The sequence below is a fragment of the Convolutriloba macropyga genome, chromosome 5 (assembly GCF_964194025.1).
Source record: "Convolutriloba macropyga chromosome 5, txConMacr16.3, whole genome shotgun sequence".
NCBI classification, from domain to species: Eukaryota; Metazoa; Xenacoelomorpha; order Acoela; family Convolutidae; genus Convolutriloba; species Convolutriloba macropyga.
Window position 1 is genome coordinate 67474286 of NC_134472.1, and position 144179 is coordinate 67618464.

Below are 144179 nucleotides of genomic sequence, written 5' to 3' on the forward strand. Positions count from 1 at the left end.
TATACGGGTAAACCAATCTCATCAGGATGGAATTTATGCTCATGCCTGGAGCGATTTCCTTTTGTACTCAGAATAGAATCACAATAACGATACTGGAAACCCATTTTTGAATTGTCTAACTTTAGTAAGAACGAATTGTTAAACTCGAGTACGAACAGTTGAGCTAGAGAAACGAATGAACAAGAAATGGCTTCTCGGGTTTACAGTATTAGAGATTACAGTACTGCATAGATGCCAAATTCGAAGTTTTGAAATGCTGTTTTCTGATTGGTCGGTTTTGGCGCATACCTTTATTTCGAAATTTTGTTAATTTTAAGAGAAAAAAGATGTGTTTTCAACTCTCCATTGCTTTCGTATGCCAAAATATACCACCACAGGGAACCCTACCGAGTATTGCTGATCATCGTTTGTGTCAAAAAACTTTTTTTGAGAACCTGAAAAAACATGCTTATATTCAAAATTGTAATAAAAAGCGCTATTTTATGCATTTTCAATTACGGATGGTTAGAGTTGTCCTACGTTCTTAAGTGTGATGAGCAAAAATGCTCCCCGTGCCGAAAAACATAGGACCCATATAAAAAAATTGCTCAAAAATAAACAGAAAAAAAGTTTGTTTTTCTGTCAATCAAGTCTTTAATTAACAATTACATGACAATTACATGACATAAACATGTGTCTTTTTTCTGAGGCCTTTTTTGATGACAGCTGTTATGAGATAAATTTACACTGAGGGCCCAATAAGTCCAAAAATTTAAAGAAAACCGATCTAACATCTTTCCTTAGGGTACTTCATATGCTAATTAATGCCAGATGTTAATGTGACATTAATTGCCAGATGTTTCGAAAATCGATGAAGGAGCCGTTTTTTGATGATGATGCTTATGACCAATAATGTCGGGCATCAAGCAGTGAGTACAAAACCGTTGCAAAAATTTGAATTTTTTTTCAGTAATTAGTAATTAGGTTAATTAGCCCTTAATTAGTCGCTAATTAGAGGCTAATTATCTCCATAACGGATGAGTAAAATTTGACGAGTGTGATGAGATGTTTTGTACTTTTGAGTATGCTGAGTCTTACTGAACAATCAGTTTCATCCCAAGTATTTTTGGAACCTTCTTTTTTGGGGTCAAAAATAAGAGGTCATGTGTTAAAAAAATTTTTTTTTTTGATTTTTTTTCGTTTTTTTTAAACTAACATGCTCTTTTTTTTCAATTGATCCCCAAGTAACAAATGAGAGTTGATTCTAGTGTAAGCTGAAGAGGGCATCTACTGAATTAAGTGTCAAAATTTGACGTTTGAAATGCATTTTTGCGAAATATTTTCTTTGATTATTTTTTATTTTTTGAACAGTTCTTCGACTTATGAATTGAATTTGGAATTCAATCCATGCTACAGCTGTGGCATTGAGTTAACATGTCATTAGCGTCAATACCGCATACTCTCACATATGGCTATTTCTCTAAACTTTATGTTTAATATATATAATAATAACAAAAATTTTGCAGATTGGGAAAAGTATTTCTGGATATAATATTGAAAAATCTCACCACGTCATAGTAGTTGTAATAATTGATTGTTTGTTAGGAAACAAATGTTTACGTCATAATGAAAATCTTTTCTGATCATGTTCGAACTTGATCAGTAGCAATGTTTTAATTTCTTTGACTCAGCAGATTTAAAGCTATAAAACAGATTTAAAAAGTTAAATTCAGCTTTTAAAAAGTTGAAATCACACATTCTTGAAACAAAATCATTTTAGCATCTCACTTTATAAAAGAGTTTTGTGGTGATCCAATAAGTTTAGTTTTCAAGTTAATCAAATAACTCCATTAGAGTATTCTCAGGTAGCCGTTTCTTTGTTGCATTGCAAATCTTTGGCGTGTCTGTGACACCAAAAACACATGCTGGTTCTGGTGTTTGAAATTGTGTAGCTGACAGTAACGTTGTATCAAACTGGTTGTCACTGAACAGAGCCGTAGAATTGTTCTTGTGAATTCCCGCAAAGAGAGATGGACTAGATGTCGGTGTCAAACTGGGACTCGGATCAACTGCTGGTGTTACTGGCAAGCTGGCTGAATCCAATTGCGATTGATTTTCTGGGGAGCAAGGTGATGACTTTATGCCCCACATGTCAGCTAAGTTTTCGCAAGCCTGATAAGCCCCTAGCTGGTTTTCAAACAGAGGCACACATTCGCAATCGTAACGAAACAAAATTCGTTTAACGTCGTCAGGTAATGACTCCATGCCAAGACGTTGAAATGCTGGCGAAGTTTTTGGAGGTAAATGTCCTCCTGATGTAATAAGACTGCAATCTGCTGGTTCTGTCTTCTCTGGTAAAGAAGCAATTGCGTTAATGAAAAACTTGGGTATCAAGCAGTGCTGGTAAGTTTGCCAAACATCGCCTTGTCTTTTCTGTTGAATAAGCACAACAAAGTTTTCGAACACTGTCTGATAAACCAATGTTCGCTCCAAGGAAATTACAGATTCAGCAAGTATTTGAACGGACATATTTTTTGTACAAATTTTGAGAAAGAAATTAAAACCAATTTGATAGAAGACTGTTGGTAGGTGTTTGTCTGGTAACGAACTGTTGAAAGAAAGCAAAGTGCACTGAACGCAAGGTTTAAAGAAAATGAATAACTATTTTTAAAGTAATATTGCACAACGTGTAATTCAACAAATTATATCTGGGGTCAAATATGGTTTTAATTTTGGTAGTGTATGTGCTCTGATATATGCTCTAAATTTTGTTATTATACATGGGTCGATACACTTTATAATGTGTACTAACTCAGTTCTTATCCAGAGCGTATTTTATTATTAGCATTTCATTGTACGCTGGTGCATGTTTATTCTTATCAGAATATCATTACTGCTGTAGGTTCACTTGTGCTTCTAATTATATCACACACCCAGGGTCACATCTGTTCCAAGTTATAAACATATGGTCCGCATATAATTCCAATAAACAGTGTACACTGCACTGCTGGTCCAAATACACACCTAGGGTCACATCTGTTTTCTCTATAGAACCAAAACATGTGGTCCGCATATAATATCAATAAACAGTGTACACTGCACTGCTTGTTCAAATACCCACCCAGGGTGGGTCACATTTGTGTTCTCAAAACATATGGTACGCATATAATTCCAATAAAAAGTGTACAGTGCACTGCTCGGTCCAAGTACACACCTAGGTTCACATATGTTTTTTTGTCTTATCTAAGGTCACAGCTGAAATTAATTATGCAATATGTGAACAACAGACAGACTCAAGTACGCCATAGGCGTACTTGAGCCTGTATTCACAAATCATTTGGATTTAATTAGGCAATTTGACGACACTTGTTTAAACCCAACTTGCCGCCCCATTGAGTTGGAGTTTTACACATTATAACACTTGAAAGTAATAAAACAAGTTGCACACTATGCCTTTCACGTCCACTAAAGACACAGAGTTTGGAGATTGTTATTTCGATATTTCCAAAACTGATAAGCGCTTAATCAGAGCAACGCTGAAAACCTATGAAAGGACAGGGACATATGTATTTCTGAAATTGTTCAAAAAAGCAACAGACGATTACGAGTTTGAACAGAGAATTTCTCTAACTCTTGGAGAGTTTGAAAATTTGGTCAGCTCAGCTAGCTAAATACAGAACTCAGTGGCTGACCAGCTGTCAACAACAAAACCACCACTAGCGAAGAAACCAAAAATTCAAAAAGAAGTTGCCAACAACGATGGTTGAGGCGATGTTTGAGCGTTCTCCAAATTACTTTAAACAATTTCAGAAACAGTTTGAATTTCTCATTCTTGAAGAAAAACTTAGCTTTTCTATTGGAAATTTTTGTGCAGTGTGTGCACATTTTGATTCCGAATTTTGCAATTTAGTAAACAGTCATTATCACGTTCTGATTGATACAACTACTTTTGAAAACGAAACAGTGAAACGATATCAGAGCTTTCCTGTGCCTTGTGTTTATACAGCTTTCAAATTCTTGTTTTGGACTGCACCAAACTTGGAGACTAATGGAGACGTTTTTACAAAGCTCAAATTGGCAATCGAATTCAACGGTTCGGGAGAAAAAACCGATTCACAGTCAGTGCGCAAACGACTGCCAGCTTTTGCTAACCACAACAATTTATCGAAAAGCAGCTCTGCAAAACAAACAAATGTCAATCTCAAACCGAGTGCCAAGATGTCAGTAGTTGCTCAAAAAACTATCTACAATGCCCGGCCTCCATCGAAACAAGTTCAAACTGATTTTGTTAATAGTGAAACTTTACGAAGAGTTGAAACAATTTTGTATGGTCCTCATTCTGGCGCTTTTTGTCAAATTATGGATATTTTTTTGAGTGGATATGGAAAATTGAATATTGATTCTGATTTATTGAGTGTTCGCTTTGTGTATGAAGAAAAAGTAAAGTTTTGAAAAAAAAAATAAATTTCTCAAGTTAGTAAGGTTAGAACATCATATGAAAAGCAAAACGAATCAATTCATTATCGCTAATATTTACAAGTTTTTGAGCATTAAAAACAAAATGAGCAATATAAATAAAAAAAAGTCCACAAAGTTTAGAGTTTGCTCTTTGAATTGGTTGATTCTCCAAGAGTTGATAGATGTTGTGATTGCTGCCAACGGAAACGATTCTTTGATATAGGTGTTTGTACGATGAAATGGGCTGACCAAGGGGATCGGCAAACAAAAGTTGATTGTTTTTTCTGCATAATAGTAACCAGTGGCTGCCAATATTTTCAGCAGTTGCTGCATTAACAATAAGGAAGCTGTTTCTGTTCATTTTTTCCGGAAAGTTGTTGGCCGCAAACACACCACGGAATTTATATTTAAGAGTTTTGCAACTTTGGATTAAACCATTAATATCATCTTCATCCATCATTAATTTGTCAGAATGTGATTCTTTGATACTCTTCTTGCACTATCAACAAATATTGTGCTAGCTTTTTCGCCAATAATGAATATTTCTATATTGTTCGGTAAGGCCGCAGAAAATTTCAACTCAATAGAAATTGACGAATTTGTAAGCTCAGGATGAATAAAATCGTGGGAGGCTTGTTGGGTGCTGGTCAAATCAAAAACCATTATGAAATGGTTTGGGTAATCTGTCAAACTTATTCCATGACCATTGTCGATGTAAGCTAAATCGGATATTGTGTTAAAGTAAAGACGTTTGTCATCACTTGTTGATATCGGACTGTCTGCCACAGGTAAACCGTTTCGATAAATTTAAATCTGCTCAAGGTCGAATTTGCGGAAATTAAATGGATTTTGTCTGTTGTTACCAAGAAACGCTTCGTTAGTGTTCAGACAAATTGCTAGTCTACGAATCGGTTCTCTGGCAAAAATATCTTCTTGTTTCCAACTGTGGAGACCCGTTGACGCCAGAAACGTTTTTGTTAGAGTCTCCAGGTAAGGATACGAAGCTGGACTTGTTAATAAAGTTTTTTCAATAGCCGATACAACATCATCGTTCAATGTCATCTTGCACACATACAAATTAGCTTCGACAATTTTTACTTTGTAGTGCTTGGCAGCATCGTCAAACATTATAACAAAATCATCTATTGATCGTCTAAATGCAATGCGAAGTGTCACACCACTTAGCAAATGTCTGTCACAGGTGAAAAAGTCGACTGCAACTTTACCGGAGAATGTGCACTCAGCTGATTGCTTCACTAAGGCTTTCCTTCTGTTCACTTCCGCAGTTGACAGTGCTCCTGGAGTTTCTTCGTAGTAGTAACCCTGACATTCCAGCCAGGTGTTTTTTGCATCTTTGTTATGTGAAAATTCTGTTTCAATAAAACTTTTATGAGCATAGTTTCCGTTAGCGTTTGAAATTTTTAGTCCATTAGCAGACACTGTACAGTCAGAGAAGAGTGAATGTAACACATTATTGCAAAAATAGGGAGCATCTGTCTTCGTAACATCTGTTGCTGCTCCTGCTTCATATCTCAAATCAGCTTTTGATGACTGGACAACTTTACATTTTACTTCCAAGAAAATTTTCTGTAAGTCAATAAAATTATTTCGGTCACCGGCGACTTCAAATTCTAACATGGGTCCATTTGGACTGTAGACTGGGCCCAACTTTTGACAAAAACTACCATCGAAATTTACTAAAAGAGAAGGTTTTTCGAATAAATCCAAAGAACTGTGAGAACTGATGGTAACAAATTAGCGATCATCGTTCACTCTGGCAAAAAAATCTGACCGACTTCTTTTTGGAGCTCTGTGCGTTGAAATGGTTTTTTTGCGTTTGTTGATCGCTTTCTGTGGCTTGACTCGACTTGACTTCCTCCGACGTGAAGTATTTCGTCGAGATCCCCCAGTCTGTTTTTTAACAGTTTTTGCGATTGTATTTTTAAACGCCTGTTTAGGAGATTTTTTGCTTCCGACTACATCGAAAATCTCTGGAACACTTTGTTTCAAAAGCTCTTTCCCGATACACTTCGCTGTAGACAAAATAAAACGACGTGCTAAAGGCAGCGCAACACGTCCAATGCCTGCAGCTAAGGCTCCAAAACCACTTCCTCTTTGACGATAATGTCCAGAGAAGTGAGGCAAAGACGTTGCTTGATTCGCATAACAAGAATCCATTTTAGGAGGAAAAATTTTTGAATTGTAGTGTTAGAATAACTTTTCCAGTTCCCGAAAAGTGAACTAATTGGCCTGTTTCCGTTCTCAGTTCAATTGAAATCGATTGAATTGTGTTAGTTAGGAGCTTCTTATAGTCTAAATTTGTAAAAACTATCCGATGAGTTGGCTCAAGCTCACAAACACTACCGTTTTTCAGACGTTGTTTTGAATCAATGACTCGCAAAAGAGGAGCCATAGTGTCACCAACGTATTGATATTCAATTTTGTTAGTGTAGATGAAAATTAGATGCTTTCCAGCACAAAGATCAGCTGGGAACTCCCCATAATAAGCTTTCGTATCATCACTTTTCATAAACCTGTTCGCATTGGGAATCATTTTGTACCCAAGATGTATTCCATTACCGTCAGGAATACCCTTAAATCGGAATTTCCTCGCTGGGAAATGTAATTCCCTCATACTTGCCAAATAAAATTTCATATTTTCCAGAGCTCTTCAACTCTCTGAAAGAAAAATTGGGCAGTCCAATTGTTCGCTTAATCGTAGCAAGAAGTTGTGCCACTGTATCAAAGGTTCCTGGCATAAAACTAAATTGTTGTCCACTATAAGGTCTAGAAATAACATTAGCTCCCGAAGACATCTTTTGGGAATCTTCATAGTCTTTTAAGTTGTACACAATTAGATTTCCGTTTACTATGTTTTCTATTTTTGTTGGGAATATGATTTCACTTAACGCCACTCTCCAATCACCTGCAAGTTGAATTTCGTCATTAAAAAAATTTCGAAATGCTGCAAGTGTGTTTGAATCAAATATTTCCATTGAAGCGGATGAAACAACGTGAACTGTAAACTCGTCTTCAAACCGGTTGTTGGACATTTTCAACGAGAGGGAGCCTGACAAGTTGTAATTCTGGTTGATAAAATTTTCCTTGATTTGGTACTTTGTCTGTGTCGACTAAGGAGTATGTTGGTGGGCTTAATGTCGGTATTCCCGTTATTTCAAAGACTTCGTCTGTGAACGATTGCTTGTAACTTTTCCTGAATGCTTTATCTTTTTTAACTATTCTCACAAAGTCTCCAATGTAAAACTTGGGCTTCTGATTTGAGCTTGTTTGGACTGTCAATGAAACTGGTCGTGGCACATCTTTTTTTGTAACTTTGTTGGGAGCAATTTTAGTTACTTGATTGACTCTTGAATTGATTATTTTCACAAATTGGTCTAATTGGTCAATGTAGCTATAGGTCCACTTTTCTTCGAGATACCGATGAATTATCTTTTTGAGAGATCTAATGTTCCTCTCTGCAAAAGCTGACTTTTTTTCACTGAAGGTACTATATAACTGAATTCCGCGTTTGTTGCACAATTGTTTGAATTCTCCCAGAAATTCTGTGCCATCGTCAGCCCATACTTTTTCGGGCTGTTTGTTTTTGATCATCTTTTTGAATGCTTCAGCTGCTTCTGTTGCGTACTTTGTTTTTAATGGTTCCACTCGTAAATATCTTGACAAACAATCAACCGCTACTAGGAGATACTTGATGTTGCGGTTATATTTTGCTAATTTATCAACGTTGCCAAATCTAGAGACCAAATTTCGTTAATGTCTTTTACAAAAACTTTAAGCCTTGGAAATTTTAATCGAATTGACCGGTACTTTGTGAAAGACGGCTTTGTCTCCAAATAGGACAGGACTTTGCCTATAGGGAGCTTGCTTTGAGTCTGTAGTCGTTTTATGCTTCCATACGAAGCTGGTCCTTTTAAATACAACTGATCCAATTTTTTTACTTCAGGAAAAGAAAGACCACATCTTCTGACTGGTCTCTTCTTTGTCTGGCGTTTGGTCCGTTTCTTCTTTATATTTTTTTCGGGTTGGTTTTAAGCCACTGAGTCGTTCTCCAGTAGAGGAGAACTCTTGTTGACTGGGTTGTTCTCTACTTGGGAAAAATTCTTGTTCACTTTCAGACGAGGCTTCCAAGATTTGCTTGGCATGTGTATTTGCAACAAGATGAGGTGAGATATTAAGAGCAAATAAAATTTTTGAGTAGTTTTCAATGTCATTTTTTTAGTTGGTTGCTGTAGATTGTACAGAAATGTTGAAGCTTTGATGCCCAGTGTTTCTTTATTAACGTGAAGAACGTCATTCGACTCTATGGTGACTGTTTCAGATTGGTTAATCAAGTCAAGTATGATTTTTGATCTTTTGATTTGGTTTTTATTCATAACTTCTAGCTCTATCATTATAGAGGTGAAATCGTCGCTTTTTCTTTGTTTTTTCACTACCGGTTCAATCTCGCTGTCTTCGCTCATGGGTTCTGTTTTCTCCTCTTCTACTGTTTCAATCATCAGTTTTTTTGCAGTCTCAACTGGTTCAAATGCTTTCTCTGGTTTTTCCATTGAGTTGCACTGGTTTCTTTGCAAAAGAGACAGCTGTGCAGCTTTTTGTTTATAAAGGGGATTGTCCAAAACTTCTTTTTTTACCGGTTGATGTGAAGCAAACATTCGTTTTGGAATTAAGATGAATTCTTCGGTGAGCATTATGATTTTGTCAAATATCGATAACAAGCGAAACCAACAATTTTGAACAAATCTGTTTCTCTAGCAAAAAGTTGCCTCTTTTCTTTCAAACTTGTTTGTCTAGACAATAGCTTTCTGAATGATTTTTCATAACCTTCTACAACACTTTTTCTTATTGGAACATTACCATTGACAATGTTGAGCAAACATTCGCAAAGGAATTTAATGAATTTATTTTGAGCTCTCTCGATCTTCTCTTTTAGTTTTGTATCCGATATGTCTAGCAGCCGCCCCAGCATACAAACTTCTTTCTCTCTCATCGCTCAAATTTGTTGAAGCTTTGATGCTCAGTGTTTCTTTATTAACGTGAAGAACGTCGTTCGAGTCTATGGTGACTGTTTCAGATTGGTTAATCAAGTCAAGTATGATTTTTGATCTTTTGATTTGGTTTTTATTCAAAACTTCTAGCTCTATCATTATAGAGGTGAAATCGTCGCTTTTTCTTTGTTTTTTTTTTACTACCGGTTCAATCTCGCTGTCTTCGCTCATGGGTTCTGTTTTCTCCTCTTCTACTGTTTCAATCATCAGTTTTTTTGCAGCCTCAACTGGTTCGAATAATTTCTCTGGTTTTTCCATTGAGTTGCACTGGTTTCTTTGCAAAAGAGACAGCTGTGCAGCTTTTTGTTTATAAAGGGGATTGTCCAAAACTTCTTTTTTTACCGGTTGATGTGAAGCAAACATTCGTTTTGGAATTAAGATGATTTCTTCGGTGAGCATTATGATTTTGTCAAATATCGATAACAAGCGAAACCAACAATTTTGACCAAATCTGTTTCTCTAGCAAAAAGTTGCCTCTGTTCTTTCAAACTTGTTTGTCTAGACAATAGCTTTCTGAATGATTTTTCATAACCTTCTACAACACTTTTTCTTATTGGAACATTACCATTGACAATGTTGAGCAAACTTTCGCAAAGGAATTTAATGAATTTATTTGGAGCTCTCTCGATCTTCTCTTTTAGTTTTGTATCCGATATGTCTAGCAGCCGCCCCAGCATACAAACTTCTTTCTCTCTCATCGCTCAAATTTGTTGAAGCTTTGATGCCCAGTGTTTCTTTATTAACGTGAAGAACGTCGTTCGAGTCTATGGTGACTGTTTCAGATTGGTTAATCAAGTCAAGTATGATTTTTGATCTTTTGATTTGGTTTTTATTCAAAACTTCTAGCTCTATCATTATAGAGGTGAAATCGTCGCTTTTTCTTTGTTTTTTTTTACTACCGGTTCAATCTCGCTGTCTTCGCTCATGGGTTCTGTTTTCTCCTCTTCTACTGTTTCAATCATCAGTTTTTTTGCAGCCTCAACTGGTTCGAATAATTTCTCTGGTTTTTCCATTGAGTTGCACTGGTTTCTTTGCAAAAGAGACAGCTGTGCAGCTTTTTGTTTATAAAGGGGATTGTCCAAAACTTCTTTTTTTACCGGTTGATGTGAAGCAAACATTCGTTTTGGAATTAAGATGATTTCTTCGGTGAGCATTATGATTTTGTCAAATATCGATAACAAGCGAAACCAACAATTTTGACCAAATCTGTTTCTCTAGCAAAAAGTTGCCTCTGTTCTTTCAAACTTGTTTGTCTAGACAATAGCTTTCTGAATGATTTTTCATAACCTTCTACAACACTTTTTCTTATTGGAACATTACCATTGACAATGTTGAGCAAACATTCGCAAAGGAATTTAATGAATTTATTTTGAGCTCTCTCGATCTTCTCTTTTAGTTTTGTATCCGATATGTCTAGCAGCCGCCCCAGCATACAAACTTCTTTCTCTCTCATCGCTCAAATTTGTTGAAGCTTTGATGCCCAGTGTTTCTTTATTAACGTGAAGAACGTCGTTCGAGTCTATGGTGACTGTTTCAGATTGGTTAATCAAGTCAAGTATGATTTTTGATCTTTTGATTTGGTTTTTATTCAAAACTTCTAGCTCTATCATTATAGAGGTGAAATCGTCGCTTTTTCTTTGTTTTTTTTTACTACCGGTTCAATCTCGCTGTCTTCGCTCATGGGTTCTGTTTTCTCCTCTTCTACTGTTTCAATCATCAGTTTTTTTGCAGCCTCAACTGGTTCGAATAATTTCTCTGGTTTTTCCATTGAGTTGCACTGGTTTCTTTGCAAAAGAGACAGCTGTGCAGCTTTTTGTTTATAAAGGGGATTGTCCAAAACTTCTTTTTTTACCGGTTGATGTGAAGCAAACATTCGTTTTGGAATTAAGATGATTTCTTCGGTGAGCATTATGATTTTGTCAAATATCGATAACAAGCGAAACCAACAATTTTGACCAAATCTGTTTCTCTAGCAAAAAGTTGCCTCTGTTCTTTCAAACTTGTTTGTCTAGACAATAGCTTTCTGAATGATTTTTCATAACCTTCTACAACACTTTTTCTTATTGGAACATTACCATTGACAATGTTGAGCAAACTTTCGCAAAGGAATTTAATGAATTTATTTGGAGCTCTCTCGATCTTCTCTTTTAGTTTTGTATCCGATATGTCTAGCAGCCGCCCCAGCATACAAACTTCTTTCTCTCTCATCGCTCAAATTTGTGATAACGGCTTTAGCTGATGGCAGATAAAAAATTGATGGTCCTGAAGGAACAATATTTGAACAGTAGCGCAAGACGTCTGATGTTTTTGGATCCAAATCAATTAATAAATGACCAAACGGTTCTTTGGTTGCGAGCTCATAGCTTTCTTTTAAAAATTGTGCATTATTCAACTGTCGACCAATAAAACTAATCTGTTGTGTGTCACGGGGTGATTTGAACAATATGATATGTGTTGTGTTTAGATCAATTGTTCTGGACCATCTGCTTTGCTGGAACAAATTGTGTTTAACATAAATTACACTGATGTTTCTATATCGCCCTGCGGTTGCTAATTTGGAAAATTCTTTGTCATTAAAGATTTCTTCACATGAATCATCGAACACAAGAAGGCAGTTCTCTAACTCTGAAATGAGCTCAAAATTGGAGATTTTTTAAAAATGTATGTTCAGTTTCTTCTCTAACGATTGGAATTTTGGCTGATCATGCTGATAAAAATAATAAATTGTTTGAAACTCTGGGAAAAATGTGCCAATTAATAACATTTTGAAAATGAGCTCAGTTTTCCCGCAGCAAGACGGCCCGCAAACAGCCATGAACAACCGGTCATTGGTAGAAATAACTTTATTCATAACTTTGGATTTGTAGGAGCGTATCCAACTGTACAAGAAAGAAGTGAAAACCAAATGTGGATTCTTCACAGTCAAGACTGAAAAAAACCAACTTGGTGAGAGATTCAGTTATAAGAAAAATTATTATAATGATTTGTGTACAGTATACAACCTCTGATCGAGGCAATCTCGAATTGCAAAACCTCCAAGATTGTCTTTCTTGGTGCTCGGCGTCAAAAACCAAGTCAGTTATGCCTCCACCCGAATCTAATTGATCTTCGGTTTGACTCATTGTGAAATAAAATTGTTCAAAAAATGAATTGCTTTCCAGGAATTTTTACATAATTATTTAACTATAAAAAATTCATAAGAAATATATCCAGAGTCTTCGTCTCCTTGTTTGTAAGTGATTGCATAGTTTGCATTCATCGAATCTTGTTTATCTCTAAAAACAATTGACTCTACATTGTTCTCTTTAATTAGCTGCTTGATGTCATCGGGAAGAGTCTCATCGTCCAGAGACATCAGAACTGGTACTGCACGCTTGGGCGTAGGTAAAGGGGTTAGTTTCAACCTTTTCATTTTCTCTTGTAAAGACATGGTACAATTGAAAGTACTCCAGTAGAGAAATATACGTTTTGAAAGCTTCTATTTCAGCACCAGCACACACAATCTGCTGTTTTCTCAAAACTGTTTGGCCTCTTGTGTCAATTTTTTCTTCCTTGATAAGATTAACCGTTAACTGATTTTCAGGCGTTATGCAACTGTAAACTGTCAAATTTGGAGACAAATTCACTTGTAGTAGAGACGGAGCTGGTTTCTCTAACCGACGATTCATTCGTCAGCCACTGGTAAAAGAGTTTTGCCCTCTTATTGGCACAATGCTTGGTTCTCTGTCGTTTTGGGCAACTCAATGCATGTAATTTACAAACTGGTGTCTCCCGATACAACTTCAAGTGTTCAATTTTTGGGCAGAACAAAGTTTCCAAGTTGATAACGTTCCTCTGTGACAGCTGTCGTAAAGTTTCCGTTTTTTCTAATCCTTTTGCGTAAAAATCAGAAAAGGGAAATCGAAGAACTATACTTTGAAAAATCTGTTGCAAATAATGATAAGGGTACTCTCCTGTCTCCCACGAGAGACCATGAAGCAAATTAGATACCCACAGGAAAGATCTTTGCTCACTCGAACAAAGTATGTTAAATGATTTTGGAGGTAAAAACGAAATTATATCGTTGTAATTTTCGGTAGATACCGCAAGTTCTTTTATTATAAATCCAGATTTTTTACTTCGAAAGCCTTCAAAATCAAGAACAACCGCTCCGGATTTCAACATTCCAGCAAATTGAATAAACTATTTTTGAAAGATTTTACGTATAAACAAAAAGCAATTCCAGTCACATGACCAAGGTACTCATTTGTCACTGAACAAGGTAATACGTAAGAATAGCCTGGACCCTTTTCACTATATTCAACCGGAAGCGTCGTGGAGTATGGCATGTAATCTCAAAATTTTTAAATTTTTGAAATATTTGACTAACGAAGAATTATCAATACCAATCAAACCTCCGTACGGCCGCAACTTCAACGCAATATCCAAATCAAGATCCGGATCCAAATGCAAACAAGTGGCTAAAAAGTATAAAAATCGTTTACCGTATTGTGAATATTCTTTTTCGATTTCCTTGTAAGTTTCGTGAATACTTTTCAAATCAAGCGTTGCTATAGTTGCCATTTGATCTATGCACACATTCTCCCAATAATGATCAATTTTTGCTAACAACTAACCAAAACCACTTAATCACACGTCTAAATATCACATAATAAGCCCCTCCCCTCTATTAGGGTAATGAGACTACTTTTTACATGTAGCGTTAAATTCAAACGACCAGAAAGAACTAGCAAGAACGGCGGAATAGAACAATCCAAACGGCAATAAACAGCAGGCGGAAAGATTTTATCCCGCCTAGCCTATTCCCACTTAACCGCCACTACCTATTATCCTATGGTTAAGAGTCGAATGATAACCCCCCTTTCTTTACGTAGGTATTATATACTACTGCTGCCACCGCAAGCCTTATAAAGTTGCTCGTAAATATCAACTTCAAACAAAGAGGTGACATGGCTAATCCTGTCCTGCGACAAAGCGCTCCCTCACATTACCTGTCCAATCACAGGCACCGGAAGTTGCCACTTACATTGGTCCGTCACAGCGGCCTCAATTACCTTTGCTGCCATTTCCAGCCACAATGGCTGCATCCTACTTTTGTTTAAATTAGACATGGGTGTTACATGGCCCCTCCAGCCGTGTGCGAACGCACTCTCTCACCATGGCTGTCACTGCCAGCTCTAGCGAGTGTCTTCTACAATTTTCATCGACATTAGATGTGTAATAGTGCCATCAGCCGTGTGCCAAAGCGTTTGTTCACCTTAGCTGCCGTCGCTATCCAATAAGGCTGCTCACAAAAAGTCACTGCGTCTTTTTTAGATCAACTAAGCAGCCAATAGGCGCCTAGTGCTTGTTCCGATCCCACTTGTGAGGGGAAGAACTATATACTCAAATGGGTTTTTTTTTGTTCAGACAATTTTGGCCAATCGATATATTCATCGTAGAGAAATATGAGTAGTATCACTAACAAGCTCGTCCAGCGCAGAGTTCGGAATTAAAAAGATTTTTTGAAATTTGTTTTTTTGAGGAGTTATCGAGGAGTTTTTGAGGAGTTTTTTTTTAAGTTTTGTGCGAACACGTGATGTTTGGCATGTTTTGTTCACGTTTAGAATAATTTTTGTTCAAATTAATTCTATGAAAATATTAATTCAAAACTATATTTTATAGAACAAATAAAACATTTTTGAGTTTTTAACAGATGAGAGGCCATAAAAATGCTAGTTTTTGTCTCATAATGGAGTTTCCTATCCAAAAAATCGATTTCTAATTGAGAGCTGTTATCTTAAAAACAATTTTATATTTTTTTCAAGTCACCTAGAGACTGGTCACTTTTCAAATCAAACTGGTCACTGTTCTGTTGACGTCAAACTTCATCTACAGTCAAATGATGCCCAATGAAAAAATAATTCGTTTTCAAGGAGTTGATTGTAATTTTGTGGCTGCGACTTTGAGTTTTTGTAATTTTTATTAAAATTTTGATGTTCATTTTGAGATTCTAGTAAAGTTTTGAAATCCTATGGCGAAAACCCGTTCACTAAAATAGCTATACGTTTCCTGAAGAGCAGTAAGTGAACCTATGTAGAAATTTGAGTGGACGGCTAATGGCTGTTAAGGCTTTAAAAATAATTTTCTGTAAAATTTTTTTTTGAACATTTACAGATGTTAAATTGTTTCTGTGAACTGTTAGTCAGTCTGACTATTGACAGGGCCCACTTATTTTCTCTTGCAACCAAAATTAAACCCAAAATTAAACTGTTAAGCTGTTTTATCGTCGAACTGTTGTCTTTATGACTTCGATATTACAACTTTTCAAATTTTGTTTTAATTCTGGTTATTGTTTCAAAAATTTGATTCCCAATGAAGTCATATCACATTATTTTTTTATTGAAAGTTTTCATTGGCTTAGAAAAGACGAACAATTGATCATAGATAACTTTTTCAGAGAAAAAACTTATGGCTTTAATTGCCTTGGCACTGTCTTTATGCACTTTTCCACTATTTTTTTTTGTTTCTGACTGTATTTTTTGCCCTCCCCATAGTTATACGACTTATTGTGATGACTTTTTGATGAGTTAAGATTTTAAAAAATTTCGCCTTCCCATCGAGGCCTAACTTATTACAACTTATTATTTATTGACTTCCGTTGAAAGCTTTTGAATTTCATTTAATGGCTTTGATATTGTTATTATTCTCTCAAAAATTTTGTGGTTAAAAATTATTTGTTCATATTTGTTGGTTGTTTTGAAGTTCAAATGTTACATTTAATAATTGCATTGTTTTTAAAAAATGATTTATAAATGAAAAAGTTTTTTTCTGAATAGTTCATTTTTTATCGGCTTCGACACATTTCTCTCTAAGTTTATTTGCATGTTTTTTTCTCTATGTAGTCGTAAAATGCCGAGAAGTCTCATAGATTTCTATCAGAGTGTAGACAAGACGAAGTTACTCATTGCAGTAACTTATAACATATAGCCTTAAAGTTTATGATATTATAATTTTTTCAAACTTTTTTAAAACTATATAGTTTTTGTTGTTGTATTTGTCAACTTGTATCTATTTCTCATCATCAAAAAGCCACATCCACTTGTTTGTAATACAAATATTAGGTTGTTTTTTGATGTTACGTCGGAACTGATGTTTTGTTTGTTGAAATGCTTTTAATAAAGTTTGTTGATTGGTCAATATTTGTGTTCCTTTTCTCTTCTTTAAGCACATTTGCTAATACCATATCTCAATGGTTTTCGAAAGTAGCCCATATGAAAATATTAATCTTTTTCGTATGATATTATTTGAATTAGAGATAACATTTGAAAAAAAAACATAAAATTCAGATTTCAACGGCTTCAATAATTTGTATACTTAGCAAATTGTTAGTAACCCTTTCAGTTTTTCTTCACCTTTAGCGTGCGTTTTTTAGGCTTTTTCTAACCAAAGACAATTTTTTGGTTTGTCTTTTGACTTTTTAGTAATTGTATTATATATTTTTTTTGTTAAAAGCGAACGGTTTTCAAGACTTTTGAAAAAATTTGGTTTAACAAAAATTAGTTGATTTTTGAATTTCATCACATTCTTTGTTCTTTTTGTCGACATTCTGCCTAGTCTCATTAATATAAAGTCCCATCTCCCTTGTATTAAGAAAAAAGTTAATTTATGTAGTTAAGGTTTTATCTGATTGTTTTTCGTTATAAGGTGCTTTTAAGTTTAGATGTTGGATTTTTGCCGTTGATTTTTTTTTGTTTTTTCGCATTTTATTTTTTGTTTCTTTCTCCAATATTATTATTAATGGCCGATCTCACAAAAACCAATCATAGCGCTGTAAAGAGGCCCGGCATTATTTAATTTATTTACTACTTAGTTTAACGATTTTTTAAATTCGAAGATCTTTTTTTGATTTTCTCTTCATTTGGTTGACAGTTAAGGGAAAATATAGATGAGCGCGGGTTGGAACAACATGTGCGAACGCACATTAACGAGCTTATTTGTTTTAATTTAGAATCGCATAGGTGTCCTACCTGAAAAAGTTCCGGACCAAAGAAACTTCCTCATCTTTCTTTCCGCCAACAATGTCAACTTAAAAAAAAAAGAACCCTGAACTCAATCCATTATTGCTGTGCAAAAACAAATGAGTAGATTGCGCTAAACAAAATGACTGTGCAAATCATCAATAATAATAGCAATGTCATTACTGAAAAAGTTATTTTTTCAAATTGGAAGCCAAGAAAAGTTAGTTTTTAAACCTTACGTTTCCAAGATAAACAATCCGATAACTTCATGCAAGGGTCTCTTTTAAATTCCTCAAAAATATGATTAAAGATTTGTTTTTTGAATTTTTTCTTTTTTTTTGTTTTTTCTTAAAAGACAAGGTAAAAAATTCCAGTCCTGTAAAGCTTTTCTAACGAATGAATTGTCTAGTTTTGAGCTTTTGAATTTATAGCCCCAGTACTCGAGTCCAGTTCTTTCATTTTTGTTGATTTTCCAGGTTTTAAGTTAACGTTCCCTGCTTTCATCAAATTGCTGGCAGTTGGTTGGTTTAAATCATCCAGATGTAATTTATTCGCTTTAATTTCAAAAAATAATTCTTAGGTAGGATTTAATGCTGTAGTTTCAGATCTCTAGGTTGTCTGTCCAGTGTTAGAATAAGATTTTAGTTGAGCCTTCTCGTGATTCAGTGACACATGCACTAACAGCAGACATGCATTAACACCTTGTTGCCATCGTCAGCCCAAATAGTCTTTATAAGTCAATTACACACATATATTTCAATTCTGCGCTAACCCTGCACCAATGAATATCTTCTTCGCCTTGTCACAGCTGCTATCGCCAGTTAGTCAGACCAAGTGAATACAAAATGTTTTTTGTTGAAATAAAGACGGCATATAGCCCCACCAGACTCGCGCAGCCACTTCTCTTTGCCTTAACTACCATCTGCATCCCCAACAGTGGAAATTCTTTTTTGGAAATTGTTGAGATGTAGATGTGTCATAGCTCCCTCGGTCGTTCTACAACACACTCCCTTTACATAACTGCCGCTGCCATATTCAAAACGCGATTCTCAAAATCTTAATTGACACGTAAATGTGTCATAACTTCATCAAACTTTGAGCAAAAAACTACCTCGCCTTTTTGGTCATGGTCAGCCCCAGAATCTGAGATCTATATAAATTTTGGACACATTGACGAAAACACACATCCTCACATTGGTTTCCTTCGCAAACACCAGTAAGCTTCTCCTGGAATGTTTTCTGGACAATGTGCATTTAGTAGCTCCCATAGCCGAGAAAAAAGCACCACCTCACAATAGTGGTCATTGCAAGTCCCCTTAAAGTATTTATGCTTATTTTACTGACACTAATTCATCAATGCTGAATCAGCTCTACACTGAGTCAGCTTTACACCAGCGATAAACCTTCAACGAAAACAGTGGCAGGTGAAAAACAATTTATTGCTGAACTTGAAACATAATTAAAATAGCAAACGAAAAATTCACGCTGATTATGGGAGAGATTTGAATCACATTAGAACAAATGACAAAATCGGAACGGCAGGCGACTAGAGAGTCTCTCGATCTCATTAAAGAACAGAGAAGACAAGTAAAGAAAATTTTGCCGATAAGAGCATTTCAAACAAAGAGTTCAGTTTTAAATAAAAAATAATCGAACTATGACTTCAACGACCGCTGAAAAGACAGCAGGGATTGCATGGCCTTAATTTGGCTAACAATTATTGGGGTAATGGAGTGTGTCATTCTCTAACGAAGAACCTTGACATACAGAATCTAGCGGTTAAAAAGTAATACGTCTACTGATCAATCTCTAATGTAGATCTTTGATTGACCAAAAAACGCTTAAACAGTGATCCCAGTCAACTTAATTCATAACATGGACAGGAAGACTTCATCAGACAACCACGACAATCAGGTCATTGTCTTTGAACGAAGTGAACGATCAGTATATCAGTATGGCCGAACCCCAGTTAGAAGGTCTATGAACAACAACTTCGTCATCTTCTGCTGCCTGCTTTTATGTTCTTCTGACACAGGTACAGCTTAGCTGCTACAGTCTCAGTCAAACTCAACGCCTAATTATTCTTTAAGTTTCCAGCGTAAATCGCAGCCCACGGTTAGCGACATTAAACGGCCAACTTCCTGCTTCAGGTGAAGATTCTAAAATTAAACATAAATATATTTCAGCAGAAGCAAACTTTGGCCCTAGAGGAGCAATATTCTAGCTACTCAATTCTAAAATTTTGGTTCCAAATATTTTAATCACAATTTTTGACGAGAGTCATTTTTATAGCCGTTTTGATAAAATGCATTGCTCTGTCGAACTGTCTGGTAATGGCATACAGAAAAATGACGGCGATTTTGTCGAAAAGAATGAAATCAAACACAGTTATATGACATCAACAGTATAGTTGGACATTATGGCAAACGAAACAACCAGAAACCACGTTCTAATCAAAAACGTCAGATTATGGTCAGCATCCAAAACTGACAAAAACGCTATTGTTCTCTCATTCGACTTACGCCAAAAATTGAAAAATGTCATTAAAATGTCAACGCAGATTTTCCGCTCCAAAAGCAAGATCACTATATGCATGGGGTCGATATCGGTTATTTGAAATAGAAAGCTGTAGTCAAGCGTAGATCTGAAATCGGAAATCTACTCTAGACGCAGTCCCACACGCACGCAACTAAGCTAAAGAGTGCCTCAATCGCTGTGTGTTGACATTATAGTAAAAATATCATAGCTTGCAGCACAACGTCAATAAAAATAATTCATTGTTTATCAGATTTCTTCTTACAGTCAAAGCTTAGCAATCAATTCAATTTTGTGAAAATGTTTCGATAGAACAGTCAACAAATAGATTTTTACGCAAGTTTTGAAATGGATTAAACATTTTTTTAAAAAAATTCAGTACAACGTCTATTGGCAAAAACGATCTCAAAGCGGCAAAATCTCATATCAATTTTTTAAGCACGTCTTCAGCGCACCTGAAGTAAACGCTTTTTGGTTTGAATTACGTGCATTCAATAAACAGCTGGAGATTTAATGTTGAATCAGACAAATGAAACATGATCACAATATTTTTTTATGTGTGATAACAACGACCGTTTTTAGTAGGAGTTCGATACAAAACAGTTCATACAGGAAAAGTAGATTCTATGACAAGGCTAACACAAAGTTCTTGTCTTAACAATCTTAGTCTCCACCCTAGTTTAAGCTTAATGTCAAATTTGCAATTATTTGGTCTGAATATATTTGTCCCTAATTGATAGCAGTTGGCCTTGTAGGGTTATTTGATCACACATATCGCTTACAAGGTGTACTTTGAACATTTTTTCAATTGAATTATGCATTCTCTGAGAAATGCTCAGGAAAATAACCCACATTGTTAAATTAAGAAGAGCTCGACCGGAACGAACTCGGTCAATCGTTTGCAAATTTTTGCAAACTTAACATTATTTTGCAAAATTTTGCAAATTTGACGTTGCGAAGAGATAATTTGCAAATTTTTACAAATTTGGCATTATTGAGCAAAAATTTGCAAATGTTTGCAAGTTTGGTATTAGTTTTGAACTAGGGCAGGCAGTCCACTTCTCCCGTCTTTATCAGAATTCTAAACACGTCGGTCAATTGGCATATATAGAGGCACTGTTGATGCAGATGAGCTCAGATCCAGTTTAATGATTCGCAATGTCGTAGTTTGCAACTTTCTATATGAGTAACTAAGTTCAGTTCTTCGGAAACACTATGGTTGCTAATTTATCGAATCAGATCCGAAAACGATTTTTCAGAATTGAGTATTCAAACTGACAAAATTTGTGGCCAATAATCCTGACGGCCGGCAGTTGCTCAAAAACAACCAATTTGAAAAGTAAACTTTTTAGTTACCAGTTTTTGGCAAAAATTGACCACAACAATTGATGACATTGATGAAATTGATAACCCTTGTAGTTTAAGAAGCTCAGGAGGACTCACGAAAAAACCAAGACTTTTTAAATGCCCCCCCTCTGTGGTTATGGAGAAGTAGTAACCATAGAACTTCCATATTATCGAAAAACTGCAGTCATAAAACTTCCATTTAAGGAAATGTTTTAGTCATAGAACTTTCATTGATGGCAAAGTTATAATTTTACCAATCTTTTAAAACTTTTTTGATTTATGAAGTCAATTGTTTATAATATAAAAGTTCTATGATTAAAACTTTTGGTCAACCCGGGATTTCACGAAAGATCATGTGCTGTTTACCATGATCACTCTATGAACATTTAACACAATTATTTGCTCTCACGGATAGCTTGGCTTCTTAGCAACGCTGTGATCTTTGCATCACAAAAAGACTATTGATTCTGACTCACGACAAATTGAAAAAAATGTCTGGCATGGGATGACCTGCTTTCTGGTCATAAATGTAATTTCCTCCAACGCAAAAGACCCTCTCGAAATCAAGAAACTTACCTATGAAAATCATTCTTTGTTGATCTCGGCTTCAAGGAAGACTGCTTCTTCAATCAGACAATTGATTGGATCACTCTTCTATCAGTTAAGTTGACAACTTTTTAATGTCTTCAAAACCATTCTCATTGAAGCAGAATGTTTTGTGAGTCCATACCAGTGGCCCACATCAGAAACGTCAAAATGACAGCCTCAGCACACCGGATCAGCGAATCTTGGGTCCGCCTTTCTAATTAAAACCAAAATAGTGAACCTAAGCTGGTCGATGAAAACCTTTCGTCCAGAAAGTCCATTTTCTTGTTTTACATCGAATGAATTTTTTTTGAAAAAAAAAAGGTTTTTGCGCCTTTAGAATGCGCCTCTACTTTTTTCATAAGTCGAGCAGTACTTCTTTCGAAACAGCTCAGCATTTCAAAAACAAAACTAGTGCCGGTATTGTAGGATACTGCCTGTGGTAGTTCGTTTCTGAATATCTTTACAACAATAAGACATTGTTTTTTCGAGGGAAATTTCTGACCTCGTTGGCGGGAGAAGATGATAGGCAAACATGAAGAACTACGTTGGATACCGTGTTCAGGGAATCAGATACAAACAAACACTGATCAACTAAGACCCCTGTGGAAAAATTATTCCCGCTGACGACATTTTGAGATCAATTTGACTAAAAGATGTCATCGCTTTATTTCTTGAAATACCCAACTTTCAATAGATGCCACAGTGGAAATAGATGCTTATTAAAAAGCAACATAGTTTATGCATCAAATTGTTTAATTAGAAGCCGACTAAAAGCTTGAAAATTTTTCAAAGTGAAAAAACTTCCGAGAGCCAAAAATTGTGTCTTCTGTATTCAAGTTTGTTGGAAAAGTCTAATAAAGAAAACTGAGATCCTTGTCTTAAAAAACCAATTGACACACAATAATTGACGGCATAGCAATTAAACACCAACTAGACAAGAAAAATTGTCTTTTCACATAACAACAATTCAAAATAACTGTTTTTGCTAAGCGTCAGAAGAACTGTAATCAGTTCATTCTTGTCGTCTGAGGCCAAATATCCGTTGACGCAAAATACTCGGCGCCAAAGAAGGAATCAAAAAACCCTAAGATGCAAATTGTCACAAAATCTGCGCAGTTTACAAACATGTCCATAATCGGAGAAGATAAAACAGGTCTTGTGTTCATGTATATTGAAAAATTGTTTACGTGCAACAAATGACAAAAATTGAGAGCCTACAAACTCGAGCTTACTGCAAGAAAAAATTTTAGAGCATAAGACCACCAATAGTGGATATTCCAGATGCGCGATTTGCAAACGAGATTTTTTACAAATGTTGGGCTCTTTTACTTATTTCTTTTTGTTGTCGTCCACAGCGAGATAGATGTCGGATGTTTGCCTGTTCTAATGTTTTTATAATCAACTGGGATTTAGAACAACATTTATTTAATAACAGACAATTAATTAATGGCAAAAAACTTCGTATTAACACTTCACAATTCATAGATATAATTTCATGCAACACAATAGACCTCCTTCGAATCGGGAAAAAAAACTAAAGGAAACCACTCATTGTTGAAATTCGGTCGTGATAAGTTGTCTGGTTGTAGTAGTTTCATATCAAATCCCACGGTCCGCTGAGGCATGAACAAGGCCCGCAAGGCATGGACAAACGCTCTAAATCCGCAGTTATTTAATAGTAAATCGGGGGTTAAATTCCGTGGGGGTTTATTTCCTATCGAAAATGAAGTGGTTTTTTTCCGTGGGGTTTTCTTCCGCAGCCGGTTGATCACAGCTTCTTGGAGGACAACATCCTCAACCAGTCAATTGTTTGGCAATTTTTTACTCCTTCTGAACTGAATCTCTGTGGCGACCCCGCCAGACTCATCCATATTGTCAAACAAAATATTCTTTTCTGTGTTCTTTCAACTCCGTCGATAACCTGCAACCTGATGTCTTAAGAACCATTTTCACTGAAGTGAACAGTTTTATGATTACAGGCCAGTGAATCACTTCAGAAAGGACAAACCAACAGTCCCATCACAACGGATCTTTTCATCTTGGGCAGACTTTTGTAGTTGAAACCAAAATGAGGAACCTAAGTCAAGCGACGACTGGAAAAAAGTTTGCAAACCACTGCTGCGATAAATTTGCTCCAAGCTTGAACGGAGAAGAAAATGATTATCGACATAAGCTGGTCTGTAGCTAGCCGACTGCGTTTTGGAATGAGCAATAGTAGACAGTCTAACATATCTGGCAGTTAGGACGTGCCACCATGTTTTCCAGAATGTAAACATGTTTTCCCAAACCCCTTGCAAGATAGGTTAAGTTTAAGGTTATCAAGGATGTTAGTGGTTGCCTTCTCAATGTTTTTCTTCATTTTGATTTTGATATGGGTACGCTCTTCTGCTAGACTAATTGTTGCGATGAACTTCTTAAATAGCTAGATAACTTCTTCAGATCTTGTTTTGTCATTCACTTTTCAAATAACTGGAGAAACTAAATAAACACAATCAATGACGAATTTCAATTTTGTTTCATCTTCGTCCCAAAATCTATTGAATCCTCAAATGATCTGTTCTATGACTATTCAAATTGATAATCTGAATTATGCTCTCCATAATTAATTAGTGTCTTTATTCATCCAAACCTTCAAAAAGTGTCCCATACTTAAATCTTCCATTTACTCACATCTGTAGAGATGGTATACAATTCCTTTTCTATGGAAACTAAATATGTCCTTGTTATTTTACCAGCGTGTTTGAACTCTAATAAAATTTTTTGACTCGTTGAACAAACATGCTCCTGCTTTCGTTGACTATCTTACCAAGTGCTATGTTTTTACCAAAAGGCATCTTCTTGACGGAGCTCAGCAGGTTTCTGCTAATAACGAAGTGGATAAATTTGGCAGATGCAGAGCATTAGGTGGTGTCACAGGTTCTGATAAGTGCAGAAGGAATTTGTAGTGAGATCACTAAGACAGCAGAACTTTTTGTCAAAAATGCTAGTCCTCAATGACAATATTTCACTTCAGACAATTATTTGCGTCAGTGGTTCAGCACAAAATTGACCTTCATAGCTCGTGCAACCACTTATACTGAAGAACTGTTTAGCAAAAGCGAGAACCCAATCACTAGCGAGCTATTACAGAAACTAAAAAAATATCCAGGCTGCGATCAAAAATAGCGACATATCTTTTCTTGCAAGGTGAAGGTGGTGTAGACATCCGTAAAATTGAAGGCCAGTTTAACGAAATACGAACGATCATTTCATTTATCACACCTTTTATTCCTCTCCTTGCCCGAAGTTGAACTACAGCAACAAAAAATAGTAAAAAGAACAAATAAAAGCAGAATAGAGGTATAAGAAAAAAATATTAATCATGATATCAAACTGAGAGAAACAACAATTTAGAGTGAGGTGATTAAGAGATAGATGCTCACTTGAAATTGCTAGTTAAAAAGTGGCATCAAGCTGCTTGAGTGTTATGTCATTGAAGCAAAATCAATTTCACCTAAAGAAAATTTAGTGTCATGCTGGCATTGCCCTCCTTTATGCTTGGATATAGTAATGACGCCTTCATTATTAGTAGGTAACGAAAATTCCAACGTGGCTTCTTCTTTATGGTACAAAAGGATGATGCGAACTCATGAGACATAATGAACATGGCAGTTCCTTGGCCAATCTGTTAACTGATGGCTATGTCTTGATATTGATATCAAACCTCATCTTCAGCCATTGCAAGGGGAAACATTTGCTCCTAAATCAGAGACAACAGATGACGATGATGCAAGATTGGACTTCAAGATGCACATTTGTCGATTGCCAGGATTTTTAGATCATCCGCAAAAAAGAAGAGCAGAGAGAATTTTGATAAATATGCAAAACATGAGAGAACCCGAGAGCAATCCGTGAGGTACACTGCTTGTGAATTCTAATTCCACTCATCTGACATTATCGTCCATCACAAATTGCCTCCAATTTGACAAACAGTCAATTAGCACCACGAGAAGGCTTCTGCTTCAACCAATTTTATTCGATTTTTTGAGTGTTTCCAAGTCAGAAACCCAATCGCATGCTTTAGAGAAAACTGAATGAAAGGCCACAATCTCGTCTCTACAGATTTTGACCAACGCCTCATTTAACTTCTTTAGAAATGTCAGCATGTTTCTGCTTATTGAGTGTTTCCCTACAAAACCGTGCCGATTTGCAACAATGTGACGGGAAAAATGATATTTATTATACAATGGCTAGTATATAAACGTCTCCAAAACCTTGCTGTCTGTAATCAGCAAGGGAAAATGCCTACAGGTTTTTTGTCCATTTTCTATCTCTTTTCCTGTAGTTACCGCGGCTAATTTTTAGCTCCATGGTAATTTCTTCAGTCTTTTAGCGATCATGAACATTTTATGTAGAGCTTTATAAGGTTTGCCACGCTTTTTTAGGTACAAAATATCGGAAAGACACCATTTGGCTCCTCGATTTCGTAAGAGCGAACGATAGCATGGTCCCATGAAAATTGTTTTTTGAGGAACTGAAGTTCGTTTTTGTTGGGTTTTTACTTTTGAATATTTCGATACTTAAATGATTTGTGGGGCGACGGCTTATTAAGAGAACTCATTCAGCATGTTTGCTTTTTCCTTGTCCAATCTACTGATCCTACTGCTAAATGTTATAACTTTCGACAACCCTTTCTTCCCAGTTAAGCTCGTCACGTTTTGAATATAGGATCAGCGTTTCTTGATGACATGAGCACTTATTGATATTCTTAACATGCTTCGTCTCTAATATTTTTCATCCTGTGAATCTTCTCTGTTCTATAACTGGCTGGTTTCTCTTTGAGTAGTTTTTTCAGCGAATCAATTTTCTGCAGTTAATTTGACGAGATTTGTTTGACCAGTCTGGGAGACTTTTCCGATGACTCGTGCGATTCGTACAGGCAACCTACTTTGCGTTGTCCAGCGGAAGTTGCTAACCTATTTCATCTTTCTTTCTTTACTAGGCTTCTTGTGTTTACTTGAAAAATAACGGGAGACCCTAGTCATGGTTGACTTGTTTGTGAGCTTGTATTTTCGGCTACTTCTATTTTTCTTCCTTTAATGAAAAAATCAACATTCCGGCTTTTTTTCTTTTCCTTTGGCACTCCTTCGTACAACAACTCTTTTTCAATGTTTGATTTTCAAGGATTGCTTCAGCTTTCGTTAGTGCTAAAAAACGTAGACTTTTTTGCTATAAGATCACCTCTCTTCTCTTGGGTTTTGTCAGGAGCAACCTGTCATCGTGGTCAAAGAAAAGTGTGACTAGCAGCGTCGTCGGTTTCGTCCTATTTCTCTATTTCGCTCAACATGGACTAACCTCCAACAATGCGTAATCTTTGGTTTAACACTTATGACTTCAGTGATTGAATTGAATATGTCATTCGTTAGATCTTAATTCTCACTCTTTGTCGGTGATGAGAATGCAACGTATTGTCTGCTTGTCTTTGCGTGCACTGGTGCAGAGCGCCAATCAGCTTCAAACAGCTGAAATAATTGGCATCGCAGCTCTCTGCTTGAAAGAGAACAGCAGTAATTAAGGAAAGAATTCAGCTTCGCTCTACTAAGAAGTTCCGTTTTCTGTTTTGAGGCTCCAGGACAGTTAAACGACAATGTTCACCAAGAATTTTGTGGGAATCAGCCAATATTCACATTTGCTAAATTAGTTTTCTCTTTTATAATCTCATTGACAATATATTGTTTCTATCAAGTATCGTATATTTTCCTTTTGTGTCTTCAAGTACTTTATGCGCCCCAGTTACAGAGAATGTGCTATTACACAGTAAATCAATATGTAAAAATATTGCACGTGCATCTGGGGGCGCAAATAAAATGCATCCACTAAGCGGGAGAGACACAAACGGAAGTGAACAAGAGACAGCATTATTTCAGAAACAACTAACTGAAAAAGGTTAAAATTCGATATAAAATTGTTAATTTACTCTAACGTTTTCATACTAACTTGCATCGTCAGGAGTTTAAAATTTGTTAACTAAATATTTACAAATATGCATATATACAGCAACGTGTCTTGATTATCTTTTTACATTTTCGATTTTTTCTGAAATTTCAACAGTTTTCTACCTAAAAGTTTGTTGAATTGTAAAAAACATTACAAATTTTGATAGGAGACCTTTTTTTCTGTGAGTTTTGAATATGAGCTTTTCCTTTCATTCCAGATAGAACGTAGCTCACGAAGAACATGCTAGTGCCAAAGGCAGGTGAGTCAAACTAACATCTTCTGCCTTCTAATATCAGACCATAAACAATAACGAGAGCTTTGCTCTTCTTTTTTTAAGAATTTTTGAAAGACCCAAAAGCTGAGATGCAAGATGGCATTGAAATTACTATTTTCATTTGTTATTTGACTTTACATCTGTACGTTGTACATAAAAATTTAGGCGTAAAATTTGAAGCTCTCTTACAAATGTCAGTTCAAGTTTCTTAGATAGTTAATTTAATACCTTCTTTTTTTCAGAGTAATTTGTTTTTAACTGGACATTACTTCTATACAATATTCATTTTTTTCTTGTGTATTAGAGGAAATTAACATTCTTTTAACACATCAAAAATTAACACTGATTTACTGTAATCAGAGGTTTAGTAACGCAAAGATGATGAAGGAAGATTCGAAATGCATTGAGCTGCCGGAAACTGTGCAAGAAAAAGGAAGGAAAAATGGGATCTTTTCCGTTTGTGCCCCCAGCTTAGTGGGCACATATTATTTGCACCCTTAGACGCACGTGCCATATTTTTACGTAATAATTTACTATGTAATAGCACGTGCTCTGTAATTGGGGGGAGCTTAATGTACTGGGGCACGGAAAAGATCCGAAAAATGACATCTTTAAGTTCGATAAAAACAAACGTACAAAAACGGCCCAAGGCCTTTTTCTTCGGCCTTGAGAAGAATGGACATATACGTTGAATTTGAAAACGAAGCCGGGCTCAAAAGTGATGTAATAGCGATCATGTGGCTTTTCGTTAGCGAAAGTTACTCTGTAAAGAACGTCTGCAGATGGCAACTGTTCTGTGATTGCCTTCTCTGTAGAAATAAGTTGGCAATATTTTAATAGTTGATAACTGGGACTAATAATAACCCTGCGACGGAAATCGCAAAAACCACATTAATAAAATTGGTAATTTTTTTTTCTTCGCCCATGCGCCAGGTAAAAAATTAGTAACTGAGCTATTTATAACTGACCTCGGTTTGTTTTAAGGACTTGATAAAAAATTGCTTTCGTTTAAGAGTATATAAAAGACAATTGTTCGAAAGACAATTGTTCCAATTTAGCACGCTGCGATAGTCAAAATTCCCGTTTCCTGTCAAAGGTGACTTGGGTTTTGGTAGAGTCTCGTAAGCGGAAGGCCAAAATGTAAAACTATTCTGACTAAATATCAATACTCACTCTTAATGTTTCCAAAATAAAAATCACTTATCATAAATGTTGTGTGAACTTATTTAATAGAATCTTGAAGGTTAAATTTGGCTTTCTGGGACAGCAGTTGTGGTCCCTATATGCACTTCGTGATAGCTGCCAGTTCACTGTGCAGAGCTCTTGACAAATGCCCTGCCACTTGAGAGCCATTTGGAAGAAGTGTGATCCTCAAGACGGCATCAGATTTTAGAAGGACCCTCCCAATACGCATTGAGTCATTCCCAGGTCTGAGTGTTCATCCAGAAGCCCAGCCCGGTAAAAGTGTCCTTGAGATCAACACCCCCCAAGGTCACCGGTGATCATGTGGTACGACGTCATCAACAACAGCGTGACGTCCAATCCTTAGCATCCCAGAACTCCAATTACGGCTGCTCATCTTCTAAAGGAACTAGAACGAATCGCAAACCTGGTGGCAATCGTATACGTCCAAAGAAAGACGCCAACATCCACAGCTTCCGACTTTTTCAAAAACCTACTCAAATTCAGAATCCAAGTACTTCACCTAACAAAGGATCTTTTGTCAAAGCGGAAACAGAACAATTCCGACTACACTAAAACCTACCAAAAGCTATACGTCAGACCGTTCCTGGAAGTCAAACTTATGACAACTTTAAGAAGCTACGACTACGATATCAAGAAAATTGTAAACAAGAACGAGCGATTTTCTCAGAGTAATAGAAAGAAAGCCGCTGCAGACGTAACTTCAAAGCACTAGGTACAGTTTTTTAGTAATTTTTGCTTCCTACGTCGCCATTTAATTACTGCGCTAAGGGGAGCGGGAAAACTTAGGGAACCAACTGGCCTACCTATTAAGTTGTCTCATAAGTTTATCCTTCTTTGTCCTTTCTGTTCACCAAAGGCACTTTTTAACTACTGGGCCAAAAGTGACTGAATCCCCCTTTTACACCCACTCCAGGAACTTTCCAAGCAACTAGCTCTAGTCAAAATGACTCGTTCGTGTAGATCTTGCAAGAAAAACACTCCAAACCGCAATCAGACCTTCAATTGTGGCATGCAATTGTCGTCTACATCTTGAAGCAGTCTGCACGGGGCTATCGTAGCTCTTAACGGAATCAAGGAGTTGAGACAAAATGCAATGCTGCTTTGTACTGTGTGAGTCAACAACAACGAAAGAGATGCCTTCATCCGCAACAGAACTCTGATGCAAGTTAATGATAAGATCGACTAACTCAATGTGACAGCAGAAATCGAAAGCATCGAAGAATAAGTAACTGATTTAGTGGAAAATAAGATCAACGAAGCGATGATGAAAGCACACGAAATAGTGAAAGAAAGTTACGCCATTGTAGTCAATAAAGTAGAGGTTAACAAAAAAGTGACTATGTCACAACCCCCAAAAGAGCAAAACAAAAGTTTTTCCCACAACATTGAAATGAGATTTAGAGTACAAGGGATCCCAGAAGATCCAAAAAAAAGCTTGTAACGAGAATTTTGTCCAACACATGAACATGTAACCCACATTTTGGAAACTATAGGAGTGAAAGCTGAAATTGTCAACCTCAGGCGGCTGGGAAAATTCCAGAAGGAATGACCCAAACCGCGCGCTGTTCTTGTCACTTTGTCTAGTGCCACTGCCGTCAACCTTCTCATGGCTAAAAGTGTGGAACGACAACCAGAAGTGAAGGACATGAAATTGTTCGTCCCGCGAGCCCTCTCAATTGAGGATTCCCGCAAAGAAAATATCTGTCTTAGAAGGCGTAAGGAATTCATTGAACATAGCTGTAAAGGGATAAACTGAAGATAAGGAACTTTACATTATACAACGACGGAATATAGGTGCCATTAAACGACACCCCTAACAATCAAACCAAAACCTGACTATCTCACCTTCAGATCCTGCAGCTTAACGCCCGCAGTCTCGTGGATTGCCAAAGAAGTTTCAAAATGACAAACGTTATTAATTTTGGTTCTTAGAACGTTATATGCAGCTGCGAGACTTGGCTAAACTCAGGCATCCCAGTCTCCGAACTACTACTAAACGACTACACTATCTACCGGTCAGACAGAGAACACCGTTACATTAACCTGCACGGCGGATCCTTGATTGCAGTGAAAAACTCTTTATGCTCCGAGAACATCAAGGTGGATGTGGAGTGTTGTACAATATGCAAAATCAGGTTGACCAGCGAAGAGATATATATCTGCTCTTTTTACAATCCACCGCAGAACAGCAAGTACAGGTATGACGTTGACTGTTACCAACGTATACTCGAGGCCATTCCAAAAAATCGGAAAGCAGTAATATTTGGCAATCTACATTTTAGCTCAACAAACTGGGGAGCATATTGGAGCACCGACAAAGAGGAACAGGACGTCCTCCACATCCTCGAAGAGCGTCTCCTCAGACGAGCTATTGACTTCCCAACTTGCTTTAAAAATATTTTTGCTGTAGTGCTCTACCGAAACTGCGAGGTATTCTCCCAAATTAGATTTGAGGCCCTAAACGACTGTAGTGACCAACTTCCTGTTGTTTAGTCCGTAGAAATTTAATACCAACAAAAACAACGAACGAAAGAACTTTACTACAGTTTCATCGAAGCAGACTTTAACTCTATGCTGTGCCACATGTCATCAAACCTTTTCCAACCTCTATGCTTCTCAAATGCAGTTAACATGTACAACGAATTCCAGGACTACGCCATGATAATAATCGAAAACTATGTTCCAAGAAGAACCACACAAAACCTTCCCACCTGTAAGCCGCTGCCACTTCAAATCAAATGAAAAGTCTGGATACGGATCAATCCAGCTACTCGCCGAACTACCTACAGGAAGACGAAAGTGCTTGCTCTTGAAGCGGAAGTGCTCGAAAATTGCGAAGCCGATCAAACGTTAACAGGAAAAAAAGTTCGGCACTAGAAACATCAATGAAATCTTTCGACATTTGAAATACATAAACAAAGCACCTCGAATACCAAAATTTGTAAAATATGAAGAAGAGTCAGAAAGTACAACCCAGAGCAAACCGGAACTGTTCAATTCATTTTTCCACTCTGTGTTCGCCCCCAAAAGACCTTTTTGCTGTCAACAGATACCAGAACCAGAAAAGCAAACTCCAAAACTTCAAAGTCTCCTTTGGAATAATTAAAAATTTTTTTGGACAAATTTGACATCAAGAAGTCACGGGGCCCCAACAATCTACTGCCAATCTTCTTCAAAGCAACAAAGAAACAATTATGTAGAACGTTAAACACCATTTTCAAAAATTTTAAACGTATCCGGAAACCACCCTTGTTTTGGAAGACAGCGGCCGTAGTACCAGTGTCCAAAAAGACAATCAGAAACTCGTCGAAAACTACTAACCCATATCTCTCCTTTGCATTGAAAGCAAGATCTTTGAAAAGTGCATGTACATGCCGCTATACAACCACATCAAAAACTTTCAGTCGAAGAGTTAACAAGGTTTCGTCAAGGAAAGATCAGTGATTACCAATCTCCTGCAATTTTCGAATGAAGTGTATGTCGCCATAAACAATGATCCAACTGCTCAAGACATTGCACTTTACAGTGACCTTTCCAAAACGTTTTACACCGTGCCCCAAGAACTGCTCATCTCCCAACTATGTGACATCGGCGTAGGCGGATCTTTCCTAGACCTCCTATACGACTACCTAAATCAGCGAAAACTTAATCTTCGAATTGAAGATCACACATCAAAAGAATTGCAAGTGACCAGAGGAGTAGCACTAGGCTCCCTACTGGGACCTTTACTCTTTTGCATCTTCTTAAACAATCTTCGCGATGTTCTAACTTTCAGCCAACCTTTCATTTCAGCGGACGACCTAAAAATCCTAGCCATCGGTAAATAAAACGAAGAAGTCCAAATTGATATAAAGAGAATTGGGAAATGAGTGAAATCAACTAAAATGAAACTAGAAGTCAACAAATGCCATTTACTCAGATTTCGAGGGACACGCGCATGTCTATCATTAAACGGACAACCGCTAGGGGAGCCTGGGAAAGTGAAAAACCTGAGAGTTTACATTGCTAACACGCTAAACTGGAGTACGCACATCGAGCATCGAATCGAGAAAGCAAACAATGTATTCTACTGCTTGGGGAGAAACGTTGCCAAATTCTCTTTGAAACTAGGACTGTACAAATCAGGCCTGCTACCTGTTTTGCTCTACGGGCTGAATTGCGCGTACCAATCTGGAACAGATCAACGGAAGCTCGAAAATTTTCAAAGGCGTGTACTGAAATGGTTGTGTGGACCCCACCGTGGTGACTACAAAGCTCAGTTGAGACTACTGAATGTCGTACCTCTACCCCTCTTCATTCAATTGAATGAGCTGCTCTTTTCGAAACTTTACAAGGACATTGAGGAGCAAAAAATCAACCTAACCATTCAATCATGGAACAGCAGGGCAAGTAACGCTGAAGGTAAATATAACATAAACTGAGTGAAGAAGGACTGAATTTGTCTCCAGAACTGCTACAGTAGTGAACAGAATACATGAGAATGTTGACTTTAGTTGCGAAATTGGACTAAAGAACAGAATCATCAATCTTATATGGTGGCACGTGGAAAATCGGTTTTCCGAAAACAAGTCTGCACGTGGCAGCTATGCTGCGACTGTGGGAGTTGCAGAAACAACTGGACAAATTTCTGAACAGACAGCGGGGGCACAGGCCCCTGCAGGCCAACTGGGAATCCAAAACAACAACAACAAAAGCACTTCCTCAGCTGTTGAACTCTGCTTTGGAAGCACGCATTCCACATTTTGATTGGTTTTTCAATATTGACATGAATTCGGGAAGGAACAACAAGAAATTGTGCAATTTTCAAAACTTCTTTACGACATGTAATGACACGTGCTCTGCAACTGAGGTGAATAACAGACTTGGAATGACACAAACGGAAAAGATTCGACCATTTGAAAGGCTTAAGTTTTTATGAGCTTTTGTTTGAGATTCATAACAAATAAACTTTTATAAAATTCAATTCTCCGGACGCTGCTCTAAAAGAGTTATAGTGCCTTGTCTTTAAAATTATATACGATGCAATGATGTCTCATAGTAGGTGATCACTACTTATCCATTGGATTGTCCTACGCGGCTTAAGAGCAAACCCCCTTTATTGTACTTTTCGTGTTTAAGATCTGATTTGCCTTTTAGTCACAATAATGGCTTTCAGCAGTGAAGGACAACAATTCACAAAGGTGATCGGGCAGTTGAACACATGTGTAATGAAAGTTGATCATTTTAAAGGCATTGGCATTTTACCACCAAAGTTTGAAGGTGCCCCCAATTGGAGACAGATGGGAGATCTGCTTGTTTTCGGCTCTGCGCAACCTACTCTTGAAGGAATTCAAAATGTGCTTGCACATTACAAAGGGAACAGTGTGTCAAAGCTTTTGTGGATCAACATGCGCACTGAGCCAGTGGTTTATGTTCAAAATAAAAGCTTTGCTCCGAGATTGAAAGAAAATCCAAAAGTAAGGGCTAAATTTCTAACACTGACAGAAGACAGAAGGAATGTTCAGGCATTTTTATTTCACATTTTCATTGCATGTTACGGTGCTTTTTATGATCACTATTGTAAATTATGTAATACGGTATTTTTTGAGTTTTTTTTTGGGGGGGGGGGGGGGGGGGAGGGCTTTGATTTCCACTCGATGGCACTTCTAGACACCTTGAGCAGCAGAAATTCAGATGGTTTTTAAAACAATTATAGAATCAAAACAGTAGAATTTTAACAAATTAACAACCTTGTAAAACCTGCAACAATGATTTTGCGTTCTCAGACATTCAATCTGAAAACAAAATAAAACAGTTGAAAGGGTTGTATCATCCTTCTTCTAATGGACGGAACAGTGTCTCTGGGTGAAGCTCCCTTTTGGACAGTTAGTGTGAACTTTTCATCACAATGGACGTTGTTAGGTGTATTTTCCGCTTCAAGGCTTTACCAAATACACAAATCTCACAGAATTCCTATTTCGTCAACGTGAAACCTTAGCGAACTCTAGGAGGGTACTTCTATAATCATTAAGACCTTCAGAACAACAAGCTTTCGAAAGGTGTATTGGGAGAGTACGTTTGCACGTATTCACCGAGAACCACTATTGTGAAATTTTGTCGATTGAGTTGAACCTGATTGATGACTCAACTTCGTATACAAGGATTCTAGTTTTGATTTCAGACCACTCTTTCGGTACAACCACTATTGTGAAATTTTGTCGATTGAGTTGAACCTGATTGATGACTCAACTTCGTATACAAGGATTCTAGTTTTGATTTCAGACCACTCTTTCGGTACATCTTCCTGTTCTCAATTGGTTGCATACTTTTGTAGATCTATGGTAGTAATGTGTTTGAGTACTGTAATATAATTTTGGCAATTGAAGATAAATTAAGATTGAAATTTTAATCGTTAAATTATTAGTAGCCGGGAAGCGATAGCGGCTATTATTGGAGACATCGTGGTTTTTACAATTCAGACTTTGAATTGTATTGGTGCGCTGTCTTTTCTTAAAGATCTGTTCACGCTTTTTTCAGCTTTTTCACGTCAGTGAGATGTCAAATTAGATGATGATTTTGGTCACTCTGAAATAGTAAAGGGAGCGAAAAATCGAGTAGGTTTGAGGCGTGCGGTTTTTCAAAATACCTTTAAAGTGGAGTGAGAAATTGGTATTTGAACAATTTGGCGGTTTTGGAGATGGATATTTTTCGGGTGCGTCAATTTAACTTGTTTTAAGAGTTTCATCTCCTTCAGTTCTTTTAATACGGTACATATGTGTTCAAATTGTGCCTATTTGCCTTTGCTTGAATTCATTAAGGGGCAGCTAAAACTTTTTATGACTTTGCCACCATTTTTTATCATAATATATTAGTGATTTTGCCCTCATTTTTAAAATTATCTATTGTCTTATCACTTAGTACCATCAATGACAGGTTTGATTGGTTGCTAATGAGGCGTAAAAAACCTAAATAATGGCTCGAGTTAATAGCTAGTGGTTTTTATTACTTTGACTCTACTTTTTCTCAAAATTTTTGAGTGAAATTTTCAGTTCTGCAAGTATTTGTGCTTTTTGATGTCTTATCATTTAATCTCATTGGGGACAGGTCTGATGCTGCTAATAGCGGTTAAGTTTATGATTTGATAGTTTTTGTTCAAAGTTAATATCTTCTATGACTTTGACACTAATTGTTTTCAATAATAATTATCAAAGTTTTTGAGTTTTTCTTTTCATTTTTGTCTTCTTGACTTAGTCTCATCATCGACCAATCTCATTGATTGCTAAAAAAGGTTCATTTAAAGCAAGTCATTTCAGTTCATAGCTATTGTTTTTTGTAACTTTTAAGCTTGTTCGTTTTTTTGAAAAAAAATCTTAGTGTTTTTTCAGTTTTGCTAGTATTTGTTGTACTTATCGCTGTCTCATCACTTAATCTCATTGATGGCAGGTCTCAACGGTCGTCATCGAGGACTCAACATTTGATGTAATTGTTTCCTTCAGTAGCTGTTGCGTTCTGTGATTTTTCTACTAAGTTATTTCAAAAAGTTTCAGCTAGTTTTAGTGCTTTTTTGGTTATTTCTGTCTGATTATTTAATATTATTAGTGAGAGCACTCATCCGCATTTAATGACAGTTTGATATTGATCCTGAATTTTTAAAAAATGAAAGCTGAATTTTTAGTCTTGCTTGTTTTTGTTGTTCTGTTGTTGTTTTTTTTGCTTAGTCTTATTACTAAGAGCTCTCATTTTCGAGCAGAGTTATTGATTGTCACGTCATAATTCAATACAATTGTATTTCAGGACTTGTCATGCTATGTTTATATAATTCGTCGTCTCCATCGATGATTCTTGCGAGCTGGCATCTTGGAATTGAGTTTTTCAATTTCAGTGATTTCTACTGCTTTGCAGATAAAATTTGTGTGCGTGACGTCATTTGTTCTGCCTTTAGGTCAATTGGATGACTTACCTCACTCAAAAATTACTTCTGAACTCGCTTGATGAACTTTAAATTTTATGAACATTTACTAGTCAATAGTGTGACGCTAAGTAGTGACAAACGTATATGCCCTAATTCTTGAGTATTTGAGTCTTGATTTTTTGATTTTGAATATTAATTTTTAAAAAGCTCCATTAGGGGTTTTTTCCTTATAGAGCGTATGTGTCTCATAAGAATGACAGTCGGAATCTAACCAAAAAGTCTAGTGGTCTATTAAAAGACTGGTTGTCAATCTGGCGATCTTATTTTTTTATCTATGGAAGGACACAAGCGTCTATCGCTGCTATTTTCCGGCAACCTGCCGGCTATGTTTTTTCCATTTGACTTCATCCTCAAAAGGCTATGTTTTGATTGAGAAATATCTCTGTCATTGATACTCTAATTGTTTCTACAGGAAAATCTGGAGATCGAAGGCTTGTCGGCCGACAAAACTTTTGAATTGGAAAACTACTTAGCTGATGAGGTATTGAGACCTTCGATCACTGCAAACAAGGATACGATGCACTATTTTCGAGACACCTACTCGCTTGTGCCAGCTGATAGAATTGACACGGAACATGATTTATCAGGAATCAAAGATGGAGATATACTTACAGTTAGCGGCATGTATGAGTCTGTAAATAAAACAGCCCCAGTTCCTATTGACTTTGTTCGGGTACCAATCAACGATGTGCCAAATGAACGCGTGCCCGAGTTACAGGAGTTTGACTACCTCATTGAAATAGTTTGTAGTAAAGTTGACAAAAGCACGGCTATTCACTGCAACTGTCAAATGGGACGCGGAAGGACAACTACTGGAATGTTCATTTGTGCGCTGATTATGTCGAAAAGCCAGAACAAGCAGATCCGAACTGATGTTGTCAAAAGCAAAGACAAAACACCCGAAAATGGCTACTATTCTTATGTCACCGCATTGATTAGCGCAGTACCTGAAGCCGAAAATGCGAAGCATGAAATTGATGCTCTTATGGACATGTGTGACCACTTGATTAATATGCGTCAGTTTATTTGGAAGTGCAAAGGTGATTACGCTAAAGAGATGGAAAAAGGAAACCAATCGAGAGCTGACTTCTGGAAGAACTTGGCTATCAACTATGTGGAACGTTATGTATATTTCATATTCTTCTGTCTGTATCTTTCCAGCAAATTTCAGGGAAAGGAAACTGGAGGAATAAAGTCATCCTTCAAATCGTGGTGTGAAAACCAGGAAGATTTATTTGTGAAGATTATTGGGCGTAAACCTGGACAGCGTCAAGATGTCGACGTGAAGAACCCATTATTACCCAAATTTAACTGGGAGTGAAATAATTAAATCAAGTTCTCTGATGCTCTTATTGCATACTAACTGTTCAAACTAACAAAATTGTGACAACAGAATGAATGCGCGAGGTCGAAAGAACTTGGCCGCGATCAATTTGTTGAGAGTGAGCGGATGACTTGACATTGTCAATTCTGCGTGATGTCTGTTCGCAGATTCAAAAGAAGTATCTGAACCCCAATCAATCAACCTTGTCTTCTGTGCTAATAACAATCACCTACTTAACCTGGCTAACGATCAGCTTCATAACATCTGTGCAATATTAACACAAATCAATCTATAATTTTGCAATTGTAAATAGTATCTTCATCTAATGTTAGATATTTAGGAATTAAAATTAGTTTACTTAAATTTTCTCCGAGACCCCTTGTTAATTAATTGCTCTCAAACGAAGTTTGTAGCAATTATATTAGGCCTGTCGGTCTTTTTTTATGCGATTTTTCGCTTGACCGATTTTTTGGTCTGACGCTTTTGACTTTTCGTCCTCAAAAACGGGATAAACAGGTAGCGCCCAGCGGGCATTACGTGATCTTAGAGCCTTTCAGCTCAAACTGTTTTGGAGACTTATACTTATCGTCTGAAGGGAGGTTCTTAGAGGTTGAAGGCACACCCCCACTACTATTGCCCCACCCCCCACCATCACGCTGTTGCTCCCCACCCCAAGGTTGTTGCCCCGCATTAGCCCCCATGCACATCCCCTCCGTGGCTACTGACGAACAACCGATCGCTAAAAACAAGCAATTTTATACTAATTTTCACAATTTTTTTCAAGCTTTTTGAAAATTTTTGTCATTTTTTGAGTTTTTCAGCCCTAAGTGTCAAGGAACCTCCTCTAGGGCTTTATAATAGGCTACTGCATAAATTCTATTATAAGTGGAGTGGTTTCAACATTTTAACATCAGGAATTTTAGCATCTTTTTGACAAAATGTGCAAATTTTTTCAATTTTTTTGACATTTATGTTTCATTATTCACGTCTTTCCAGACGCAGGGGCCAGAAAACGTCCTTAAGGGTTTAAAAAAAAGTTACTGGAAAATCTTTTCTGGCCATGGATTTGTTTTCAACTTTTATCACAAATTTTAGCAGTTTTTATGCAACTTGCAATTTTTTTCAAGTTTTTTGAAATTTTTTGTCATTTTTTAGGTCTCTCCAGACTCATGAGCCACATAAGCTCCTCTAGGGTTTGATTATAGGTTACTGCATAGCTTTTAAATGTAATAGAATGTTTTTAAAGATTTTAATATCAGCAATTTTTAAAAAAATATTTGCAATTTCAAGTTTTTTGAATCTTTTTGACTTTTTTTAAATCATTTTTTACGGCACCAGGGTCGTAGGACCTCCTCCATGGCATGATGATAAGCTGTTGCATAGTTTCTACAGTTAATGGATTGGTTATCAATATTTTAATGACTCCAGCTTCAGCAATTTTTCGATAAAATTTATTTTTCATTTTTTCGGAGGAGTATCATTTTCAAGTTTATGGATCTTTGAGCCAGTGAAACTATTTAAAGCTTGAAATAGGGATACTGGATGGTCTCTTGAGACAATGAAATGGTTTTGGAGATTTTAATATCTTGAATTTTCACAATTTTAGTTTTGAACATTTTCATTTTGCAATATTTTGCTAATTTTTAAACTATCAGTTTTTTATTTGATTTGTTTACTAACAAGGCTAGAAAATTAAAAGTTGCCGAGTCAAAGCAAGCTAAGCTAGCCTCACTAAACCGTGGCTAGCTACTGACGAAGCCAACCGCTCGCCGGTCGTTTGAGAGCAGTTCGCCCGACGTTAATCGGTTATGTTTATTATTTTAGCCCAAGAATAGCAATGAGGAATCATTCAGATTTTTTGTTTTTTTTTCTAGTTAAGTGAATTCAAAAAGTCGTCTCTTTTGTTTATTTTTGCAGGGGACTGAGATCTGGTGTTAAATTTTGTTTATGTCTCAATTTGCATAACGCTGCAAGCCCAAGCGTTTCTTGTCTTTTGGCCGTTTTTTAATGTATGACTTGAGAATAGAAAATTAATTCATGGACCTAGAAGAGAATTTGATTGACGTCCAAATGTGTTGTCGTTCTAGTCTTGTGACAACTCATTTCTGTACCAATTATCATGTAGCATACCTTACACATTCAAGAAATTTTTAATTGCTCTCGAACGAAGTTGAGGTAATTAATTTGAATTAACCTGCGTGTCTTTTTAATGCAAAGTTTTTCACCATTTCTGCACTTGTTTATTTCATGCCTGACTTCTTTATTAATTGCTTTCAACGAAGTTCGTAGCAATTATTGTAAATGTGTTTTTTTATCACATTCTTCGCTTTTCTTCTAGAACATTCTTTGACTTTTCAAGTGACTTTTTCACGCTTTCGTTCATTTTTGAGTTACATCTACTGTTCTCACCCTGAAGTAAAGCTTGTTGCTAATATAAACTTGATTGCAACATAGCAATAAGATGGGCCTGATAACCGAGTGAGCAGTGCTTCTGTTGAGGAATGGAGAGGTCCATGGTTCGAATCCCGCGTGGTCAAAAATTTTTGCACACATAAAGAAAAATTTATCTAGGCTACAGCCCCTGAATAAAATTGCCTCGCTTTTCTTTCGAGAGCAATTCTTCCGACGTTAGTCGGTTTATGTTTTTGTGTGATCTCAATTGTCGTTCCAAAATAAAATTTGTTGCTAAAATAAACCGATTATGAGCGATTGAGAATCAAAGCAGTTGAAGCTAAATTGTTAAGATGTCACGCTGTAGTCCGGGAGGTCCTGGGGTTCGAACTCCTAAGAGGTTGTAGTGTTTTGCACCCATAAAAACAGTTCAAACTACACCCTGTAAGTTATATTGCCCCCCCCCCCCGCGCCTGTCATTTGAGAGCAATTCAGCCGAAGTTAGTCTGTTTGTTTGATTGTTTTGTCAACGGTGTCGCTGTCATCGTGTTAACTTAGACAATATTAACAGTCAATAGTTGGTTTCTATCTTGAGGTCTTGTTCATGGTACTATGATTTTCAGAATAAGTATTTTTAATTGCTCTCACGAAGTTTGTAGCAATTATATTAGTCCGGCTGGTCTTTTTGTATGCGATTTTCCATACTTCCGATTTTCGTCTGATCGTTTTTTTTTCATTTGATTTTTCGTCCTCAAAACGGCATAAAGAGGTGAAGCCCGGAGCGCATTAAAATGTCAGAGTGTTACGGCCAACTAGTCTTCAAGTATGCGATTCACCGAAATTGTTTAAGAGACGTAAGTTCATGATAGAAAAGGGGTTCTTAAAATTTGACTCCCCCATTAACCCCAAACGTACCTCCCCCCACGTAACGCAAACGTACTCCCCCCTCCCCCACCACCACTTAACCTTAACCCCCACCATCACTTCAACCGCCCCAGCCCCTCCACCTCATTCTACACGCTCTCAACACCCTCCGTCATGCTCTACCTCCTTTAGCAGCAGCTTGCTTTTGGCAAAGCCAACAGCTCGAAAGTAGTTTGAGCTTTTAGCCCGATGTTATGGTTTATCTATCCCATAACGTTGAATAATTCGATAAGTTGCTAGCAAATGAATTTTGGAGCAATTTTATTAGTCCGGGTGCATTTTAATGCAGTTAATTTTGCCTTTTTTGGTCTGACCATGGGGTACTTTTGCCAAAAGGGAAAAACCGGTAAGGCCGGGGGCATTAAGTTGCTGAGCAGGTCTCTAAGTTTGCGTGGTCCAACGAAATTCATTGTGTGAAGGGCAGTTTAGACCCCCACTCCCTCATCCTCCTCACGCGTTAAACTTCACGCGCGCACACCGAATTCTGCTTTCTAGGCCTAAATTTACGATGTAATAGACAATTCCAGGTGGTTTGACCCTCTAACAATCTCCTAGCCCGAATTTCTTGTCTCGTAATAATCACCATATTACGACGGAGCTTCCCTTCAATTGGTTACCCAGCAAAAGGGGGCGAACTATAAGTTCAAAAAAACTCATTTTCATCTCATCCAATGAGCGAAGAGATAGAGAGCGGCGCGATCTTTAAAATAAATTGTTGAGAGTTATGAAAGAGCCGGTAGGTCGTTCGCATGTAGAAGTTGAAAAATTACCTCAAGCAAAATTGACATAAGTAATGTTTCATGCTCATTGATTTCATTATCCTAATTTTCGATGTAATTGGCCGGATTGTCTATTACAATAAGGTTGAATTTTGAAGAAAAAAACGGTGAAAATTGGTTCATCGCCTTATTTTTTTTTACTGCTGACCTACAAAGCTCTTGTGACTATTCTCAAGCCTAATTTTTTGATTAAATTTTTCTTGCAACTTCTATTTTTTCTTATTGCCTTTCCTTTCCGTTACAGCTCAGTATAAGTAAATTATTTCAAATGTTTCGATCAATATTTGGCAATATTTTTTTTCTGCATCCATCTAGTCTGATTCTCTTCGTCTTGTAGTAGCAAAAATTGGATGCGGTTGGTGGCTCACTCTGGACTGTTTTTGAACCGTTTTCTCTTGCGTCTGTATCTTGCGTTATCAGTTATGGGTGTTTTGTGGTGTTTAATTGTGATTCAGTTTTAATTGTCTTCTATTTACTTGAATTGTGTCCAAAGGAAACTGCTAAATTTAATTAGAATCAGTCGCTATGAAAGACGTGCAGAACATGAATCTTGGGAATAGTTTTTCCTGAGCAATATACTGTTCGCCAAGTTTCTACTTACTGTATCTTTGAATTACTTTTCAGTAGTCAGGAAAACTCCTGAAAAAAAATTTAAATTTACACCATAACTATTAATGAAATAAACTCAATTCTGATCGCATGAAATGGATTGAAATCGAAAGTAGAAATGTAAAAAAAAAGCTCTGCAGGAATTGCTATTCGTTGTAAAATTGATCCTCGTGAAACTATCCAATTGTCATGTTTAAGATTTGTGAAATTTTCTTACCTTATTAGGATACTAGATGCTTTCGGACCTATAAACTTACTATAAAAATGTCAAAGAAAACTTTTCGACGAATACATGTTTTCACAAGTGCTTCTAAGAAACATTGTTGGTTGTCTGAGCTGCTAGTATGAAATTTTAGCTATTTTCATTTATTGTCTCAATCATACGAAGTATAACATTCTTGACTAATTGTTGCTACAGTTAATATACATTTTTCGAGGTGAGCATTTACTAAAGTCTCAAGTTGTCATTAAGTTGAACATCTATAATTACAAAATTGAAACAAGGTAAAATGAACTTTATTTTTTTGATGCCCTGATGTTATTGTTTGCGTCATCCTTATTTTCTTGACTGGTCAATGTGGATCGAATGTGTACAAGAAGTCAGCGAAAATGTGTATCTTTAATCACATTGGCTTTAATCACGAGAATGTTACGCATTTAAAATTTTCGGGGTATGTTTGGCTTTTGTCTTTTATACGTTTGCTTTTTCTTACAATCGTAAACTGAATTTTGACTAAGCTATTGACAAAAATGTACATTGTATTTAGTAAAACGCAATGAAAAAGCACACAAGCCTGTACAAAAATAAGCGTATATTTTCTTGCTGTCGTTGAGGCGTATCACATTCTTTATCCGTTGATTATAAAATGGCCATTTATTCCTCTTGAATTCTTAGTAATTTTTGTTCAAAAATTTTCCCGAATTTACGTGCGAGATCTAAATTTCGTAAAATTTTTGCTAGAAATTTAGTACGTTTGAGATTTAATAATTTTGATTGGAAAAGGACAGCTTTTCAAATTGGATCTTTTATACTTCATTACATACATAAGTGAGTGAGCTAAAATGGAATCGGACACTCGTCCTCTACAGGTAATGCTAATTTGCCAGGTTAATACTTTGCTTTCATACTTCGGGTAGATTTCTTTAGATAACTTAAAATTGACTTAAGATTATTAATTGATTTTTACAAAGTTCTCTAGTTATAGTTCTCTAGTTACGCTCAGTGTGTGAAAGTAATGGGGGTTTGAATCTACTATTTTCTGTACCGCTTCGCAAAAATAGGCGTTTTTACGCGAAAAAGAAATGTGACTACGTAGAAATGGTTGAGATTTGTTTTTTTTGCGTTAATTGCTCGAGCTTTTGCGTGCGGAGTATCATAAGTTGAAGATGATCAGTAGCACGACCCGACAATTCCAAGCTGAAAATTAGCTAACCAATTTCAGGTTATAGGGACATCAAAATTTTGATGAAACATCGTTCACAAAAAATTATATTTTTCAAGCACTGTATCTCGCGATTTAATTTACAACCTGACAATTCAATGTCTTTAAGTTAACCAATTGTATTTCACTCAAGGCACTGAGCATATTGTTCAATTGCATCTCGAGAACAAAAATTGCGTTAGGACTCATACACTATGGTGCTAAAATCTACTACAAATAACTTTCTCATTCACAAAATTTTCAATTTTTTTGTTAACAAGGAGGCTCGTTAATGTGCGTTTGCACATAAAGTTCCAATCCCGCTCATCCACATCGTTGGCATAAATGTCTACCAAATGAGGAACAGATAGAAAACTCCCCAAAGTTCAAGTATTTTTTTAAAAAAAATGTATGAACAAAAAGATCGCCTCCAACGCAAATAACTCAGTGGAGTAAAAATGGCGGACTAGATTGATGAGATCAGCCATTATTAAGAAAGCAAGTCAAGACGAAGAACAAAATCAAACAACAATAACAACAAACACTAATTACATCCAAAACTTTATGTCCATTTTTGTAAAAGAAAAAAACTTATTAACAAGGTCAAAATAGCGCGGACAAAACTGAAACTAAACAAAATAACTTGTATTTCACTCGAAAATATATGGGATTACTCCCTAAAAAGGTTCGGTAACATTTAGACTAAAAAGAACAAAAAAGCTGCAAAGTTAAAAAAAATTGGCTTCTGTTTTTAAAAATAATTTCAAATTAGTGAAAACCATTAGATAGCAATTGAAAACATACAACATGTTTATGATCACATACGACTCTATTGGAGGGCATTAGGGCCTGTCATTATTCAATTTCTCATGAGGTTACGAAAAGAACAGCAAAGAGACAACAAAAAAAATTCAATTAAAACTTGCGAGAAAAGGCTGTGGAAGCCGTAAAGCCACATTCTGCCCCTCAAAATGTGTTCAATCGAGCCTTCCTAGAATGCCAAAAATGTGGTATAGGACCTCTCATTAATGAGAATAAGTAACAAATAGACAACAAAATTTTGTAATATTTTTGTATTTTTCGAAAACAATTAATTTCAAAGTCATCAAAGCCATGAGCTACAGAATGAAATAATTAAATAGGTTTGTCTATTCTTCCAAAGGAAGCGCTTCAGACCTGTAGTTTTTCAGAATATGACTTACGGTTACAAAAAGAACATGAAATATAGACAAAAATAAAAAATTAGATCACTTTTTTTGCGAAAAACCCGTGTCGAAGCGGGTAAGTTCATAACGAACTTTTAAAAAAATATTATATTCCGCACACTTACACCTTCCCTCGACGACACTAATGTTATTTGTGACCTGTAGTTAACGAGACTACGAACAAATAGACAAAAAAGAACAAAAATGCGAAGTTAAAAAGTGTTTTTTTGTTTTTGAAAACAATTGTATTCAAAGTCATTAAAGCCATCAGCCATCTACTCAAATGAGATCCTAGGCTCATTTATTACTTCATAAGAAGCCAATGAGACCTGTCATATTGCAGGAACTTTCATACGACTAAAAAGTATTAACGACTGTTAGACAAATCAAATCTATGAAATTCAATTCAATTCTTCGAGAAAGGGTTGTTGAAGCCGTTAAACCTTAATCTACGTCTTTCATGACATTTATATTTTTAACTGTACTTTATTTTGAAGGCCAATTATGGCACAAAGACGAGAAATTTGGGCCAATGCCTAAACATGAAAAAAGAGAAATTGTCAAATCTAGTTGTATCAAAGCCAGAAAACCATAACGTAAAGCGTAAAACCGGAAAAAGATTGGAAGTTATTTGAGTTGAAACGAGCGGGAGAGGAAGCATTCTTTCTTTGCTGACGCTAAGCTACAAGTTGACCAAATTGAGAGAAAAATAGTGGCAAAGTTCAATTAGCCATTGTTTAATTAAAAATCAAACATTTTTAAAAGTTAAAACGACCATAATCTTTCGAGTAAAGACCCTAGATGCATAAGTTTTTAACTGCTTAGGAAGACATTTGGACTTTTTAACAGTGTGCTTGGATTTGAATTTTTCTGTTCTTTAATTAAAATAAAAAAATCGATTTTAATAAAAGACCCTATTGATTAGAATCCGAATTATTTTTGGATTTTAAGTCCAAGGTTGGACCAAAACCAGCGCTACTCGTGCTATGGGTACATTAAGAACACTCAATTGTTTTGAATGCGACAGATCTAGATAATATATTAAATAAAAGATCAAAAATAACTGCTTCGTTTTTGATAATCATAGATTAAAGTTAGCAGAAAACGGCAAAAGTTTCATTCCAGGCTGCTCTCAATGGAAGAAGGACTAGCTCCTTTTGTTATTTATAAAGAATGTTTTAGTTATTTGAGATGTATTTTAAAAAAGCTTATTTCGACTAATTTTTGATAAAAGGCTGAATTTTGAAATTTTTAGTCAAAATTTTAGACAAAATTAAATCAAAATTGTCAACATTATTTTTTTGTCTGTAATATTCAAATCAACAGTGCTATTGTTAAAAGTTACATAATTTAGTCGAATTGACGAAAAAATTCCGAAAAAATGTCAACAAAAATATTGCAAATCGATCTTAACATTCGCAAAAATTTAAACCACGATAACTCGCTCTAGAAAATGAAATTCAAAAAAATCAATTACAGAGCATAACATTTCAATTCCAAGTTTACTAATGGCAGCTCCAATTGGCGTTCTATGTAGTTTCGTTTTGTTGTCGAAAGCTAATGGTCGTTTTGACTTGTGAACGTACTTGTTTTCAAAATAAAACAATTATTGAGTTTTGCCAATTTTTTCTGTTGTTCTATCAACTTGTAGGTTTAGGTCAGGAATGATGGGTCGCATCGTCTATCTAATGTATCAAAATATAATTTGTATTGTGGTTTTAAGTTTTAAGTAATGGTTTTTCGGCTTTAATACTAGTTTTCACAATAAAGTTTCGATTTTCGGAAATTTTCCCATCTTTGAGGTTCCTTTTTTGTGCCATTATTTACATCTCAGATATCACATTATTGGCGTTTAAAAAGGCACAATTGAACATATAAATGGCTAGATTATGGTTTGAACGGCTTCGACACCGTCTTCTAGCAGAATTATTGGATTTTTTTTGTCGCATGAACTTTTCCTAGATAATTGAAGGAATTGGTGGTTTCCTCTGGACAAACAAAGAAATGTTTTTACTGACTAAGTTGATTGCTAATATTTTCATGACTTTGAAGTTAAATGAGTTTAAAAAAATTTAGGCGTGTTTTTTTTAATTTTGCACTTTTTTGTTCTTCTTTGTGTTTGTTACCTAGTCTCATTAATTAAATGTCGGATGTTACATTATTGGTGTTGAAGAAATGAAAAATTGAACATATCTAATGTTCTGAAAGCTTTTCCTATTGTTTTTCTCTGCATTTATCAATCTTTTTGTAGACGTAACACAAATTCCTATTAATGACAGATGTTAATTACTTTTTTGAGAGATAAAAAGGCTTAATTAATGATTTACGTTGCTAGCTTATGTTATGTCCTTGAAATTAATTGTCTCCGAATGTATTTTTTAACTTTGCCCCTTTTTGTTCTTTTTTGTCTACTTTCCTCTGCCTAGTTTCATTATTCAGACGTCACATATCACAATTTGTGTTCAGAGAAGGAATAATTGATTATATTGTCATTTTTTAAGGATTTATGGTTTTAATGGCTTCGACACCGTTTCTCACAAATTTATTTGAATTTTTGTTTTCGTCTGTATTTTGTTGTTTGTTTTTGTAGACGTCCATATTCTGCATAATGACAGATCTCAATGTCTTCAAATGGCGGTATGAATGACCATAAAACCTATTTAAAGGTTCTAGCGGGGTCGGATTATCATGTACAAACGCACATTACGAGCCTCCTTATCTTAAAATTGTGAAAATTGTCTTTGGCTTCTTTATTAGGGTACCCCGCTTGTTGCTCGATAGTAATTCGTCCGACTTTAGTCGGTGCGTGTTTGAAGTTGTTTCTTTTTGGTCAGGCGAAAGATGTTTTTGAACTAGAAGTATAATTGCGCGTCTTTTCATTCTTCGAAACATTGATTCTGAATTTTTACGCGTGCTCCGTTAAAAGTAGTTCAATTTGATCCAATAGCTTATCAACTGATTTTTTTTGCGTGAGGTTAATTTCTTCTTTCAGTGGAGTAAGTTTTTTCTTTCCGTTGAACTTTTTATGCTGACGAAAGACTTGCTCTTGAAAAAATTAGATTGTTTTTTTTTGAAATCGTAATCACAACTATCTTGTATTCTATAGAAAGTGGTACGGAAGAGAAGAGCGATCAGAACTATTCTGGTTCAGTCCTGTTTTGGTTTTTCGTGCAATCAAATTTAAAACTCAGACTTCCTTTGTACAAAGGAAGTCTGAGTTTTAAAGAGCAAGTCTTTCGTCAGCATAAAAATAGTAATTCGTCGGACGATAGTAATTCGTCCGACTTTAGTCGGTGCGTGTTGAAGTTGTTTCTTTTTGGTCAGGCGAAAGATGTTTTTGAACTAGAAGTATAATTGCGCGTCTTTTCATTCTTCGAAACATTGATTCTGAATTTTTACGCGTGCTCCGTTAAAAGTAGTTCAATTTGATCCAATAGCTTATCAACTGATTTTTTTTGCGTGAGGTTAATTTCTTCTTTCAGTGGAGTAAGTTTTTTTCTTTCCGTTGAACTTTTTATGCTGACGAAAGACTTGCTCTTGAAAAAATTAGATTGTTTTTTTTGAAATCGTAATCACAACTATCTTGTATTCTATAGAAAGTGGTACGGAAGAGAAGAGCGATCAGAACTATTCTGGTTCAGTCCTGTTTTGGTTTTTCGTGCAATCAAATTTAAAACTCAGACTTCCTTTGTTGGTTTTGATTTAGCTGCAAAGCTGTAAGCTGAGCGTAGCTATTTTGTGGTGATATTGGTTTTTCTTTTTGTTTCATCGTCTGACGCTTTTTCGTTTCACATTTTTTTCACGCCGCAAACTACGAACGAAATTTTGTTGATCTTTTCATGCCGCTATTTACTGCTTTTTTGCTACTTGTATGTGCGTGACCTCGTTTAAGCTAATTTGCAGTGAATTTTAAGCTGAATTGTGATAAATCGTGATGAATTATATATAGTAACCCCATATAATAATCAATGTCAATAATAAAGCTTGGCGACCTAAATAAACTAACGAAGTTGATTATTTTGAAAAGAACTTTTTATTTTGTAGAGATTTAGTCTTTAAAAAGGTTGGCAACTGCAGCAAATCAATTCTGTATCTGTTGCCTTTCTGTATCTATATGACGTAAGTCTGTTTTGCTGCTATCTTGGCTATCTACCGGCTATGTTTCTGTAGTTGTTCTTAATTTGTATTCAATTTTTTTTTCTTGTTTCTGCTTTTAAGTGCAAGAGGTCAAATTTACGTTAATTTTTTTTTCGTGTTTGTTCAGATTTTAATAGCGGGTGAACTACCACAGGTTGATAGCTCTGGTTTTTTTGAGAAAAATCTTCAAAAACAAATGGCAGCCTTTTTTATCCCTATCACATAAGGATTCCGTTTAAACCTTTCAATAAAAACCAGCAGAACTTCTTTTGTTAATCACGGTTAAGTGCTTTAAGACGCTGATCTTAGCAGCAACACTAAAACGTTTGTGATCTAAATAATAGCTGCAAAGTAACGTTTGTTTATTTTCAGAACGATGACTATCGAGCTAGTCGACTGTCTTTTGCTGAAAGTGTTCATGGCGACACTGGCAGCCCAGTCTCACAGGTAATTGCTCTCTTCTGCTTAATGTCGGAACAAGCTTCGTTTAGATCCAATTCAACTCCATTCCATTTTCGGCTTTCCTTTTTTATTCACGCAGGGGGTAGAAATTTAACGATGTTCTGTGTAGGGTAGGGATGAGATGTTGTTCCACCGCACCCTCTTTCATTGTCAACGTGAACAAACCTCACTGCCCCAGTTTTGTAAAGTTAGAGCCTAAAGCCTTTACCGTAATTTAATGTTGGTTATCCTTGGGGAGAGGGGTGAAATCAAATGATTTAAATGGGTGCTGAAATGTGATAAGACACTTTTTTACGTGCTTATACATTAATGGGAGGAAAAAATAACCTGCCTTCCAAAAGCTTGAAACTAGAAATATTGCATTTAATTATAACTAAACTTAATTAAAACTTTAGATGATATTTTCGTAACGTTGAAAAAATAACCCTCCAGAAAAAAATGGATAGCGGAAAACCGGTAATGAGTTGTTTTCGGCTGAGCTAAGCTTCAGTTTTTTTAACCATGAAGGTTGTTCACTTCATTGGTTTGAACTGAAATTTCCTGTTTTGCTTCCTCTCAAACGACCATGTAAAAAGCAACAGATGATAGCAGTGTTATTTTACGTATAGCTAAAGCATGGATTTTTTTTAGCAGTTCCTAGTATGTATGTTGTCGTTTATGAAATGTACGCGTACCATCATATATTTGCTGTGTATTGTTTCTATGTTTAACGCTGGCGTTTCCTGTGTTATGTACAAGCATAATAGCTAATGCAATATATATTTTTTAGCTTTTAAGCTTCATTTGCTATACTCGTTTTTAATCATTCGCATTTTTCTTCTACGCTTTGTCACAAAATTGCCAACTAAAACGTATACATATTATTAAACTTTTTGTCGGTTTGCATCGACAATTAACATTTTTCCTCAAAAATAGTCTTATTTAGAACCAGGCCGTCTGTAAATAAAAACATTTTCCTTGTTTTTTGATGAAATAGTCCCGAATAGCGAAGCAGTTTGCTGAAGCGGATGCTAGCTTGCTTATATCAGCTTACATTTCTGTTATATTTACGAACTGACAATCTGTGAACAACTGTATCTAAATGTTTAAGAACGGCTATTCGTTGGAATCGACCTCGATCAGCTCCCGATTATCTAAGGACACAGTGGTGGTAGTTGACGATGTTCAACTTGTAGTTCCTCCAACATCGAGAAGCGGTGGTGGTGAAGATGGTCCTGCTTTTGCATCTGGTGGCGATGGAGCCGTGCCTGAAGTTGGTTTCAGTTCATCGGCCGTTTTGAACTTCTCAAACGGGAGTGCAACTAGACTCACCACAAATGGACCAGGTCAGCCTGATGATGTTACTTGACTATTTTTTAATGTTAAGTTTCAGTTATAAACAAGAGTTATAATATATTTTTTCACATTTGAGATGTGCAGTTAAAGGCTGTGAGCTATTACAATGAATTTTACTGTATTACTGCTTAAGTTTATTAAAACCGCTATGTTTTTATTAGTGTGTTCTGATTGAATTGAAACAGATGCGAAACGATGGCACAGTATTTCTTTGTGTTTATATGAAATAATAAATTTGCTCTCATAAACCTTGAGAAATTGTATTACTTTTTTGATAAATTGTGGTACCGTTAACACAAAGATTATATCAAGTTTCAGCAATTTGAAACGCACTTTCTTCATTTAGCTGATAACACAACTTTGTTATATAAGAAAGAGCAGTTATCATTATGTAATCTATTATGTGATTAGATTGGAGTTGAGTGATTGAGTTATCAGTTATTTTCCACTCAACAGGTGGGACGGTGTTGGCAACCACTAGCATGAACAAGTACAAAGTGGAACCGGGAGTGAATTCGGAGGGATACTCGATGGCATGGCAGAACATATCTTACACGGTGCCAGTTAGTCGGTTGCCATGGAAACGGGACAGGAAAGTGTTGTTGCAGTCCATCACAGGTCAGTTAACGTCTTGTAGCAATTTTGGAGGAAAAATTAGGAAAAATCGACAGGCTTTGGAGGAAAAACTAGTAAAAATGGAACGGTATCGAGAGAAAGCTAAAGCGGTATGAACAACAATAGTGTCCATTATAATCTTGACTGAATTAAATTTTATCTCAGAAATTTAATTTTCCCAGAATTTAATAACACTTAAGGTCCCGAATACATATTCAGCTGCTGAATTTTAGAAGTCAACGAAAAAATTTGCTCGGTGACTTCTTGGCTCTTGATCAAATTATCGTAACATAAAACTAACAAAATAACCCAAAGACTTCGGAAACCAATCGGAGACGACAAAAACGATGATAAAACTCCTGTGCTTGTATGACTCAAAACTTAACATTTAGGAAGAAAACAAAAAAGAATAATTGCTCAAACGAATTACTAATTGCATTGAAACTTTATTCACTAAATCAAATTTTAGGACACTAAACAAGTTAGTTTAGCTGCAGCAACATTGCTATACGAACTGATTTGCATCGCGAAATACAGCCAAAAATAAACAAAAGTGAAATGTTTTTCAGAAATATTTGCTGTAAAATCATTGATACAGAATGATTGCGAACAAAGGAGATTAGAAAAAGTCTACCGCCTACAAAAATTTAAAACGGTGATAAAAACTATGCGAAAAATTCCAAAAAAACCCACTTGAGACCCTACTTCGAAGCGCGCTTATTTTGATATTTAATAGGCTATAAATGTTAATTTAAATGTAAATATAATAATGTAAGCATAATAAAATACTTTGACAGGAAGTTTTCCCGGATAAATAGATTAACTGAAAAATACAAATCAAGGTTGATAGAAATAATAAATGACATAGCGTGAGTTTTTTAAATTACAGTGATGAAAAACTAATCAAATTAAGATCAATGTTATCTTTTCTTTAGTCTGATCCACTTTCAGAGACAACGACTGGTTTTCAAGAGTTTATTTTGCTGTATGTTATTCTATAAGCAATTTATGTAGTGAAACATATATTCTAGACTTTTGGTTGCTCATATTTGGTTGCGACTTCTTGTCAGATGTTTTTGGGAAAGAGTAACTCTCAGGTTTTTGGCGGTAGTTTTAATCATCATCAAATGTCATGCTTTTCTTGAGTTCCAAGGTCATTGGGAACATGCTCCAAGAAGGAGGGCAGGGGTTCATCTTGATTGTCGTTTGATCCGATATCCTTGAACCTATATAATTGGAATGAAAATACTGTAAGGGCAATAACATCAAAGGGGGTGGATGTAGCTCATGTTGCCTAAGACCGGTGCGAAAAATTTGAATTTAAAAAACTACGGGGAAAAAACCCGTGCGAGGCCGGCGACCGGACGCACGAACGAGCCGTAAGCCGTTTTTACTTTGGCAACTCGTACTTCACCGTCTCGCCCAGGGGATGTTTCCACAACTCTTCCGAGGGGCCAGATTCCTCTCGGCGTCAAGTCCTTGAGTACCCACACAACATCTCCAACTTTCACAGGAGGCTGGTTGTTGTCTGTCCATTTACGTCTCTTGAGTAACGTCGGCAGGTACTCCTTAATCAAACGCCGCCACACGTGGTTCATCAACTGCTGCACGTGCTTCCAGTTCTTGAAACTAGCTGGCTGTTGGTCTCCAAAGTTTCCGGGTGGCAGGGAACTGTAAGGGCGTTGGATGAGGAAATGGTTAGGAGTGAGTGGTTCTTCGTTTTCAGGCTGATCAGCAACGTTTGTCAAGGGTCTGGAATTCAGGATTGCTTCGACTTCAACCATAATTGTCTCAAAGATGTCGAAGGAGAGACGCTTAGATCCTAGAATGATTAAGAGTGTCCTCTTGGCGCTCTGAATCAATCGCTCCCAATCAAAAGAAGACCCACAGGGACTTGTGAAAGAGAAGATCCAGGACTTGTTCACAGGTCGACAGTTCAGGTTCAGTGCCTCTTCCTTCACCTTTCGACCTCTGCCAGTGCTGCAAGCGGGCGACCTCGTCGAGTTCAGAGTGGGCACAGTAGTGAAGACTGGAGAAAAGAGGGCAGTTGAGGTCAAGCCCACCCAGGAGCGCCAAAAATTGTTATCTTTTCTTTAGTCTGATCCGCTTTCAGAGACAACGACTGGTTTTCAAGAGTTTATTTTGCTGTATGTTATTCTATAAGCTTGTATGCTTGTTAAATAATAGCTTACAAAGGTGTGGTTTATACCCGCATTTACTATCAAAGTTAAGTGTGGCACGATGAAACTCATGCATGATAATGAGTAAAAAGGTTTGGCATTGAAAGTCATGAAAATTCAAAGTTAAAGATATGACTTTTACAGCGATTATGAATATGAACTCAACAAATTTGAACTAAATAACAAGGGGAAGGATTGGGGGGCTAAACGGTTACGGACCGTTTACAATCAATGCAAGTGAGTCGATTCAAGAAGAAACTATAAAATATTTTACCATTTGTGAGTTTTACGTTTATACACCGCGTGGTACAATTTCAGTCATAGACTGATAACAGAATGGACAATACATTAAAGTGATGCATGAACTTAGGAAAATTGTAGACACAGAAAAATCGAAATTCATTTTCTAAATTGTCTCAAACTGCAGAAACCAAAAAACTCTTCCCGGAGCTGCAATGAACATTAGTGATATTCACCCGTTTGTGCATATTTTTACACCTTTTTAATACTTCTCAGAATTTATCAGAAATTTCCCGAGGTTCAATTTGTTGTCAGAAAATTTTGTTCGATAGCTTCAAACTTACTTGCAATAGTGATAATTAAATTTTAAGTGGTACTAATTTCAATTCTTTTTAATCTCAATTGATTGAAGTTGATTGATCCTTGTTTTGCCTCTCTACAGTTTACTCTGGGCTATATATGTGGAACTTTTGCGTAGTTTTGCGTTTTAAATGGAGTCGGAGCATTGTGCAAACGCACATTATCGAGTTAAAACTTTTCATGTGGATCATTATAGCAGTTTTGATCAATTTTCACTTAAGATTTCACACCGAAATTGTTCGTCTTTTGTGGATCGAATGAATGAATTGATGCTTTTTGATACCAGGTAGTTCTTCAGCTGCCAGTTTTGGCAGATTAAATTGCAGAAATATTAGTGTTTGGAAAATTTGCCTTTTTATTTTTTTTTCAATTCAAGTGCGGAGCTCTTTTGCTTCACTGATACATTTCAAGTATAGTGACGTCTGCCAATGAAGGGATCTAGTGTTTGCTTACTTGGTTGCTTACAAGGGATTTGACTGATTTCTCCATTTGTAATATTTTTGGGATTTAGTAAAACTTATGGAAGGTACTGTTATGCAACGCAGCGTTGACATTTTGCTCATATTGTTGTCCATGGTGTCTTGTATTAGAGCATTTAGGAATTTTTATTAGGAAAAAAAAGATTGTTCCCACATCAGCGTTAGTTGTTTTCTTAAAGGGCGAGCTGGTGTCACTTTTTCATCAGCGCCTCTTCGAATACCTCACGGATTTCAAAGAGGTTTTCTGCCAATAGAAGGGCGAAATTTTCTATTGATCTCCCTCTGTATAAAAAATGTTTCAAAATATTTACTCAGCTAATGAAAAAGTGACACCAGCTAAGAAAAAATAGTTTACTCAGCTAAGAAAAAATAGTTTTTTCCTACCAAAAATCCCAGAAATTTCAGTTGCTATAAAGGCAAAAGTTCTGTTTTGGGTCCTCAAACGTTTGAGACTTCAATGTATTTTGTTGACCAAATATTTCTCATAAAGATTGCTTTTGGGTTTTTTCAAGTTTTTTCGAAAATAATGTTAGTCTATGTATGCCTTCGAGATCCATTGTGAATCTTGAGGTCGCATGAGAGATTCCGCATTGAAATTTTGCCTTTATAGCTTTTTTGTATTTTCTGCTATCAGTTGTGTCGATGCGGTTTCAAATCGAAGCAGGGTTCAGTTTTTCCAAAATTGGTTTTGTATTGCGTACAAGGAACTGCCTTTTTAATCAAAAAGAATCAACCTACTAGGGTTCCGGTTCTTATAATTCGATCGGCGACAAATTCCGCAAGTTTGTTTTCGCAGGTCTCCCTCTAGCCTAAATAATGTCTCGCTCTCACGTGAAAATCGACGACCTCGCTTAATGATTGCTGAGTTTTTGAATTGCTGCCTCCTTTTTTGTTCGACCTCTAAGAAAAGACTGCCTAGCCTAGTTGAAGAATTGAAGTAAAGAAATGCCTAATTGATGTGTTGCTGAAAACGAGAAAATTTTGCTGTGTAGGTCACGTAGACAAGGGAGGAATAATGGCTCTTATGGGTCCCTCTGGAAGTGGGAAGACAACCCTTCTGGACATCCTGGCCGACCGTGTGTCCAGTGGAGAGATCATGGGAGAAATTCTCATCAACGGAATCCCGCGAGACCCCATTGTGAGAGATTGTTTCTGTAAAGAGTTTAATTACGTTTTGGACGTTTCTGGTATGGTTTTTCCTGGTATATTAAAGAAATTAGATGGAATTTTTTGGATTGGTAGCACGTACATAGTGCAAACAAAAAGTTCACGAACATTTTGGAGTTTCAAGCCAGTTGATTAACGACGCCGAGGTTTACGAAAGATAATGTTTTTGTCGATTTTTTCATTGAATTGAATGTCTGATGCTTTTTGTCAAGGATGCTCTGATATTTGATTTCACAAGATAACTGGCAAGAAAGAAAAACATGCAACATCAAAACATGACAAAATAGCTTAGCTTCTCAAAAACTACCAAGAAATCGAGCGAAGCAACATTTTGAGTTTCACATTTTTAATACAGTGCTCAAATTTATAAGACCTGATCAAATCCCCCCCCCCCGACAAGATTGATAAGACCCTTGACCACCACGTCTTATTGAAACATATTCCAAAGCAAAATTCAGTTTATGTGTAATTGTATAGACTGATTTTTTTAAAAAAAAGTTCTACAATGGTCAAGAGAAGTACATATCGTTTTGGTATTTAGGGTTGTTTTCAAGGTTATATCTGGTGTATTGTTGACAGGACTTTCGTACGTACTCGTGTTATGTGGATGTGAACGATGCATTCTACGAGATATTCACAGTGAAGGAGACTATGCACTTCACAGCCAACCTCTGCTTCCCATCCTCTCTCACATACGCAGAAAAGAGCAAAAAGGTTAATGTGGCATCAATGTGTTCGCGTGCTGCTACTAAAGAAAGAAAAGAAAGAATTAATTTCGTTGTTGAATAGATGTAAATAAACAAGCAACGTCAACAAATAACGAGATCAGAGCTATCTTCTTTTTCAATTTGCCCAATAAATTATTGACAACGATGACTTGATATACGTTCGTTAAATACATGCATAATATAGCAAACAAATTATTCAAATAGGATAGCAATTCAACAAACTAGAGTAGCACATGTTCAACATTGTTGTTGTTGCTACTAGTTTTCTCTATGTTACTGTAAGCCCGCCAATTGCGGATTCGGTAAACTTTGATTCAGTATTTTGCTACAGTAAGTAAGTTTTCCCGAGTGCTTGTTTCGAGGCAAAACGTTCTGATTTCCGTTAAATTAATTTTTCGGTGCTACATGAGCAAACTAGATAGCAGAGTGGTATTATCAACCTAAATTTATGAGATTTTATTGCATGCATTATTTTTCATTTTCTATATTTATCAAGCGATCAGTAAATATGGTCGACTAGGAAAACTCACGATTATTGACTCGAGAAAAGAGCTGTGTTAAGAAAAAAGTGAAATTAAATGCGGATAGTTTTACAGTCTTTAATTGTTCCGACCCCCACTTTAGTGGGGAGGGAGGAACTATATACTCAACTGGGTTTTTTTATTCAGTAAATTTTGGCCGACCGATATATTAATCGTAGAGAATTGTGAGTGGTATTATTAAAAATCCCGTCCAGCGTAGAATACGGAATTGAAAAGATTTTTTCGACTTTCGTGTTTTACAGGGAGTTATCGAGGTTTAAAGTTCTGTGAACATTTGACTGTTTTTGTTCACATTTTCAGTAATTTTTGCTAAAAATTGGCACAATTTCGCTAATATAATTCAAAATAAGTTAAAATTTTTAACGGCAGAGTGTTGTTGTTACCGTTAGAAATAGAACAGCGTTGCTGAATTGTTTGATTAAAGTTTTTTTGGCTAAAATTTTTGATAAAATTTTCAAAATTTAAACTTTTTTCGCCAAAAATGGCACAAAATATGCTTTTTGTTAATTTTGTTAAATTTTGCCGGACTTAGTGACCTAGAAACCATAACACAGACTCCCTAAAGAGCGCTAGTTGCAATTAGGCGCCGTATGAAAGTCTTCTGGGATTAAATTTTGGCCGTTTTTTGGAGATATAACTCTATAATTATACAAAATGCATTTTTTCAATATTTGAAGAATTCCACTGAACAATTGGTCTATTTCGCAAATACTTGGAACACTTGGTCGGTTTGCTAGGCGCGCGACAAAATCAGGGAGATGTTCGATAATATCATGGACTCTTAGAATCAGAGACTTTTCGGTTTTTATTTTGATGCTGCGTTTTTTCAAAATTTTTTTTTAATGTTAATTACTGACAATAATTTATATACAGGGGTCCGTTAATGAGAGCTACAATTTACGTAAATTTGAGGCTGAATGTAGATACAGTTGGTTTTCAGAGAAGCAAAGGGTTTTTATGGCTTTGAGGAAGAGTTTTAGTAAAATTTAACTGAATTCTTGTCTTTTGCCTTCAATTGATACTCTTTTGGCAGTCTGATTTTAAAGTTTAACCACTCAAAGATCTAAATTTCTTACTCAAGAGGTGCAACTGAACCTTTTCATTTCTTTCGATTGTTACCTAATGTCTCTTATGTTATTGAACGTAATTGCTTTAAGGAAATTTCTGTGATTTTTTGAACTTGTCAAATTTTTATATTATTTTAGTCAACCTTTTGCTTATTCTCAGTAAGTACAGGTCAACCTTTCCTCCATATAGAATAAAAAATTTTCTGGCCGATTGTTTTAACAGAAGGTTTTCTTGCTTTTGGTACTACGAGTTTTCACACAAAATTTTCTGATTTTTGTGCATAATTGCTCATTTTAGCTCTTGTTTTTGTTTCTTTTGAAATTGTCATAATATTTAACAGTCTAACGAAAAAAAGCTTTACAACATTTGAAACTGAACATAAATTTTGTTTTCATAACATATGGTTTGACGGGCTGCGACACCGTTCTGTTGCAGAAATTTGTAGTTTTTTTTTGCCGTTTTATTTGTTAATTTTTGCCAAATATTGTGTAATAAAAGGTCTCAGTGGCCAACTATAGATAAACAAGTGAACATAAATAGCTAATGGTTGTTTTGACTTTCAAACTAAATTTCTAAAAAAAGAGTAATGGTATTCTTCAACTTATAACTTTTTGTTCTGGTTTGCGTTTTTTTTTCGTATTTTACGATGATGTATCATTTTCGTAAATTAGCCTCATTACTTAGAGCACTTTTTATTGTTTTGTTGAATCAAATAATAATTTTTCTGTTATTTAAACTTTTTAAATGATGTCTTGAGAGCTTAGACATTTTGTTTCAGAAGAATTTTGTGAAGTTTAGACAATTTTCAGTTTTTTGGTTCTTTTTGTTGTCATTTTGTGATAGTCGTTTTACAAAAAGATGTTATGATGATCAAAGGAGACGAAAATGAAGATGCTATATTCTCGCGGTGAATATTTTATAAATTTAATGGCTTCAAAACTGTGGTTTCGTAAAGTTGTTTTTGAAAGTTATTAGTTCAGCTCGTATTTAATGTTATTTTATAGTCTTATAATTTAGTCTCATTAATAACAGTCGCAATTAGTTTTCCGAGTAGTTGGAAGAGAAACTGTCTACTCTTTTAGTCGAAAGCTTTTGTTGGCTATGAATTTTTAAAATATTTGTTTTTAATAAAAAAAAGATAGATTTTTGAGATCTGCCAATTTTTGTTTCTGTTAAATTGTAGGTAAGCATCTCTATTTACAATTCACATCATTCATCTTTTGTAATACAAATTGCTCCTCATAACGGTTTTATTTTCTTCAAATGCTCTTTTTTTCTTGGAACAACCAGTTTTCATAAAACCAATTTTCGTGATTTTTGCAAATGTGCCCCTTTTTTGTAGGTTTTTGTTTTCTTTTCAGTATCACAATAATGGGCGTCATTTGATTTACAAATTTTGTTACCTTCTAAAAATGCAAACGAAGGTTTTTATTGTTTTTAGTGATCTCTATCGAGGTATAAAATACTCTCTCAACTCAAAGATTTCATTTATTGCGTAATGTTTCTAATCAGTTCGAATTTAAATCTTTTTAAAAAAAGCATTGTTTTAATAAATTTTGCCGCTTTTGCTCATTTCTAGTCGACTTGTTGCCAAGTTGCCTTGAAGAAAAGTCCCATATTTTGTTCCCAAAATTGCCGGTTAATCTTCCGAGTTTTAATTTTATCTGATGCCATTTTGATTTGGTTATTAGTGGTTTTCAAAAAATGGACAAGGAATTTTGGTCGTAATATTAATATTTGTAACTATTTGATTTTTATTGACGTCTTTTCTGGTAGCCATATTATGGTAGCCACAGGTCTCATAGGCCCTCTAGAGTAGATTATTTTTTTAGTAGTTTGTTGAACGATATGTTGATATGTTAATTTTTTTATCTCTTCCTCATTTGTTAGACAATTAAGTGAAAAATGTGATGAGCGGGGTCGGAACTTAATATGCGAACGCACATTACCGAGCCGCCTTGTCGTAGTAAAGTTTCAAAATTAAAAGTTCAAAATTTAGTTTTTTGTGTTTGTTAATATAAGCGTGTGAAGTATAACTTTAACGCAGCGAAGTACGGCTGTTTAGGGTAAATTGCTAGAGAAATTTTTCTACTTAGTAAAGTTGCAACAAGACGAATCAATATATAGTATTTTATTATACCTTTCAATCCAAGCTGGCATTTTTTTCTTGTTTAACTTGAAATAAGATTTGGATTGTTCGTCTTGAGCAAATGGTCAGGAATTCCAGAGAAATTAGCACATTAAGCCTTAATAATGTAGTCTCAAAATCAATTGCTTTGAATACTTCTGCTGCTCTTATAATTTTTGACAAAGAAGGTTTGAGTTGGCTACTGTAATGCTTTTATAATTGGTATCTTTCAAGCTATGAGTAGTTATTTACTTCAGTCGAAACTAGAGTTCTATCCAAACTATCATATAATTAGTTTTCTGTCCAGTCAGCGAGCATGCATGAAAAGATTTGAACATCCGAAAAAATGTTTCATGCATTTTTTCAAACGCATGCTTTTTTGCTTGAACTTGCGCTTACAGACAGCTTTTTGCACAAAGTTTAATGATCGTATATCGGACCACTGCAATTTTCTTTGACATAGCAGGCTATTACTGGAGACTTGATGAGACCATGACTATAGGCCATAGAATTAGACAATCCAAGATGACGGTTGCGTAAGAGCAGTCAAAAAGTCGATTGATTTCAATTTTGTTTTCGACATTAATTACAGCAATTACAGCTTGGTTAATTACAGTAATGCGCATAAGCTACTTGAAAACAATTTACTATTATATATTATTGGATAGTGTTAATTGTTTTTCAAAGTGACAGTTACCGTCGTTTTATCGGACAGTTTTGCTATATTGAGTGGAAAATTTGCAAATGTCTGTAAATTAATCTTATGAAAAAGGCCAAAATTTAATATTAATTTGTAATTATGTACAGGTTCGAAGTGTGCTGACAAAGGTGGGACTTGAATCGTGTAAGCACACTCGCATTGGTGGTGAACTGTTTCGTGGACTGTCAACGGGGCAGAAAAGGAGACTCAGTATTGCCCTGGAGCTGTTGAAGGAACCTTGGATTCTGTTTCTGGATGAGCCACTGTCTGGTCTGGATGGCGCAGCTGCTGCAAATATTATGAAGATTCTGACTAATTTGGCTGATTCGGGTTTGTTTCTCTTCTCAAAATTTTCCAAGTTTTTCAGATTGTTCATTGGAAACGATGGCCTGTGTATACCGATGATTCGTTATAGAAAAGTTTTTAGAATTGGCTAAAACTGTAGTGATTGACTTAACAGAAAAGATAAGAACTAGTGGGATTTGGTTTTAAATAGCCACATAGCGATAGCTGGGGCGATTATTGGCCTTCTCTTGGTTTTTTACAATTCAAAGAATTTGAATTGTATTGGGGGCGCTGTCTTTTTTTAACGATCTCTTCACAGATTTTCATGATTTTTGAAGTCAAATTGGAGCAGTGATTTGGGTCACGCCGAAACAGGAAGTGAAGCGAAAAAGCGAGTGGTTTTGCAGCGTGAATTTTTTTGCTCTATTTTTAAAGTAGAGTGAGAAAACATTGTTTCAACAAAAATTCGCTTTCTCGCTAGTGGTTTTTTTGTTCACATGCGGCAATTTCACTTTGATTTTTACTGTTTTTTTTCGATTTTTTGGATCGGATTTTTTTCTAAATGGTTTTCCTCATTCCATTCATAATTCATTCTAGGTCTCCTTTTTTGTTTGAACTAAATGTCCATTTCTCGCTAGTGTTGTTTTTTGTTCACATGCGGCCTTTTGACATTGATTTTTTTATCTGATTTTTATGGAAATGTTTTTCCCAATTCATTACTAGTCCGTTCTAGGTCTGGTTTTTTGTTTTGTCAATGAAAATTCTTCGAATTGTACCTCAGGACTTGCCCTGCTATCCTATATATTAAACGCGTGAGCTCTAAAATGGGACAAAATTTTTGCATGTTTAAGTTGCCTCTCGAAGCGCATGATTAAGAACCGCATTGAGCAGCATGGTTAAGCGAACATATCGAGAGGTCAATGACCTAAAAGGCTCGAGGAAGATGGGTGAGAACCGAACCTGGGATAAAAGACTGTTAGTCAGGTGCAGTTACCACGAGGCTAAGAGGGCTTGAAAGTATGCTCGCCCAGAGGAAGGATTTACAGTCCTGGGTACTACGTGTTTTTTTATGCTCGCGAAGTAAATTTGATTAAGAACCGCATTGAGCAGCATAGTTAAGCGAACATATCGAGAGAGGTCAATGACCTAAAAGGCTCAAAGAAGATGGGTGAGAACCGAACCTGGGATAAAAGGCTAAGAGGGCTTGAAAGTATGCTCGCCCAGAGGGAGGATTTACAGTCCTGGCTGCTACGTGTTTTTTAATGCTCGCGAATAAGTTTGATTAAGAACCGCATTGAGCAGCATGGTTAAGCAAACATATTGAAAGAGGTCAATGACCTAAAAGGCTCAAAGAAGATGGGTGAGAATAAAAGACTATTAGTCAGGTGCAGTTACCACGAGGCTAAGAGGGCTTGAAAGTATGATCGCCCAAAGGTAGGATTTACAGTCCTGGGTACTACGTGTTTTTTAATGCTCGCGAAGTAAGTTTGAAGTTCTTATTGTATACGTGTTTTTTTGCAAATATTTACTTCCACAGATTCTGCGCTATTCTAGAACACTCTTAGCTTTCAACTAAGTTTTTCACGCTTAACTTTTTGACTTTTGTATGATCCCAATTCTTCTCAATTGGACAAAATTTTTGCATGTTTAAGTTGCCTCTCGAAGCGCATGATTAAGAACCGCATTGAGCAGCATGGTTAAGCGAACATATCGAGAGAGGTCAATGACCTAAAAGGCTCAAAGAAGATGGGTGAGAACCGAACCTGGGATAAAAGGCTAAGAGGGCTTGAAAGTATGCTCGCCCAGAGGGAGGATTTACAGTCCTGGGTACTACGTGTTTTTTAATGCTCGCGAAGTAAGTTTGATTAAGAACCGCATTGAGCAGCATGGTTAAGCGAACATATCGAGAGAGGTCAATGACCTAAAAGGCTCAAAGAAGATGGGTGAGAACTGAACCTGGGATAAAAGACTGTTAGTCAGGTGCAGTTACCACGAGGCTAAGAGGGCTTGAAAGTATGCTCGCCCAAAGGGAGGATTTACAGTCCTCGGTACTACGTGTTTTTTAATGCTCGCGAAGTAAGTTTGAAGTTCTTATTGTAAACGTGTTTTTTTTTGCAAAATTTTACTTTCACAGATTCTGCGCTATTCTAGAACACTCTTAGCTTTCAACTAAGTTTTTCACGCTTAACTTTTTGACTTTTGTGTGATCTCAATTGTTCTCAATGTGAAATATGTTTTTTTGCACGTTGTTTAATGTGTTTTTTTAAATTTGGTTCTGACAGCTCAGAAGTGAAGTTCATTACATCCTGTTTGTTACACATAAATCTGGATGTCAGTATTTGTGTCTTTTCCAGGGAAAACCGTGGTCTTCTCAGTTCACCAGCCCCCTTCTCGAGTGTGGAACACTTTCTCTTCCCTGACTCTGTTGAGTGGGGGTCTGTTACTATATGCTGGCCCAGTGGGGGAGGCAATCCCCATGCTCACCACTGCTTCTGGACAGGGAATCCCTGAAAACTGCAATCCGGCTGATTACATGTTGGATCTGGTCAACAACGACTTCAAGGGTGAGCACGCAGTAAATTTTCTTGATTTAGAGCTTGTTAAATGAGATGAAGATATAATATTGCGTTGTATACCTCCTCACCGACACAAAACCTGTACGGTGAAAGTTTATTATAGCTGCGAAGCTGTAAGCTGAGCGTAGCTATATTGCGGTGCTCTTGGTTTTTTTTGTTTCGTCTTCTGACGCTCTTTTTTTACGACTCGAAGAGGAGTATTGGTTTTCTTAAGGTTTTTTACGACTCGAAGAGGAGTATTGGTTTTCTTAAGGTTTTTTTTTTTACCGGAAGTACTATTCGTTCAGACGATGTTTTGACCTAAAAGCGAAAGCGAGTAAAATTGCAGTGTGAACTAATTTTTTCTGAGCGAGAGAAGTTTTTTGATCATGCGCTGCGTTTAGTGAATGACTTTTTGACATTGAAAAGCAGTTTTTGACTAAATGGCACATATAGATAACCGTTTTTAGACGTTTTTTCGTCTAAGCGGCCTAGTTTTTTTGCGTGTAATTTGGTTTTTTGTAGAAATAATTTTTAATCGATGCTATGTTGAGATGTAAACCCCGGAAATTGATAGCACAGTATTTTGCGTAGCCTGAAATTGCGTTTCAAATGCAAAATTGGCACATATTTCTTGATTTTTTAGTTAATTTTTGGCTTTTTTTCTATTAATTTCTTCATTTTTGGATCTTTTAGCTGTTTTTTGTCAAAAATCAGTTAATATGGCAATTTCCCTTTGATAATTCATATACTCAATGCCTCTTTCTACCTCGATGTAATTTTGTTTCATAAAATTGTACATTTGCGAATCCGATTTTCGTAGTTTTTTGCAATTTTTTTCAGTTTTTTGTTTGTATTTTGCTTTTAATTACTAGAAATAGTATTTTGGGGAACATGAGGGACTTTAATTTCGTTTCAATAAAAATTCAATCAGTTTTTGGTGTTAAGTGAAAAAACAGATAAATTTTTTTCATAAATGCAGTCTTAAATATTTTGCAAAATGTTTCATTGTTTCGTATGTCTGAATTTTGCTTTTTCTTGTTTTATTCTGTTCAGTAAGTTGGATTTTTGTCTCGAATGACTCGTTGTCTTTTCTATGTCTGGAATGCTGATCAATGAAATGTACTCGTTTTTCTTGATTTTTTTAAATTTGATTTTTAACTTTCAAAAATCAAGAATTGGTCTTTTTGTTACGGTGTTCCTAACATTGTGTACATATTCTTCACATTCTCGTTTGTATCATTCTAGTTTTGTCCTGGCACCTACTTTTGTATTCGTTATATTGATTTTTTCAGTTGTTAAAAATTGAATGAATTCAGCTTTTTCTTAGATCTTGGTTTCTTCGGTTTTCAATTGATTTAATTCAAAATAAGGCAGTACTGGGAGTTTGCTAGAAAGTCTTTTCCAACATTTCGACTTATTACTATTTATTGCAAATTTATTCCGGGCTTGGTATTATTTTTAGACGATTGTTTGCCTTTGAATATTATTCTGTTGCTTTTGTTTTTCTATGATTAATTTAATTTTTGAATTAGTATGAAATCATGTTGTCTAGCATATATACAACAAGGAAGAATCATGTATTTTTTGTCTTAATCGCCGTGATTAGAAGTCTAATTGTAGTGGTTCTCCGATTCTTAAGTTTGAGCACTCTTTTTTGAATAATTTTGACTTTCCTGTCTTTTTTGGAAAGTTTTTATCTGCCGTTTGCTTTCGCGATCTTTTTGAGATTAGAATCATTAATTATCTGAGGGCAATTGATGGCCCTGTCAGCTTTGTCAGGCTATCAGTTTTTTGACCATCCTAAAAATTTCAGACTTTTTTAACGTTACCAAACGTTTTCAATAATAAAATTTTGCTGCCTTTTCTTTCTCTTGGTGACAGTGGTTTAAATTTCAGCGATTTTTAGATCAGACCCGCGGAGGTAATGAGTTAATGGTTTAATACAAAAGGTAATGGTTTCAGCTTTTGGTGAAGTTTTGGTGCTTCGAGTCGCTTCCGGAATTCTCCCGGCTATGCGAAAGTTTTTAGGTTATTTGCGTGATTAGATTTTGATCACAAGTGACTTAGCTCACTCAATAAAATGACTTTTGCACTTTAAAACTTAAGTTTAATTTGAATTTGTTTAAGGTCAAAGGAACTCGTATGTGCAGTAAAGGTCCCTAATAAGAGGCTTCTGCGGAATGAATTTTAGCAAGCTTTATTAATTTATCGCTAAATTTTTTTACCTAGTTTTTTGAGCGGCGTCGATGTTTTTTTTTCAATTTAGATCTGTATCTGTTTCTATCTCTATTATATGGCATGCAGGTCTATTCTTTCGCAGCTATTCCGGCAATCTGCCGGCTATGTTATGATTTTTGCAAACTAAATTTGACTATTTGTTTAAGATTTTGTCGAAAAAATGTTTATTTAGCTTTCAAAATGCTTCTCAAATTCTTACAAACTCGAATTTACGGTGTGGTCTTTCAGGTCACGTAAAAATTGACAAATTGAACGACGTGTATCTTAGCTCACAGCTACATCGAGACATCTTCGACACCATTAAGTTCGAGCGGGAGCGAGCTCTGATCTTTCTTGCTGACAACCCGGAGTACTTAAAAGACAACAGAAGACGAAGGTTCCGTGCTGGCTTCCATACCCAGATACGATACCTGACCAGTCGTGCTCTGTGGAACAACATCCTTCATCCTGGATTGTACTGGTCCAGAATTGTCATCTACATTCTGTTAGACTTGGTCATTGCTTCGATGTTCACTCGATCGATTGATATTAAGGACGAATACAAAGCTGGAATGATCTTCTTCGTACAGTCTTATCTTGTTATCATGACTGTTGCTGCTCTGCCCTATCTGATCTTGGCTCGACCTGTGTTTTGTAAAGAACGCGCGAATGGCTTGGTATCTGTGACGCCGTACGTGCTTTCGACATTGATAGCGATGATTCCGGGTGTTATGTTGGCTACTTTGATCTCGGCTTTGCTCATATTCGTAATTACGGGACTAGAAAGTTTTGGTTGGTTCTTCTACATATTATTCTGCACATTACTCTGTGCTGAGTCAATTATGAACTTGGTAGCTTCATTGACGAATCAATTCATTGTGGGTTTGGCGATCGGAGCTGGTATTTACGGAATTTTTATGATAAACGCTGGGTTCCTACTCCCAAGTCATGCGATTCCTGAGGAATGGTTCACGGGTTGGCGAGTGTTTCATCATGTTGCGTTTCATAAATATTCGCTTAGATCTCTTATGCACAATGAGTTTAGTCATCCCAAATACTTCATCAATGATACGTTGCACTGCGGCGGTCAGGCACTTCCTGGAGATTTGGTTCCGGACGTTAACGGATCCGGATCTGTTGGCGATGCCCATCGGTTCACGACACAACATCCAAGTTTCGGTCATGCCTCTTTACCGCGACATGATCAAAACGAATCTGCTGTGAGTGTTCCGAGGTGTTCGCCGATTCTGGAGCGTTACAAATGGCAAGACGAAAGCCCACTTTCGGATACTTTCTTCATCTTACTATACACAGCTCTTATCCAAATGGTTCTGTTGATGGTCACGTATTTCAAGCATACGGGAAGACGATAGACCCAATGATCAAATGTGTTTTGCGGACATATTTTTTAATAGTAAAGAATATTTGCATATCGATATGTAGTATATCTATAGCATAGTTACATAACCTTGAAACAAATGTTTTCGTAGTTCTCCTTTAATTTGATGAAGTTAATTGACAATATGTCTTCAATGTTTAAAATTTAAACTTAAAGCCATTTTTTATGCACGTCCATTTAATTCAGCTTGATTTCATTGCAAGCTAACTATCTAACCCCTTTTTTCGATAAATCAGAAGTCAGAAAGTTTTACGATTTGGAGCTGAGTTATATGAAGTTTTTCAGAACTTTGATTTGGTGCTGAAACGCGCTTTTTGTTTGAATTTTTGTCAACTCTTTGAATCGAAGTCTTGAAAAATGGCCAGAACTAAGCAGACAGCTAGAAAGACCACAGGTGGTAAAGCTCCCAGAAAGACTCTGGCTACAAAAGCAGCGAGAAAGATGGCCCCTTTGGGTATGCACGGAGGAATTAAGAAACCCCACAGATACAGGCCAGGAACCGTAGCTTTGAGAGAGATCAGAAAGTACCAAAAAAGCACGGAGCTGTTGATCCGAAAGCTCCCATTTCAAAGATTGGTCAGAGAGATTGCTCAGAATTACAAGCCGGATTTGAAGTTTCAAAGCCAGGCAATTTTTGCATTGCAAGAAGCGGCAGAGAGTTATATGGTGAGCTTGTTCGAAGATACGAATTTGTGTGCCATTCACGCCAAGAGAGTTACCATTATGGTGAGAGATTTGCAACTTGCTAGAAGAATCCGAGGTCATCAACATTGAGGTTCACAACAATCCAAGTTGAGCTCAGAGACTGTCAGATTAGTGCAGGTCTTAGTTAAGAAGGACTAAGCTATGAAGGACTAGCTTTTAGATCCAGAGAGATGTACTTTACAAATCTGAGATTTATATTTATAAATGGGCTATGAGTTATAAATGAGGCTTGGAAATACTGCTTTGGTTAAAGAGATCATATAGGAGAGTTTTGTTGATAATTAAAAAATTTAAATTGTGGTTTTATTAATTGCCCTCGAACGAAGATAAGCAATTATTGTAAACGTGAGTCTTTTAAAGTGCACAATTTTTGCTTGAACGTTTTTGCGCTTTTCTCCTAAAACATTTTTTAAACTTCTTGAGTGTCTTTTTCACGCTGAGTTCCTAATTTTTTAGTGAACGAAGTTGCTCTCTTTCTGAAATTAAGTTTGTTGGTAAGATAAAAGCCATTGTGAGCTTTAAAGAGAAGACACCATTGTAACTCAATGATTAAGATGTTGGACTGGTATCCTGTTCTGGAGGTCCTCTTTTTTGATGAAACAAGAGATCGTTAACATTGGCTTAGCGTCTGTGATAGCTAAATTCTCTATGGCTAGCTTGTTTCTAATGTTACTCGAAGAAACAAATGTGGATTAGAGCTCAAAAATGCTCACATGTCTAGGCTTATTAGCCTCGAAAATATTAACCCACTAAACTGAATACTTAAATTTAATTTAAATGAAAGTTAGAAATGTATAAAAAATGAAAGGACTGTTGTAGCTTCGCTAATTTTTTCAGTTTTTGTATGAATAAAAACATTCATCAATCAGTGGATCCATGAAAACTTTTTACCCCATAGCTAAGAAAGATGCTTGACGAATAGATTGTTGGAAAGTACTCAATGTTTTACCGAACAGTATTGGAGAAAAATGAATAATATGACGAACAAAAATTGCTAAGTTTTTTTTTGAAGTTTGCCATAAAGTGTTATTCCATCTCAGCTTTCCTTAATGTACAGTGAGATATGATATGTCTTATCAATAAAACAAAAATTAGGCAAAACTGTAGAAGCCACAAAATGCGGCGACACTGACCTAATTTAATTATCTTTCCAATACTCAAATTTTAACCTTCACTGATTGTTTTCATTCAATTTTGACCGACTGATATTTTGGCGCAAACATGCAAAATTGTACCATTGATGACCTCATCGAAAACTAAGTCGGTCTTTTAAAGAGACTTTTCAAATTTTTCTTGATTCTCTAGGAGAAATTGAGGCTTATTGATTTGTTTTATATTATTGATCTTTTGAGATGAAATCATTCTAAAAGAACATGATTTCTGAACATCCGTTTTCTGAAAAAAATATTCTAGAGTATTTTTGAAAAAGAAAAAAATGGTTGACCAATTGCCTTTGACTTTAACACTCTTTTCTACAATTTTTTTGTTTCGCTCGTAATTATTGCTATTTTTGGCCTTCTTTTCCCTAGATTTGCAACTTGAAAGTCTTATGGATTTGCAATTTAGAATTCGTATATTAATTTTGAGTGTTTAAACTGATAGCTAATGTATTTTAGGACTTTTACATTTGGTTTCATAAAATGTTCGCGAAATTTTAGTTTGGTCCGTAGTTGTGGCCCTTTTGTTGTTCTAGCTGGCCCGTTATTCATTTCTCTTGTTGGGGCTTAATAGTGACAGGTTTATAACTGCTTAATAGTGACTTTCTAATGAGTCATATGTATATCCGTTTAAGTGTTTCAGTTGAAAAGTTTTTAAAAAACTATACCTAAAAATTTTTGACTTTGATACTAGTTTTTGTCATTAATTTTTAATGAAGTTAGAGTTTGCAGTAATTGCTGTTTTTGTTGTTTTTCGCATAGTAACATTAATTAATTTAGAGGTCTCAAATCGTAGCAGGACACAAGAAATTTTTATGAGGTTCTTACTTTTATTTTTCATTTTTATACTAATTGAAAGTCAGTGGTCTGTTGATTTTGCCCGTGTCTGTGTTCTTTTTTTCTGTTCACTTAGCCACACTATTGACGGATATCGTCTGTTGAGATTGTCTAATTACAATTAAGCGACTCTTTTTATAGCTTCAGCTGACTACAAGAGAAAAAAATTGTGATAAAAGTGTGAAAAAAATTGCGAAACGTTTTACATAAGTCACAATTTTCCCGTTTGACTTCTGACTTACTTCACTCACTGTTGCAACTGAATTGATTTTAAATTCTGTCAAGCATTGAATTACGCAATGTGGTGAATAATGTCAAAGTCAAAAGAGCAAAATCAAAGAGTCGGGATAAACCGATAGAGCCCTGTCATTAAGTCGTTGAGAATTAGGTTATTGTTGCGGTGCAACATTAATTGAATCACTTGCTTAGAAATGCTTTATTATAACGCTTTATGCTTAAGAATCTCAAGCTCGAAAAGAACAAGTGAATGTGATAATATCGTTTGAAATTATGAATATTTGGTTTCAGCACGTGGTTAATTATCATTGTTTTCCTCATCTTGCTCGGATTGCATTGAAGGTCATTGTATCAAAGGCTATTGTAAATCGTAACATACCGGCCTCCTTGAACTGGTTCAACTTTATTAATATATTATTGAAACTGGCTTTCTGGTTAAGTGGTCAATTGCGTTAAATAGTTTTTTCAGCAACCCATCACAAGTTTATTGATACTTTCTTAAATTCAATCAGTTCTTGTTTGTCAGTTTTGTACAGTTGTAATTTACATTTCCTTGATGTCATTCCTCGTCTGCATCCTCTGTTGTTCATTCTCATCTGTGTCATCTTCCTTGTCAGATCTTAATGGCGGCATGTCATTATCGTTTTTCATTAACAAGACAAGCTTGTTGACTGGCCGTATAAATAGTCCAGATGATGTCTTCAATTCAACAACTCGAACTATTTTATCATTTCCATCAAAGACCTTTGTTATTCGTCCCATTGGCCACAGAGTGGGTGGCGTGTTCTCTTCCTTGATTATTACTACATCATTGATGTCAATATTTGTTTGTCCCGTTTGCCATTTTTTCCGTTATTGTAAATTTGACAAATATTCTGCTGACCACTTCTTCCAAAAGTCCCTGATAAGATGTTCCATCCTCTTCTTCTGTCGTGTCAGGGAAATTGTTTCTTTTCCTGTTGTTTTTGGTTCAGGCAATTCTGTGATTGGTCGTCCTATTAAAAAGTGTCCTGGTGTAAGTGCTAAGGCATCATTGGGATCATTTGAAACGGAGGTAATAGGCCGTGAATTTAAGATTGCTTCAATTTGTGCCAACAGTGTTGTGAAGTCTTCAAAAAACAGTTTTGTTTTTCCAATGCTGCGGTACATGTGGCGTTTCAAGGATTTGACAGCGGCCTCCCATAGTCCTCCAAAATTTGGTGTTCTCGGCGGAATAACAAGCCAAGTAATATTGTTCTTGCCGAATGTTGATATCAAAGCTTCGAACTCGTGAGTAGCTAAGGCTTGTCGAAACTCTCACTCTCCCTTGGTCCCAATGAAAGTTGTTGAGTTGTCGCTGTATATTTCGTCAGGAATACCTCGACGAGATACAAATCGTTTAATGGCTGCAAGACAGTCGTCCTTGGTCAGAGACATAACTGGCTCTATGTGAACTGCCTTCGTACTGAAGCAAATGAAAATTGCAATGTATGTTTTCAAAAGCGTTCGAGTTCCAGTTTTTGTGTAGAACGGTCCACAATAGTCGAGTCCGCAGTGACTGAACGCAAATGACGGCACTACTCGTTCTCGAGGTAGATCTCCCATCTGAGGCTGTAACAATTTGGCATCAAATCGGATACATGGCTTGCATCTGTATAAGACACCCTTCACTACAGAAAGCCCTCCAGGTATCCAAATAGTTCGTCGAAGCGTGTATAACGTCAATTGTGGTCCGCCGTGAAGATTTTTTTCGTGTGCTTCTCGAAAAAGCATTTCAGTGATCGGTGATTTTCTTGGAATAAGAACTGGAAATTTTCGGTCTATTGTGTAAGGTGAATTGGCTAGGCGTCCCCCAACTCGAATCACTTTATTTTCTTCATCAAAAAATGTTGAAAGGCTGTTGAGACTGCTGCTTCTAGGAAATTTTTGTCTTCTATGTCTCCCCTTAGTGGCTGCTCCATAGGCGTTAACAAAACATTTTTTTCTCTGGTTTCGTCTTTGTTGAATTGATGTACTGTTTCGCTAGAATTGCCTGTATTCCCGGTAGACAGCATGTACAGTTGATCCCCAGGGCCCCCGGCCCAATCTATACCATGGCTGACATCATCCTTTGAGACCCCGACACCATCTACGCTGACAAGACATCCTGGGCCCCCGGCCCTACCTATACCCAAGGAATTCGTAGATACTGAGCTCGCATTTTCACATGCGCCCCCGGCGCTGACATTACTAACTGGGTCTCGGCCCTACCTGTACCTAAGGAATTGGCAGAGGAAACTGAGCGCGCATTTTCACGTACGCCCTCGGTGCTGACAAGACTACCTGGGCCCCCGGCCCTACCTGTACCTAAGGAATTGGCAGTAGAAACTGAGCTCGCATTTTCACCTGCGCCCCCGGCGCTGACATGACTACCTGGGCCCCGGCCCTACCTGTACCTAAGGAATTGGCAGCGGAAACTGAGCTCGCATTTTCACCTGCGCCCCCGGCGCTGACATGACTACCTGGACCCCCGGCCGTACCTATACCTAAGGAATTGGCAGTAGAAACTGAGCTCGCATTTTCACCTGCGCCCCCGGTGCTGACAAGACTACCTGGGCCCCCGGCCCTACATATACCACCAAACCCCTATGGTCCAGTGAATTTGTTACCTTGCTGAATGTCTTGTTGTGTCGCATCTCTGCTGCTGTTGCTTGCATCGTCAGTGGGCTGATTCCTGATGATCTTGTATTCATGAAGAAAGTTTCGCTGTATGAAGCTGTACAGTTGAAGTCTTCCTTCGTATAAATCTTTCCCTTGTAAGGAGACTGAATTATAAGTCCGGATCATGGGTTGAGACGTAGACTCATTCCTATCAGTCGTTTCCTTTGGCGTTGAAGAGCATGCTTTTAAGCGTTCCGACATTTTTGTTGTCCGGTGTTTCACTTTTGAAGATTGAATTCTTCTCTTAATACTGCTGATGAACCTTTGGACATACGTAAACATCCTTTTAACTTTGTGTATTGAGGAATGCCGATTTATCATCAATAAAGTTGCGTTATCTAATTTTGATGAAATCATTGTCACGTTTTCAGATTGTACTTTTACTTCTTTTTCGGTCTCTTCTCCTGCAAGTGACAAAATGTCAAGTGAAGGCCAGGCGTTTTCAGGTTGCCGCAACCACTCTGGTCCATTCCAACAAAGCTTATGGTCCAATAAATCAGCTGCTGCTAATCCTCTTGAAGCACAATCCGCTGGATTATCTTCTGTTGGAACATGTTTCCAACTACCAGCTGGAATAATTTCTTGTATTTTCGCTACTCGGTTGGCGACAAATGTTTTCCATTTCCTCTGATAATCTCGCAGCCAGGCAATTGTAACCGTAGAATCTGACCACGCAAAAACCTTCGGAGTTGGAAACCGTTCATTGCTAATAGCATTTGTCACTGCCTCAACAAGCTTAGCTCCTAGCAGGGCAGCACAAAGTTCCAACCTTGGCACACAAACTGATTTAATTGGTGCAACTCTCGTCTTTGCTGTAAGCATTTTTGTTTCAATGAAATTGTCTGTCTCCTGTCTGATGAAAACGACAGCAGCATAAGCTGTAGTAGAAGCGTCGCAAAAGACGTGCAACTGCAAATCTGATTTTGTGGCTGGCTTGAGAACCGTTGAAGACTTAATTTTTTCAAGATCCTTCAGTTGTGCTCGAAGTCGCAGGTACTGCTGTACAATTGGGTCTGATAAAGGTTGATCCCAGCTAAGTTTGTCCATCCACAACAGTTGAACAAAGGATTTATGTTGAATAGTCGTTGGTGATAGCCATCCGAGTGGGTCAAATAAACGTGAAACTTCTGAGAGGATTTGCCGTTTAGTAAACGGAGCTCCCTTGTCAAGTTTTACTGTGAAACCAAATTGATCAGGATTTGGATTCCACCTTATCCCAAGCGTCTTAATGGCATAGTCTTCGCTTTCAATTATCTTCTCGTCTTCCGTTTCTCTGAAAGTGGCAGCTAGTCTTGATACAAGTTTTGAGTCGCTAGATACCCATTTCCTTATATCAAAACCTGCTGAAGCAAGAAGCGTAATAATGGCGTCCTGGAGCTTCTCTGCAGCTTTCGAATCTTCGCATCCTGTAAGTAGATCATCCACATACATATCAGTTGTTAGTGACAAACGAAGTTTATTGTTTGTTGTTTCTTCGGCAAGAACTTGCAGTGGTCGAATTGAATGAAAAGACGAAGAAGCAATGCCGTTTGTTACCCGAGTCATACGAAAGGTTTCAATCGCCTCTGAATTTGGATCTTTCCACAATAATCGGTGATAATCTTTGTCTTCTTTGTCCAATTCCACTTGCCTGTACATTTTTGCAATATCAGCAGAATGTGCTACTTGGTGTAGTCGAAATCGAACAAGAATGCTGAAAAGGTCTTTCAGAATTTTTGGTCCAACCATGAATCTGTCGTTAAGAGATATTCCTGTTGTTGTTTTTGCGGATCCGTCGAAAACGACCCTCAGCTTGGTGGTAGTGCTTGACTCCTTGAACACACAATGATGACAAAGATAGTAGCAGTTTTCAACAGGCTTGACAAGTTCTGATGTTGGAACTTTCTCCATGTGTTTGAGATGAAAGAACTCTCCAATGAATTCTGCGTATCTCTTATAAAGGTCGGGTTGTCTCTCCAGTCTGAATAGAAGACTGTGGAGTCGTTTTCGGGCTTGTTGAAGTGAATCTCCCAATGCTTTTGTCTCGTTCTTGAAGGGAAGTTTCACTGTGAAGCGACCTTCAGGGCTTCTTCTAGTTGTTTCCTTGAAGTGATCATCGCAGCGTTTTTCTTCGGCTGTCCAAAGCTGCGCTGCTGGAACTTCTTCTATTTCCCAAAAACGCTGCAAATTTTCTGGCTCTGAAGAAACAAAGAAAGTCTGTAGATCGTTTGTATAGGTTTTGTCTGTCTGTTCCCTTCCAATAACGACCCAACCGAACATTGATAGCCTATATGTTATTCAACAGTTAGGCTCCTTTAGTCGATTTTTGCCAATCATTATATCTTCATAATGGGATGCTCCGATCAAGAGGTCAATTGATGACGGCTTGTTGAAGTCTGGGTCAGCAAGCTCCAACTCCTTTACTGTTTCCCATTGGCTGGTGTCAATGAACCGTGATGGCAGATTATCAGTCATTTTTGTCAAAATTGACGCACTAATTTTGACAGTGGACAATCTGTTCCTTGATGAGATAAGAAGATCCACGCGACCTTTGTTGTCTTGAACCGTCCCACCTAGTCCAAAAACTTTTGTGTTGCTGCTTTTCTTCTTCAATTGTAACCTTTGTACTGCTGATTCAGTTATGAGGTTGTTTTGTGAAGCTGAGTCTAGAAGTGCCCTAAGTAAAATTGTCTCGTCGTGAACATTAACGGAAACAATTGCGGTTTGAAGAAAGACTTCTTCTGAAGTGCGTTGAGTCATAGCTCCTGTGAATTTGTTTTCATCCTTAGATTTTGCAATTGCTGTTGTTGTTATAGCGTTGTTCTTCTGTTTGTCATTTGCTTGAGTGCTGGTTGTTCCGCTAGTTGTTTGCTGATCGGTGTTTCTGTTGTGAATGTTTTCATGATGAAGAAGAGTATGATGCTTTCTACTAATTACTTGCATTTCGATCCATCACAATTTTCTGATCTGTGTCCCGGTCGCAGACAATTGAAACAGAGTTTTCAAACCTTTATCAGCTCTGCACGTTCCCTTACTGAAAGGTTCTTGAACTTTCCGCATTTAAAAATTTTGTGCGTTTCTTCACAACATTCGCATTGTTGCTCGGAAGTCGCCAAATGTGTGTGCAAATGTCGTTGGTTCCCTTTCATTTGAGTTTTTGTCGCTCCTACTCCATTTGGCGCTGTTGCCTCGAGTGCTTGTGCGCGTTCCTCTAAGAAAAGTCTGAGCTCTGCATACCTTTGAGGTTCCTTGCCTTTTGAAGACAGCTCCCATTGTTTTCTTGTCTCTGTAGGCAGCTTCTCACTGATCAAGTAAACAAAAAAGACGTCTTGACTGTTGACTGATTCTCCCAAATTCTGCAAGGCAAGTCGATGTTCGTCCATTGCTTCATTTAAATTTCTTAAGTCTCTGGCATTATCGGTTGTCAGTGATCGATACGAAACAATTGAATGCAGGTGTGTGCGAATGATGATCCTCTTGTTCTCTTATCTGTTTATCAGAGTATTCATAGCAATGTCGAAGTTGTGATCGGTAACTGGTATCGAGGCAAGCAGTTTGGCGGCATCACCTTTTACAGATGCTTTCAGATACTGCAACTTCTGACTTCCTTGAAGAGAACTGTTGTCGATGACTGCTCCTTTAAACAAATCAAAGAACGAAGTCCATTCCATATAATTACCCGAAAAAACTGGCAGATTGAGTTTTGGTAACTTGATGTTGGCTGAGTTCCTCATAGCATCGGAGATGCTATGTTGGCTTAGTTCCTCATCTTGCTCGGATTGCATTGAAGGTCATTGTGTTTGCTAGCTGACATTAGTATTAATCTTATTAGGTTTCAGTTTAGAACCTGAATTAAGTGTAGTTTTAGAATCTAACCAAAACTGCACGCTAAATTAGAATACTTTGAGTAAGTACTTTGAGAAGCACTGAAAAAAAAAACAGAAAAATTCGGTCAATTTGTCTTTTTTTTTTGTTTCAATCCCGATGTCATCAAGCACATCCACTGCGGCTATTTTCCGGCATTCTGTCGGCTATGTTTACTACTTTTTTGTGTATTTATATTAGTATCAGCAATGATAGGTCTGATTATAAGTATGTTGGTGAGCCTTTGATATCTATGACACCACAAATTTTCAAAGCCCTAATTGAAATTCTTTTTATTGTCATTTTGTGTTTTTCATTTTGTGTTCATTGAAGGACTCCAGAAGCTTGGTAATCATTAAACAGACCAGTATTAAGTTTATAGATACTGAAAATTTATAATAATTATTTTGATCATTTTATTTGGATTCTCTCCACTCGTACGTTTCCCCTCATACCATGATAAAAATGGTGATTTTGTTGGTCGGAAAACACACTGCGCAAAGCACAGCGATTGCAGATTTTTCTTGTTGTTGCCGTGAGGAGAACGTTTCAAACTATTACGAAAAACTACTTGAAACTATCTCTACTACGGAAAAATTAGAGAATGCCGCACGTGAACAAAACATTCTTCTTGCCTTGCAAAAAATTTACTCCTTGTTCTCGAGCTACTTCAGAGTAACGCGCGCATGGACAAAAAAACAGTGTCTCTTTCTTCTTTTGACTTTTGTTCAGCAGATTTGCCAAAACCCAAAAAATAATCGGGTCGAAAAATAGAGCCTAAATACTAGCCATTTGTTAAGCTGATGGCAGCTATTAAAAACTGTTATTTTGTAGGTCGGAAGACTGCGACTCACAGCCGATGCCAATCCCCCTTGTTTTCAAACTGTGCATAATTCCATTTTATTAGCTATTTGTTTTAATGACAGATCGTTCACGAAAATAGTAAAATAATAGTGGGTAATTGATAGAGGTTTTGTTTTGTAAGCTATCACACATTTTGAAATTAGATTAATTGGTAAAGACTGAGCAGTAAATCTCCGTGTTATCTCTAAGCGAGCGTTGCTATTCTAATAAAAGCAGGGTTGCTGATTTTAATGTTTTCTCATAAACTCAATCAGTTATTGAAGATATCAAAGAGCCCAGGATTGTTCAGGTTACCAGCTTTTTGTCTGATCCCTTGAGTTTTGTTAAATTATCTCGAGGTTTGTGAAAATTTTATGTGAAATTGATTTACTGGGGTAATTATTGAAACCGTGTGTTTATCCACATTTTTTTTGCTTCGCCGATTTTGTTATATTCTTCTGCTTGCTTGATTGATCTGGGTTTTCGTCACAGAAGGGATAAGCTGGTAAAGCTGAAGTGTCAGGTCGCTGTGTACATCAGAGCCGTAACGGGTGCTTGTTGAACGGGTCACCGAAGAATTTTGAATTAGAGCTTCTTTAACTATGATTTTTTCGGTTTGTCTCAATTCTGTGTTTATACCTATTATCAACTGAGCTTTCTCTTACCTTCGTGATCTGATTGGAGGTGTGACTTTCGATTGTTGTTCTGGTCTAGCTTTTTTGTGACTGTAGTTCAGAAATGTTCTTCAGGCTGGCTAAATTTTTTTGTTTCTGAATACCAATACCAACTTTCTCATTGTTCCGACTCACCTTATTGGGGGAGCATTTAAATGCTCAACTGTTTGTTGGTTCAGTCAATTTTGGCCAATCGATATATTCATCGTAGAGAGTGGTATCAATCGAAAAGCCCATCCAGAGTAGAATATGTAATAAAAAGATTGTTATTACGATGTGCAAAATTTTGTGAACATTTGACTGATTTCCGTTTTGGTTCACATTTTGGAGAAATCTTTTTTTTTCAAACTATTTCTGACTGTTATAGACTAACTACATTTTCGCTCATTCGGAACAATTCTAGTCTATAGTTGTTACACTCATGAACAGTTTGTTGTTCATGAGTGTAATCTTACATATATACGCAGTCAAGTTTGAAAACTAAATGAAAATAGAAACGGCTTAATTCCCTGCAGCGTTTATTTAAATTCCTCTGCGATTTGATCTGTTTAAACTACCCTGCTATTTGATGCCAATTACACGAAAAATTTATGCGATTGCAGATTAATTCAGATTGGTTTTAACGCCATTCAAATTATACTCGGATTTGTAGAACATTAATCGCAACTACGATTTTCATCAAAATTGCTCTTTTTAAAAAAAATTTCATATTTGCTCCTTTTTTTGAAAAAAATACATTAAATCTTGTTGTAGCCTATCATTTTAATTTAATTGAGGTCATGGGGTTTCAGTGCGGCAATTATTCTGCAAGCTGAAGACTATGCTTTTTTGCGCCCTCATTTTTGTTGTTTGTTATCTCATTGAGTTCAATTAAAGCTGGTTCGTGTGGCTTCTGGGTGCACATATCTCTCTGGAGTTACAAGTTTGCCGAGTAAACATGAAGAGCGAAAAACAAAGAAAACGGTTTTTATTCATTTTCCTGAGAGAGAATGAGAAAAGTAAGTGTGCAAAAATTTGGTTAATCGGGCGTTCTATATCCGTGCGGCATTTCAAAGCTGTCTTTTCGTTTTAACTTACTTCTGTTGGATATTAATATCAGCCCTTAAAATGGGGTTTTGTTCTTTAGTTTTTTTTATAATACGCCGAAACTGAACTACGTAGTAAACTTCTTTCCAATCTTCTACCTTGTTGCAGTCAAGTTATGTCAGTGCTACGTAAATATAGCATAGGAAGTGCTATATTTAACTTGTTTTGTCTAATTCATGGTTCTTCTCATGTTTAAGTCAGTTTGGCCATTTATTAAATGTTTTTTTAATTAAAAAATGATGATATTTTGCATGTTTTTAAATCAACATAGGGTGGTTTTTGGAGATGTCTAGTCAATTGCTCTACAATATTTCTTTTTTTATTTTCAGGTCTTTGAATTTTAGGTTTCGCATGATCTAAATTGTGCTCTCATTCAGAATTTTAAGCAGCTAAACTCAAGAACTGGCGGCAAAAATTTCTATGAAATAATGTGTTAAAGCTAGTTTCACTTTTCACATTAAATCTTAATAGTGATCTGTAAATCTTATAAAGTCATTTGAAGCCCACAGTGAACTTACCCCCAGAGGCAACCCCAAGCAAATCAGACGTGGAGTGACCGCCAGCCATTCGTCAGGCGTTAGTCAGTTTTGTTTGCTGATACAGAAATTTGATATTGGGGCGTTGGAATTTGAACAATTTTTTATCCTGTTGGCCTTCTGTCCTGTTTGTTTGTTTTGTTGTCCTAATGGGCGACCGAATATTGTTTTTATGGATGGTTTGATCCAGGATTGATTAGTTCTTATAATATATTTGATGTTTTTTAGTTTTATCTTCCTGAGAATTTAAAGGTTATAGTTGCTTTGGTTTTGAATTAGAGGCATACTGGTCATTTTTGTTTTTGTTCCAATATATACCCCTGTTTCCCTAATTTGATCTTCTCAATATTGCGCTGAAAGCATTTGCAAGCGGAAAATGATAAATGGTTCCTTTAAGCGCAAATTAGCGAATGCAAAATAATATCAGTAGACAACAAAAGTTAATAGTTGAGACGCTTATCGATTTTCGCCAATGCTTTTTTATTGGAGACTATACCAACCGTTTATCTAAGTCATTTTTTGTTGCATTATGTTTGATTTTTTGTTGCATTTTTTGTTGCATTAAGTTATGTTTGATTTAAGGAGTTTCATTTGAGGGAGTGCGTACAGTTTATAAGTGCAGTTTCTCAAAAATTGAAAGGGTTGAAAGTGATTTTTTGTGGTGATAAAAACTAGCTGAGCATCGTAGATGATTTTAAAGGGACTTCGGTGACAAGTCTTCTGTCGTTGAAAAGGATTCCTCAACGATGCTAGTTCAAAGTGATGAAAATATCTTTCAAATGATTCTTCTACTGATATAGAAGTCAAGGCGTTTCTGGTTCTGTATGAGCCCCCAGTTTTGCGCCTGTGCTTTTAAATTTGTCGATGAGAATGGTTAGTTATAAATGATGTTTCTGCATAGCTTTTTAAAGCGTTTTTCGCTATTCCTTCAGGTATGATTAGTTAAGATTTTATTGCACGACTCCTGTTTTTTTTTTTAGCTAACGCAAGTTTGTTCATGACTTGAACTTTGTCCTTTCTTTTTGAAGATTGTTTTCTGTTTTAGAACGCCGACGTCCATTTTCGAATATTGGGTTATAAAAGTAGCTGAGAAGTTTTGATCCCATAACAGTCCCTCCTCGGTGCAAACTACAGACAGCCCCCCACCTACCTACACCAACCTATCTACCCCCCCCCCACACACACACACAAGCACAAAACACCACCTCCATCTGCCACCCCTACCTACCCCCGAAAACCTATCCGCCAAGCTACCCCTCGACACCCAACTACCCAATGCCCCCCCCCCCCCCCCCCCCCATCGAAAGCCCTCCCCCTCGACTGCTCTCACACCACAAAATAAAAAATTATGTCTGCATATTTTGAACACTTTCTATATTTTTATTGGGCAATTAACTGTTGTTTTTAATAGCCGCACAGCGATAGCTGGGGCTATTATTGGCCTTCTATTGGATTTTTACTATTCAAAGAATTTGAATAGTATTGGGGCGCTGTCTTTTTTAAGATCTGTTCACACATTTTCATGATTTTTGAAGTCAAATTGGAGTAGTGATTTTGGTCACGCCGAAACAGGAAATGGAGCGAAAAAGCGAGTGGTTTTGCGGCGTGAATTTTTCTCGCTCTAATTTTAAAGTACAGTGAGAAAACGGTGTTTGAACAAAACTTCGGTTTCTCGGTAGTGGTTTTTTGTTCTCATGCGGCAATTTCACTCTTATTTTTTACTGTTTTTTCGATTTTTTGGATCGGGTTTTTTTTTAAATGGTTTTCCCAATCCATTCACAGCTCATTCTAGGCCTAGTTTTTTTTGAATTAACTTTTTATTTCTCGCTAGTGGTTTTTTTTGTTCACATGTGGAGTTTTGACATTGATTTTCTGTTTTTTTCTTATTTTTTATCTGATTTTTTAAAAAATGGTTTTCTCAATTCACTCATAGTCCATTCTAGGTCTAGTTTTCTGTTTAGTCAATGAAAATTCTTTGAATTGTACGTCATTCGACTTGTCCTGCTATGTTTTTTATTTCGTCGCGATTTTCGTTACGACCATATGACGTCACAACCATTTCAAATCTGCTTTTTGTTCATTCGTTCATGCAATTTCAACTGAAGTACGTGTGTGACGTGATTTTTCGCTCTTGACGGAGCGAGTTTTTTGTTCATTCGCGTGATTAAAATTTTGGTCACACTTGAATTTCCTCACTATCAAAAATGACTTTCTCACTTTGAAATTGACTTTTATTTACTTTAATTGAAAAGAGATAAGGTCAAATGGGTGTGTGTCACTCTAAATGAAGGTTATTTGAGAGCAGCTAATAGAGTCAGCAAAAACTTATACAGATTTTTCATCAAAATATAACATAGCCTTCAATGAAAAGACGAATTTTTGCGGTCTGTCTTTTTTTACTGTTTTTTTGAGACTGCAGATCTACGAAGCTTTTGCGGCTATTTTCTGGGCAATCTGCCAGCTATGTTCTTAATTTCCTTTTCTCTTCAATAGTTTTGACTTAGGTAAGCTTAATTAAGAGTTTATACCGCACGTTCTCCGAGTCGTCTCCGGTATTCTACCGACTGCTTTGACTTCCTTTTGATAGACTTTTTTGTCACACTTGACTTCTGAGTTTTAGGTTAACGATATTGAGAGAACAGTTCAATTGCTCACGATAAATTGCGGCGCTTGACTGAGGAAATTTTACGTTAAAAATGCAACATAGGGTTGTAAGAGTGATCTATATCAACCTTTTTGAGAGATGGCAAATACTCTAATGCCTTCATTTACCGCTTTATGACCAACCCCCCCCCCCTCGAAACCAGCGAAGTTAGAATACCCCTACCACCTTAATGATCTAGAATCTCCAGCTAAACCGAGTCTACAATCGAAAAGAGTTGTCGAAGTTTGAGTTCAATTCGCCGATTTAGTCGGTTATGTTATTCCTCGTGTATTTATTTGGATTTGACTGGCTTGATGTCAATATAACTCGAAGGACAGGCGAGCTCTCAATTTGAGATGAGAGGTATTTTCCTATCACTTGATGTTTTAATCAGTCAATATGGCTACGCAGTTTAAACTGAAACCATCTTGCTATCAGGTTCTGAGACTAATTCAACTAGATAAACACATTAGTCATATTTATTTTGTGATTGGCTTTGACACTGATAGGCATTGAAATATTTCCAGTGCTCATTGCCTTCAACGTTGATTACGTAATCTAGCCAGCGAAGAATGATTGTTGACAAATGAAGTGATGAAATTGATAATGAAGGTCGAATTGGTTTCAGATTCTGTTTGAAGGTTGTTTCCTGCTGGTGTGTTCTAGCCGAATTGCGTCTGTGAACTTGTACCAAAGTGAACTGTTGTTGAACCCTTGAACAAAGCTGTTGTTTACCTGAAGTGACTTATCAATCAACAGAATTTATCATCAACTATTTTATCACAACCTCAGGAGTTTATTGGCTGTCCGTTGATTTCTCTAAACGTTTAATCGTGCAAAATTGCGATTTTTTTTGCTTATAATCGCTTAATAAATAGTATTGTTCTACGGAAATCTCTGTAATTTTAATCTGTTGTTACTGACTTGCGTATTGAGTAATATAAGTGAAAACATGCCAGAAGAAGTTAATGGACACGCACACAATGGTACGTCGGTTGAGGAGACGGGACCAGAATCCTTCGGGTACTTTTCAGCAGGGCCCTCCAAGTTGCCTCATGATGTGATGTTGAAAGCACAGAAGGAGTTTTTGAACTATGGCAACAGTCGAGTCAGTGTAATGGAACTAAGTCACAGGTTGGCACTTCTCTTTTTAATTGCTCTGGAAAGAGGTTTGAAACAATTATTAACAGCCGCACAGCGATAGCTGGGGCTATTATTGGCCTTCTCTTGGTTTTTTACAATTCAAAGAATTTGAATTGTATTGGGGCGCTGTCTTTATTACAATTCAAAGAATTTGATTACAATTCAAAGAATTTGAATTGTATTGGGGCTCTGTCTGTTTTTAAGATCTGTTCATACATTTTCATGATTTTTGAAGTAGTGATTTTGGTCACGCCGAAACAGGAAGTGGAGCGAAAAAGCGAGTGACTTTTCGGCGTGAAATTTTTTCGCTCTAAATTTAAAGTAGAGTGAGAAAACGGTGTTTGAACAAAAACTCGCAACATGGTTTTTTGTTAACATGCGGCAATTTCACTTTGATTTTTTTTACTGTTTTTTTTTCGATTTTTTGGATCAGATTTTTTTTTCTAAAGGGTTTTCCCAAACCATTCATAGTCCCTTCTAGGTCTAGTTTTTCTGTTTAGTTAATGAAAATTCTTTGAATTGAACGTCAGGACTTGTCCTGCTATGTTTTTTTATTTCGTCGTCGCGATTTTTGTTACGACCATATGACGTCACAATCACTTTAGATCTGCTTTTTGTTCGTTCGTTCATGCAATTTCAATTGAAGTGCGTGCGTGACGTCATTTTTCGCTCTTAGTGGAGCGAGTTTTTTTGTTCATTTGCGTGATTAAATTTTTGGTCACACTTACCTCACTCACAAAGATGACTTCCCTTTTTTGAAATTGACGTTTATTTACTTTAATTCAAAGAGATAAGGTCAAATGGGTGTGTGTCGCTCTAAATGAAGGTTATTAAAGAGCAGTTAATAGAGGCAGAAAAAACTTATAAAGATTTTTAATCGAAATATAACATAGCCTTCAATGAAAAGACGAATTTTTTTGGTCTGTCTTACTGTTTTTTTTGAGACTGCAGATCTACGAAGCTATTGCAGCTATTTTCTGGCAATCTGCCAGGTATGTTTGTAAAGGGATGTTTTTTATGCAAAATTTTTGCTGGACCGTTTGCCTGGAATATTTGTTCGATTTCACTTCTCGGCCGACTTTTTCACGTTTGACTTTTTTTTTCAATTGAGCGTGATTTAAATTGAGCTCATTCAGAAATTAAGCCTTTTCCTATAATAAACCCGATTGTGATATATCACCGTTTATAGCCCGTTTAATTTAGTGGTTACTGTGCAGGGATGGTATTGGGAGGGCGCGGGTTCGAACCCCTCCCTAGTTAGAAGTTTTTGCATCATAAAATTTCTCTAGCCTATGCGCCCTTCTAAATTGTTTGCTTCGCCATTCATTTGAGAGAACTTCGTACGACGTTTTTCGGCTTATGTTTAACTAACCCAAAATCATGAAGCTGAACTCTTAGTATAATTATTGTTCGGCCGGTCCTTCATTGTTTATTGTTGTGGTCCGAAAAGATAGCCTAGGAATAAATTATGGGAAGCGGATCAGTCACTGGTAACGTTGGGCAGTCAGAAACGTTTCCTGTATTTCCCCTGCTAGTAGTAGTTTTTCTTTCTGTTCACTTACATTCCTTTACTATTCCATTTTTTTGTCAAATATCAAGAATTTTAGGTATGAGAAAATTTTGGCAACTTAAGAATAATTTTTAAAAAATGTGTTGCTGAAGCTAGAATTTGCGTAGTCCGAAAACAAGAAAATACGCAGTGAATATTATTTTTAACCGTTATTTTAGCGCTGCTTGCTTATGCGTTTGACCTATACTGTCCTTATTTTTTAAACCCGTAGACCTATAGCAGATATATGGTGCCACCGTTTTTCATAGCTGCGATAGCTGTCCGGATCGATTACTGGCATTTTGTGTACTTGTTTGTCGTTCTGCGTCTGTAACTTTTTCTTTACGCTAGTTCTTTCATTCAATATGCCTCCCTATTTTGAGTGCGTGACGTCATAATCACTCTCATTGGAGTTTATTTGTATTTGCATGAGTAGTTTTTTCGACACATTCAATTTACCTCAAACTCAATTATTTCCGCTTACTTCTTTCGGAGGATCAAAGGTCAACTGATATATTCGATGAATGTCATTTTGGCAGTATCATTTTGACATAGAGCGCTTCTTCCGTATCCAATACAACCCTTCCCTTAGAAGTGTAGGAGTAGGGGAATCCTAACTTATTATCTAAATACGCCTTTCCCTTTAAAACATTAGGTATATATTTTTTACTGTAATGGAAGCATATCGAGAAATCAACTGTAATATAGACAATCAACAAAGCTTATGAAGCTAAAACGTGGTTACATACAAATCATGACTTCTACATTTCCGATTTCATTTTGAACGCTTTAACTTTTCCTTATATGATTATACTTGATATAATGACCTCTAAATACTGCTGTGTCCTACATATCTCCCCCTCCTGAGTGTCGGAGACCCAAAATAACGCAAAAATAGAATACCCACCAAAATTCGCAAAATACCCAGAATATCGTAGAATAACCACCAAAACTCGCAAAATATCCCGAATATCGTAGAATATCCAGCAAAATAATACCCAGATCGTCCCATAGGTTGCCCACATCGTCCGATAACTCGTCCACATCGCCCAGTAGGTTGTCCACGTCGCCCAATAGTAAAATAATCTAAAAGAAAACCTAAAATAACCAAAATTGTCAAAAATAATGAAAAATAAGCAAAAATGGCAAGCAAATAATGAAATAAAACAAATGAAGTGTTTTAATGTCAATAACTGGTTACGAAAAAGCAAAATATGCAGAATCGGGCCAATTTTCGTCATGTAAGATGACAAAATAATATCGAAAATGGTTAAAATCGGCCAAATTTTGGAGAAATTTTGTTCTTTTCAGTATGAAACTTGCCTGAACGAATATTTAACTTTTGTAAATAACAGCAGCTATGATTTTTGACAATTCAAAGGGGAGTCAAGGGGACAAAAGTGTAATAACTAACCTAAAAAAATATAAATGGGGAGAATAATGTTGCAAACTGAATCTGCAAATTTAAAATAAAAGCTGCAATTATGTTAACAAAAAGGCAAAGTTGTTCAATCAGTGCTCAGTTTATCAGAATCTATGCGCACTTGCTTGACATTAAGAGGGCTTTTGCAAGTTGAGCAGAGCCATGAGCCTTTTGGATGCGCTCTTAAGCCAACACAATCTAAATGAAACCATTTAATGAGGCAATTTTTGTTACAACATTTGAGCATTGCTCGATTGTATGGCTCATTGCAAAGACAATAGCGCTCTTGTGAAATTGATTGTGTCTCAACATTGTTGTTAGTTTGGCTCTCTTTTGTAGAAATTTTTGGTTCATCGCTCTTGTTAACGGCTAAAGGTAATTTGCATGGTTTTAACCTTTGTATACTAACTGTTTGGATCAAACCATTCACTTTTATTTGGGCTGTGTTCAACTCATGATTGAAAGAGACTATTTCATGTGGACCTGAATATGGAGCTTCTAATGGTTGTTTCACACGATCAATGCGTAGCCAAACATGAGAGCATTTAGAAAGTTCTTTTGGAATAAAGACATTGTCTTTGGAACTTGATTTTGTTTTTCTCTCCGAAGTGAAAACTAAAAGGTCTAAATGACTTTGTAGCTGGCGAATATACTCAAATGACAGTTTTTCTAATTTACCGCTGACTATTGAGTTTGGGATTAGAACATCAAGACCAGTGGTGGCTGATAGTGCAGAAATTCCATTTTCGTCAGGTTTAATTCGAATTCCAAACAGAACAATAGGCAAGGCTCTGAGCCAATCGCTTTTAGCCGACTTTAAAGCCTCTTTAAGTGTTCTATGAAATCTTTCTATCTGACCGTTTGATTGAGGATGATAAGCAGTTGTTCTTAGCCGACAAAAACCAATAGTTTTTGCTAAGCATTCGAAGAGTTCACTTTCGAATTGAGAACCTCTGTCTGTTGTTAAGTACAAAGGCACGCCAAATCTAGAGAACCACGAATTTAGGAAGGCATCACTTATAACATCAGCTGTAGTTGATGATACAGGTTGTGCTTCCACCCATTTTGTCATTCTGTCTGTAAATGTTACAAGATACCTATGAGGAGAATCTGGAACTGCAGAAAGTGGTCCCACTATATCTAAATGTATATGGCTGAACCTGGTAATACCGTCATTAAACTGGCATGTCCTAGGTTTTATGTGTCTTGAGATCTTGTTTTGTTGGCATTGTAAACATTCTTTGCACCAAATTTTGATATTTTGACCAGCTTTGGGCCATGTAAATCTGGCTAGTATCATCCTTTTTGTAACTTTCCAATCAGGATGACATAAGTCATGGAACTGGCTGAAAATAGGAAAGCGACAATCCGGAGGTAAAATAGGTCGTGGAACGACAGATTTATCACAGAGAAGTTTTTCTTTGCCAATATCAACTTCTTGTACTCCGTTCAAGTATTCATTAATCATCTGAGTACGAAAATCTTCTGATTGTCTTTTCGCTAATTCTGGCAAATCAAAAACGTCGATGTAGACGCTGGATACGATTTGGGATTGTTCTTTGGTCTCAACTGATGGAGGACGAGATAAACAGTCGGCAACAATATTTTCCGAACCGGACAAATGGTGAATTTCGTCTATATATTCAGCTATAAAAGAAATCTGTCTGGCTTGTCGAGGACTGTGGTTATTGGACGAACTAGTTCGACGAAAAGTGCAAGCTATAGGTTTGTGGTCTGTGAAGACAACGGTTTTTCTGCCTTCTATGAGATAACGAAATTTAACAGTGGCAGCATAAATTGCAAGCAATTCTTTGTCGAATGTGCTATAATTGCGTTCTGCTTGACTTAGGCGTCTGGAGAAAAACGCTAGTGGTCGATTTTTGTCTGAACTAGATACCTCATGAAGAGCTGCACCAATGGCTGTTTCCGACGCATCAGTTGTTAATGACAAGGTAGTATCTGGTGATAAATGGTGAAGAAGTACTGATTTGCTCAAGGCCTGTTTAAGTTTACTGAAAGATTCTGAATGCTGGTGAAACCAATCATAAGTGGGTTCAATGGTATGCAAAACCAAATTGTTTTTGTTTCTTCTTTTTCTCTTTATTGGTTGACTTTCATTAAGAAGTTGCTGTAAAGGCTCAATAATTTGTGCATATTGTGGAATGTGCTTCCTGTAAAAAGAAAACATTCCCATTATTCTTCGGAGCTCTTTGTAGTTTTTTGGTTCTTCTAAACCAATCAGACTTTCAATCTTTGAAGCAAGTGGTTGAATTCCTTCAGATGAAATTTCAAATCCTAAGAAATCGACAGTTGCTTGAAGCCATTTGAACTTGGTTAGGTTTACACGCAAGCCATACTCAGTTAATCTTGTCAATAGGAGATCAAGTGTTTCAAGATGCGACTCAATATCAGAGGATGCTACCAATACGTCGTCTGAGTACACAAACACATCTTTTATATTCTGAACAACTTCGTGAATGAATCTTTGAAATGTTTTCCCGGCATTTTTGAGACCAACTGGCATTCTGATAAATTCGAACAAACCAAAAGGTGTAGTTACAGCTGTCTTTTTTATGTCATCCGAGTGAATTGTATCTGATGGTATGCTTTGACCAAGTCAAGTTTGCTGAAAGTTGTTCTGCCATTAAGTTCAACCATTGAAAGTTGAGGCATTGGATAACTGTCTCTGACAGTTATGTGATTTAAAGATCTATAGTCACCGCAGGGTCTCCAATCGCCAATTTCTTTCTTCGGAACCATATGCAAAGGTGAGGAGTAAGGACTCTTGGATGGTCGTATTATACCAAGCCGTTGCATTTCATCAAAAGCATTTTTGGCAATTTTTAGTTTTTCTGGTGTCAACTGTCTTGGTTTAGAGAAAACTGGTTTACCGGATGTTTCAATTCTGTGGACTGTTTTATGTTTTGCTTCGTCACCAAAATTAACGTCTCCAAAAACATCAGAACATTTTTCCATAATCGCTCTTAGTCTATCATTTTTAATTGAAGAAAAGTCATTTTTAACAACCTGGACTGATAAGTGGCTGTTGTCAACTGGTGTTAAAGATTGTCTCGTAGAAAGACCTGTTAAGTTGTCAATTAAGGTGAGGTTGTCACAATTAACTGTTATTTTGAATTCATTCAGAAAGTCTAAGCCGAGAATATTGTCCTTGACATCTGCTACAAAGAATGTGAAAGGAAATGTTCGTCGCAAAGAGGGAATTGAAATTGATAATGACATTCTGCCAAAAATTTTAATTGCATCTCCATTGACTGTTCTAAGTTTTGTTACAGTAGGAGTAACGAAGTTTGTATTAATAAAACTTGGCATAATTATTGAAGTCATTGAACCAGTGTCTGCTATGAAATCAATTGAACTGTCTCCTAATTTTGCGGCTATGCGAATGCAAAGATTTCCCCCAGAGGTTGCCGCACACAAACTAGGGGTTACTAGTTTGACTGATTTGAAAGAGAATTTGTTCGAGACGTTGGCTCGATGTTTTTGGGCTTTTGTCCTGGCCACTGACACCAAGGTTTACATGATTTTGCTTTTTCAGCAAAATAGAGATGATAACGACAAATTTTTGGCCTTTGACCTGCTGTGAAAGGTCTATGTGTATTCTCGATTGACCTGTTAGACTTTGAGTTGTTAATAGGTTGGTTGCTTTTTGTTGAATGCTGATTGTACTACGATCTTGTTGGAATCTGTTGTGCTGAGGCTGCGAATACGTTTGGAGTAGGTGTGGCAACTATGGTGTTTGAGTAGCTGTAAATGGTATCAGCTAATTTGGCAAATTGTTCAACGGGAAGTTCTAGGTGTGCTGAGAGTGCCGTTTTAACAGAAATTGGCATTGCTTGCATTAACCTGTGTTTTATGACATCGTCATCTAAGGTCAAGTTGCATTCGGCAAGCTTTCTTTGAATTCTCATTAAGCACAATGAAGGTTTTTGGCCGTCCAATGAAATCATTCCCAGGGCTTCTTCAATCATTTCTTGTTTTGACTTCTGGAATATGCCGCAGATATGTTCTTTGATGTCACGATAATTGTCTATGCCCATTGGAAGATTGATTGCAACGTCTTCGGGAATTGCAGCAAGTATGTGATGAAATTTTGTTTCATCATTTGTTATTCCGGCAAGGACAAATTGAGATTCCATTTGACGGAACCATACTCCAGGATTTGACCTGTAGAAAACAGGAGGTTTCACAGAAACTCTTCCAACATAGCCTCCTGAAGCTATATGTTGTTGAGCGAGCAATATATTTGGATCAATTGCTCCAGCTAGAGTCTGGGATCCCGATGGAAATTGTCCCCCCATACCTGTACCTACCGAACCTCCAGCGTCACCCGAACCTGTACCTATACCTGTACCCGCCATACCAATACCTGTTATTACCATACCCGAACCTGTACCTACCAAACCCTGACCATTACCTACCAAACCTTGACCTTTACCTACCGAACCCGAACCTACCGTACCGAAACCCCCCAAACCTGTACCTACCGGGCTACCCCTCGAACCATCCATCGCCGTAAAACCGGTAATGGGAAAAAAATAACGGGGCCCCGGAAAGGAAACAAATTTAAGAAGTCGAGCAAAGGTAAAGTTCGACTCGAATTTTTTTTTAATAAAACGATTAAGTTTGATTTTGATTATCGTGAGGGAAAAATAGGTTGTTAGCTTCCGTATTAGGCGTATGTTAATAGTTAAGGGTCACCATTGTAGGAGTAGGGGAATCCTAACTTATTATCTAAATACGCCTTTCCCTTTAAAACATTAGGTATATATTTTTTACTGTAATGGAAGCATATCGAGAAATCAACTGTAATATAGACAATCAACAAAGCTTATGAAGCTAAAACGTGGTTACATACAAATCATGACTTCTACATTTCCGATTTCATTTTGAACGCTTTAACTTTTCCTTATATGATTATACTTGATATAATGACCTCTAAATACTGCTGTGTCCTACAGAAGTTCCCCAAAACGTTTAGTTATGAGAAAAACAAGAAAATCTCTCCCTGATAGAAACTTTTTGGTTTGCGTCATCAAACAGATTAACAAACTTCATTTTAACACTAAGTTTAACGTCTTCGATGACTCTTTGCGCTTTCGGAATGATATCAAGCCACTTTTTTCAATGTTTTTGTTGAATAAATTTGATAACCATCATTTTAATTGTTTGTTTTGATTGCTATATAGTGCTTAAGTGGGCAATTAAGTCTTTTACTACCACTTCATTGGAGAGAAGTTTAAGAAGAAACAATTCATGAGACAAATACATCAATTATATATTTTTCGGTTTATTTAGTTTCTGCTGCTTGTTTATTTTGCTTTTATTGAAAAAAATTGTGGCTGTTGCCATTCATTCGTGAATTCTCCAAACGGCGAGCTTAATTTATTTAATTTTTGCAGAGTTGAGACCTGTTCATCTTAAGCATTCAGTCCAACGCAATTGTTTGATCGAGAGTTTAAAAATAAGATTTGCGATAAATCAATTTTTTAAAGAATCTCCCAACCTTCGTAAATTCTTTGAATAAAAGATTTTATTGCTAAAAGACGTGTCGTCAAAAGAGGATTGTGAGTTTTGGATCCTAATGGATTTTTAATGTTTAAATGTTAAATTTTTAGTGTTTAAATGTGTAAACTTTCTTCTTGAACACTTGGTAAAGCTTTTGAAAGTACCTCTAAAGTCATAGCGTGTCTTTGGTCGGCAGAGGTTATTTGTGCCATGAATAATTGCGCTTGAAAAGTTCAAAACTGTCATTTTATTTTTTGTTCCGACCCCACTTGTGGGGGGGGGGGGAGGAACTATATACTCAAATGGGTTTTTTTGTTCAGTCAATTTTGGCCGATCGATATATTCATCGCAGAGAAATGTGAGTGGTATCATTAAAAAGCTGGTCCAGCGTAGAATTCAACATTAAAAAGATTTTTTGATTTTCGTTTTTTTCGAGGAGTTATCGAGGATTGAAATTTTGTGTGAACAACGGGATATTTGTTCACTTTTAGTGTGATTTTTCTTCAAATTAAGATATTTTCTTTAAAAATAGTATTTCAAACTTAAATTTCCTGACAAAAAAACCAATTTCGTGTTCTTAATAGACTAAAGGCGATAAAAAAGACTAGTTCTGGTCTCATAGGGAGCTTCAATATAAAAAAAAATCGAAATTTTTTGAGAGCTGTTTTTTTTTACAGTTTTTAAAACTTTTCTACTTTTTTTGCTTTTTTAAGTCACCTAGAGACAAGTCACTTTTCATACCGAGGTTCCATTAGTGGAAAACCTCCTTTACAGTCAAATGAAGCCCAATGAACAAAAAAATCAATTTCAAGGAATTGCTCATGTCTTTTTTAAATTCGACTCTGAGTTTTCGTAATTTTAATTGAAATTTTGAATTTTTTTGAGGTTTTACTAATTTTTTGGAATCTTATGGCCTGGCCTCATTGACTAGCAGTGCAATATGTTCCGTAATGAGATTTAAGTGAAAATATTCAGTCCTTTGAGCGGACAGCTAATGGCTGTTAAGACTTCAAAAATAATTTTTCGAAAATTTTTTTTAACATTAACCAATCGTAAACTTATTATCGTGAACTGTAAGTCAGTCTCTGTGATGACAGCACCCTTTTCCCTACTATGGTTTCAAATGGCTTCGACCTTTTATTCTCGCACTTCTCTACCGAATTTTTGGCTTTTGCCTGATTTTGTTGTTTTTTAGTCATAAGACTTATAAGACTTGTTGAGATTTCTTATTGATCACCTTTGCATGACAAACATCCCATTACTCCTATTGAAGCATATTTGAGCGTATTTTTTGACTTCCGTTGAAACTTAATGAATTTAATGGCTGTTAAGTATTTAAAAAATAATTTTTCGAAATTTTTTTTGAACATTAACCAATCTTAAAATTTTGCTGAACTGTTAGTCACTCTCAATATTGACAGAACCCACTTGCTTTCTAAAGAAACGAAAATAAATTTCGTTGCTGTTTTTATCTTCTAACTATTGATTATATGACTTCAATAACAGAAGAATTCAAAATTAAAAATTTTTGGGTATTTTCCTATTATTGGCTACTTTTGAACTCTTATCACATTATCCAAATATTATACACACTATACAGATATTATTTTAATCCCATTGGCTTGGAAAGGACATTCAGTGGATCACTGATAAAGTTTTCAGAGGAAAGCTAATGGTTTAAATGGCTTCGAAATTTTCTTCTCGCCTTTTTCTACTGAATTTTGGTTTTCGCATGTTTTTGTTGTTGTTTTCATTGTCTTAAGACTTATTGTGATCTCTTATTGATTATCTGTGCATGACAAGCATTTTTTTTTATTTTTTATTTTATAAAAATTATTTTATTTTATTTTATTTAATTATTTTATTTAGTTAGGCGAGCTTATTTTATTTAATTTTTGCAGAGTTGAGACTTGTTCATCTTAAGCATTCAGTCCAACGCAATTGTTTGATCGAGAGTTTAAAAATAAGATTTGCGATAAATCAATTTTTTAAAGAATCTCCCAAACTTCGTAAATTCTTTGAATAAAAGATTTTATTGCTAAAAGACGTGTCGTCAAAAGAGGATTGTGAGTTTTGGATCCTAATGGATTTTTAATGTTTAAATGTTAAATTTTTAGTGTTTAAATGTGTATAGTTTCTTCTTGAACACTTGGTAAAGCTTTTGAAAGTACCTCTAAAGTCATAGCGTGTCTTTGGTCGGCAGAAGTTATTTGTGCCATGAATAATTGCGCTTGAAAAGTTCAAAACTGTCATTTTGTTTTTTGTTCCGACCCCACTTGTGGGGGGGGGGGAGGAACTATATACTCAAATGGGTTTTGTTTTGTTCAGTCAATTTTGGCCGATCGATATATTCATCGCAGAGAAATGTGAGTGGTATCATTAAAAAGCTGGTCCAGCGTAGAATTCAAAATTAAAAAGATTTTTTGATTTTCGTTTTTTTCGAAGAGTTATCGAGGATTGAAATTTTGTGTGAACAACGGGATATTTGTTCACTTTTAGTGTGATTTTTCTTCAAATTAAGATATTTTCTATAAAAATAGTATTTCAAACTTAAATTTCCTGACAAAAAATGAACCAATTTCGTGTTCTTAATAGACTAAAGGCGATAAAAAAGACTAGTTCTGGTCTCATAGGGAGCTTCAATATAAAAAAAAAATCGAAATTTTTTGAGAGCTGTTTTTTTTATAAAACTTTTCTACTTTTTTTTCCTTTTTTAAGTCACCTAGAGACAAGTCACTTTTCATACCGAGGTTCCATTAGTGAAAAACCTCCTTTACAGTCAAATGAAGCCCAATGAACAAAAAATCAATTTCAAGGAATTGCTCATGTCTTTTTTAAATTCGACTCTGAGTTTTCGTAATTTTAATCGAAGTTTTGAATTTTTTTGAGGTTTTACTAATTTTTTGGAATCTTATGGCCTGGCCTCATTGACTAGCAGTGCAATTTGTTCCGTAATGAGATTTAAGTGAACATATTTAGTGCTTTGAGTGGACAGCTAATGGCTGTTAAGACTTTAAAAATAATTTTTCGAAAATTTTTTTGAACATTAACCAGTTATAAACTTATTATCGTGAACTGTAAGTCAGTCTCTGTGATGACAGCACCCTTTTCCCTACTACCGCAACCAAATTTGGTCTAGCTGGCGGTTTTTTCTTCTAGCTTTTAGTAATATGACTTCAATGACACAAGATTTCAAAAAGTTTTAAAATTTTTTTGGATATTTCCGTTTTATTGGTTACTTTTGGAATCTTATCACATTATCCTATTGACAGCTCCTATTGGCTTCAAGAAGACGTTCAGTGGATCACAGATAAAAGTTTTTGGAGAAAAGCTTATGGTTTCAAATGGCTTCGACCTTTTATTCTCGCTCTTCTCTGCCGAATTTTTGGCTTTTGCCTGATTTTGTTGTTTTTTTCATAGTCATAAGACTTATAAGACTTGTTGAGATTTCTTATTGATCACCTCTGCATGACAAACATCCCATTACTCCTATTAAAGCATATTTGAGCGTATTTTTTGACTTCCGTTGAAACTTAACGAATTTAATTGCTGTTAAGTATTTAAAAAATAATTTTTCGAAAATTTTTTTTGAACATTTACCAATATTAAAATTTTGCTGAACTGTTAGTCACTCTCAATATTGACAGAACCCACTTGCTTTCTAAAGAAACTAAAATAAATTTCGTTGCTGTTTTTATCTTCTAACTATTGATTATATGACTTCAATAACAGAAGAATTCAAAATTAAAAAATTTTGGATATTTTCCTATTATTGGCTACTTTTGAACTCTTATCACATTATCCAAATATTATACACACTATACAGATATTATTTTAATCCCATTGGCTTGGAAAGGACATTCAGTGGATCAATGGTAAAGTTTTCAGAGGAAAGCTGATGGTTTAAATGGCTTCGAAATTTTCTTCTCGCATTTTTCTACTGAATTTTGGTTTTCGCATGTTTTTGTTGTTGTGTTCACTGTCTTAAGACTTATTGTGATCTCTTATTGATTATCTGTGCATGACAAGCATATTTTTTATTTAATTTTTATTTTATAAAAATTATTTTATTTTATTTTATTTTATTTTATTTAGTTAGGCGAGCTTATTTTATTTAATTTTTGCAGAGTTGAGACCTGTTCATCTTAAGCATTCAGTCCAACGCAATTGTTTGATCGAGAGTTTAAAAATAAGATTTGCGATAAATCAATTTTTTAAAGAATCTCCCAACCTTCGTAAATTCTTTGAATAAAAGATTTTATTGCTAAAAGACGTGTCGTCAAAAGAGGATTGTGAGTTTTGGATCCTAATGAATTTTTAATGTTTAAATGTTAAATTTTTAGTGTTTAAATGTGTAAACTTTCTTCTTGAACACTTGGTAAAGCTTTTGAAAGTACCTCTAAAGTCATAGCGTGTCTTTGGTCGGCAGAGGTTATTTGCGCCATGAATAATTGCGCTTGAAAAGTTCAAAACTGTCATTTTGTTTTTTGTTCCGACCCCACTTGTGGGGGGGGGAGGAACTATATACTCAAATGGGTTTTTTTGTTCAGTCAATTTTGGCCGATCGATATATTCATCGCAGAGAAATGTGAGTGGTATCATTAAAAAGCTGGTCCAGCGTAGAATTCAAAATTAAAAAGATTTTTTGATTTTCGTTTTTTTCGAAGAGTTATCGAGGATTGAAATTTTGTGTGAACAACGGGATATTTGTTACTTTTAGTGTGATTTTTCTTCAAATTAAGATATTTTCTATAAAAATAGTATTTCAAACTTAAATTTCCTGACAAAAAATGAACCAATTTCGTGTTCTTAATAGACTAAAGGCGATAAAAAAGACTAGTTCTGGTCTCATAGGGAGCTTCAATATAAAAAAAAATCGAAATTTTTTGAGAGCTGTTTTTTTTTATAAAACTTTTCTACTTTTTTTCCTTTTTTTAAGTTACCTAGAGACAAGTCACTTTTCATACCGAGGTTCCATTAGTGAAAAACCTCCTTTACAGTCAAATGAAGCCCAATGAACAAAAAAATCAATTTCAAGGAATTGCTCATGTCTTTTTTGAATTCGACTCTGAGTTTTCGTAATTTTAATCGAAATTTTGAATTTTTTTGAGGTTTTACTAATTTTTTGGAATCTTATGGCCTGGCCTCATTGACTAGCAGTGCAGTTTGTTCCGTAATGAGATTTAAGTGAACATATTTAGTGCTTTGAGCGGACAGCTAATGGCTGTTAAGAGTTTAAAAATAATTTTTCGAAAATTTTTTTGAACATTAACCAATCATAAACTTATTATCGTGAACTGTAAGTCAGTCTCTGTGATGACAGCACCCTTTTCCCTACTACCGTAACCAAATTTGGTCTAGCTGGCGGTTTTTTCTTCTAGCTTTTAGTAATATGACTTCAATGACACAAGATTTCAAAAAGTTTTAAAATTTTTTTTAGATATTTCCGTTTTATTGTTTACTTTTGGAATCTTATCACATTATCCTATTGACAGCTTCTATTGGCTTCAAGAAGACGTTCAGTGGATCACAGATAAAAATTTTTGGAGAAAAGCTTATGGTTTCAAATGGCTTCGACCTTTTATTCTCGCACTTCTCTACCGAATTTTTGGCTTTTGCCTGATTTTGTTGTTTTTTTCATAGTCATAAGACTTATAAGACTTGTTGAGATTTCTTATTGATCACCTCTGCATGACAAACAGCCCATTACTCCTATTGAAGCATATTTGAGCGTATTTTTTGACTTCCGTTGAAACTTAACGAATTTAATGGCTGTTAAGTATTTAAAAATTAATTTTTCGAAAATTGTTTTTGAACATTAACCAATCTTAAAATTTTGCTGAACTGTTAGTCACTCTCAATATTGACAGAACCCACTTGCTTTCTAAAGAAATTAAAATTAATTTCGTTGCTGTTTTTATCTTCTAACTATTGATTATATGACTTCAATAACAGAAGAATTCATTATTAAAAAATTTTGGATATTTTCCTATTATTGGCTACTTTGAACTCTTATCACATTATCCAAATATTATACACACTATACAGATATTATTTTAATCCCATTGGCTTGGAAAGGACATTCAGTGGATCACTGGTAAAGTTTTCAGAGGAAAGCTAATGGTTTAAATGGCTTCGAAATTTTCTTTTCGCACTTTTCTACTGAATTTTGGTTTTCGCATGTTTTTGTTGTTGTGTTCATTGTCTTAAGACTTATTGTGATCTCTTATTGATTATCTGTGCATGACAAGCATATTTTTTATTTAATTTTTATTTTATAAAAATTATTTTTTTTTATTATTTTATTTAGTTAGGCGAGCTTATTTAATTTAATTTTTGCAGAGTTGAGACGTGTTCATCTTAAGCATTCAGTCCAACGCAATTGTTTGATCGAGAGTTTAAAAATAAGATTTGCGATAAATCAATTTTTTAAAGAATCTCCCAATCTTCGTAAATTCTTTGAATAAAAGATTTTATTGCTAAAAGACGTGTCGTCAAAAGAGGATTGTGAGTTTTGGATCCTAATGAATTTTTAATGTTTAAATGTTAAATTTTTAGTGTTTAAATGTGTAAACTTTCTTCTTGAACACTTGTTAAAGCTTTTGAAAGTACCTCTAAAGTCATAGCGTGTCTTTGGTCGGCAGAGGTTATTTGTGCCATGAATAATTGCGCTTGAAAAGTTCAAAACTGTCATTTTGTTTTTTGTTCCGACCCCACTTGTGGGGGGGGGGAGGAACTATATACTCAAATGGGTTTTTTTTCAGTCAATTTTGGCCGATCGATATATTCATCGCAGAGAAATGTGAGTGGTATCATTAAAAAGCTGGTCCAGCGTAGAATTCAAAATTAAAAAGATTTTTTGATTTTCGTTTTTTCGAGGAGTTATCGAGGATTGAAATTTTGTGTGAACAACGGGATATTTGTTCACTTTTAGTGTGATTTTTCTTCAAATTAAGATATTTTCTATAAAAATAGTATTTCAAACTTAAATTTCCTGACAAAAAATGAAACAATTTCGTGTTCTTAATAGACTAAAGGCGATAAAAAGACTAGTTCTGGTCTCATAGGGAGCTTCAATATAAAAAAAAATCGAAATTTTTTGAGAGCTGTTTTTTTTATAAAACTTTTCTACTTTTTTTCCTTTTTTAAGTCACCTAGAGACAAGTCACTTTTCATACCGAGGTTCCATTAGTGAAAAACCTCCTTTACAGTCAAATGAAGCCCAATGAACAAAAAAATCAATTTCAAGGAATTGCTCATGTCTTTTTTTAAATTCGACTCTGAGTTTTCGTAATTTTAATCGAAATTTTGAATTTTTTTGAGGTTTTACTAATTTTTTGGAATCTTATGGCCTGGCCTCATTGACTAGCAGTGCAATTTGTTCCGTAATGAGATTTAAGTGAACATATTTAGTGCTTTGAGTGGACAGCTAATGGCTGTTAAGACTTTAAAAAAAATTTTTCGAAAATTTTTTTTAACATTAACCAATTATAAACTTATTATCGTGAACTGTAAGTCAGTCTCTGTGATGACAGCACGCTTTTCCCTACTACCGCAACCAAATTTGGTCTAGCTGGCGGTTTTTTCTTCTAGCTTTTAGTAATATGACTTCAATGACACAAGATTTCAAAAAGTTTTAAAATTTTTTGGATATTTCCGTTTTATTGGTTACTTTTGGAATCTTATCACATTATCCTATTGACAGCTCCTATTGGCTTCAAGAAGACGTTCAGTGGATCACAGATAAAAGTTTTTGGAGAAAAGCTTATGGTTTCAAATGGCTTCGACCTTTTATTCTCGCTCTTCTCTGCCGAATTTTTGGCTTTTGCCTGATTTTGTTGTTTTTTTCATAGTCATAAGACTTATAAGACTTGTTGAGATTTCTTATTGATCACCTCTGCATGACAAACATCCCATTACTCCTATTAAAGCATATTTGAGCGTATTTTTTGACTTCCGTTGAAACTTAACGAATTTAATTGCTGTTAAGTATTTAAAAAATAATTTTTCGAAAATTTTTTTTGAACATTTACCAATATTAAAATTTTGCTGAACTGTTAGTCACTCTCAATATTGACAGAACCCACTTGCTTTCTAAAGAAACGAAAATAAATTTCGTTGCTGTTTTTATCTTCTAACTATTGATTATATGACTTCAATAACAGAAGAATTCAAAATTAAAAATTTTTGGGTATTTTCCTATTATTGGCTACTTTTGAACTCTTATCACATTATCCAAATATTATACACACTATACAGATATTATTTTAATCCCATTGGCTTGGAAAGGACATTCAGTGGATCACTGGTAAAGTTTTCAGAGGAAAGCTAATGGTTTAAATGGCTTCGAAATTTTCTTTTCACACTTTTCTACTGAATTTTGGTTTTCGCATGATTTTGTTGTTGTTTTTATTGTCTTAAGACTTATTGTGATCTCTTATTGATTATCTGTGCATGACAAGCATATTTTTTCTGCCATGGTATTATTTCTGAGCGTAGTCATTGTCCTCCGTTAAAAGCTTTTGAGTTTAATGGCTGTTAAGACTTTAAAAAAAGATTTTATTTTATTTTCGGGCATTTTTTATATTTGGATCCCGTTGAAATCTTATCACATTATCCTAATACTAATAATTCCCATTGGTTTAGGGAAGACGTTCAACGGATCGTGCATAAAGTTTTCAGAGAAAAACTTATGATTTAAATTGCTTCGACACTTTCTTCTGGCACTAATAATTCCCATTGGTTTAGGGAAGACGTTCAACGGATCGTGCATAAAGTTTTCAGAGAAAAACTTATGATTTAAATTGCTTCGACACTTTCTTCTGGCACTTTTCTAATCGACTTTTGGTTGTTGCCTGTCTTTGTTGTTGTTTTCATCTTAATAACTTGTTTTAAGGTATTATTGACCAAATATGAATGTCCAATGAACTTGTTGTCCCACGGAGGCATAATTTAGCGTATTTAGTGGATTCCGTTGAAAGCTAATGAAACTAATGGCGTTGATACTACGAGTTTTCTCAAAAGTTTCGTGGTACTAATGTATTTGTTCATATTTGACTTTTTGAAACTATATTGATAAAAAAGAGGAATTCGGTGGAGTTAAAAAATTAATTCAACATAGAAAATTTTTTTTGTGAAAAGTTCATTTTTTATTGTCTTCGACACTTTTATCGCTCAATTTTTTTCTTGAAATAGCTGTTTTTGCCTGTTTTTGTTCTTTAGGTAGCCGTAACTTGCTGACAATTCTCTTCGGCTTGTAACTGAGGTTTGAATTAATGCTATTACCTGAATCAGTTAGTCAGTTTATAGCCTTTAGTCTTAAAGTTTATGATATACATTCAAACATTTTTCAAACCTTTCAGATTTTGTTGTTCTTTTCGTCGAATTATAACTTATTTTCATCAATGAGAGGTCACATCCAATTTCTTGTATTCCAAAAAATAGCATATCTACTGATATTTTTTGTCACCCATGCTTTGTTTGTTGGTCAATAAACGTTTTTTGAGTGGTCATTTTGCGCTTCTTTTTCTCTTCTTTCAGAACAATCTCGTAACAGATCCCAATGGTTTACAAATGTGGCCCAAATAAACTTATCTCATCTCTCAATATAATTCTCCTGCAGCTAAATTAGTAGATATAAGAATTGAATTAAAAATACATAATTTTCAGATAATAGCTAATGATTTCAATAGTAGCAATAGTTTGTGTTTTCGCAAATCGTTTCTACTTTTTAAGGTTTTTCTTTAGTTCGTTTCTAAGGCTTAAACTACACAAAGACATCTCTTTTGTGTTTTGTAGTAACTTTTTTGGTAATTTATCATGGATTTTTTAGTTGAAAGCTTCTGAACTTTCTTTTAAATACTTGAAATTTCTTGGTTTAAAAAATGTTGATTAATTTTTGAATTTCGCCTCATTGATCGTAACATAGTCCCATTAAGAAAACGTTCCGTCCGCTGTATAGTTAGGACAAATTAAATTTGAGTAGTTAAAGTTTTATCTGACTGCATTTTGCATTTTGACGTTGTTACTATGTGCTTTTAAATTTAGATATTCAGTTTTTGCCATGAAGTTTTTGTTTTTGGTATTTTTTCGTAGTCTCTTTAGGGTCAGATCTCAGTGGCGCTGTAAAAAGGCATGGCATTATGTAATTCAATTAGTAGATAGGTAACGATATGTAACGATTGTTTGAAACTCAAGCATCTATTTTTGTTATTTCTTCATTTGGTTGACAATTAAGTCAAAAATGTAGATGAGCTCGGGTCGGAACATCATGTGCGAACGCACATTAACAAGCCGCCTTGTTGAAGTTTTAGATTAATCCTTTTGATGTCAGTTCTCAGTAGAGTTTTCAAGAGGAAAGCCAATGCTTTGATAGTTGCTGTATCGTAGATTGATTGTTTAGTTCGATGGAAAAATAATGTCTGTCTGTGTGATCTAAATTGTATTATACTCCAATTGAAAATTTTATACTCCAATTGAAAATCAAGGAAGATCACGTTGTATCTGTTGGTTTTAATTAGGGCTCTATTAGTGAACAGATATCATTATATTGTTTTGTCTATGAGAAGCAAAGATTACACGTGAAATTAAAAGCACTAAATTTAGATAAGCATATATTTTATATTTGTCTAAGTGGATAATTTTGCAGCTGTAGCTGTGCACAGCCGTCTGTCGACATGATGTTTTTGATTTCAAACCAGTGGATATAAATTTTACGGGAAACTTTAAACTCTTAAAACGGCAAAATGCCTTTAACGGCGCCTCCTGTTAAGAAGTAAAACTCAATCTCACCATTTTTGTTCAGTTTATCAATTTCATCGGTTTGGTTCACTTCACTTCCTAAAGTATTTTGTTTGCAGGTCACCAGAGTATCTTGCAATTAATGACGAAGCTATCGCTTGTGCGAGACGTCTCTTTAATGTTCCGAACAACTACAAAGTTTTCTTCATGTCCGGTGGAGGCACTGGTCAATTCTCAGCTGTTCCTCTCAATTTACTGGGCGAAGGCAAAACGGCTGATTATGTTGTAACTGGCACCTGGTCCGATAAGGCCATGAAAGAGGCCAAAAAGTATGGAACTGTGAACAATGTCCACCCTTTGTCAAAGTTCACTTCAGTTCCAGACGAAAGTCTTTGGTCCAGGACTAAGGACGCCAGTTATCTTTACTACTGTGATAATGAAACGGTCCATGGTGTAGAATTCCCCTTCATTCCGAGTAACGAGGGTGATTTCGCCAATGTTCCAGTTGTTGCTGATATGAGCTCCAACTTCGGAACTCGACTTTTTGATATAAACAGATTTGGCGCTGTGTACGCGGCGGTCCAGAAAAATCTAGGACCCGCCGGATGCACGGTGGTAATTGCACGTGAGGATCTCTTAGGAAAAGCGCACAAGTTTTGTCCCCAAATTTTGGATTATGACCAGATTGCGAAAGGTAATTCGGTGATGAACACCCCAGTTACCTTCAGCGTTTATATGACTAAGTTGGTCATGGAGTGGGTGGAACATAACGGAGGTTTGGAGCAGATGGAGAAAGATTCCCATATCAAGTCCACGATGCTGTATAATATCATTGACAACTCGGACGGTTTCTACACCTCGGTGGTCGACAAGTCTTACAGGTCCAGGTGCAATGTTGTGTTCAGACTCAAAGGCGGTGATACAGACTTGGAATCGGCGTTTGTGTCTGCGGCTAAGAAGAGTAATCTGTTGTCACTGAAAGGTCACCGAAGTGTGGGAGGAATTAGGGCATCAATTTATAATGCGATATCGACTCCAATGGTGGAGAAATTGGCAGAGTTTATGAAGGACTTCCAAGCTAATCACAGCACTTGAAAGGACTTCTATGCTTCTTGAAACAACAGACTCTCAATGCTTAATCTTGCCAACAATAGGCTTTTGAAACTAAATTGAGCTACATTAATAATCAATTATTACAATCATCACTGGTTCCAATTGTCAATAGCTTCCTGGGTTCCATTTATCTGGCTTTTTTGATAGGCTGTCTCCTTTGCCAGTATCTCGGAATTCGAATTGTTGGCAATATATTTATTGATATGAAATTAATGGTGCACAGTTGTTGAGGTCTATCGTATTGAGTTGTGATAATGGGTGATATTGTAAAGTTTCTAATTTGCATAAAGATATTGAATTTGAATTGGATATAAGCGTCTTACCGTCTTTGCATGCTGTGAAAATAACAGATCTTGCAATCTTTGCATCTCCTTGCAACAAGCAAAGGGGAGGGGGTGAGTATTGAACAATCAGAATCAGAATAGCAGAGTATTATTAGGTTTGACACAAAATATACTATACTCAATTAAATTCTCGAATTAAATCACACAATTAAATTCTCAAATTCAACCCGAATTAAATCACGCTGGTATTTATCAAAAATGAAATACAAAAGAAAATAAATTGCAACAGGATGGACGGTGGGGACACATCACATAGGTGAGAAATGGTTCAGTATTCTCTACTTGGAGCCAAAGGTGATTAATAAATAGTAATTAATAAAACACATAAATTTTCTGAAAATAGTAGAAAACTAGAACTTTTGATATCGGTAACATAATATACCCTATGCCGAAATGGCCAATGAACCAATATAACAAATGTATTCCCTTCGATCCTTGCCTTCAGTAATCCTATTAAAAATTTGCAATCGGTATTACGAGCATGTTTATCATACGTAATCAATAATTCATACAATAATTTAATTCATACGATTCATGGGACCAAACATGGGATGCATACGATAATTTAATCCCATGTTTGGTCGTGATAACTTCATATTAAGTCACACGGGCCGCTGAGGCATGTTCATGGTCTGGGAGACATGGGCAAATGCACTTCCAAAATATTATGCTGAGTAATCGTTCGGGTAATGTCAACGTAGGACAAAATATTGGGTATATTTTGGAAGTTTTTGCACATTGGGTATATTGGTATTGGGTTTTGGGCTGTCACTGAAATTATACATCTTGTATGGTTACATGACAATTTACCCAATGCCATTATACCCAATGCCAAAATACCCAATGCCAAAATACCCAATGCCAAAATACCCAATGCCATTATACCCAATTCACATTGACATTTTCGTTCAATAATCCGAGTACTAATTAGCAGAAAATAGCTCTTACTCGTATGATTTAACAAGCGGATAATTTAATCTCATGTTTGGTTGTGATAGTTTCATATCAAGTCCCATGGGCCGCTGAGGCATGGCCATGACCATTAAGCATGTTAACACATATGAGTAATAGCGACTGCTAATTTGTTGTTGGATTGTTGAACGAAACCATCAAAGTACATTGGGTATAATGGCATCGGGTATATTGGCATTGGGTATAATGGCATTGGGTAAATTGTCCTGACACCATCTTGGATACCGTTACATTTGGGGATTGATGTAATTCTTACGTGTTGCTCTGTTAGCTCTCATTTGGCTAATCATTCAAATGAGTGGATCCATGACGTCTCAACGTTTTCTTTTGAAGTTTTTTTTCTAAGAAAAATTGAAAACGCAAGAAGTCGGGAACAGATTGAATCCACGCAAATTAGCAGTTAATACAATTTCGTTTCAGTTGATTAATTTATTCGGCCGGTCGTTTGCATTCAGTAGCTTCATACGAAAAGGAATGTCACCGCTTTTTATATCAGAATGTCTTCTAAGTGAAGTAAATTAGTTAATTGCTTTTCTCAATAATGGTTTTTCTTTGCCAATGGCCTATTGTGAGTCCATTAATTGCTCCATTGTCAACAGACGGGTGAAAGATATACCATGTTAGTTGGTTAGTTTCCGTAGCTTGAAAAGAATTGAGGATATATCTGTGTCTATTGTAATTGTGTTCAAACGTATTTATTAAAAGCAAGCTCTTGTTTCTTCTTGTAGCAGGTTTAGTATCAGTTGCAGGTCTTTAAGTTTGTTATATACTAGTAAAAAATTAACTTAAACTGTAAATGAGCGAGGAACGCACAGTTGTTCACTAGCTAGTAAAAAAGTTTAGATTACGTGATAAGGCCACTGTGTGATGACGTAAAGATATTCATTGTAAAAATGTGCATTTTCATCAGCCAGAATTTTGAAGTGATTTTAGCAGTCATCTAGTCTTGTTTGAAGCACGCAATTTGCAATTTTAAAAATGACAGTTTTATTATCTTGCACTAATTATAGGACAACCTAGCTTTATACAATTTTGCACTGCAAATTTTGCATCTGTCTTTTTAGAATCTGCACGTTTGTGTTTCAATATAGAGATCCAATGATGTGCTGATGACCATGAACGTTAATCTGAGTGGCTGCATCTGGGCTTAAGGTACAGGAAATTGGTAGTGCATTTTAAGGGTTGGGTTTTCTGAGTCTAGCAAATTACTTTGTATATTGAGCTGAAGGTAGCCATTACTATGATAGTCAGTGTGATCTCAAACTTTTTCAAAATCAGGCAACCGAACTTTGTTTTTTTTTCTAAAAATTTCTGCAAAAAGGTCTTTGGATGTTATAAACAAGCAGACTAATAATTTTTATTAATTTTATGTCAATGTTCTCGTCTTATCACTATTTTTTCCATTTTATTCGTACATGCTTATCCTTTGTTTCTCCTCGGATAAAATTTGAAATTTTGTAATCAATTACGTGTTTTGAAAGCTATGCTGAATTTCCTCATCGAAAGAAAACTACTCTGTCTTGCTTATTTAGATAGGCGATCTAAAGCAATTAGAGAACTAATGTTAATGTCCCATTGATTAGTGCAGGGCTTCGTTTCCACTCGGCTTCGTCTCGTCTCGACTCTTCCCGGTTCTGGTAATCAATCTTAATTGAGCTAAGCTTTGGGTCAAATTGCATCAACCCTACCAGTTTCTTGCCCTCGGTTTCCCAAATTATACTCTAACATGAACTTAGAGAACCCAGGGAACGATTTCATCGAACATTTAAACTTCGAGGCAGAGAGCTTAGTTTGAAAGTTTAAGCTTATAATTAAAGAAGTGAAAGTATTTTTTTTGTCCTAAAGTGAATGTCCTATAGGACACTAAGTTTAGAACAAAAATATCAGACGTTCACGTCTTGAATCAAACCGCTATAAATAATTGGCTGCTTCGCTATCAGAAAGGGAATAGATTGGTTTATTTCTTCTCATGTATATTTTTCAGAATACGTTTTCTTTCACTAATATCCAAAATTGTACTCTTAACTTCAATTTCAATTGATATTAAACACTTTTGTACCCTTTGGTTCCCTAAATACGTTAGAACAAAAGCTTGGTCTCCTCGAGCCTCGTACCCAGCACTCGGGCGCAAGCGCCCTTGTGTCGGGGCACTAAGTCCTTCGGGTGACTCGGATTTTGTTCAAACATATACTTAGAACACACAGTTAAGTATTTCTCTGACGCTTACGTAGTTCCTTAACCATGAAGACAATCAAGTTCTTGAAATGCCTCAAATTTTGCGAAGCGACTGGACAGCGGCAGAGTCTTTTGTTAACACGACATTTCAGAGCTTCTCGGACCAGAAGGCCTAATCTCAGATCCGCGGAAGAGAAATCAATACCAGCTTATGCGAAGTGCTCTTTTGAAACAGTCATTAGATGGAAAGAATGGCTCCATGCCTTTTGGATGTGCTTTGCCTTCAACTTCATCAAAAAATAATTTTAAAAAAAATTAGACCCCATTTATAAGGCTACTGAAACCATTCTTGTAGGCTCGGTGAACAAACTTTTCTTGCTGACAAGGGTAGATATTGATATATTACAACATGGTTAAAACTTATTAGATAAGTATATTCTACCAGGTAATGAAAGTTATATGTAGAATATATTCAATGAACCCCTCAATAGCATCTACTTAGTTTTACTTCTAACTCAATTTTGGTACTGAATGACCTTGTACACCAACTTGTTTCGAGTCAGCTATGCATCTTTTAATTTGTTTTAAATCAGCACTGAAGATTGTGGCAGCTATTGAGGCGAGAGGCAGTCGGTCCAACTAAACAAGGTGACCTCTCAAAGAGCTTCAAGGTAATTAAACACAGGTACTGCAACATTACAGTGCAGAGGTATACCCAAATCGTCACGGGTAGATATGCCCGATGTGTGTATCTCGTGTTCGTTTTTACTATGTTAATACATTGAAAGTGGTACAATATTGCGGAAAATAGCTACTTTTGCAGAAACCGGCAAAATGGAAGGGAAATTAGCAACCCGTGTTCGCAAATGTGTCCTAATTTTAGCCGCGGAATACAAGTACAAACTTAATAACCTATTTTTCGCGCGAGTTGTATCACGCATCCGCTCCATTTATGTATTGATTTTTTGCACGCAATGTAGCTCAGTTTCGCATATAATCCGCAATTAGGCCTAACTTAATTAATACTTATTTAATTAAGCTTAATTTATTACTACTTATAGTACTTTATTACTACTTAATTCTACTTATTAGTACTATTTATTACTACTTATTAAAATTGGCCAATCCCATTGGTAGCATGTATTTAAAGCACTTTAAAGCTTTGAAGGCTTCAATTAAATCTTTATTAAAGTGCTTATTGCATGCTCAAAATGTGTGCGAATAATAGATACCTAAATTGAGCGGAAACGTGCTACAAGATTTGTTACCTAATTTTCGCACCGAATGTTCTTTTATTTCGCAAAATTGGCGGAACCCCTTTTGCGAAAAGTAAGATACAAAGGATGCCACCTAATTTCGTTCATTGTATGTAACTAATTTTCGAGCCAATTTTACTCAGGCGGAAATTTTGGGGTATACCTCTGCATCGTAATGAATCAGATGTAAACAAGTTTTATCACAAAATGGCCTTATGGGACTACCGTCCTAGTTTGCCTATATTTTTTACGACAAAGGTTGGCTTAGAATTTTGAAAGTTATAAAATTTTAAACAATTTCTCCATAAACTTTTTAAAAATGGGCTTTGGAATGAGTCGTTCAGTGAGTGTTTGGTTCACATTTTCTTTGTATTCAGAGTTTGAATTCAAGTATTTTTCAAATTTAGTATATCTGGCTGATATGTTCTGTTAAGGACTTCTGAATAATAAGTAATGTTTTCATGGCAAATATCAAAAATAAATGCAATAAAAAGTTTTGGTGTCATGCTGCGTATGATTTTTAACGAACAAATTAAACAAGGCAGTAAAAAAGTTTCTTGTCACACGAGCTCATTTCACACGAAAAAATCATTATTAAAAATTGATAAAGTTAAAAAAATGATAAAATTTGACGCTTCATTGAGAAAAGCTAGTATATTTTTTGCCATACCTTCAACGCTAGTCAAAATTAGTGGTTTTGAAATTACTCATAGCACTGTTTACGACAATAAAGTCTTCGAATTTTTTCTCGAGCTGTTAATAATGAAATTAGGGCAATAAAGTTTTAGGCTAATTGAATGCTCAAAATAATTTTGTTTCCACAAAGCGCAGAATTTTTTATTAAGATTTGCCTTTTCGGACATTGGCCGAGTAATGATCCAGACCTTTGAATAATATTGTGCTCAAAACAACATCATATGTTTTCTTAATAAAAACGGATTGTTCACAGATTAACAACAACTCTGTGGGAAAATGTCCTCAATGATGATTTTTGTTCCAAACATAATTTGCTGCAAAGATTACAAAAAAATCTCAATTTGACTTACATGAGAAGTAAAAAAAATAGAAGTGGCGAATAAAAACCAGTTGATTAAAAAAACAATCACCTTTTTTTAGCTTATCGAATATGTGTTTTTTTGAAAAAAAAATTTGGAGGCCGTTAAAAGTAAGAGCATTTGTGAATTTCTAAATTAATTTTACTGAGGAAAAATTTACAACTAAGTAGTCGCGAACTTTTCACTTGGATAGGTTAAAGCTGCATTTTTCAATCTAATTCATTGACTTTCCGGGGGAATTATATAAATTTTCTCAATTGTGCTGCAAATTTGGACTGATTCTGAGAGACAAAAATATCTTTTGCATCACTTTATTTTTTTATTTAAAAAAAATAAAATTTTTCGCTGGCCCCAATTTATTTGTTAAGACAATTTTAAACTTTTTTGAAAGCCTTCTGGATCAAAGGTATAAACAAAGAAAGAAGATTGAAGAAATCAGTTTGTTGAAAAAGAGAAATATGTCATCAAAGATCATTATTTTAATAAAATTAGTTTCAAAAGAGATATGTAGCATCATTTCATGGCTATTTAAGGAGCTAGCACAGTTTTTTTCACAAAACCGAAGTACGCAAACTTCTATAGAACTCTAAATTTGTTTAAGAGTATCGATAGTTAAGAGTATTGATAGAAACTTCAAAAATCGATAGTTATCGATTAGAGGTCTACCACCTAAAGTTTAGGGATCTAAACTCTTGAATTTTTTCCGTTTGCTTAGAAAATTCTCTGCTTCCACAATTCCATTTTTTTTCTACAGAAAAAAAGTTTATCAGGCTTTAACGCAAAACTTTGTTATCGTACGAATAATGGATTTAAAGTTTTGACTCGTTTCTGGACACCTTTTTCTTGAGAAATGGACCGACGGAGGATTCTTTCCAGGGCAGAGTTTTAGTGACTTTCAAAACTTAACGTTTCAAGGTATGTATTTGAACTAAAAATTAAATGAAAAACTTTAGAACTTTAGAAAAACAAATGAATTGGGGAATAAAGACCATTTTTAATAGGAGAGAATACGATCGGACCACAGATCTCAAACTTTTCAACAAAATATTACCAGTCTATTTTCTCTTGAAATATCATTTCTCAAAATAATTCTTCGCTTACACAGCAATGATCTTCCGGCATATAAAATTGAACCTCTCTCTACCATGAGAATAAAAGAACATGACAGGTCAAAAAAATAACGTTCGATATAAGAAAGAACAATAAGATTTTTTACTGAGTCATTCCAATTTATATTAGTCTGCTTTCTAATATTAGACTGAAAACAACATCGAAAGCTTCCTTAAGAAAGAACTGAAAGAATATTTTTGGAATGATTTTTTGAAGGACCCGAAAGTAACTGATATGAAAGATGGCATTAAGAGCATTAGACTTTAATTTTTATTTTTAATCTTCATGATGTACATATAAAATATAACATTTTAGGCTCGCATTATAGGCCATTTTTTACTAATCTAAGGTCAAATTTTTAGTTAAGTAATTTAATGATTTTATAATTTTACATAATGTTATATTTTTAACTTGACATTGCTTCTTTCACCATTTGCATTTTATTCTTATGTGTATCATAGGAAATTAACAATGTTCTTTTTTTGAAAAAAATGACTAAACAATTTTTTTTTCTTATTGCAGCATGTACTAAAAAGCTGTTTCTTCAGGAACAATCGGTTGACACAAAAACCGGTCAGTTGGTTGGAATTGTTATCAACCTGGTAGAAAATCTTGGACGACAAAAGTCTAAATCGTCACAGGCTTTATTTCATCGCATTGTGAATGGATTGAACACATCACTGCATGTGATCAAACGGCTATCAGGTGTAGCTGTTGCTTTGTTTCTGTTCAGAGTAGCCTTTAGGGTTAAAAACATGAGCGAAGAAGAGAAGGAGGCTATCATGGGAGCAGCTAATACCTCTCTAGATTCAGGTTACTCTCATAATTTTTTTTAAAAAATAATTACCTCTCATTGTTTTGGAATTATTCTCGTAGAATATACTTAAATACTAATTGAGAGCTCAGTAAATTCTGAGGCTCTTGTACGTTAGAACCGCCCCCAGCTACCCAGGTTCAGAAGCAAACCAAAATGAGCTTTGATCAGCCCATCCCTGAGAAACATGACCTCTGGTCATCAGCTCGTCACAGACCGAAGTGACCTCTGATCAACTTCAAAGTTTCAGACCCCTGAGTAGAAGTTCGAAAGATAATCCTTCTGCGTTCGAAGTGCACTTGGAAGCCGTCTTTGATTGCACCGTCCGATACTAATCAGATGAATTCCAAATCGTTGTTCAGACCCCTCGTGCAACCTATTTGCTCCCAAGGGATATGTAATCGAGCACACGATACATGTATGCGGGCTGGAAGTTGGTCTGATCAGGGGTCGCTTCCTTCGGGGATTCTCTTAGAGGGGGTCACAAGGACTTCGCTTACAGGGGGTTACAAATAGAATTCTATCTGATCAGAGTACCATAATAATATCACATTTTGAGCTATTACAACTAATTTTTTCACATCACTTTCAGTATAAGCAGTAAAAATAAAGTATAGGTAAACTTGATTCTGAATCTGCTTCACTATTTTCGAGAAAACTGTTGACAGCGAAACTTCTCGTTTTATAATCTATAGATAGATCTGACATGAGTGTGACGACAAAGAAATCAAGTTTACTTCGGAACAGCTGGACGACGTTCAAATCAGTTAAGTTTGTGGACATTATTGGGTGTGATGAGGCTAAAGAGGAGCTGAGGGACATTGTATCATTTCTGAAGAACCCAACTCACCTGGAATCATTGGGAGGAAAAGGGGAGAAAGTAAATTTTAAAAGGGAACATAAAACAGACCATTCATTCAAAAATTTTGACTTTTCCTTTCGTAAACAGGCGTTTATTACGACTCGAAGGGGAGCTAGTGATTAATTGCTCTCAAACGAAGTTTTGTTTAATTGCCCTCAAACGAACTTTGTAGCAATTTTATTAGTCCTGTTGGTATTTTTCATGCAATTTTTCGCTTGACCGATTTGACTTTTCGTCCTTAAAAAGGGGATAAACAGGCAGCGCCCAGCGGGCATTGATTTGCATTAGAAGCCCTTAGCGTCGTTTAGTAATCCTTCAAGTGCTTAGTGTGATGAAGCTACCGCGAAGGCCTTAGTTTAAGGTTAACAGGTCATTTTTAGGAGTTTTTGAGCCGAAAATAATTGAGCCCAAAATGTTTGGAGTTTTTGAGCCCAATTTTTCTCTTTTTTCCGTTATTTTCCGAATTTTTTGTTGAACCAGTCTCAAATTGAGGCTGGTTAAAGTCGATGAAGGTCTTTTGAAAGACATGAGTACTGTTTATGATCATTTTAGGAGCTATATGTTTTGGTAGCCCAAACAAAAACACGCAAACTTATACTAATTTTCACAATTTTTTTTTCAAGTTTTTTGAAAATTTTGAGTTTTTTCAGCCCTAGGTAACAAGGAACCTCCTACTATCTTTGATAATAGATTGCAGCATAGTTTCTAGTGGTAATGGAACGGTTTTCAACGTTTTAACATCACGAATTTTACCAATTTTTTTTTACAAAACTTGCAATTTTTTTCGACTTTTATTGTCATTATTCAAGTTTTCGAGAACCAGGGGCCTAAAACATTCTCATGGGTTTAATAATTAATGAGAAAAACGTTTTTTATTCATGAAATATTTTTCAACTTTCTAATATCACAAGTTTTAGCAATTTTTTGTTGAAACTTTCATTTTTTCCAATTTTTTTGAAAGTTTTTGTCAATTTTTAAGTTTCTCCGGCCTCCAGAGTCAAGGAACCTCCTTTAGGGTTTGATAATAGGTTACTGCATAGTTTTTAGTGGTATAGTTTCTATTGGTAAGATGTTTTATTAAATTTTCACGTAGAGTCGCGTAAAATTGGATCAGTTTTTGAGTCTCAAACTTAGCTTAAATAAACCGAGCTTGAATAAACCAATAAAGTATAAGTCAACCAATATCATCCGTGCTTAAGGGCTTAATATTTAAAGATTTCGTGCATTCAATTATTAAAAATTTTTAAAGCATACTCCTGTCAATTGGTGTTAGTATTATGCTTATTATTGCCCAAGTTAGAGGTTGAATTCAACTTTTTTGTGAATCTAAAGAAGCTGAGGGCAAGATTAAAACACTTTTCATACTGAGGAAAAAATTAGGCTGTCATTATTCTATCTGTTTATTTTTCTCTATATGTTTCATTCGGTCGGTCAGCAGGATCAATGGGGCTATTTCGCATTAATCTTACGGCTATGTAGAATGATTCGGTAAAATCTTGCTATAAAAAACGATGCGGTTGATCAGCTAAAGTGTGAGTAACATGAAGTTGTGCTTGCGTAACAGAAAATAGAATTTGCCTTGAAGCAGCTACAAGCAGTCAGAAGTAAAACTAGAAGTTCACAAATTTTAAAATAATAAATAAAGGCCTTAGCCTTGATCAATTGAAAATTGTTTCAATCGTCTAATTTTACAGCATCGCTATCAGACGAGTCAGGCCACTGATCGAAACAATTTTCTAGCCTTCAGTCAGGACGATCTTTCTTGTCTTGAATTTTTTATGCAATGTAACCAACAGTGTTGCTCATAAGCAAAAGTCTTTTTTGACTGAGGTTAGCATATCATGAGAGAGTCTATGGCAAATTGCTTCATGAAATTAAACAACTCGGAAGCAATTCATTTCCTCAATACATCTTCAGCCTAGTGTAGGAAAACAGAGAGGAGTAATAGTTTTTATCTTCTTTCAACAAATATCTTATACAAATGTTTGCTATGAATTTCATTGTATGTGTTTCCTTGTCTCGTAGTTTTATTGATTCAGAAAAAATTATCGCAGATATCTGAACATAATAATTGAAATCTGTATTAAAAAATTCTGTAATTTTGGTACATAACGAAACTTTCGGTCTCAGATGTTACGATATAAAAGTTTTTGTTGGTTTTCTTTCGTTTCTTTTATTTTGAAAAAATAACTTTGACCCCAAAACTCAAGCCACATTAACTCTGTACAATGATAAGAAGACCAAATAAGAAGGTGCTATTTAACCAGGAGTGAGACCAAAATATGCCGTGGTATCAATTAGCTAAGTAAACTTAGAGATTTTTAATAAAAAACAGCAACACTTGGACGTATGAATTGAGGACTGAAAAGCGCCTGAAACAGAAGAGAACGAATTGACAACAATATATTATCTATCATTTTTTGTAGTTATCACACACTAAGGGATTCGCAAGCAATTTCAGATAGTAGTTCGCATTTGTCGCATGTTTTGAGGAAAAGAGCGTTTTGTGGAAAAAAAATTTAAATATCTCTAAGAGTAATTTTGAGCGCAAATTTGCAGTTAATAAAGTTACGCTAAAAGATGCTAAGCAATTTTTATTGGGTTTTGCCCATTATAGCCCGCGCACGTCTTAATAATAACATATAACGTAGACCCCACCCAATTATCGTAAGTATATAACAATGGAGATTATAACTTCGTGGAGTGGGCTATGATGAGAAAGACCCACTTTTTTTGTAATCGTTGAGAATATAAGGATAACATTCTATCTCTCCCTTTTTACAAGTTCCGCGAGGGGTATTAATTACTGGGCCTCCGGGAGTTGGCAAGACAATGTTAGCCAGGGCAGTCGCAACAGAAGCCGGAGTGCCTTTCTACTACAGATCTGGATCCTCATTTGATGAAATGCTAGTAGGAGTTGGATCCAGCCGAGTTCAGAAGCTGTTCGAGGATGCCAGAAAAACTTCCCCTTGTGTCATTTTTATTGATGAAATTGATGCTATTGGTGGTAACAGGAAAGATGGAGGATCTAGACAGACATTGAACCAGTTATTGGCAGAAATGGACGGATTCAAAGACAACAATAATATTATAGGGACCTGATTTTTGTTCTGTTTTTGTTGCGTTGATCTGTTTTGTGATATTTCTTTTTAATGATAAACAGCAAGAGCACGCTTAAGAAAATGCTAAATTGTTCCGACCCCACTTGGGGGGGGGGGGATATATACTCAACTGGGTTTTTTTGTTCAGACAATTTTGGCCGATCGATATATTCGTCGTAGAAATGTGAGTGGTATCATTAAAAAGCTCGTCCAGCGTAGAATTCAAGAGTAAAAAGATTTTTTTTAAATTTCGTTTTTATTTCGAGGAGTTATCGAGGATTGAAGTTTTGTGTGAACACGGGATATTTGGGATGACCATGATCACTTTTAGTGATAGGTAGATTTTACATTAAAATATTAATTCAAAATTACCTTTCACTCCACAAAATGAACCAATTTTGAGTTTCTAATTGAAGAAAGGCGAAAAAGACTAGTTTGGGTCTCATAGGGAAGTTTACGATAAAAAACTCGAACTCTATTTGAGAGCTTTTCCTTAGGAAACTTTCGAACTTTTTTTGTTTTGTAAGTCACCTAGAAACTAGTCCCTTTTCATATCGAGGTTCCGTAAATGACAAACCTCAATTACAGTTAAATGAAGCCAAATGATTTTAAAAAATATTTTTCATAGAATGGCTTCTATGAAATGTTTCTTTCATAGCAATGATTTCTTTTTGAGATTTTACAAAATTTTTGGAGTCCTATGGCATAGATTCAGTGACTTAAGGAACAATAGATTTTGTTTAGATCGATAAGTGAATCTATCTAGTGCTTTGAGTGGACAGCTAATGGCTGTTAAGACTTTGAAAATGATTTTTCGAAAAATATTTTCACTGTTAACCAATCAAAAACCTAAGTACGTGAAATGTAATTCAGTCTCGGCAATGACAGGACCTCCATCATTTCTACTGCAACAAAAATTGATCTGGTTAACGGTTTTATCTTCTAATTATTGCTTATATGACTTCAATGCCACAAGATTTCAGAAAAAATTTCTTAAACATTTTGACATTTTTGGTTTTTTGGTTACTCTTGAATTCTTATCACATTATCCTGATATTGAAAGCCTCCATTAGCTCAGGGAAGACGTTCAATAGATCATGAATATTGTTTTCAGAGAAAATCTTATAAATTAAAGGGCTTCGACGCTTTCTTCTCGCAATTTTCTACTGAATTTTTGGACCTTGCCTTTATTTGTTGTTGTTATTTTCATTGTCATAAGACTTATTCTGATGTCTTATTGATGACTTTTAGGAATGAGAAACATCCTTAGTTTCCTTTTGAGGCATAACTTTGCGTATGTATTGATTTCCTTTGGAGCTATTGAAGTTACTGGCTGTTAAGACTTTTATTTAATTTTTTATTAAAAAAGTGTTGAACATTTACCAATCTATAGCTTATTATTGCGCACTGACGCTATTTGCGCGCTTCAATCTCAGTAATGATCGGTCCCTTTTTTCAACTTCGACCTATTTTAATCTAGTTGGTTTTCTGTTCTAACTATTGGTTTAAGGACTTCAATGTCACAAAATTTCAAAAATATATTTTTAGAATATTTGGATATTTTTGTATTAATGTTTCCTCCCTAATTCCTAATGCCTTGTTCTGATGTTGATAGCTACCATTGTCTTCTAGAAGACGTTCAGTGCATCATAGGTAAAAATTTAAAAAATAGATAAAGTTTTCACTGGTTTCTTAAAAATTTCGTGGTATTAATGTATATGTTCCCATTTGTTTTGAAGACGAAATGATAAAAAAAGAATCCCATGGATTTTAACAATTTTTTTCAAAAATAGAAATTTGTTTATTGAAAATTTTTTTTGTTAATTGCTTCGACACTTTTTGCTCATTTTTTTGAAATTGCAGTTTTTGCCTCTTTTTGTTTAATTTGCCGTAATGAGCTGGCCGGTCTCATAAGCTTTTAATTGAGGATTGGATGAATGATGCTAACCAACAATTTTTCATTTTTTCAGTTTTGTTTGTTCTTTTCGTCAACTTGTAACTTAATCTCAACATTAAGAGGTCCCGTCCAATTCCTTTTTTTTCAAAATTAACATGTGCACTGTTATTATCTGTTGTTAAACAGGTGCTTTAATTGTTGAACAGTATGCTTTTTCATAAAAAGTTTTTTTAGCACTGTATTTGTGTGTCTTTTTCTCCTCTTGTAGCACATTCAAGTAATAACAGATCCCAATGAATTTTAATGCAGCTCAAATGATCTTAATTTTCTTTTCAGTATAATTATAGTTGAATTAGTATCAATATAAATTGAAATGAAAATACATATTTTTCAGATAATAGCTAATGATTTTAATGGCTTCAGTAATTTGTGTTCTCGCAACGTTTATAATTTCTTTGTAATTTTTTCTGCATCTTTAGTCGCTTCGTATGGCTTAGTCTAACCAAAGACAGGTCCGAATGGTTTTATAATGACTTTTTAGTAATTTTATTATGAATTTTCTTGTTAAAAGCTAATGTTTTTAGACTTTTAAAGTTCTTTGGTTTGAAAAATGTCGATTGGTTTGTAAATTTCGCATCATTATTTTTCTATTTGTCGACTTCTATTTCGTCTATGGAAATTTTCTTCTCATTGGAGAAAATTTCCATCTGCTTTATAGCTAGGAGAAACATCTGAATTTGTGTAGTTATGGTTTCATCTGATTCCATTTTGACGTTGTTAATAGGTGCTTTTAAGTTTATATATAGTTTTTGCGGTGAAATTGTGGTTTTTTGCTTATTTTATTGTTTGTTTTTTTTTCTCGTAGTCTTTTTAATGGCAGATCTCGTGAGCGCTGTAATGAGGCATGGTATTAAGAAATTCAAATAGTAGTTAGGTTGTGTAACGATTTTTTTTAAACTCAAACTTCTATTTTTGTTATCTCTTCATTTGGTTGAAAATTTAGTCAAAATGTTGATGAGCTCAGGTCGGAACATCATGTGCAAACGCACATTAACTAGCATCCTTTTTTGTTATGGTTTTGGTTTTTAGTACTTTTTAATAGAAAAAAAGGCTGATGCTGCGGAAAACACAATAGAATTAGCTCAAAAAACACTTTTTCAACTGAATTAGAGCTTCTGTGTTTTTTCTTTTCCAGTAACGACGAAGAAGAATATCAATATTTCGGAGTGCAGTGATGTAATTCCTGGGTCAGAATGTTTGCGGGAGAAGAACTGAAAAAATATATATATTTAATAAGTATCTACTTCATAATTATATCTTTAATGATTATCTACTACACAAAACTTCGCGGCAGTGCATGTAAACTCTGAACCTTGTAAAAGAACAAAATTGTTTCACCATGCCAATAGAAAGAAACATCATATCCCATTTTACCCCAAGTCGTTCTTCAATTTAGAAACAAAACATCTATGACTGAAAAATAACGTGCAGGAGAATGAGTTCAAAATCCCTTGGGGGGTTTTATCTGCAATGCGAACCTGTGCGATATCTATGCCCATTCGTTTCAATCGTGAAGTTACCCGTGAAGTAATAATCGCGGCACAAAAAATAGAACGTTTTAGATTCAAGATCTCTGATGTATTAGAGCGCTTTTGGAAAAGGTTATCTGATGAGCCATTCTGTTCAAACTAGTGTTTAAAATTATACAGCAGCTGCTTGATTTCTTATTAAAAAAATCAGCCTGGATATCAATATTTTCTTCAGCCGTTTTATTTCGATAAATATGAATAACTGTATTTTACCAAGTTGTAATTGTTTATAGACTCCTAAGCTTCTCAGCCGGCTATTATAGCAATCTTAATTTTTTTTACAATTCAAAGAATATGAATTGTATTGGGGGGCTGTCCTTTTCACGACTCGAAAGGGAGTATTGGAGAAGTTCTTTTTTTGAATCAATTTTATTGGAGTGAATTTTGAAGCCGGAAATGAAACACCTAAAAAAATTTTTTGCTGAACAAAATGAAGAGTGGACCGAAAAGAGGGTGGTTTTTTGTTCATATCGCCGTTTTCCAGAGAGCGAGAAATTAAGGTGTGAAAAAAACTCTATAAGCGAGCCGAAATTCTTTTTCACGTGCGGCATTTTAAAGCAGTTTCTTTTTGATTTTTTTTGGTTAAGAGATTTCGTTATGATTTTGTTTTAATTTTAGGCTTGTTTTGGTAGTGGTTTGAAGGTTTCTGGAAATTGGTATGAATTTTATGCTTATGCAGAGATTTTCCATGTATTTTGCTGATTTTTGAGATGATTTTTAGACAATTTTTTTGTTTTACTGCCTCAAACGGGTATTGAAAAGACTCGTATTACTTAAGCAATTTTTAGATAACAAGTGGTTACAATTTTTACATATGAAGCACTGTTTTACTGAGAAATATGACAAAAAATGGCGAAAATTGACTTTTTTCGTATTTTTTTTCGCAATTTTTCTGGATACCCTATTGCCTGAAAAAAGTTTTTCTTTGGATTTATGTGCTTTTGTAATATTAAAAAAGTTATTATTTTTCCAGCTTTTTAGTCCACGGCTTATTTTTTTCATTATTTGGCTTCAAGTGCTTTTAAAAAATCTCATAAGTGGTTTTAGTGGGTACTAGTTCTTCTGATGACGTAATTTTGGCACAGATGGTTTTTTCGGGGTCTCAATATATGACAAGTTTTGATCAGGTTTTTTATCATATTGTAACAGATTTGATTTTCTTGTTTTTACTTTTTTTTGTTTTATTGTTTTTTAAAGATACTATTGATTTAGTTGGGGCATGGTTTGTCTGGTGAGTATTTGGATGGCGCTTAAGCGGGTTTCCACTTCGAGTGGTTTCCGGAATTTTTCTGGTTATCTTTTTTTAAGATCTGTTCACACAGTTTCATGATTTTTGAAGTCAAATTGGAGTAATGATTTTGGTCACGGCGAGACAGGACGTGAAGAGAAAAAACGAGTGCTATTGCGGCGCGAATTTTTCGGCTCTAATTTTAAACTAGAATCAGAAAACGGTGTTGGAACAAAAAATCGCTTTCTCGCTAGTGTTTTTTTTCTGTTCGAATTCAGCAATTTCACTTTGATATTTACTGTTTTGTCAGTTTTTTGGATCGAGTTTTTTCTAAATGTTTTTTTCAATCCCTTCATTGTTCATTCTAGGCCTAGGTTTTTGTTTGAACTGAATTTCAGTTTCTCACTAGTCTTTTTTTGTTCACATGCGGCAATTTGAAATTGAATTCCTGGTTTTTTTTAAATTTAACTGATTTTTTAAAAATGTTTTCCCAATTCACCCGTAGTCCGTTCTAGGTCTAGTGTTTTGTTTAGTCAATGAAAACTCTTTGAATTGTACGGCAGGACATGTCCTGCTATTTTTTATTTGTCGAATAAATATTTTTCGCTTTACCTTATTTCACAGCCTGTTCAACTTTTCGTGAAATATTTGTGAATTTTCTAGTCTGGTTTCACTCTTCTCTCATTCTCCTAAAAGTGTTTTCAGACAGCAGTTGCTAAGCAAAACAAGTTAAAATGAACAGAGTCAGTATCAAAAAACTAAATCAGAAATAGAAACGGGATAAACCCATAAAGCCCAATTTTAGATGCCCTTACTCGAACTTTGCTCTTAGTTAACTTCTCCAATGCTTATTGGTATTGATACCATTCCAGGTGTGGTCTCTCTAGGAAACAGGAGGACGTTCAGCTCTAAATTGACATCAAAATAGTTTGCTCTTTAAAATTGATTGTGCAAAAAAAAATTTTTCTCTAGTTTTTTTCTCTTCTTTCAATCCCAATCTTGGTTATGGAAATCAACGTCGGCTATTTTCCGGCAATCTGCCGGGTATTTTTTTTCAATTCTTATACGATGATGACAGTACTTGAATGCAACGAAGAGCTTTTCAAAGTTGTTTATCATGTTTGACAACTTTTTTTCATCACTCAAATTTAGACCATTTTCTTGACTCGTTTTGTTGAGGTCTCTTCTCTGCGTTTTGATATTCTGTAACTTTCTTCTTTTTTCTTATTAGAAATTATTTATCTATCTTAGTTGATAGGTCCATAGCTTTTTGGTGGTTTCAAGCACGCACATTGACTGCAACTATAGGTGAAAACACTCTATCGTAATCTTTATTCGTTATATCATAACGTTAAGGCAACCTTTTTCTGATCAACTGTATATCGAAACGTCAAGGCAATAAGCATCGTTTACTTGGAGGCAAATCTAGCTTGATCTTTTTTAGCAGGTCTTAGTCTAGGTCACCGATTTAAACCAATCTGTTCAAAAAACCGAATTTGTTAGGCTAAGCGATCAGTTTTGAGCCATTTTGGAAGTTATTCTTAGTGAGAAATCGGCCTTTGTATTTCTCAGAAATAATACGTATGTTGCATTTAGAGCGGAAAATCTAAGCGAAAGTTTTGATATAATACGCACAAAAATTCTCTATCTAATGATATAATTTATTCAATTCAATTTACTCGGTAACATCCTCCGGCCCGGAAGAAAATGTTGGGTAGATTAGTACAAGCTTAACGAGTGGGCGGACGAGCGATCCGGATGACGTGCGTAAGACGGCGGAGCGGGCGACGCTGTCGGAGCCGTACCGAAGTTCTTCAATCCGAGCAGTTGGATAGTAACCCCTAGGGTTGCCTTCTTCAACGATCCAAACCAAATCACCGACTTTGAGGTGCTGCTCGGCAGGCGTCTGCCACTTAGATCTACGGTTCAACGTAGGTACATACTCCTTGAGCCAACGTGCCCAAATTGCATTGGCGTATGACTGTGCACGGGCGTACCGCTTACGATGATCAAACTCGTCGACGCCAACGATGGACGGAATTCTGGTTGCTTGGTTACCGAGTAGAAAATGGTTAGGTGTTATCGCGCCTAGGTCGGACGGGTCGGCGCTTACGGGCGTTAAGGGACGTGAGTTTAGTGCGTATTCGACCAGACAAAAAGTAGTGTTCAACACCTCATCTGTGAGGCGACGCGTACCGAGGATAGTGTACAGTACTCTTTTAAAACTACGAACTAACCTCTCCCAGATGCCACCTTGGTGTGGCGCACTGGGTGGATTGAACCTCCACTTAATGCCCTTATGTGCAAGTTCGGCAGCAATGTTGAGCGTATTCCATTTTTCCACACATTCACGGAGCTCTTTCTCCGCTCCAATGAAGTTCGTACCATTATCCGACCAAATCATAGCAGGAGTACCCCGACGGGAGACGAACCGCTCAACTCCCATTACACAGGAACTAGTGTCCATGGACGGGACAACTTCAACATGGACAGCACGAGTAGTGAGACAAGTGAAGAGAAATCCCCACCTTTTCTCGGTAGTCCGACGAACTGTGACGTAAAATGGGCCGAAGTAATCGACCCCGGTGTTGGTAAAGGGAGGAGACTGGTATGCGAGTCTCTCCTTTGGTAGGTCTGCCATGATAGGTTGAATGGTTGCTGCACGGAATTTTCTACACAAGACGCAGTTTGATTTGATGGAACGCAGTGTGGAACGTAGTTTTAGGACGGCATAACGTTCTTGAACTTTTGACCTTAAGTAATCGATGCCCTGATGATGGTTCTTCAAATGAGTATGCCGCAGAAACAGTTTAACAAAAGTATGACGCGCATCCAGAACGATAGGATGCTTAGTGTCAAAGTCAATTTCTACTAGCCGTCTGAGTCGACCAGAAGAACGGATGAGACCATGAGGCCCAATAAACGGAGTAAACTGAGCAATGCGGCTGCTCTTCTTAACGGATTTGTTGTCAAGAAGATCCTTTCTTTCAGTATTAAAGGACTCTCTTTGAACCAAGTACTGGAGATGACGCTCGGCTTCGTCAAGCTCAACAGGGTCCGCTATGCTGCCGTCTACGGTACGGTAACTTTCATGAGATGGTAAAAGACGGAGCAAATATGCGGTGACACGAAGTAATTTTTGATAAGAACTGAACTTATCAAACGGGATCAGATTAATGCTTTGTTCCTTTGGGGAATTGGTTACAGATGCGGCTAGAGATGAGATGGAGTCATCATCTTGTTCCTTGGTTTCAACGCCGAGCTTGATGTTATCAACGACGACAGTATTTGGTACAAAAGGGAATTGCTTAGTTCTCAAGAAGTCAGGACCCCTCACCCAGCTACTTGATTGCAAAACTTCAGCGGACATGCCACGCGTGCCAGCATCTGCCGGATTATCACAAGTGGCGACGTGGTTCCATTGGTAAACGCTGGTGTTCTCCAGGATTTCACTAACCCGATTTGCAATGAAGATGGGGTGTTTGTTTGTTGAGTTTATCCACTGCAAGACGATTGTACTATCTGTCCACATAAAGACTTTGTCCACAGTAACCGTTAATGCTCGACAGATTTCCCTTTTTAAACGGGCAGCGAGGAGAGCGGCTTGTAATTCCAACTTAGGAACTGTCATTACCTTCATAGGTGCAACACGGGCCTTGCCCAAGACAAACGCCAGCTTTGTTATAATCTCCCCGGAGGGGCAAGTTACTTGAGCCCTAAGAAAACCTACTGCACTGAATACGTCTTGCGAGCTATCACCAAACATGTGGAGTTCAAGATGTTGGAATGGTCCTGAAAAGTAACTTCTCGGTATAGTGATCTCAGCTAACCGCGGCAGTTCAATACACCAGGCAAGGAATCTGTCAACTGTGTCCTTAGGTAACTCGTCATCCCAACTTTGTCCATTGACACGCCAAATGTCTTTCAAGACTAACCGAGCACCAACAGTGAAAGGTGCGACAAGACCAATTGGGTCGTAGACCTTTGACACAAGACTCAAGCGCTGTGTTAAACGTTTCGTGATGGTGCTGTTAGTGCCCCTACTCACAACCAGAGTATCGTTGTTGTGATCCCATTTAAGCCCAAGCACGTGCATTGATTCCTCCTTTGATGAAACGTTGACCTTCGGTTCAGTGGATTGAGCAGACCCATCAATTCGGTCAGCCAGATCTGGTACATTGCCTACAAACTTAGTAAGCTTGAACCCACCTAGATGGAGAAGATCTACCAATTCCTTCGACCTAATGAGGGCCCTCTCGGGGGATTCCACTGAGTCCAAGTAATCGTCCATGTAGAAGTTCTCAAGGACGGCTTTCGCAGCTTCTGGGTACTCCTTAGCATTATCGCGTGCCGTGCGCTGAAGTGCGTAGTTGGCGCAGTTGGGCGAATCTTTTGCCCCAAAGATGTGGCGCGTATACTGGTGTACCACAACATTTGATGTGGGGTCCTCCCGCCACAAAAAGCGCAATGATGGTTGATTACATGGTAACACTCCAACTTGGAGGAACATTCCCTCGATGTCGGCGGATACGGCAAATGGGTGTTGTCTGAACCGTAGGAGTACATAGATTAGGTTTTGCAGTAAGTCAGGTCCGGTGAGTAATGACTTATTAAGAGATGCGCCATGGAATTTAGCTGCTCCGTTTAGTACCCTACGGACCTTGCCCGGCTTGTTCGGGTTAACAACCGGATGGTGTGGTAGGTACCACTCTCGTTCCGAGCGACTTTCCACCTTATGAGCATCTTTGACCCTTACTACGTAGCCTTTGTCTAAGTCCTCTTTGATGGTATTGGAGTACTTTTCCCTTAAAGTCTGGTCTTTCGTAAGCCGCTTTTCCAGAGATTTCAATTGAACCAGCGCTGAGAAGTAATTGTTGGGCAGTTTGATGTTATCTTCAGCCCATAGCATTCCTACATCGTACCTTTTTCCATTATGCACGGTGGTGTTTTCAAGAATTTCATGCGCACGCGCATCCGAGGCGGATCGTGGGTCTACTTTCTTAAGTGCGCCGTACGACTCCATGTCGTACCAAGATTTTACCTGACTAGCGAGTTCAAAATCCTGCTCCATATTAGCTTTGAAACAAGTCGAGACTAAACCTGAAGACGACGGTAGAGGGCCGCTTAGAACCCAACCTATGGGCAAGCGAACAGCGAAGGGCGAGGTCTTCTCGTCGGCAGCGAAGTACTCTAACGGTCGGATGGCATGATACACATCCTGTCCAAGTATCATCTCGATGTTTTCATAGCAGTATGTAACTGGGTCTAGAACTGCTAGGTGCGGGTATGTTTCCTGAAGTGCTTTAATGTTAATGACATCGGCGCCTACATTCAAATTTTCCTTTACGTAAGGGCTGACTTTAAATGGTTCAAATGCTTGGTTGTCGCGTGGTGTTACAATTAGTTCAACTAACTTAGTGTCTACAACCTCCTCGGTATTTATACCCTTGACTGTTAATTTCAATGCTGTACCGTGCAAACCAAGTCTATTTGCAAGATCATTGGACACCCAAGAGTTACTGCAAGCGGTATCACACAAAACTAAAGCCGTGGTATTTTTACCGTTAGAGCTCTTTAACTGTAATTCAGTCACCTGAAGGAGGCCTTTCACATTACTCACAGATGACAAAGTGGTGGTCTTGCTCGATGATTGGACACTAGGAAGTTTACGTTGATTTGCGCCAGCATTAGAATTACTGTTGTTGTTGTTTGGAGGGGATTTTGATGGATAAACTCTCTCAGCTCCATGGAGAAGAGTATTATGGGAGCTGTTGCAACCGTCCTTCCTGCATTTCCTGGGGTTTGGGCATTGCCTGAACATATGCTTTTCTCTCATACATGAGAAACACAGTTTTGCTTCCGCCACTACCTTTGCTCTCTGAGTGGGAGACTTTTCTTTAAATACCCTACACTCCCAGATGCGGTGATTACCTTTACACACAATGCAGCGAGGGGTTGCAGGCGTTGCCGATGTTGAGGCTGGTCTCTGAGTGCCCTTAGTTTGTGTATTAGCAGCAAAAGTTCTTGAGGCAACTTTGGTCTTTACTACTGAGTTGGTGTTATCCTCAGTTCTTGCCTTCGATGAAGTTTGTTTCATTAAATCATGTGCCTCCGCCTTCTCCTTCAACCAATCGTTGAAGTCAAGAAGTGTTGGCTTTACCCAATGTTTCTTCACTGTGAAGAGTGACCAAGACTCTTTCAGATTGGGCGGCAATTTTTGCACAGCCGTGTTGAGAAGTGAGGCGCTCTTAAGGTCTGAGTCATATGAAAGTGATTTAAAGACCCCAACAAGACTTGAAATTGTTGCAGAATAGTTTATGATGTTGTCACTATTGTGCATCTTAAGTGGAGGAAAAGAGCTGAGTTTGTCTAAGTGTGCACTGACTACTGCCTGTGGTTGGCCAAATTTACGTTCGAGTGTCTTAAGTGCGTCCTTATACATTAAGCCACAGTATGCGAACTCAGCGATGGCGGTTTTAGATTTTCCAGTTACAAGCGTTTTTAAATATGTTAACTTGACATCATCAGTCAAGGACTGTGCGTCTATGGCGCTTTTAAATTGTCCGAACCATTTGTGCCACTGCAGTGGATCACCATTGTACTGTGACAATTTCCACTCGGGCAGTGGATCGTTCTTCTTACAAGTAATTGCCTCCGCCAACTGCTTTATCAAATCCACAGAGTCCAAAGAAGGAGCCGAAGGTGTGGGATGCGGCGGGCCACCCCATCACAACGGGTTCGGAACGGTAGCTCCATACGTTGGCGGAATGATCGGAGTGACAAAGGTGGGGGCGGTACCTGTTGAAGAACTAAATGGATTTGCTTGCATGAAGTCTGATGTTACGTGATTTTGAGCGCCTGCTGCTGCTTGTACTTGAGAGGAGCGGAGCGATGTAGTGATATGAGGGTTGATTAACGGGGCCGGTTGTGCGGTGTATAAGTTTGCAGATGTACGTACAAGTGGTACTGCATTAGATGGGACTGCTGCCGGAAAACGCCAGACATTTGGGTCTGGAGGAACAGGAGGTGCGTGGGTTATAGGGACAAAATTTTGGGGCTGAAAACTCTTTTGTGGGGGTGGTGGATGAATTAGTTGAGGAACAAAAACGTTTGCGGAGGAAACAAATGGTGCAGGCGGAGAATGGGGTAACAGATTGACATTATTCGCCACGGGGTTAGTGGCTTGTAGTGGTAGTGCTTGTGGCGGCGAAGGAGGAAAGCGGAATGCTGGTGGGATTAACGGGAAATGCGGTGGTGCGAGGTTTAGAACGGGGGATGGTGGGGCTGGTACATTTATGTGTGCTTGTGGCGGATTAGGTACTAGAGGAGCATTAACGATTGTATTAAAAGGTGGTGAATGCGGAGGGCTGACTAAATTCAACTGTCCCGGCATGCTCGATCTGCGAGGGAATTGATGATCTAACTGCAAACCATCGAAGTGCATTGTTGCTTGAGACAGTTGTCGGGCTGTGTTTGGGGCGTTTAGTTGAGTTGGCATACCAAAGTTTATTGGTGATGGAGGCGTATATTGAGGCTGTTGCTGCTCTTGCATGATGTTGTTTGCAACATGTGCATCATTGGTTACATTGGTTCTACTACTTGGTTCTTGGACAGGGAGGTTGATGTTGGCCTCAACTTGACTATGTGTATTGAGATTGAAGTGTGAGTTCGCAAGTTGAGCTGAAGAAGGTCGTTGGACAATTGCTTGGTTGGATTGGGCGATGGAACCAGAAAAGTGCAAACTCGGTTCGTTTGCAACATCTGCAATGTTCCCGGCCGGTGACGAATTAATCCAATCTTGAACAAGTTTCTTGCTCTTGACTGAACTTCTCTCCGTAAAGAGCCCACTCATTTTGCCTGTACCAGACCCGTTTGCTGATGATTTTGTCATCAACTCAATTTCCTCAAGTGCTGCAGCAGCTACTTCCTTGCGATGATCCTCCTCAAGCTGCTCAATTTCCAATTCCCGCAATTTTGTTTGTTTTTCAATTTCGAGACGCTGTCTAGCAATGCGAAGCTTTGCTTCATGTTCTTTCTCAGGTTCCTCCCTTTTGAGTCTTGATAGTTCTAAGTCTCGTTGACGCTGACTTGATCTTTTTGAGGAAGTCATATGTGAACTTGATTTTGAATGGTGAGAGGGATACTGCTCTGCTGTCTCTTTGTCATGGACCGAATTGATATACCCTCGAGCAGCAGCAATGAACTCATCAGTTTTCTTTGTTACAGTCTCTAACCATTTCTCAAGGTTCTTACAGGCAGCATCTGGATTTTCAGTCTTTTGTGCCAGATCAAAGAGCTCTTCATTCTTATCAACTACTCTAGTAAAAGCATCTTTGCACTTCACAATCAGACGTTCGATCTTAACTTTCCTGTCATGCTTATCAACAGCATTGTTAATTTCACCATAGATGTTATTTAGTTCAGCCTCCAATTTTGCCCTCGCACTATAAAGTTTGTTAAATTTGTCCTGCAAAGTTGTCATGATCTTAAGAAAAACAGGAACCACAAGTTCAATTTGGTACTAATATAGAGTACACACACATGCAACAGCACACAGCACAACACAAAGGGGTTATACCGAACCGTAGTGTGACGGTTTGGCTAGCAAACCGCCGAAGAGCAAAGATGTTCGTCGAGTACAATAGTACCCGGCGAAAGAAAGAAAGAACGGTGCGCAGGAAGCGCGGAAAGGGGCAGAACGGGAGACGGGACGGACGGGAAGAGACGCCGAACGAGTAACGCACGACGCAACGGGAAACCGGACGAACAAACGGGAGCGTCGGGCGAAAAGCGCGCGACGAAGCGGGAAAATGGCACGGGCGGGGCGGAAACGTCGGGCGGATGGCGCGCGACGAAACGGGAAAACGGTACGGAGGAGAAGGGAACGTTGAGCGGGTAGCGCGCGACAGGACGGGAAGCCGGGATAGCACGGGAGGGAGACGGTTAACCACAAGCGAGGAGGCGGGAAGATCAATGCTAGCAGACCACAGCAACGAACTCAACCAAACAAACTAGCCGTAACTCCAGAATAAACTTAAGTCACACCCTAGAAAGACGGAGAGGAGCTACTGTTAGGTAACCTAGCACAAAACATTATGGGGCTTTATCTACGGCATCAAAACATCAGAGATGAAACAATTAACGGCAACGATGTAGTATAACCAAAAGTCGAAAAGGTCAGGAAATTTACTAGCCGTAACTCCAGAACAAACTTAAGTCACACCCTAGCAAACCACCATACCCAGACAACGAAAGTGCATACTACAAAAATTAATAAAGCTATAACAAATTGCTAGCAAACAAGTGTGGTGAAAGTCACGAAACAAGCCAGCCGTAACTCCAGAATGAACTTAAGTCACACCCTTGAAAGGAACGAGACCAAACAACAAACCAGCATACTAGCAGAAAGAAATTTTACTACAGGAAAACTCAACATACTACATCATACAACAGACAAACGGGGGATAGAAGGAAACAAAGTGACACGGAAACAAAAGGACGGAAGCGGAAAATGAAACCAGATAACCTGCGGAAAACGGACGGTAGTGAAAAACTCGAAGAATGGGGAGAGCGAAACGTTTAGTAAAGCGCTATCGGAGAGAACCAACCACAAACTAACCCGTAACTCGTGAGTTAACTAAGTCACATCGCCAGTCAGCGGGTAGACTCCCAAAACAGTGCAAGACTAAGTGACATTCAGGTTATCAAAGGCTTGTGTGAGTTCCGCCTCCTCGAACGCATGACGGGTGCGAAGCGTTTTACGACGGCGCTTTGAAAGTTTCTTCGGTCGGGAGCGTGTTATCAAGGACCGGAGGTTGTTCTTATGAGCTAAGACTATAGTGAGTGTTTTCAGCTCAAGCGCAGGCCTTTGGTGTAATGCTCTGTACTCTTTAAGTAAACTAAGATCTTTCTGTTTACGTTTAGACACAATGTCTTTCACTAAATGGATGGTAACTAGAGTACTACGCTTGAGCTGATTGTAAATATCAGGAGTTCCCTCTCTGGGGCAATACACTATAGCTTCTATGCGCTCCTGATACTTTTCAAGCACTTCAATAAGCTGCGAAGGTGTTAAAGGCTCATTGTTGTTACTGCGATGACGGGACAATGAATTGTTCACCACATCATGCCATATAACTAGCCTCTTTTCATCACGGAAGAAGTGACTCAATTGAAATTGCGCGGTTTTTCGGACTTTCAAAGCGTTAGGATTAAAACTCAGACCCGGTAATGCGTAAATTCCTTTTTTATAATGGTCTTGTAACGCTTGAGGCAAGGTTTTTATGGCGTGATGCAGTGAACTTGCAGCTAATATAAAAACCATATAATGTTTTTGCAACATAATTGACTTGAGTTTTGCTCAAACTCCGAACCTTGATGTTAAAGGCACAATTTTCACGAGTTACCAAGAAGAATAAGCTCTTATTTGCAAAAAAAATCAGTTATCTGATTGTTTTTTTTCAAAATTTGAAATCTTGACCAAACTCTTAATTCTACCCTTTTTTATACAAGTGTTCTATCTGCCATCTATCAACGCTTTATATAAATTTTTTGCAAAATTTTATCAAGTTTGGTCAATTTTCTCAAACTTTTTTTTTGCTTCGCTTTTATGTCAAGAACTGTAAAAAACACCGCAATTTGATTATCTCTGGATTTTGACAAAAGTTTGTCAGAACTGTATTTCTAATGGGTGGGTTTTTTGGTGACCAGAGGGATTGAAAATACTGGATTGCAGAAAATGAAACCGAAAACGAAATTGTGGAGGGTTGCTAGATTTGCCGGTTTCTATAATATTAATTTAGCATCAAGAAGAAATAAGGATAGAGTTTGGATGAGTGTTACAAGTTTTTTTTTGGTAATTTCTCCCTTTGTGTCCCTGTGGATAGGTCATCTGTTGGTCCACCAATTCCTGGATCTCTTGTCTCCTGCTCACTTTCTCCTCAATCGACGGTTGTCGGCATTCAACGTGTCCAGAGCTTCTTTTTTTCGAATGTCAACTAAGTCTCGCTTCCAGATTAATTTGTAGTTACTTCAAATTTGAAATGTTTGGCAAATAAGACTCGGTCAATATGGCGAATTCGGTAAACTGGGGACCAAAAAGCATAATAATCGAAGCATTTAGCAGTATATTTGAATGAAATTCGGTATTTTAATGAACTTTTCCACAAACCGGGGCACATTGCACATATATCATAAACAGGTATTAGGTCTCAATGTCAAAGACATTTCCACTAGTTAAAGCAAACGATGATTAGCTAAATATCATTCCTTTGCCAAAGCCTCGATAGAATATTCAACTCTTAAAGAGTGGCAAAGCAGGAAAAATGAGCAATACCAGGCTGATAATCACCCGCTAGTCTTGTTTTCCACTTTCAAAGCAGTGAACCTTTTAATAAGTTCTTGCTAACAAGTTATTTCAGAGAATAATGCGATAGGGAAATTGCTTCTCACGTTAGTACTAACGAAAGATACAGCTGAAGCTCAGCTTCAATCTGATCTGTACTATTTAAAATTACAAAGGCCCTCTCGATTTAGAGGGTCGCGGCACCAAAAAATATAGGTGAAAACACTCTATCGTAATCTTTATTCGTTATATCATAACGTTAAGGCAACCTTTTTCTGATCAACTGTATATCGAAACGTCAAGGCAATAAGCATCGTTTACTTGGAGGCAAATCTAGCTTGATCTTTTTTAGCAGGTCTTAGTCTAGGTCACCGATTTAAACTAATCTGTTCAAAAAACCGAATTTGTTAGGCTAAGCGATCAGTTTTGAGCCATTTTGGAAGTTATTCTTAGTGAGAAATCGGCCTTTGTATTTCTCAGAAATAATACGTATGTTGCATTTAGAGCGGAAAATCTAAGCGAAAGTTTTGATATAATACGCGCAAAAATTCTCTATCTAATGATATAATTTATTCAATTCAATTTACTCGGTAGCAGCAACTGAACGAGCAGTATTTTTTTCTCAACTGTAGTGTTGTTGTCATTGCATCATTTCTTCATATGAACTCTCCATCAATGTTTTCTGCGATCATTTACTATAAATTCTTCTCAACATAAATGCAGCTGATCTCTTGCAAAATTGGCATTGAACTCGTCTCTCTAACTTTTTAACGACTTGACGAGGAGTATTTATATTCTAGATGTTTTTACGAATGAAAGGTGAGTAATAATTTTCATTCGTTTTTCGTTTTTTTTTTAAAAATCCTTACACGTCTGTATTTAAGCTCGAGAAGTCATTTCTATCATGCCTGACTTAACTAACTCAGAAAAATGTCTTCTACACTCACTATCTTGAATTTCATTGAGCAATTCTGGCTAATTGAAGTTCAAAAATGGAGCTATAAATAGTCCATCATTTTAGGGACCCCATTGTATTTATAATGATTGTTTTTATTCATTTGACAGCAGTTCCGTTTGTTCTTAAGTAAATAATGTAAGACCTATATTCCTGAAAAAGTTGGTAGTTTTATGTGAGATTACCGAAAGTTTCAGGTTAGTTTCAGTTTTTCCTGAGACTTATTTCAGAGAAATAAAGAGAAAAATAAAGTTATTTCAGAGAATAATGCGATAGGGAAATTGCTTCTCACGTTAGTACTAACGAAAGATACAGCTGAAGCTCAGCTTCAATCTGATCTGTACTATTTAAAATTACAAAGGCCCTCTCGATTTAGAGGGTCGCGGCACCAAAAAATATAGGTGAAAACACTCTATCGTAATCTTTATTCGTTATATCATAACGTTAAGGCAACCTTTTTCTGATCAACTGTATATCGAAACGTCAAGGCAATAAGCATCGTTTACTTGGAGGCAAATCTAGCTTGATCTTTTTTAGCAGGTCTTAGTCTAGGTCACCGATTTAAACTAATCTGTTCAAAAAACCGAATTTGTTAGGCTAAGCGATCAGTTTTGAGCCATTTTGGAAGTTATTCTTAGTGAGAAATCGGCCTTTGTATTTCTCAGAAATAATACGTATGTTGCATTTAGAGCGGAAAATCTAAGCGAAAGTTTTGATATAATACGCGCAAAAATTCTCTATCTAATGATATAATTTATTCAATTCAATTTACTCGGTAGCAGCAACTGAACGAGCAGTATTTTTTTCTCAACTGTAGTGTTGTTGTCATTGCATCATTTCTTCATATGAACTCTCCATCAATGTTTTCTGCGATCATTTACTATAAATTCTTCTCAACATAAATGCAGCTGATCTCTTGCAAAATTGGCATTGAACTCGTCTCTCTAACTTTTTAACGACTTGACGAGGAGTATTTATATTCTAGATGTTTTTACGAATGAAAGGTGAGTAATAATTTTCATTCGTTTTTCGTTTTTTTTAAAAAAATCCTTACACGTCTGATTTTAAGCTCGAGAAGTCATTTCTATCATGCCTGACTTAACTAACTCAGAAAAATGTCTTCTACACTCACTATCTTGAATTTCATTGAGCAATTCTGGCTAATTGAAGTTCAAAAATGGAGCTATAAATAGTCCATCATTTTAGGGACCCCATTGTATTTATAATGATTGTTTTTATTCATTTGACAGCAGTTCCGTTTGTTCTTAAGTAAATAATGTAAGACCTATATTCCTGAAAAAGTTGGTAGTTTTATGTGAGATTACCGAAAGTTTCAGGTTAGTTTCAGTTTTTCCTGAGACTTCCGGCTATGTTCTCTAGCTGAGGAGAGTTTGTTCATGACTTGACCTTTGAAATTTTGTTTTCGCACGTTGAACTCTTTCATCCAACGCTGAACTTTAACAAAAGTATTGTATTTTGGAACTGCTGGTGATATTTTAGGGGAGAAGTACCCGTAAATTGAGCACTTAAATGTACCCTCTAACTCATTTGCCCCACCCTAAACCCCCTTCCCTTATAATATACACCCTTCCTGGTAGCTCTGTTATAGGTAAGTTACTTTAGCGTTTATACTGCAGGTCTCTTCGAGTCGTTGCCGGTATTTTAGAGGTTGTTTTTTCTGCTTGTATTTATTCCAATGTATTTAAGATTATGAGCAATATTATAATTTTTAAATCAGACCTTTTGACTTTCGACACAGTTATTGGAGCTACCAACTTGGACAAAGTTCTCGATCCAGCCTTGACAAGATCGGGTCGATTTGATCTGAAGATATCACTCCGCCTACCAGATGCAGAAGCACGTAGAAAACTTGTTCAACACTACCTCAAAAGGACGAAAACAGAGGAAAAATTGGAGGCAAGAAAGTTTGCGACGAATCTGATTGGATATTCACCAGTTGCCATTGAAAATTTGATCAATCAAGCGGCTCTGAAAGCGGCAAATGACGGCGATCAATGCATAAAGGGACTCTGTTTCGTTAAGATAATTTTAAAGGAAGTTTTAAGAAAAATCTGGCCACGTTGCCCGCGCCATCAAATTCCTGCTTGCTTGCTTGTTACATTTCTCTAATTACAAAAAATCAAGCTGCTCAGTTTCAATGATTCAATTGCTAATACCGGGCAAGTAACGTTGAAGACCTAAATAAAAGTATTAGTTTTTTTCCTGAAATTGAGAAATGTTTCGCAATCAGAAAACATTATCAAAAGCTTAAAAATATCATTTTCGCCTAAGAAGTTAAACTTTTTTTTCAATGGAGTACTAGTTATTTTTGCTATGAATCTTAGTTGGACAATTGAATCTTGTTGCTGACAGAAGTTAAATTGTTTAATTAACTCGCATAAAAATCCGTTTTTGAAAAAAAACCCGCACAGAAATTTATTTAGGAAAAAATCCCAAGGAACAATATCCCCAAGGAATAAACCTCCACAGAAATCGCACTTGGCTGTTAAAGAGCTGGATATTTGGAAATAATGCTTTAGCGGCCCGCGGGATTTGATATGAAACTATCACAACCAAAAAATTATCACGACCGAATTTCAATGTTAATACCCTGGGGGTAAATTTCCGTGGGGGTCATCTTCCCTGGGGGGCTTATTTCCTCGAGGATTTGTTTGCTATAAGAATTATACCGGGGGTTATTTTCTATTGAAACTTTTTTCTTTGGCTTGGGAAACTTTTAGGAAATAAACCCAGACTGAAAATACATAATGATTGGTAAAATAAAGCAAAAATTGATTGGCAAACAAAGCAATGTGACATAGCAACTTCTGCGAACTTTTTCGAATGGATCAGCTAAAATTAACCAAAGACTGAAACAAAGAAAAAACTGTGTTTTGGTAATTCTTTCTTATCTAATTTAATCAAAACTTGAAAAAAAACAATTTGTGAACGTCTTCAGCAACTATGCAACATTCATTGAACTTAAAACACCAGTTATTTCACGAATTTGATAATTTCATAAGAAACGATAAAATCTTAAGAAGTATTTTTGATTTTTTGGCGAAATTTCAATTAGTAGAGTTTGTTTGTGACAGTAGCCATTGTTTAAATTATGTTATTGGTACCAATTTAGTTTTAGACTTCGGAAAAGAAATAAAAATATTTTTTGCTACCATTTGAGACATTGAAACATCCGTAATCTGAATTATCATCTGGAATCGAGAATAGTTCACACTTCGTAATTCCAAAACCATTCGTGTTCCGCTTTTCAAATTGTTTGGAAAACATTGCCTCAAAAAAGTGGAAAATTGTAAATCTAAAATTGATAATTGTTCTATTTGTGCGTGAAATTTTAAGCTAAATTTGTATTTGCTCCTCCTATCTGAACAAGGTTCACGATTCCAATGAACTGGAGATGCTTCATTTAAATTCAATAATCATCTCTTACAATCTGTGATTTTTAACTTCTATTTTTTTTACTTCTATACAATTATCGTTGCTTTGTCTGAGCCTGTTTGAGTCTCTGATCTTTTAACCCGTTACATGCACCAAGCAACACTTTTAAAGGATTTTCCCTTAATAGCATTTTTCTTTGGAAGAGACTTTTCTGCACAATGCTATGGGAAAATGATCTATTCTGCTTTATCCCACCATCTTAGTGGGCATATAACTTTTACGCTCTCAGACACACGTGCCATACTTTTACAAAGTAACTTGTAGTATAACAAACAATAGTTGTAACTGGGAACACAAAAACACTGGGGGTGAAACAGAATGAATTCGAAGAAGATCTGAGTTATGCAGACTTCATTAAAAATGGCATTAGTAGAATCGTCAATAAAGTTTTGGCCATTTTTCACATAACAGGATTATCCAGCGTTGGCCTCATTTTTTCTTAACAGTTTTGTTTTTCAGCCAAGTCACGCCGAGTCAAGAGAATTCTTGTCAAATATTATGGTTGAAATATTACAGAGATACACTTTGATTGATAATAAGATAATAACGACGTTTAAAATTTCGGTCCTGGAATAGTCGCTTATTGTGTTTTCTGTCGGGGCTGTTGTCGATCGATGTCCGTTAGGGCTATATTTTTGGGGCCAATTTTCGGGCCATATTTTTGGGCCAATTTCACGGACCAATGTATCTAGGGCGAGATTTTCATAGTCTGTGATCTCGACTTGGTTCGAGATTGGAAACTACAAAAACACAAAAGTTTCTTTTCTGTGCTTCCTTTCGAGTACAATTAAGTTGCTCCAGCATGAAGTCTTTGACCCAAAACAACACTGGGTGCCCAGAGCTTAGTGTCCAGACAATGAGATGAGTTTGCACCGGAACCCCTGTTTGCAATCCAAGTCTGGCTGTTTTGGGTTAAACATCTCATCCTGGGGCAACTTGTTTTTAATTCTCTGGCAAAATTAGGTCGGCATTTTTTGTATGAAGTTCTATGACTACAACTTTTTCATAAATACGGTATCACTGAAAAGTAATATTTTCCGATTTTTTGCTCTCTAGTTTTTCGAAACACTTTATTTGCGCTTTATTTTATCCCTTTTTGTGATTTCTCTTAAAATACGTATGTTGCATTTAGAGCGGAAAATCTAAGCGAAAGTTTTGATATAATACGCGCAAAAATTCTCTATCTAATGATATAATTTATTCAATTCAATTTACTCGGTAGCAGCAACTGAACGAGCAGTATTTTTTTCTCAACTGTAGTGTTGTTGTCATTGCATCATTTCTTCATATGAACTCTCCATCAATGTTTTCTGCGATCATTTACTATAAATTCTTCTCAACATAAATTGCAGCTGATCTCTTGCAAAATTGGCATTGAACTCGTCTCTCTAACCTTTTAACGACTTGACGAGGAGTATTTATATTCTAGATGTTTTTACGAATGAAAGGTGAGTAATAATTTTCATTCGTTTTTCGTTTTTTTTAAAAAAATCCTTACACGTCTGATTTTAAGCTCGAGAAGTCATTTCTATCATGCCTGACTTAACTAACTCAGAAAAATGTCTTCTACACTCACTATCTTGAATTTCATTGAGCAATTCTGGCTAATTGAAGTTCAAAAATGGAGCTATAAATAGTCCATCATTTTAGGGACCCCATTGTATTTATAATGATTGTTTTTATTCATTTGACAGCAGTTCCGTTTGTTCTTAAGTAAATAATGTAAGACCTATATTCCTGAAAAAGTTGGTAGTTTTATGTGAGATTACCGAAAGTTTCAGGTTAGTTTCAGTTTTTCCTGAGACTTATTTCAGAGAAATAAAGAGAAAAATAAAGTTATTTCAGAGAATAATGCGATAGGGAAATTGCTTCTCACGTTAGTACTAACGAAAGATACAGCTGAAGCTCAGCTTCAATCTGATCTGTACTATTTAAAATTACAAAGGCCCTCTCGATTTAGAGGGTCGCGGCACCAAAAAATATAGGTGAAAACACTCTATCGTAATCTTTATTCGTTATATCATAACGTTAAGGCAACCTTTTTCTGATCAACTGTATATCGAAACGTCAAGGCAATAAGCATCGTTTACTTGGAGGCAAATCTAGCTTGATCTTTTTTAGCAGGTCTTAGTCTAGGTCACCGATTTAAACTAATCTGTTCAAAAAACCGAATTTGTTAGGCTAAGCGATCAGTTTTGAGCCATTTTGGAAGTTATTCTTAGTGAGAAATCGGCCTTTGTATTTCTCAGAAATAATACGTATGTTGCATTTAGAGCGGAAAATCTAAGCGAAAGTTTTGATATAATACGCGCAAAAATTCTCTATCTAATGATATAATTTATTCAATTCAATTTACTCGGTAGCAGCAACTGAACGAGCAGTATTTTTTTCTCAACTGTAGTGTTGTTGTCATTGCATCATTTCTTCATATGAACTCTCCATCAATGTTTTCTGCGATCATTTACTATAAATTCTTCTCAACATAAATGCAGCTGATCTCTTGCAAAATTGGCATTGAACTCGTCTCTCTAACTTTTTAACGACTTGACGAGGAGTATTTATATTCTAGATGTTTTTACGAATGAAAGGTGAGTAATAATTTTCATTCGTTTTTCGTTTTTTTTAAAAAAATCCTTACACGTCTGATTTTAAGCTCGAGAAGTCATTTCTATCATGCCTGACTTAACTAACTCAGAAAAATGTCTTCTACACTCACTATCTTGAATTTCATTGAGCAATTCTGGCTAATTGAAGTTCAAAAATGGAGCTATAAATAGTCCATCATTTTAGGGACCCCATTGTATTTATAATGATTGTTTTTATTCATTTGACAGCAGTTCCGTTTGTTCTTAAGTAAATAATGTAAGACCTATATTCCTGAAAAAGTTGGTAGTTTTATGTGAGATTACCGAAAGTTTCAGGTTAGTTTCAGTTTTTCCTGAGACTTCCGGCTATGTTCTCTAGCTGAGGAGAGTTTGTTCATGACTTGACCTTTGAAATTTTGTTTTCGCACGTTGAACTCTTTCATCCAACGCTGAACTTTAACAAAAGTATTGTATTTTGGAACTGCTGGTGATATTTTAGGGGAGAAGTACCCGTAAATTGAGCACTTAAATGTACCCTCTAACTCATTTGCCCCACCCTAAACCCCCTTCCCTTATAATATACACCCTTCCTGGTAGCTCTGTTATAGGTAAGTTACTTTAGCGTTTATACTGCAGGTCTCTTCGAGTCGTTGCCGGTATTTTAGAGGTTGTTTTTTCTGCTTGTATTTATTCCAATGTATTTAAGATTATGAGCAATATTATAATTTTTAAATCAGACCTTTTGACTTTCGACACAGTTATTGGAGCTACCAACTTGGACAAAGTTCTCGATCCAGCCTTGACAAGATCGGGTCGATTTGATCTGAAGATATCACTCCGCCTACCAGATGCAGAAGCACGTAGAAAACTTGTTCAACACTACCTCAAAAGGACGAAAACAGAGGAAAAATTGGAGGCAAGAAAGTTTGCGACGAATCTGATTGGATATTCACCAGTTGCCATTGAAAATTTGATCAATCAAGCGGCTCTGAAAGCGGCAAATGACGGCGATCAATGCATAAAGGGACTCTGTTTCGTTAAGATAATTTTAAAGGAAGTTTTAAGAAAAATCTGGCCACGTTGCCCGCGCCATCAAATTCCTGCTTGCTTGCTTGTTACATTTCTCTAATTACAAAAAATCAAGCTGCTCAGTTTCAATGATTCAATTGCTAATACCGGGCAAGTAACGTTGAAGACCTAAATAAAAGTATTAGTTTTTTTCCTGAAATTGAGAAATGTTTCGCAATCAGAAAACATTATCAAAAGCTTAAAAATATCATTTTCGCCTAAGAAGTTAAACTTTTTTTTCAATGGAGTACTAGTTATTTTTGCTATGAATCTTAGTTGGACAATTGAATCTTGTTGCTGACAGAAGTTAAATTGTTTAATTAACTCGCATAAAAATCCGTTTTTGAAAAAAAACCCGCACAGAAATTTATTTAGGAAAAAATCCCAAGGAACAATATCCCCAAGGAATAAACCTCCACAGAAATCGCACTTGGCTGTTAAAGAGCTGGATATTTGGAAATAATGCTTTAGCGGCCCGCGGGATTTGATATGAAACTATCACAACCAAAAAATTATCACGACCGAATTTCAATGTTAATACCCTGGGGGTAAATTTCCGTGGGGGTCATCTTCCCTGGGGGGCTTATTTCCTCGAGGATTTGTTTGCTATAAGAATTATACCGGGGGTTATTTTCTATTGAAACTTTTTTCTTTGGCTTGGGAAACTTTTAGGAAATAAACCCAGACTGAAAATACATAATGATTGGTAAAATAAAGCAAAAATTGATTGGCAAACAAAGCAATGTGACATAGCAACTTCTGCGAACTTTTTCGAATGGATCAGCTAAAATTAACCAAAGACTGAAACAAAGAAAAAACTGTGTTTTGGTAATTCTTTCTTATCTAATTTAATCAAAACTTGAAAAAAAACAATTTGTGAACGTCTTCAGCAACTATGCAACATTCATTGAACTTAAAACACCAGTTATTTCACGAATTTGATAATTTCATAAGAAACGATAAAATCTTAAGAAGTATTTTTGATTTTTTGGCGAAATTTCAATTAGTAGAGTTTGTTTGTGACAGTAGCCATTGTTTAAATTATGTTATTGGTACCAATTTAGTTTTAGACTTCGGAAAAGAAATAAAAATATTTTTTGCTACCATTTGAGACATTGAAACATCCGTAATCTGAATTATCATCTGGAATCGAGAATAGTTCACACTTCGTAATTCCAAAACCATTCGTGTTCCGCTTTTCAAATTGTTTGGAAAACATTGCCTCAAAAAAGTGGAAAATTGTAAATCTAAAATTGATAATTGTTCTATTTGTGCGTGAAATTTTAAGCTAAATTTGTATTTGCTCCTCCTATCTGAACAAGGTTCACGATTCCAATGAACTGGAGATGCTTCATTTAAATTCAATAATCATCTCTTACAATCTGTGATTTTTAACTTCTATTTTTTTTACTTCTATACAATTATCGTTGCTTTGTCTGAGCCTGTTTGAGTCTCTGATCTTTTAACCCGTTACATGCACCAAGCAACACTTTTAAAGGATTTTCCCTTAATAGCATTTTTCTTTGGAAGAGACTTTTCTGCACAATGCTATGGGAAAATGATCTATTCTGCTTTATCCCACCATCTTAGTGGGCATATAACTTTTACGCTCTCAGACACACGTGCCATACTTTTACAAAGTAACTTGTAGTATAACAAACAATAGTTGTAACTGGGAACACAAAAACACTGGGGGTGAAACAGAATGAATTCGAAGAAGATCTGAGTTATGCAGACTTCATTAAAAATGGCATTAGTAGAATCGTCAATAAAGTTTTGGCCATTTTTCACATAACAGGATTATCCAGCGTTGGCCTCATTTTTTCTTAACAGTTTTGTTTTTCAGCCAAGTCACGCCGAGTCAAGAGAATTCTTGTCAAATATTATGGTTGAAATATTACAGAGATACACTTTGATTGATAATAAGATAATAACGACGTTTAAAATTTCGGTCCTGGAATAGTCGCTTATTGTGTTTTCTGTCGGGGCTGTTGTCGATCGATGTCCGTTAGGGCTATATTTTTGGGGCCAATTTTCGGGCCATATTTTTGGGCCAATTTCACGGACCAATGTATCTAGGGCGAGATTTTCATAGTCTGTGATCTCGACTTGGTTCGAGATTGGAAACTACAAAAACACAAAAGTTTCTTTTCTGTGCTTCCTTTCGAGTACAATTAAGTTGCTCCAGCATGAAGTCTTTGACCCAAAACAACACTGGGTGCCCAGAGCTTAGTGTCCAGACAATGAGATGAGTTTGCACCGGAACCCCTGTTTGCAATCCAAGTCTGGCTGTTTTGGGTTAAACATCTCATCCTGGGGCAACTTGTTTTTAATTCTCTGGCAAAATTAGGTCGGCATTTTTTGTATGAAGTTCTATGACTACAACTTTTTCATAAATACGGTATCACTGAAAAGTAATATTTTCCGATTTTTTGCTCTCTAGTTTTTCGAAACACTTTATTTGCGCTTTATTTTATCCCTTTTTGTGATTTCTCTTAAAATTTGTAAAATTACAACTTTCATTTTATGAAAGTTTTGTGACTACAACTTTTCATACACCCCATAATATGAAGTTGTAATTTTTTAAATTTTTGAGTTATGGGGTCAACCCGGCTGAGCCTATTGAAAATTAAATCATAGCGGTAAGAAACAGTGTCCGTGTACAGATGAAGCATCTGGATTGGGCTAGAAACAAACAGGAGTTGGGGAGGGAGAAGAACAAAAAGGGTGATGTGGTTGAAGATGAGTTCGAACTGAAGAGAACTGCATACCACGAGGCTGCTCACACCATAGTGGCTCACTATCTCGATGTTCCTTATCGGGGGTAGATACACTTGTACATACTCATATATAGCTGCTTTCATTTAAGCGGTTATATATTTTTTAATCTTCTTAAAGTGATATAATTGCAATGAGGCTGGAATGTCTTCTTTAAAATTTCGTGACGAACCTCCTTCATACCCCCACACTGTCCATGCACATCCAACAACATCGCGTGTT

General features: G+C 36.3%; 7 protein-coding genes across 7 annotated transcripts in view; 6 read left to right on the plus strand and 1 right to left on the minus strand.

Annotated features, from left to right (window-relative positions):
- Nucleotides 1-34526: 34526 nt before the first annotated feature.
- On the plus strand, nt 34527-39067 carry LOC142340193 (paladin-like). The gene is made up of 2 exons (XM_075390697.1): nt 34527-34885; nt 37793-39067. Exons 1-2 carry the CDS (start codon nt 34574-34576, stop codon nt 38699-38701), a joined length of 1221 nt encoding a protein of 406 aa, XP_075246812.1. The 5' UTR covers nt 34527-34573; the 3' UTR covers nt 38702-39067.
- A 5005-nt stretch (nt 39068-44072) lies between these two features.
- On the plus strand, nt 44073-68767 carry LOC142339574 (uncharacterized). Its single transcript, XM_075389715.1, has 9 exons — nt 44073-44496; nt 50543-50617; nt 51723-51957; nt 52424-52585; nt 56834-56979; nt 57588-57722; nt 62282-62504; nt 64814-65023; nt 67484-68767. Exons 1-9 carry the CDS (start codon nt 44470-44472, stop codon nt 68605-68607), a joined length of 2337 nt encoding a protein of 778 aa, XP_075245830.1. The 5' UTR covers nt 44073-44469; the 3' UTR covers nt 68608-68767.
- Nucleotides 68768-68839: 72 nt separating this feature from the next.
- LOC142339580 (uncharacterized) lies at nt 68840-69638 on the plus strand. The gene has a single exon (XM_075389721.1). It carries the CDS (start codon nt 68991-68993, stop codon nt 69405-69407), a length of 417 nt encoding a protein of 138 aa, XP_075245836.1. The 5' UTR covers nt 68840-68990; the 3' UTR covers nt 69408-69638.
- Nucleotides 69639-72112: 2474 nt separating this feature from the next.
- LOC142340474 (uncharacterized) lies at nt 72113-77610 on the minus strand. The gene is made up of 7 exons (XM_075391049.1): nt 77465-77610; nt 76558-76904; nt 74197-76425; nt 73978-74139; nt 73783-73894; nt 72870-73199; nt 72113-72188 (listed from the first exon to the last, which is right to left on the minus strand). Exons 1-7 carry the CDS (start codon nt 77608-77610, stop codon nt 72113-72115), a joined length of 3402 nt encoding a protein of 1133 aa, XP_075247164.1.
- A 6873-nt stretch (nt 77611-84483) lies between these two features.
- On the plus strand, nt 84484-105690 carry LOC142339572 (phosphoserine aminotransferase-like). The gene is made up of 2 exons (XM_075389713.1): nt 84484-85008; nt 104375-105690. The coding sequence occupies exons 1-2, from the start codon at nt 84827-84829 to the stop codon at nt 105348-105350; spliced, it is 1158 nt and encodes a 385-aa protein (XP_075245828.1). The 5' UTR covers nt 84484-84826; the 3' UTR covers nt 105351-105690.
- A 2931-nt stretch (nt 105691-108621) lies between these two features.
- LOC142339578 (uncharacterized) lies at nt 108622-117098 on the plus strand. Its single transcript, XM_075389718.1, has 6 exons — nt 108622-108762; nt 108880-109077; nt 109461-109530; nt 112829-113093; nt 113790-113963; nt 116739-117098. Exons 2-6 carry the CDS (start codon nt 108926-108928, stop codon nt 117056-117058), a joined length of 981 nt encoding a protein of 326 aa, XP_075245833.1. The 5' UTR covers nt 108622-108762; nt 108880-108925; the 3' UTR covers nt 117059-117098.
- Nucleotides 117099-140873: 23775 nt separating this feature from the next.
- Nucleotides 140874-144179, plus strand: part of LOC142339579 (uncharacterized) — a 7671-nt gene continuing 4365 nt past the window's right edge. Inside the window, exons 1-2 of the mRNA XM_075389720.1 lie at nt 140874-141133; nt 143844-144003. Of these exons, the coding sequence (XP_075245835.1) occupies nt 143846-144003 (158 nt within the window). The 5' untranslated portion in view covers nt 140874-141133; nt 143844-143845. The remainder of the gene's footprint in view (nt 141134-143843; nt 144004-144179) is intronic.

Coding starts and splice junctions, on each gene's coding strand:
- LOC142340193 (XM_075390697.1), top strand. CDS start 34,574: ATGGCTTTCAGCAGTGAAGGACAACAATTCACAAAGGTGATCGGGCAG. Junction 34,886..37,792: donor GATTGAAAGAAAATCCAAAA/GTAAGGGCTAAA, acceptor TTGTTTCTACAG/GAAAATCTGGAGATCGAAGG.
- LOC142339574 (XM_075389715.1), top strand. CDS start 44,470: ATGGAATCGGACACTCGTCCTCTACAG. Junction 56,980..57,587: donor GAATCCCGCGAGACCCCATT/GTGAGAGATTGT, acceptor TATTGTTGACAG/GACTTTCGTACGTACTCGTG. Junction 57,723..62,281: donor ACGCAGAAAAGAGCAAAAAG/GTTAATGTGGCA, acceptor AATTATGTACAG/GTTCGAAGTGTGCTGACAAA.
- LOC142339580 (XM_075389721.1), top strand. CDS start 68,991: ATGGCCAGAACTAAGCAGACAGCTAGAAAGACCACAGGTGGTAAAGCT.
- LOC142340474 (XM_075391049.1), bottom strand. CDS start 77,610: ATGGACGAACATCGACTTGCCTTGCAGAATTTGGGAGAATCAGTCAAC. Junction 76,426..76,557: donor TTATGAAGATATAATGATTG/GCAAAAATCGAC, acceptor TTGTTTCTTCAG/AGCCAGAAAATTTGCAGCGT. Junction 72,189..72,869: donor TTCATTGGGACCAAGGGAGA/GTGAGAGTTTCG, acceptor GCCGCCATTAAG/ATCTGACAAGGAAGATGACA.
- LOC142339572 (XM_075389713.1), top strand. CDS start 84,827: ATGCCAGAAGAAGTTAATGGACACGCACACAATGGTACGTCGGTTGAG. Junction 85,009..104,374: donor GTAATGGAACTAAGTCACAG/GTTGGCACTTCT, acceptor TTTTGTTTGCAG/GTCACCAGAGTATCTTGCAA.
- LOC142339578 (XM_075389718.1), top strand. CDS start 108,926: ATGAAGACAATCAAGTTCTTGAAATGCCTCAAATTTTGCGAAGCGACT. Junction 109,531..112,828: donor ACCTCTCAAAGAGCTTCAAG/GTAATTAAACAC, acceptor CTGTTTCTTCAG/GAACAATCGGTTGACACAAA. Junction 113,964..116,738: donor CCTGGAATCATTGGGAGGAA/AAGGGGAGAAAG, acceptor CTCCCTTTTTAC/AAGTTCCGCGAGGGGTATTA.